This window comes from Chelonoidis abingdonii, chromosome 5, assembly GCF_003597395.2.
Source record: "Chelonoidis abingdonii isolate Lonesome George chromosome 5, CheloAbing_2.0, whole genome shotgun sequence".
In the NCBI taxonomy this organism is placed as follows: Eukaryota; Metazoa; Chordata; order Testudines; family Testudinidae; genus Chelonoidis; species Chelonoidis abingdonii.
The window spans coordinates 101,020,130-101,131,469 of NC_133773.1; the positions used below are offsets into that span (position 1 = coordinate 101,020,130).

The window sequence follows — 111,340 nt, forward strand, 5'->3', positions numbered from 1 at the left end:
GAGGGGAGATAATGGTTTACAAAGACAAGGTCGTAATTCACGCCAGCTTTAATTAACTGTTCAATGTAACTCTACAAGGGGGAGAGGGAGGGGAAACGGGGGCTTGCTTGTCAGCGAGAAAAGTTCTCATGGATATAAAGGAACAGACTGCTTGTTTTAGGTGTGCTGGATTTGAGGCATGTCAAGTCTCCCAGCACCACTTTGAGATCTCAAATAAACTCTGCTTGCTTCTCCCCCGGTGTGTTTACTGGCGCTAAGCACGCCGGGCACGGACTACCACTGTTGTTTGCCTCAGCAGTCTATCTGCCCACAACAGGGGGATCAGGACAGGGAGTTGGGGTGCCAGGTGCAGCAGGGAGCTCAGGGCAAGAAGTTGGGGGGCCAAAGAGGTTCAGGCTCCGGCCTGGCGCCGCTTACCTAAAGTGGCTCTGGGTGGCAGCAGCGCGCTCTCTGGCTGCCTGCCCTGGCCCCACGCCATGCCACTCACCACGTCCCTGCGCAGCCCCTGGGGAAGGGGGGGGACACAGGACTCTGTGTGTGCTGCCCTTGCTGTGCCTCCAGGTACCTCCCCTGAAGCTCCCATTGGCCATGGTTCCCCCTTTCTGGCCAATGGGAGCTGCAGGGGGCAGTGCCTGAAGCAATGCATGGAGCCCTCTGCCCCCCTCCCCAGGCCCCAGGGATGTGGAGCTGGGCGCTTCAGAGAGCGGTGCAGGGGCCTGTGGCACCACAGCGGGCAAGACCTGCAGGCCAGATCCAAAACCCTGAGGAGCTGGACTCAGGCCGTAGTTTGCCCATCCCTGCATTAGGGTGTGCCTGGGCACATCTGGCACACCCCGTGCGCACGCCTACGCTCCTGGGGTAGATATCTCAAACAAGCCTCTCTCAACTGGGATTGAGTGCGAGTGTGACCTGTGTTACTAAATGGACTGAGTCCTTCCTTGGGAACTGCATCCTAGAGGTCAACCATGTGTACAAGCTGAAGCCAGGTTTGGGGCTGACGGGATGGGGCACAGTCTTCTAAGCCAGTGGCTCTCAACTTTTTCAGACTACTGTACCCCTTTCAGGCGTCTAATTTATCTTATGTACCCCAAGTTTCACTTCACTTACAAAGTACTTGCTTACAAAATCAGACTTAAAAGCACAAGTGCTACAGCAAACTCCTGCTGAAAAATTGCTTACTTTCTAATTGTTACCATATAATTATAAATCAATTGGAATAACAATACTGTACTTACATTTCAGTGTATAGTATATGGAACAGTATAAACAAGTCACTGTATGAAATTTTAACATGCACTGGTCTTTTTATGTAGCCAGTTGTAAAACTAGGCAAGTATCTAGATGAGTCGATGTACCTCCTGGAAGACCTCAGCCTACCCCAAAGGTACATATACCCCTGATTGACAGCTACTGTTTTAAGCAGCAATTGGAAGGGTTTTTGGCCACCGCGGCTATTCGGACCCAGACAGCCCGGAAATGCCGCCTTCACAGGGGCCGCCGCCTCAAAGCGCCCCGCAGTGGCCTCCCTGGGTCCTGAGAGTGGCTACCTGGGAGCTGCTCAAACCATCAGGACTAATCCGCTCGCAGCCGCCGGCGAGCACAGGCGAGGCAGGGAGCGGGCCCAGCACAGAGGCCTATGTGTCTGAGCAGGGAGCGGCGGCGAGGACGCAGCAGAGGGGCAGGCCCCGCTGCAGCGCGGGAGGCGGAGCTGCTGGCCCACTGCCGCCGGGGGAGCGCGCAGGTCACCTCCTGCCCCAGCTGGGCCCGGGGACCCTGCCGCTCCTCGCCCACCGCCTCAGCCGGTGCTGAGCTGTCCTGCCGGCATTCGCTGGCTGCGGGTGGGCGGGACGCGGGGGAGAGACCCCAGGCTCCCGCCCGCCCCAGCCTGGGTGCGGCTCAGCCCGGCCTCCTCCCCCGGGAAGAGACTCTTTAAATAGCGCCTCGAGCCTGGCTGCTGTCTGGCCAGGCGCCTCTCCCTGTCCCGCCACCAGCCCTCGCTCCGGCTGCACCTTCATCTCCCGCTCGGAGGGACTCGGGGCGTCGGGATCCCCGGCCGCGCTGTATGTATCCGCATCCCCTGCCTTGTAGGGGCGGGATTTTCCTCCCTCTTCCTCCTCCCCAGCCCGCGCGAGATCGTCTTCCTTCGCCCCCTCTAGTGCTGAGCGCGGTGATCCCCTATGGCCTGGGTCATCTCAAACAGCAGGACAAAGGGCTGGGCAGGGACCCGTCCTGCCTTGCCCCGCCCCGCCGCGGGGAGCAGGGATTAGAGGGGCGCTCTCTGATTTCCGTGTAGGTTACTGTGCCGCTGGTGGTGCTTTTCCTGCCCTTTAGCTTCCAGGGATCAGAAGCACACAGTGAACCTCCACCCAGGTCTGTGACACTGCTGGAATCTTGCTTTGTCCAACTTCTTCGAGGACAGTTGCAGTTCTCTAAAAGCTTTCGCAATATCCGTTCTCCACACGGCTGCTCACAAAAATGTGAAGTGTTAGTATCCTGCTGGCTGGTGACTTTGGAGTCTAAATCTGTTTCTCTTTTAAAATCTTTTTCTAGAACCACTTTTTCTCTTCTGTTGTTGAAATTTTCATGCCTAGAGCATAGCCTTGCTCACCTTAAAGACTGAAGTCCTCTTTCTGTTCACAGATGACATACATAGTATACAGCATGAGCAGTAGCACTCTCTGCAAGCTTTCCCCATGCTGTCCTAGAAGAAAGTGTAGTGCTAAGGCCCATTCAGTGATCTCAATACTGAGATGGCTAAGAAGGGTGCCGGTTAGCATTCACCTTGATTGTAACATTTCACGTTTTTGCAGGGGTGGAGTACCCTTGTCTAGAATGCACACTACCAAAAGTGTAATGGTTGTTAAAATAATTAGTGATTGATAGAAGCATCTTTTGTCAGCAGTGAGCCAACTTTAGTTAAAAAGGGAATAGTGTAATAGTATAATCTCATGAATAATTCTTGCCTCTCTAGAATCATTTTATTGTATATACAGTAATACGTCAGTATATTTTGGGGAGCGGGAGGAAGGCAATCTCTACTGCTGTAGTAAAAGTAATGTGATGGCCAGGACAATGACTGATCACTACCTCCGGTAAGATTTATGAATCATAGAGCACAATGGGAAATAAAGCTGAATCATGTCATGATTACAGTGATCCTAAAATACTGAGACAACATGATCAGTATAATTGTGTAGTTTTAAAGGCTCAACGTTGGCTCCTATGAAAATCAGTGGCAAAACACCTACACGTTTAAATGGGGGAAGGATCAGGGCCTATTATTCATTGTGTTCAAAGAAAGGTGTGATAGACTTTAGAAATTTCTAAAATGAATAAATTTAATGAGTTGTGAAAGAAAAGGGGGCTAATTGTGAGAAATTCCTCATCAAAATTAATATAAGCTATATCAATGTTATTGCTAAAATTAATTTTGATAGCGTGCAACTAAGTCTTTAGTTATGTCACTGTTCAGCATGGTTAATTTGATAGCTGTATTTGGTGTAATAAGCTTTCAAAACTTTGTAAGGATTTATCATTTCCATGGTCCGGTCCTTGAAGTGGCTGAGCACTCTCTAGTCCCAAAGACGTCAATGAGGGGTTGCTCAGTTCCAGACAGAATAGGAACTCTGGTGATTAATTTTGAGAATCATTACTATTTGGTTAGCAGTGAGTGGTTTATCATGATTTATCACTGTTGAAACTAACTAAAATTAAAATTACACTGCGAAGTAAATCTATTATTAGAGGATAGACTCAATTTACACTTTAGATCATACAATACTAGTTTTTCTATTTAAACAGGAATGATCTTTATGTTAGTCATATTTTTAGTTTCTGTTTTAAGATCGCCCTGGAAAATATGTTAGCATTTTTCTAATGATCTATATATGTCTCATTTAAAAGATGCTAGCAGAATTTCCCTAGCTAGTATAGCTAGGATTTAAGTCTTTCTGGACACAAGAGACTAACTAGCTAATTTCAATGGATGCTCAGTTGAGATACTTTTTTTATGATTATACTGATTATGTAAGGAAATGTTTCTGATAGTCTCCTGTTATGCTACCATAGTCAATCAGCGGCTTTTACTGTTTGAATTATTGTACAATGACCTTGCCTCTCTTTTTCTCTCTCTCTCTTCTCCCTCTGTCCTCTTCTCCACTAGAGCAACCATGTTTGAAATTAAGAAAATCTGCTGTATTGGTGCAGGCTATGTTGGTGGGCCAACATGTAGTGTCATTGCACATATGTGCCCTGAAATTAAGGTTACAGTTGTTGACGTTAATGAAGCTAGAATCAATGCCTGGAACTCTGATACACTTCCAATTTATGAGGTAAACTTGTGTTTATTACAGCATTTCTGTCTTTTTAATATAAAGTATTTGCCTCTGCTCAAACAGTCCCGTCCCCCCCCGCCTCTCTTTGATCCTAATGGCTGTTCTAGGAACATCAAAACTACATGCCTCATTCAAAAAGAATTCTCCTTCAACAACTACACCTTAAGCATGTGCGGTAAACAAGGGTTTGAAATGACCGCTGGCCTCCATGAACTTAGTACTGTCAGATGTTGGAGCGTATTTCACAGATGACTGACTTGGGCCTTGTGCATCCTGGTCAGGAAAAAATGTTTACTGTATCCAGTAAATCATACAAAATCATGGTTCTTTTTGGGCCTGTGTACACTACACACTTTAGCTGAATCAGCAGACCCAGTTATGACAAAGTTTTTTCGTTTGTTACAGCACAGTTTCAGTATGTAATGTGGATGGCAATCTGTGTCCCAGGGGGATGGTTTGAACCACTGCGGTAGGTCCTATCCACATTACAAATTGTAACCAAGTTGTAAGTCGGGGACAGCAAGCCATATTGCAGTTATGTCTCCTGACTCTGTAACTGTAATGCAGCTGAGCTGAGCTCCTAGAAGGGAGAGAATGATTTTCCTGGCGGGTGGAGACAGGGCCTAACTGTGCTATTCACACCTGTGCAAACGGGCCATCAACATTTAAGGAGGCAATAAAGAATTCACCACTTTTTCCCTTAACCACTGCAAATGGCTGTGAAATGGTGAATCAAAATTTCACCTAGCATACAAGTGATTTGGCAACATACAGGAAAATGAGAAACCATTGTGCGGCTCATTCTGCCACTCCTTGAAGTGAGTAGTACCTCACTACACAAGCAGTCTCGCTGATTTTTGACTGGCATTAGGGTAGCAAAATCTGGTCCTATGCTAGTTGTTCACTGGAATGTGGTGTTTCTTTAAGTTAGGATTTTTGCTATAGCTTTAGTCCTTCCTATAAGGAGTCAGCTTTTTTTAAACCTGAATGATACCCTGATGATCACCAGGGGTGCCAAGAGCCTTTCAGTCCCTAACCAGTAACACTTCACATCTTTTTTGTTGTTTCTTAGTTCTAAAATCATTTTTCAGTAAGCACATACATTAATTTCAGTGTCAGAGATCTGTTGATTATCATTGCTTTTTACATGCCAAAAGGATTTCCATTGTCTTGTATACAAATTACTATTTTTAGCACTTGATACTTTACAGTTTTTGCTCATTAAAGAGAAGCTCTCGCCACCCCCCACTTCCCTGTGTTGTTGAGAATGTACTGACCCAGGGCTCACGATATACTTGCCCATACTTTGTAATGGAAAAAGCTAATGTTTTTGCTCAGCCCTCAAAAGCAAGAAAAGTAGAATTTTGCAAGGCTGCCTTACATTGTTCTTTTGGCCATAATAAGAGAAGCATGTCTTCTGATATTACCTCTGATTTTTACCCTTGCTGTGATATAAAATATAGGACAAAGTTGCTTTGTTGACCTTTGTTTAAAAAAATCAAAACCATAGCCTTTGCCTCTTGTTTCCAGAGCTTGGTTAAAATTTAACTAATGATAAAATGTGTAGCATTCGGATTAGTGAATAAGAATTGTGGGAAGAATTGAGTACAGATCTTAACATGGATGAGCAAATGTTTTGGCTTTTTTTTTTAAATTAAAACACAGCATCTCTTCATACCAGAAGCACATCTGTTTCCCAGCAGGATATCTATTGCTTACAAAGAATACTCCAAAACTTCTAAGAATGAGTTCAGACATTTGCAATTTTTGACCCCCTGGCACTTTGTGCTCCACCTCCTTCAACTGCCATATAGGAAGATACAAGCTAATCCTTTGGTTTCCACATGAGCAGTTTTTGTACCTGAATCCCAGCAAAGATCACAGCTGGAATGTTAATCTTATTCATAACTGGGTTCTGGTGTTTGTTTGAAATGGCTCAGGTTCTGTGGTAATGATTTTCTACTTGAGTTAATTTTTTATATCTGTTAGGTCAAATGTCTAGTAAACAGTGAGACAGCAAAAAATGTCTTTGTCTAGGTAAGGTGCAGTTTCCCTCCCTTCCACCAAACTGAACCTTTACCTTGATACAGTTACTGAAAAAGGATCTTGTGTCATTCTTTTGATAGTACTTTTATAAGTAGGATTTGGGTTAAATTCACAATTCTTTACTGTTTTATTTAGAGTAGTGGCTTTAGTTTGTCGAATAAGTCAAACATTTTTGTATGAAGTCCTAATACATGGAGTCTGTCCAGGTATATGAATAACCAGAGGCCCCTTGCAAGTGCGGGGAGGCGCTGGGGAAACATCCCAATGCTATGTTTCTGTGAAAGAGAGGGCTATAATTAGTTTGTACTCAGTACGATCCTCTGTGAATGCACACAAGTTTTATTTTCTGACAGATTTGAAATGACTTTTAATAAAGATAAAATTAAAAAAATTGAAAACAGAACCTTTGCTGTACTTAATGTTGTGTGCTGCCTGTTTTAACCAAATTTTGACTATTAAATACTTGCCTATCTCTCTCTCTAGCCAGGGCTAAAAGAAGTGGTAGAGTCCTGCCGAGGAAAGAATCTCTTCTTTTCCACCAGTATTGACGATGCCATTAAAGAGGCTGATTTGGTATTTATTTCTGTAAGTAGTTTCTTTTGCATTTTGATATTTACTATCATTACATTTCTGTAGTCAAATGTGCGGGGGGTGGGGAGGAGGAGGAGGAGAGGGTTCAATTTTTTTTTGCAAGTCCTTTATTTTGTTTGAAGAGGTGATGTAGTTTCAGGAAGCATAACAGACTTGTGCTGCACTGGGCGGGTTTTACCATGCAGGTATGCTTAGATTGCAGAGAGGATGATAAAACTCTTAAGTAATAGCAAAGGAAAAACAAACTTTTGGACTCTCTATATACAAATAATAAGCTTGTTACTTTACATAGCTGAGTATTTTCTGAAGAGAATACAAAATAAGCCCACAGTTTTGTAACTAGTGTGGACTTCTATTTGTAGCATTCCACTGAAATTGATGGGACTCATGCAGAAATAAGAGTCCAGTAGCAGGTTTCGTTGCAGGATTGGTGATGAAAATTGTATAATACTTATCTGGATATAAAGAGGGGGTTTTTTTGTTTTTTGTTTTTATTTTTTTCAGTACTTTTTAAAATTCAGTTAATTAGTGGAGAGGAAAAGACTGCAACTTTTTGTTTTTAGATAGTCTCCTATAGTTTTTAATATTTCCACTTTCTTGAAACATTGGGAAACAGGTCCTATTAAACACACATTTGTGGCATTTTGCAGTGTCAAAAGTCATGTACCTAGTTTCATATCTAACAGAACTACAGCTCTGGGGCTGCGGACCAGTTGTTGTTCTATTCTTCAGATACTTTACTAAAAGCTGTGATATTGAGAAGAGCTCTTGTTAATGAGCTCTCCTCTGTCCCCTGGGAGAATCTTCTGCATGAATCCGTAAAGTCTAATATTAATGCTATGAAATCACTGAACCAGTTATTGGATGACAGCCATTAATTCACCGTGTAGATTGCCAGCTGAGTTCCTGTCCCTGGCTGGTAAAACATGCTGTGTTGTGTTTTAATTTAAATATTCTTGCCTTCAGTTTGTAACGAGAAGGACCCTCTTTGTTCAGTTAAGTGAAATATTCCCCTATATTGACACTTCCCTCCACCCTACTCAAGTATAGCAATTTTCAGGAGCTCTGTGGCTGGTCTGCACTTAGCTTTTCCAGTCAGATAGTTTTTGGGAGGTAGCCTCCCTTCTATTAGCATCAGAGGAATCCCTCAGAGTAGAGGGAAATAAGGGGGAATTGAATCTGTGTACGTATAGTAGCTTGAGTTGGGGAGAAGACTAGAAATAGCTCTTTGTGGGTATGGGGAAGCAATTTTGAATAAAGATTAGACTCTGCTGAAGCCTGCAGAGATGCTATGAATAATGCCCCTTGTGTAAATCCTATTTGACGATGAACATAGCTTAGTGATATTTTTTTACAGCTTAGAATGAGTAATTGATACCTCTGCTAGCTGTTCATTGATCTGGCAGCCAGTTACTGGCTGAATCAGTAGAACAGAAGCTTTCCTGTCCTTGCAGTGTAATCTCATGTATGCAGGAGTTCCTGTATCTTCAGACTTGTGAAAATTTTGTAAAGATTGTAATAACTTTTTCCTTCCCATGAACTTGTAACTAGGTTAACACACCAACAAAGACCTATGGGATGGGAAAAGGGCGGGCAGCTGATCTGAAGTACATTGAAGCATGTGCTAGGCGGATTGTACAGAATTCAAATGGTTATAAGATTGTCACCGAGAAAAGCACAGTCCCAGTACGGGCAGCAGAGAGTATTCGTCGGATATTTGATGCCAATACAAAACCTAATTTAAATTTGCAGGTAAATATCTAGAAGTTACGGATAAAGTCATCCCCCAGCCCACCCCCCATTCCTTGTTTTACTTCAAACTTTATTTTCCTGTCTGTTTGCAGGTATTGTCTAACCCAGAATTCCTAGCAGAAGGAACAGCTATCAAAGACCTAAAGAACCCAGACAGAGTGCTGATTGGTGGAGATGAGACTCCAGAGGGACAGAAGGCAGTCCATGCTCTATGTGCTGTGTATGAGCACTGGGTTCCCAAAGAAAAAATCCTCACAACCAATACTTGGTCATCTGAGCTCTCCAAACTGGTTTGTATCAGTTATGGTGCTATGTCAGTCAACAAATTAAATACAAAATATCAGCACTAATATTACTAAGAATAATCCTCCAAAAGCCATAGCAACTAGTTATCTGAATGCTTGTAAGAGATTCCAGTATTGCATATCAAAATTGTTTGTTCACAACTTACTAATAGGCTTTTCTGTATCAGAAAAGACCTTATCCAAAATAAATTATATTTTGGGAATGAAATCAGACCTATTGGAAACAGCAGAAAATGGTACCATCAACAAAAAAACAAAAACAAATCTGTGTACACACTGAAGTAATCCCCCTCTTTTTATCTGTACCAAACCAAAAAAAAAACCCAAACCACGTCTCCATTGGCTTACAGACATCTTATTTACAGAAGGGAAAACCACCTCTGTGGTGTTTGTGTTTTATTTACAGGCAGCTAATGCTTTCCTTGCCCAGAGAATCAGCAGCATTAACTCAATCAGTGCTCTGTGTGAAGCTACAGGAGCTGATGTTGAAGAGGTAGCAAGAGCCATTGGAATGGACCAAAGAATAGGAAATAAGTTTCTGAAGGCCAGTGTTGGTAAACAAAGAATCTTTTTCTCTTTTTAGACTTGGTAGGAGAATTGTCTCTATCCAGCACAATAGCTCAACTGGAAACATTAAAAATAAACACTAGTATTCTGAAGTGACTGTTCAATGCACAACAGCTTACAAAAGACCTACTGTCATGCTATGGTTGATGTAGTGGGTTTGTTTGGTTTGGTTTGGTTTTTTAAATTCTTTAATGAAAGAGTCTCACACTTCCGGTTGGCCTGCACTAGCTAGGACACTGAGCATCCATCAGGGAAGAGAGGTTTCAATTTCATCCTTCTAGAGCATTCCCTGCTGGCTGGTTGATGGGTAGCTTTCTAGTCACTACATAGTCTGCCCACACTGTAGTCAGAAGAGTGAATTCCGTTATCCAGACTTTGGTATTGCAGACTGAGATCTGATATGGAAAGTTATCAGTATGCAAATTCTACAGTTGCAGTCTGACTGGCCAAATATCCTTAGGCTCTGCCTTAGGGACAAAAACTTCGTGGAGCATGTCCATTAGCTGGGGCAGTGGGAAAAGATTCAACCCTATTCACATGGCTACAATCTCCATACTAAAAGTATTTAATTTTTAAAATTACTTTACCAAATGTCTTAACTACAGATGTTTATAATAGAGGAATGGCAAGCAGCAAAATCTGTTATCCAAATTTGTCCGTTTTTTCAGATACCTACCTCTTTGGCTTGGTAGAGGGGAATCTGAGAGTTCTGGATCCTGCCACTCATTATCTTAACCCCTCATTAGCTTTTTGTTCTTCTTTGGCTCCTGACTATGATAGTGAGTGAGAATCCAGAACCCTTTTTAAAACTAGTTTAAATCTAATCTCTGGGTAGTGGTCCTTAGGGGAAGCAGCAGGTTTCTTGAGGTCAGTGGCAAAACTAACAGGATTTTAGGTCCTGTTAGCTGCTAAAATAAGTAGGATTGAGGAACAGGATTTGGAAGAATCCTAGGAGTTTAGTTAAAAAGACTGGCAGCCCATCCCTGGAAAACTATTATTGATATTTTGGTCAATAACTGCCAAACTTGAGGAGTGCCATTTTAAAGTGTCTGTGTTGTGGAGGGGCATAGATTTACTCTTCTCTCCCACCTGACTTCCACCCTTGGCCTTTGAGCCCCTATACCCATCTCCTCCTAGGAGCAGCCCTGGAGGGAGCCCCTTTACCATTCTCTAGTGAACCTCACTAGGTGATGGGACTCAGGGGCAGCTCCAGGCACCAGCATTCCAAGCTGGAGCTTGGGGCCGCCATCTGTAAGGGGTGGCAGTCCCTGTTATTTTGCCCCCAAGCAGCGTGCCGAATTGCCACCGCGGACAGCGGGTAGAGTCCATGTGTCCTTAGGGTGCCATGTGTGTTTCCGCAGTGGCAGCAATTCAGCGGCAGCTCCTATATTTAGCTGTCCGTGGCGGCTTCAGCTAAACATAGAAGCTGCTGCCGAATTGCCGCCGCTGCGGAAATGCGTCTGCCGCCGTTGTGGAAATGCGCCTGCCGCCCTAAAGGCACACGGACTGCCCCTGCCGTCTGCGGCAGCAATTCAGTGCACTGCTTGGGGCGGCGAAAACTGTAGAGCCGGCCCTGATGGGACTGTCCCACTTCCCAGATGGTCCCTGGTGTTGGGAGGAGCCTCTGTGGTTTTGGCAGCTGGTAGATGGGGTGCATGCTATGCATGCAGAGCAGGATCCAGGTGCAGGCCACAATGTGCTCCTAGTTGTGATGTGTGGCTTCTAGTTTCAAGATCAGCGCACACACAGCCACATGTGCACACAGCAAAAAAATGTGGCAAATTACATCTCTTGACCAGCAAGAGTAGAGAAACTGGCCAGGCCTATCAAAAAGTGGCCTGCATCAGTTCCCTGGCGTATGCCAGACATAAAGTGATTAAAAATATTGCTAACTACTCTAATCTTTTACTGATGAAGACCATCTGAGTAACCATTTCCTTTCTTTCAGGATTTGGTGGTAGCTGTTTTCAGAAGGATGTTCTGAATTTAGTGTACCTTTGTGAGGCTCTGAACTTGCCTGAAGTAGCTCGCTATTGGCAACAGGTATGAGTCCATTCACTAGCGTAATACTTATTCAAGTAGGGCACGTCACTGTTGCCTCTGTAATGAGCCAGTAATTCTTTGGCTTCTGTGGCAAATAATCATTTATCCTTCAGTGTGATTGGAACTGAAATTAAAATATACCCTTAACTATAGAGATAATAAATATTTGTAATAAATATTTTTGCATAGCACCTTCCACCCGAGGTTATTAGGATGCTTTACAAATGTAATAAACAAGGATTCAACACCCCTTCAGAGTGGGCATTACTAACCCTATATTACATGGAGGATGTAAATTCAAAGTGTGATTTCAGGCAGACCCATCCAGGCTAGCTTTAAGTGTGCGACCATGGCTAAGTGTTGATGTGGTGGCTTAGACTAACCCAGGGTTCTGAGTAGGCTTATACAGAAACACTGCTGTTTTTAGCCATGGTGGCACAAGTAAAGCCAGTGTGGGTATGTCTAGTGGAACTGCAGTCACACCTCTGATTGCAGTGTAGTTGTAACCCCTCTGTGCCTTAGGGTAAATGACTTGTCCAGCACAACACAGGAAGTTATAGAGCTGGGAACAGAACCCTGGTCTCCTGACTCCATGCCTGTTGTTTAACCACAATCTGTCCTTGTCTCAGTCCAGCATTAATGAAAGCAACTTGTTTTAGTACACTTTCAAATAACTGTAAAGTTTTTATAGAAAACCCACAAGAACCCATGGGCTGATTCCAACACTTTGCAGCTGATAACATTGTAAAGACCCTCACTAGCCAATTACTTGATTAAGCAAAAGACTAATAACGCTGTCAGGTATCCATGTGGATAGTGCATTGTGTTATCATGTGAGAACAGTTTCTAGCTCAGCTACTAATGCTGTGATCTTTGTGTTGTAGCCTGGTTGGTTTGTGTGTTGTAGCCTGGTTGGTAAAGAAGGCATTGTCTCGTCATTATCCTGAGTATACATTAGCTGGATGATTTTAAGAAGAGGAGTAGCAATGAAATGGTTGGTTTCAGAGTAGCAGCCGTGTTGTCTGTGTCAGCAAAAAGAACAAGAGTGCTTGTGGCACCTTAGAGACTAACAAATTGATTTGAGCATAAGCTTTCGTGGGCTAAAACCCACTTCATCGGATGCATGCAGTGGAATATACTGTAGGAAGATATATAATATACACACACAGAGAACATGAAACAATGGGTGTTACCATACACACTATAATGAGAGTGATCAGTTAAGGTGAGCTATTACCAGCAGGAAAGGAAAAACTGTTTGTAGTGGTAATCAAAATGGCCATTTCCAGTAGTTGACAAGAAGGTGTGAGGAGCGGGGGGGGGGGTGCATAAAGATGGGGAAATCGTTTTACTTTGTCATGAAATGGTTAATGCTCACCCGGTGCTTCAATTAACATTAAGTTGAGAAGAAAGAGACAAATTTACACTTATTGTTTCGGCCTGTTTGGCTCTAAGATCAAGACAAAACAATCAGGTTCCATTGTGGTGAGTCTGACAAAGAAGACTCGCCACAATGAAATCTGATCTTAGAGCCAGACAAGCTGAAACAATAAGTGTAAATTTGTCCTTTTCTTCTCAACTTAATGTTAATTGAAGCCCCAGGTGAATGTTAGAGTTGCATTGGTGCAGACTAAAGATGTTACTTGAAACTGGTATGAACCTTCATGTGGACACTTATTTTGGTTTAAGGGCTGATCTACAAACTTTATAAAATATATCTGTTTTAGAAACAGATGTAGGCCTGGTCTACACTAAAAAGGTAGGTCAACCCAGCTATGTTGCTCGGGGGGGTATGAAAAATCCACAGCCTGGAGGAGCGTAGTTAAGCTGACCTAATCCTTGGGGTAGACAGCACTGGGTCAACAGAAAAAGTCTTCCATTGACCTAACTACCGCCTCTTGGGAAGGTCAATTACGTATTCCAGTGGGAGCTTTCATGTATAGACAAGCCCATAATGAGTGGAAGCCCGCTAGTGTGGTTGCATGCAGCTATACGAATAAAAGGTGTGATTTATCTTGGTTTAACTTAAATTGATTAGGGACAGGTTTAAGCTACACCAAAATAAACTGCTCTTAATTTAATTTGTGTCCACGTAGTTGTTTGCATTGGTTTAAATAAGCCATACAAGTTTGCTTGTAGACAGGGCTTTAGATTCTGGAGGATACCATGAAGTCTGTAGCGATAAGTCCCAGATCAGATCTTTGAAGGTATTTAGGCACTGAACTTCCATTGGGCCTAAAACATTAAACCTTCCTCTTAAGTGCTTTTCTGCCACCTTTTTTTCTTCCCCTGGGGCAAAGAGTGATTTATACACCATGTATAGAAAACCAAACCAGTGCAAGTGTCCTTATTTTACCATTAACATACATTTTTTAAGCAACTTATACCTGATGTGGGCTATGTGCCACTGTTCACATCACTGTTAAGTGTAGTTTTGTTTGTTGCAATGAGAATATGCTCATGTTCAAAGTCACAGGGAAGGCTACTGCCTACATTATCTGAGGTATGCATGCCTTTGTCCAAACAATCTCTGGAAAACCTGGCTTTCTTGGTCATTGGAGGCAAAGGTCCAAAAAAGACTAGGGGTCAAGAGCTAAAATGTTGAGGGGAAGGGGGAAAAAAACAGCAGCTCTAATACGGAGGTAGAGAGTAACCTACATATTGCCTCAAAGCCTTTCTCAAAGAGAAGTGTTTTTATCATTAAAGTGCATCACTACCACTTACATCTGTGCCAGTCTTTGTGCATTGACATGTTACAGTATGCACTAAAGTGGTACTAAAACTGCCTGACTGTTGTGTAAAATAGATGTACTACATAATATATATACATAAACCTAGAGAAAAGTGCAGTTTTCGCTGTAGTCTGCTGGCATAATGGCCTTATTTTCTAAGCTTATTTTCTCCCTGAAATTTACCACAATGCTCACTCCTATTGTTGTTGCTTTCCATGTCTTGGCCTAAGATAGTGAGCTGTGTGTTTTGCGGGAGAGGGGGAGAGGGTGTTGGTTACACTACATTGCACAGAAGGAAAAAGTAAAATGGATTTTAAAAATGAAATCAACCATTAAGATCTGGGGGAAGCTTCCACACAATGGAGCAACACCTAAAGTTAGGACAAAATTTTCCAAGATCCTTTCTTAAGCAAATGTTCATTGGGAATTTTACTAATGAGGACAGCAGAATTTGGTTCTGGTAGTTTCTGAATGTTAAATCAATTGAAAACATCCACTGACTTCAATGAGATCAGGATCAAGACTGCTTTTTCTTTTACTGTGATTAAAAAAAGTTGGATTAGTCCTTCAGTTACTCATATTTTACCTATTAAAAATAAAAATTGCAACCATGTTAATATTTAAAACATGTACATCTGCCTCGTTCAGTTTTAACTGAGTGCTTTTATCAGGAGCAGAGGCTTAGCAGTGGCACTCTTTTCCCCAGTAATATTAAGACTGCATTTCTTTGGTCAAGTGTAACCCCATTCATACCACCATATTCTGCATAATTTCAGGTGATAGACATGAATGATTACCAGAGAAGGAGATTTGCTTCCCGTATTATTGACAGCTTGTTTAACACGGTCACTGACAAGAAGATTGCTATTCTAGGATTTGCATTCAAAAAGGATACAGGAGATACAAGGTGACAAAATGCATGAAATTAATTCATGCTGTCATAAGGCATGCCAGAATGACTTCTCTAATCTTGCGCTGAATATACACAGTTAAGAGAACTGTTTACCACCATTTCAACTGTGTAGATAGGGAAGAGGATCAAATAGATGCCCCACATTTGTTTTGGCTGAAATGTGGTGGGGAGGGAGCGGGCCAGTGGCGACTGCTGCCCAGGGCTGCGGCCCACGGCTGCTCTGGCTAATGACCACTCCAGTTGCTGGCCGCAGAGCCAGCTACTTGGGCGGCTCTTGGGTCAACCACGCTGGCCCCTGCAGAAGTCACGGAGGTTGCAGAAAGTCACAGAATCCATGAAAGACATGGAGTCCTACTTGTAATTACTCAAAACCATAATGCTGGAGTTTTCTGCTGACTCACCCTAAACTCAGATGCTAGAGTTCTGTATTCACAGGCAGGGAATCTACCACCCTATTACATCCCATTGAGTGTGGTTTTTGGCCCCATTCAGACTACTTGGCCAAATTATACGTTAAATTGTGACTGAACCAGATTATAGTAATAGATTTAAAAATATTTTTTTAAACATTGTAAATGAGCTTTCTTTATGTCTGGGACTAAAATTTTGTTTTAAATCCTTTAAGCTATTCTCTTCTATTTTCATATTTTTACTGATTTACTTTCCTGGGGCCATGTGTTATCATTGGAATTACATTCAATAATTTCAGTTTGAAAGCTTTGGCACTGCTCATTTCTGAGTATTTGTTCGTGTTGTTCTAAATAAATCTAAATATTTGTCTGAAGACTTCCATTAACAGGCTGACTTCTTTTCTTAGAGAGTCTTCCAGTATTTACATCAGCAAATATTTAATGGATGAAGGAGCAAAACTCCATATATATGACCCTAAAGTACCAAGGGAACAGATCATCCTGGATCTTTCACACCCAGGTGTCTCAGAAGATGACCAAGGTGAGGGAATTTTGCTTCTCATAAATTCTATCCTTCTGCTGTGTGTCACCAGGCAGAATCCATCCAGTGCTCTTGAAATTGCTTTCAGCGTGGCAAAGATGGTTGCTCAGTTAAATTATTAAATCAGGGTTTTGCCTCAGTTAAAAAGGTTCATTGTCAAGTTGTTTTTTTTAACTTAATTCTTCATAGCTTCTAAAATGTTTGCATTTGTGAAAGTTACTTCTGTGCAAGTCTGTCCCCTTTGACGCATTAATTTTAAAGCTGTGTAAAGAGTGTCTCTTTCAACTGAACAATAAGGTGGGAGAAAGGAGACTAGTGCCATTTGACCAGCTCCTTCTCCCCTTCCAGGTTCCTACATGGTACCTGTTCAGTCTTGTGCCTGGCTAGTCCAGAAAAGAACTCCTTATAATTTTCTGGAAGCTAATTCCGTGGGCTCTTGGGGGTTGTAGTAAATCGTATCCACACTAGGAGCACTTTGCTATTATATTATGCTGGTATAGCTATACCAACAAAATGCTCCTAGTGTAGACTTGGTCTAAGTCTGTAATGCCATAATTCTAGAATGCCCTAACAGAAAATAAAGAGAGGAGTGGAGGCACACAGAGACCCAAGTATTGGGGACAAGAGGAAATGAGGGGCACCTAGAGAGCCTGACATGAAGCAAGAGGGGGATGATACACAGGGAGCTTATGAAGGAATGCATGGAGCCCCTGGTATGTGCAGTGAGCTCAGCTAACAGAAGCCATGTAGTGTGTATGCAGTATTAAATAGTAAATGTGCATGGGGAGTGTTTGAAAACCACTGTGCTGCTATCATCACTACTCAGTATTGATTGTTTTACAATGAGCTCTATCCATGTCTGGATCTAAGTATTGGACAATTACGACTAATTCCTTAGTGAATCTGCAATAAAACTTTCAAACTTAAGTGCCCTGACCTTATAGAGATATTGAATACCCACTGCTACTGTAGCCTTCAGTGGCCCTAGGACCTTTAGATAAGGGAAAAATCTTCAGGTGTTGTTGACATTGAAAGTTTGTGTTTGAGTAGGGCTAGCAGGGAAATTGTCCTATCAGGGAGTACACATCAGAATGCTGCCAGGAAATGGGGAAGTACAATGCTTCATTTTTCCCATTTATTTGTTGTTGCAGTGTCTCGTCTGGTCACTATTAGTAAAGACCCATATGAAGCCTGTGATGGTGCTCATGCCCTGGTTATCTGCACAGAGTGGGATATGTTTAAGGTAAAAATATTTGTTTTTCCTGTTTTTTTTTAAAGGTAAGAGGAATTCTGACACTTATGCAAATTCTGTGGGTCATTTACAGGAACTGGATTATGAGCGCATTCACAAAAAAATGCTGAAACCAGCTTTCATCTTTGATGGTAGGAGAGTTCTTGATGATCTTCATAATGAGCTACAAGTCATAGGCTTCCAGGTAACTAGCTGTTTTTCCGTTTGGAGAAGTATGGTTGAATCACAAGAAGAATCTAGTATGTGAGTTTAATACCTTGCTTTAGAGTTAACCTGTAAAGGTCTTTTTATTAAGGCCATCACTGATAGCACTTTTCCTACAATACAGCTCTGGTTGTAAACTGATATTGCTTTAAAACCCAAGCCACATCAGGCTGTTTCATCAACATTCAGTAACGTAGACAAATGAGTTTTACTACACAAACATAGGCTTTGTCTACACTAGAACTTTTGTTAGCAAAACTTTTGTCAGTCCGGTGTGGAAAAAACACCCTCCAGGCAACCACCCCCACCCCATCCCCGACCAACTCAAGTTTCACTGACAAATGTGCCAATGCAGACAGTGGGAGATGCTTTCCTGGCATTATGGTTCCCACCGCTCATAGGGCATGGTTTAATTACCACACAGGAGACCTTACAGTGACACAGCTGTACAGCTATAGCGCTGCAAGGCACCTAGTGCAGACATGACCATAGCTGGTATTCTGGCAACATTAGAACGATGAATATCAAAATTGACAGGTTTCAGAGTGGTAGCTATGTTAGCCTGTATCAGCAAAAAGAACAAGGAGTACTTGTGGCACCTTAGAGACTAACAAATTTATTTGAGTATAAGCTTTCATGCGCTAAAACCCACTTCATCGGATGCGTGCAGTGTAATATACAGTAGGAAGATAAGCTTATGCTCAAATAAATTTGTTAGTCTCTAAGGTGCCACAAGTACTCCTGTTCTTTTTATTAAAATCTGAGTGAATGATCTCCTGACACAAGTGTTTCATCACTTCAAGGCTCAGTTAAATTCTGAATAAAACATAGAAACCAAATTAGACAAGTGTTTATAGTGGAATGTTTCCTTTAGTAAATGCTGAAGTGTAAAATTATCCATCACTGAGGTCTTTATCTAGCACATTGCTATTTGGTCCACTTTATCATGTAGCTTGGAGAATCAGCTATTGTTTCTGTGTGCCCAGCTGTAGTAGTTAGCTTTTCTAAGATAAGCAAGGGATGAGCTCTTGTTCAAGAGGGGAAGATACACCTCTAAGTATTCAATGGTTGGGTCTCTAATCTAGTCTACTCTTGAACAGAATTATTTGGGCCTAATTCTCCTCTTACACCAGTGTAGGTTGGGAACATTTATGTTGAAGTCTATGGAATTCAGTGGGTGTAAGTGGTTACCTGATTTGCCTCTCATATGGAAATGACGTTGCCTGGCTTTTGTATACACAAGTTTCTTGATTAGTTTATTTGGCTAGTTAAGACAAGTTGGAAACTCTTAGCCTTGCAGAGTTGCATTGTTTGATGTGGGGTTTTTTGTTTGGTGTTTTTTTAAAGCCAAGCGCTATTATTCATGTGTTTACAATAGGTCTATCAAGCGATTTTTAAAAAAAAAGTGTGATTAACAGCATTGTTAAACAATAAGGGAATATTTTTGGATGTTTTTCTACATTTTCAAATATATTGATTTCAATTAGAATACAGAATGTACAGTGCTCACTTTTATTTTTATTACAAATATTTGCATTGTAAAAACAAGAGTATTTTTCAATTCACTTCATACAAGCACTGTAGTGCAATCTCTTTATCATGAAAGTTGAACTTACAAATGTAGAATTGTGTACAAAAAATAACTGTTTTGTTTTTCAATGCAATGTAAAACGTTAGCACCTACAAGTCCACTCAGTCCTACTTCAGCCAATCACTCAGACAAACATCCTTGGTTACAATTTGCAGGAGATAATGCTGCCCGCTTCTTGTTTACGTCACCTGAAAGTGAGAACAGGCATTTGCATGGTGCTGTTGTAAATATCTTGCGACACTGGCTACAAGCCAGATGTGCTAAAGATTCATATGTCCCTTATCTTCAATCACCATTCCAAAGGACATGTGTCCATGCTGATGATGGGTTCTGCTCGATAATGAGCCAAAGCAGAGCAGACCGACTCATATTCATTTTCATCATCAGAGTCAGATGCCACCAGCAGAAAGTTTTTTTCTTTTTTGGTGGTTCAGGTTCTGTAGTTTCCGTATCTGAGTGTTGCTCTTTTACGACTTCTGAATGCATGCTCCACACCTCATCCCTCTCAGATTTCGGAAGGCACGTCTGATTCTTAAACCTTGGGCTGAATGCTGTGTCTATTTTTAGAAATCTCAAATTGGTACCTTTGCATTTTTTGTCAAATCTGAGATGAAAGTGTTCTTAAAATAAGTATGTGCTGGGTCATCATCCGAGACTACTATAACATGAAATATATGGCAGAATGCGGGTAAAACAAAGCAGAAGACATACAGTTCTCATCCAAGGAGTTCAGTCACAAATTTAATTAACACATTTTTTAATGAGCATCATCAGCATGGAAGCATATCCTCTGAAATGGTGGCCAAAGCATGAAGGGGCATACAAATGTTTAGCATATCTGGCACATAAAACCTTGCAATGCTGGCTACAAAAGTGCCATGCCAACCCCTGTTCTCACTTTCAGGTGACATTCTAAATAAGAGGCAGGCAGCAGCAGCACAGCAGCATCTCCTGTAAATGTATACAAACTTGTTGGCTGAACAAGAAGTAGGACTGAGTAGCCTTGTAGGCTCTAAAATTTTACATTTGTTTTGTTTTTGAGAGCAGTTATGTAACAAAAAAAAAAATCTATTTGTAAGTTGCACTTTCATGAACAAGAGATGGCACTACAGTACTTGTATGAGGTAATTGAAAGATACTAATTTCTTTTCATTTTTACAGTGCAAATATTTGTAATAATAATATATAGTGAGCACTGTACACTTTTTGTATTCTGTTGTAATAAAAATCAATATATTTGAAAATGTAGAAAAACATCCAAACATATTTAATAAGTTTCAATTGGTATTCTATTGTTTAACAGTGTGATCAATTGCGACTAATTTTTTTGAGTTAATCAAGTGAGTTAACTGTGATTTAATTGACAGCCCTAGTTTGAAATACATTTTAGAAACTCTTAAGCAACTACTTCCTGTTCCTCCTGTAGGCAGTCCCATTGAAGTCAATGAACATTCACTTGCCTAGCATTAAGCACATATTTCCAGGATTGAGGGGTCTCTTTACTGCAACAATTCTTAAAGGGCTTGTTTTGCATGTGGAAAGTGAGAGATCACTTTTAGTAGACAAACTTCTTTTTTGAATTAGAAATACAACCACTTAATATGGCTTTTATCCACTGAATGTATATAACAACTTTAGGCAAAGCCCGCAAGTTTACTTGTTCATAGATTCCTCACAGGCTGACAAGGTTCTTTTTGCACAAGCTTTACCATAGTATATAAATTTTCTTTCCTCTTCCAGATTGAAACAATTGGGAAGAAAGTGTCAGCAAAAAGAATTCCTTTTGCTCCTTCATGTGAAATTCCAAAGTTCAGCCTGCAGGACCCACCTGTCAAAAAACCCAGAGTATAAGTTTTGCTAGGTACTGAAGTATCACAATGGGCCAGTGTGAATTTTTTTTAAAGAAGATATTGTTCTTAAATTGTAAATCGATTTTACATTAGAAATGTTACCAGTGTACCTGGTACATGTGAACCCAAATTTTCTAATCTCTCTATTTTTGAAATATTGTGTGTTTTTTTTTGTTGTTGAAGATTGTACAGGCCTGTCTGGTTTTAGTAATCAATTTTTTTATGAACATTTACTTCAGACTGTAAACTTTTGCTTTTAGAAATATTCACAAGCTGCACTTTAAATTTTATAAACAACAAAAAGGCCAAAAGTAATTAACAGAATTGTTCTTGTTTTGATCGAGGAATATGTGGTGCTCAGTAATGTCATTGGCGTTGCTGAAGATTTTAATTTGACTCTGGGGTAATTTTGTTGTCTTAGATGCCTGATCTAACTCATGTGAAAATCAGTGGAAAGATTCTAATTGACTTTAGACAGAGTTGGATTGAGCTGTTAAATAGAATATTGATCCGGTTTTAACAGTAAGGTCCCAATCCTGTTGGGACCTCTGGGCACTGATGCAATATAAATGTTTAGTAATGTGTCAGGGAGCTAGATCCATGTCTGCCATTAATTCGGTGATAGTTCTGCAGTGGGTTTGCAACAACAGCCTGACCTACCAGCTATGTCCTTAATGATTCCTTGGTCTTGGCTCTGTTATACATACCATATAGCATCTGTTGTCAGTTGTAAATGATGGATTTAATTAGACTTTTGGGGCCAAATTTCTCCTCTGTTTCAGTGTTGCCACCCTAGTGTCTTAAACAGAGAGAGAAGCATTTGGCTCTCCTGCTTTTTCCTTTTGCTCAGCACTGAGTAAAATAAATGTTTCCATCCAAGATGATGAATACTTAGTAGCCCTTTTCTCCCCTTCCTGCTACCATATATGAGCAGGAACAGATGTTCTTCCCACTGAATCTGCAAGAATTTAACCATGACTCTTCATAAAGTAGTCAGCTTGCTACCTCACTCTGATTACCAGGAATAAGTCTTGTTTGTTTTGATATTTTTTTTCTGCTTTAATTTCTACTTTTCATTATTCTAATAGGTCTGTGCTATTAAATACGTTTCAGTAATAAAGTCTGCATTCCATCTGTTTTGTGGGTTCTCGGCTTGGGGGCTGTGACCGACGGGTACTGTGAGCTGTTGTCAGGAGGCCCATGAACCCTTCATTTTCTTTATGGCTAGAAGGACATGGAGGCCCCAAAACCCTAGGTAACATGGGCTCATGGGGTTGAAAAGTTCTTGGCACTTACGAATGTAATACTTGGCTGTGTATATTCTGAAGATGCAGTACGGAACAATGTGTTTATTGCTGTAAGCAATTGGCGCATATAGCAATAAGATTATGATAATCATTTAACACATGAAACTTTACACAAACATACTTAATTATCTGCAGTAAGAGCTGAACCAGAAAGACTTTGGCACCTAAATCCCTAAAATGTAGATCCTCAAAACCCCTGTTTAGGCACCCCTACAGGATAAGGAGGCAGCTAAAGTCCATGGGCCATGTATGCAGCTGCATAAGTCCTGATACCCAGATGCCAGGCTCATGCCTAAGCCCCAGCAGGCTCCTCAAAATAGGTATTGCCCCACCTGTTGATCCCTCTCCCCCATTTTATAGCCTCTAGCCCAGTGGTTAAAGCACTCAACCAGGATGTGGGAAATCCAGGGTCTCCAACCTCTTGGGTGAATGCCCTAACCATTAGACTTTGGGGTACTGGGGGTGCAACAGGGGCTCTCTTAATCCTCCGTTTAAGATCTTTGACTTGATGTGAAATAGTTAATAGACATTAAGCCAGGAGAAGAATGAATAAGCCTATAGGCCACTAGTAAGGGCATACACCTGCGAGGTGGAGACTCAAGTCCCTGTTCCAATGACATCCCCTGTGCGTGTGCCCTGTACCCCCTTACCCTCCCAAAAAAAAGGCACTTCTGAGCTCCTGAGCTGAAGGAGGTTGCCCGCCTCCAGCCTGGATTGAGGTGCCTTAGTCCCTTTGATTGAGGGGGTGGGGGGAGCGTTTAAGGCCTACCTGTTTCCTTGGCATTTCTTATTGGCTCGGTTTAAGTGGCTCCTCACTGCCTTTTATGGATCCCACCATTGGGTACGTGACTCTCCCCATGCATTTTACAAAATGCACAGGGAGTGTGGGTGCCTGTTCTGGAACTCTGGACTCCAGTAGGTGGCAGGGCACAAGTCACAGCGTTGCCATGCTTAATGTTTTAAGACTCCTTTGTGGATCTAGCCCTAAGACAAAAACGTTCTGTGGGACAAGCTATGGTTATCATTTCAAGTCTTCCTATGAGGTCAGTCAAAATGAGTGCAGTGCCAGCTGTTCTACATCCAGGAATGTTGCAAGTGAACAACAAGCCCATTTTGGGGGGAGATACTAATTCTGCAACCGGGCTGCTGAACAAGGTGTACAGCAAGTGCAGCTGTGAAAGAGTACAGGATTAAGGGCACTAATGACTGACTTCATCCTATTATAGAATATCTAGAACACATCACTCTTTCTATTTTGTTGAGTACTCCAACTGATTTCTAAGTCACTGATCCTCCTGCTGGAGTTGAAGTAGTTACATTTTATATTGTTTCTGCCAGCTATAGGTTTATTTTTAATTTATACTTTATAGGCTAATCTACACTCTGTAATGACGCTCTGGTAGAAAGAATCACAGCATCTATTAAAGAGTCAGTGTCAACTTGAAATCTAGACCCAAAAAAAATTTTTAAAAGTAGTTTGATACATTCCTGCTTGAATCTTCTGCTCACACTTCCTTTTTAAAAATTATTTCTCTCCCCACTTTTCTATACAAATGACCCACACAGATAGGAGAAACTGTAGAATTAAGGCCAGGATTCTCAAGTGATTGCAGTGGGAGTTTGGTACCTAATTTCTTCTGAGGATCAGGGCTCAAGTGACTCAATGAATAAATAAAATGTTGCTGAGAGTGAAATTTAATTGGGAAAAATTCCATGAATTTTCCCCCATTCTGAACACCTCTACTGACAGTGCTTTCGGATGCACAAAGTAAACTTTTTAAAATGTTACTTTCCGTAATCTTTGTTATAGTAATCTTGGATGTTACTGTAGAAATAGATTTTTTTTTAAATTTTTTTTTGACAAGTAGAATTTTGTTTTAAATATTAGAGCTGGGGAGAGACCCTTTTTGTGTGTGTATGAGCTATAAAGCCTTCAGGTCAGCAAGGTGCTACTGTAGTCTCTATTTCAGAATGTTAGGAATTGCTCTTCATCATCCTTATACTTTGAATTAATGATAATCCTATCAGGGCCCCGTTAGAGGAAAGACTGGAATTATAGACTCATAGGTCAGAAGGGACCAATATGATCATCTAGTCTGACCTCCTGCACAAAGCAGACCACAGAACCCTACCCATCTACTTCTGTACAACCCCTAACCTATGTCCGAGATATTGAAGTCTTCAAATTGTGGTTTGAAGACCTCAAGCTGCAGAGAGTCCACCAGCAAGTGACCCATGCTGCAGGGAAGGCGACACTCGCCGGGCCTCTGCCAATCTGCCCTGAGGAACATCTCCTTTCCACTGATCCAACATATGCCATCGCTACCCCCCGCGCAACTGAGGTCAGTGGGCCGTCAAGCTCGCAGCCGCAGGAAGGCTTTCTGCAGTCACTCAGATCCCCCTCACCGACCTGAGCGACTTATTTGCGATATCCAAGATCATTCAATTAAATTCTTTACCATCCTGCCTAAATTTCAAGCTTAGTCTTAAAACCAGATATGTCTTTTGCCCCCACTACTCCCCTCGGAAGGCTGTTCCAGAACTTCACTCCTCTAATGGTTAGAAACCTTTGTCTAATTTCAAGTCTAAACTTCCTAATGTCCAGTTTGTACCCATTCGTCCTTGTGTCTACATTAGTACTAATTGGCTTCAGGAGACCAGGGGTCAGTTCCTAGTTCTGTCATGGACTTCTTGGACCCTCGGCAAATTATTGCCTGTTCTGCAAATATATTTACATGTGCTTAACTTTAGGATTGGGGCCTTAATGCCGCAATTCTCTACCTATGAGGTACCCTCATTTTACAGCAGTTTTGTGAGTTGAAAAAAATTAATCTGTGAGGTGCTCCAGTAGTGTGGTGATAAAGGGCCTGTCATATGAATTTAGATGGAAAATAGTACCAAAGGTGTTAACATAAATTGGTCACTGTACAACATGAAACTGTGTTACAAAAGGTTCAGAGTTTGGTATACAGAGATCTCAGCCTGTTTGCTACCAGGGGAAATACTGTTAAAAATCCATTAATTTTTTTATTAAAGATACAGAAAAGAAGGAAAAACCCTTTCACATGCTATAACTGTTAAGGCTTTCATTTTAACAATATTCCTTGTTCCCTGTAGCTGGAGAGTTTTTAGAAGGGGGGAAAAAAAAACCTTACTGGACAGTCTGTTAAATGGTAATTACTGTTCTTTTGGGGAAAAGAGAAGAAGTTAATTGAGAGGGGCTGGAGTTGCTGCTGTTGTCCAATCCCCTTTTATCTCAGGTAGTGGTTGGGACTCAGCTGGAGCTTGTATGAGTAGCAATGTCATCTGGATCTCCTCTGTTTCTGGCCCAGTCTGTACAGCAGTGGCATAGCCAGGATGGGACACTTGAATGGGCCCTGACTTAGGGTGGGGGGGAATGACAGGAGGATAAGGATAGGAATGATTGGGGCCACCTCGTCTCCCCCCCCTCCAGCCCCTGGGGGGGTGGAAGGGGGGAATAGATGTTTTGGCCAGGGGCCCTGGAAAAATGTGCGTGCGCACACAACCCCCCACCCCCCAGTGCTCAGGGTTTGCCCTGCTCAGCCTGGCACTCCCGTTGGGGAGTGGGGTCGGGGTCTTGCCCCGTTCCACCTGCGAAGCACTTCTGTTGGGGAGTGGGGGCTTGCAAGCCTCTGTGCCCCAACCCTGCTCCCTGGCTGGAAGGCCAGGCAGGTGGAGTGAGGCAAGTGCTGCAGCGAGAGCAGAGCTGGGACTGGGATGGTGGGCCTGGATGATAAATCAACTCAGGCCGACCTTGGCTACGCCCCTGCTGTACAGGACATCTTTTGGGATCAGGCTGACAAACCCTGGGGTCCCAGGATGTGGTGGGGATGGCAGCCTTGATGGTAAAGCTTGCTCCAGTAGTCTGTTTCCTACTTTTTCCCACAAAAATCTTGAAGAACCCAAAAAAGGAGTGATGGATGGAATAGCCCATTCCCTCATTATTTTTGTCCACAATTAGGCCTAATATCCAAAATATCAATTTTAAGTCATTAACTTTGGGCTCCACGTCTCCTGCTTTTTAATAAGCGTAATTTCAGCACAGTTTGAGAATCATATCAACCTGGCCTTTTTGTTTAGATTAATTTAGTTATTCTTTCTCCCTTTTGTACTTTTTCCCTTCAACATTTGCTATTATAGGTTATTGTAACATCTTATGAACTTTTACATGCATTTTATCTAGGTACAAACAAGGGACAGTCTCTGCCCAAAGAGCTTATAAGATCACAGTGCTTTTAAGATATTTTAGAAACAAAGTTTTAAAAATTGAAAGGGTCATTCTTTTCTGAATTCTTGTTTTCATCCTTTTCATAACTCTTATTTTTTCTGTTTGGGCTGAAACTCCTCAGACTTGGTCAAACGATGGCTTTTTAAAAAATATTCAGCAAAATTTCTGGCTTCTGCCAGTCATGACAAAAATTCATTAATTCCTCCCCTCCGCCCTGGTTCCCATGGATGAGTTCTTAAATGACTGAATACAAGTGCCTTTTACAATTTTGAAAATATCTTGATTCACAAACTCACTGAAAACAACAAAATTGAAGCATAGTGCACAGCCAGTTGTGACTGGGGTCCTAGTGGGGACCAGGTGTCATCACTCAAAGAGTTGGTGGATATTTTCAGTACTTAAAATTTACCAAGCCAGGATAAAACAACTTCTTTATTATCTCACTGGTTGCCCAGAAACCAATAACACAGTTCCCTTAAAGTAACCCAGCCTCAGGCCTCCTGAGTCAAATATGATGATTTCTGAAAATCTTATTTCGTCATATAAAAGGTTCTACCAGTCCTAAAGGATTGGACACATTACCTCCCAGGTTAATGAATACACCAGATCTTACCCAAATACACGCTACAGACAATTCCTATTAACCAAACTAAAATTTATTTTAAAAGAAAAGGGAGAGAGTATGGTTAAAAGATCCATATACATACAGACATGAGTTCAATTCCTGAGGTTCAGATACATAGCAGAGATAGTGCACATTGTAGTTGCAAAGAGTTCCTTTAGAATTCAGTTAATAGGTTATAATCCAATGTCCAATATCGTATCCAGGATGTACCAGCTTAACTGGGATCTCATTGTGAGACTCAAACATCCCCTGATGAAGCTTAAGCAGATCTGAGCTAAAAGAGCAGGTTGTCTGACAAGCTGGAGTTCACTGGGGAAGAATGGGTAATCAGGGCATCTCTGAAGTGGGTCTAGCACCAGTACTTAGCTATACAAATTAACATAAAACAATCGCCTGTTCCTGTACCATTCACCAATGATTTGCTATACTTCTCAAAGAGATGAATACAGAGATACCCTGTGTTTACATATCTTTTAAATGCTACGATGTTCTTTTGATCTTTGAATTATCAGAATACAGCACAGACAGGGACTGTTGATTACATTGTTGACCGCTATCTATACATATGTAAATACACAAAAACCCAAATGTTATCTCCCCATAGGTCTTTAAGGGTTGAATTTGAGTCATTTATTTTGCAGGATGTTTAACCTTTTCTGGCCATGCATCAGACCAGTAGTCACTGCAATAAGTGTAAAGGGATTATTGACCTGCACTCAAAAAGCAATGGATCCAATTCTCATCTTGCTTATGTTGTCTACACCCAGTGTAGCTGCCCTGCCTTTAGTGGGGCTGCTTGGGATTTACCTTAATGTAAGTGAGAGGAAATTCTATGAATCTAACAAGCCTGTTAACCTTCAGGTTAGGATTTTAATGGTGCACAGAAAACTGGTACAGCATCAAAATTTAAGAAAGGTTGAAAATATTTAATAAGTGAGACCTCTTGAAATTGAAACTGGCATGTGGTGAAGTGTTTTTTGAGCTCGTTAAATGTGAGAGAGCTTTAAGTGAGGTATAACTTAGAGATTCTGATCGGTTATGCCAGAGTAATTCTGTTGCAGTCAATGAACCACTGTAATTGACTGTATAGAGTTATATTAAACTTGCCTGTACTTTATAGCTAACAAAACAAGATTCGTAGTTTATTGACCTCAAGTGAAATGTGCATTATGCCTTTATAGCCTGGTGTATATCCAGAAAAACCTGAACAAGTATGATGGGAAGGCTTTTCCTAAAGTCACGTAGCTAAAGAAATTCTGATTTGAGGAGGGGAAGTTTGTCATCCATTAGTTTTACTGTGTGTGTCCTCAAAAGTTCTGAAATACATATTTTAAAAATATTAATCTAAAACAACAATTAATATAAAATTGGAGTACAAGGGCTCTCTGTTTAAGAAGCAGGCCTGAGTAAACTTTGCCACAAACAATGTATTAGCAGGTTCATGGTAGAGATTCAAGTTATAAAAGCTGTATATCAGAAATGGTTGAGTGAGAGCATGCAAAACAGATATTTTAAACCTTCAGACCCACCCACCCATGATTTCATAAAATACTTCAAACATGAAATGATATTGGAAACACGTTCCAGCAGCATCATTCCTCAGACTATGTGGGGGTGGAGTGGAAACAGTTTAGTTATTAGTAATGTCCTTTTTTCACAGCTCTGGATGATAGCCTTATAGCTAAGTCCTTTTTATATTTCTGGTGTTTATATCAAAAGCTATCGTTTGAGTGAACACACTGCTTGTAACAATTAGCCAAAAGCTACATTGATGAATTTTCATGCAATTAAAAACCCTCTTTACATAACTAATTCTGAAAAAGATAGGAATCTTTAGTTGTTGCATTTTATTGCCTTCTAATGAAAAGGACTTCATTTCTTGGATGACCAGTTTTTAAATCCTACTAACTTAACACCACACCATCTAATGCAATAAATCAGGGCCAGATCACCCAGGGAAGGCCATGGAACAGGAAAGCTATGAGGTTCGCAAGCAACCTTTTATGCTAATTAGCTGAGAAGTGCGGACTTAACCATTCCTAATTTTACTTTTAGGGGAATTCTGCACCACTGTGTGTGCACAGAATTCATGTGTCTCGCAGATTTCTTTGCAGAAAAATGACTTTCTGATAGGGAAGCTGCAAAAACAGTCATGCACCACTCCCCAGCAGCTGAGGTGTGTTGTTTTGGGCATCTGGAGCAGCCAGTAGAGAGGTAAATCAGTGGGAGGGGGGAGGAACTGGGGATGCCCCAGCCAGTGGCTCCTCCCTGTGCCAGGTTTAGCTGCTGTTCCCAGCAGGTCTGGGGAGGATGGGACTTCCTCTTCCCCCACAAGGAGCATCCAGGGCAGGGTCAGACCCCCCCCTGCCCTCTGGCTGCAGGAAGCTTCACATCCCCCCTCCTTTCTGCCCCTATTGTTCCTCAGTCATGGGGGGGAGGGGTCACTGTACAGGAAGCTGCCTGCTCCCGTCTGTCGAACCCCTGTGCATCCAGACCCACCTCATACCTAGCTTTCCCTGCCAAGCCTCGCCCCTACACCCCAAACCCCCACACACTGAGCCCACTAAACCCAAACCCATACCCCAGCAAGCGTCCCTCTGCATTTGGGTGCAGGGGGTGCTCTAGACACCCCAGCTGAGCCCCACTTCCCTGCATCTGTACCCCACCCCTGCACCCAGACTGACCCCCACACTTGAACCCTGCCAATCAGCCCTACCCCACCTGCACCTGGACCACTCTGACTAGCTCCCCACACCTAGACCCCCCCCACCTCACTGAGCCCCACCAAGCCAGCACCCAGACCCCCCCCCTCCCACTGCTGAGCCCTAACCACCTTCACCTGGACCCCTCCTGCAGAGTCCCATTGCTTCTGCACCAGAAACCCCATCCAATGAGTTTTGTTCATCCAGATCTCCCTATATGCCCCCCCCCATCAAGCTGTGTGCACCCAGATTGCCCCACACAGAACCCTATCACCCCACACCTGGATCTCCCCACACTAAGCCACTCCACACTTGGATCCTGCTGGGCTAAGCCTGCCTGTCTACATCTAGTGTGCTTGGCATGGAGAGGCAGGACCCAGGGTGTTTCTGGGGCATGTCTGGGCCTTGCACTGTGTCAGGGTAGGGTGCAGCCTCATGGCTGAGTCCATGTCCTAGGGCAGGAGCTGGAGCTGATCTCCCACCATTGCGCAGTCAGTGGCCTGTGCTCCCTACTTCAATGCTGGAACCTCCACATTTATTTATTGATGAATAAAATTTGCAGAATTTCACAGAATTTTAAAATACTGCATGCAGAATGTTTAATTTTTTTGGCACAGAATTCCCTCAGGAGTATCCTTTTAGACAGGTCCACTCTTCTCTCATGGACTTGGTGGAAAGTGAAAATGTGGGGCCCAGGAGAAAAGGACAAGATGTGGAGTGCTAATATAAAAATATCAACAAACATCTTAGAAAGATTCCACACATTTCAAACTAACAAGTATTAGTCCCCAATACATAAATAAATAAATGTAAAGATGGCACTCCTAGAAGAAGAAAAAAGTCACAACTCCACTGCAGCAGGTGGCAAGATTTTTTTCTTTATTTCAGCATTTAATACGCTATATCAGATTCCACAATCCATCCATTTTTGTTTACATATGTCTCATTTTTCTTTATTTTTCCTCCTAATTCCTCTGCTCACCAAATCAGAGTCTCTGTTTTGATACATTCTAAAGCTAAGGCTTTTGATAATTCACTGAACACTAAAGTACCATGTAGCTGTAATTTTATGGAAACTAAAAAGAACTAGATGAATTAGTGTCAATTGTTTTGTCAAGGGAGCAGTGTTCTAGAAATATTAATTTAATTCATCATTCCGTGATGTGGGATGCTGTATTTTTGGAATTAACTGAACTTATGAAAAAGTGACTCTTTAAAGCTGTAGGTGACTTAAAATGGGTCCACTTCCACCTTCAGATGACCTTTGTCTTCCTTTTCTCTACTAAATTCTTCAAGAAAAATTCACCTAATTAAAATGAAAATTAATACCTATAAATCAGTTTTAGTTGTTTTAGGGGTTAAACAGAACAAATAAAACAGTATACATGTCGTCGACTGTGCCCAATGTTCTAGAAAATCCAAACCTACCCAACAGGGATTCTAACAATCTCAGCATGAGGCTGGAAGTCAGGACTCCTGGGTTGTCTTCCCCAACTCTGCTAGTGCTTGGTTGCGTGAAAGTTATTTAACTTCCTGTGTCTCAGCATATCCAATAATAAAATGGAATTCTCCCTATTTTACACAGTGCTGTGAGGTGTAAGTACTTGAAAGGTGCTCTATATTATTCTGGAGCTAGCATAGAACCACAACTGATTCTTTTCTGCTGCCCACGCACAGCAAGAGAATATGGTCCCACATGTTAGTTCAGGTAGGGCCAGCTGTAATTTAGTACACTGAACTTTCTAAAAGAAAAATCAGTTACTAAAATGGCTTATTTCTGAAGCCCTATCAAAAGACACAACAGATGAGGAGGAGCAGTTTTAAAGCCCACTTTGCTCAGAAGCTAATGGCAAAAGTTGTAAATTATACACAACATTTTAAATAAATCCATACCTGGAACAGTAAGTGTAGTGCTACATATTAGTTTTATAAAATGTGAGTATAAGCAGTGTCATAACTGTTCAATAGCAACGCATTTAGAGGAACTATAAAAGACAATACATTTTCTGTATAAAAAAACAAAGAACCATTATTGTGAGCTTTTGATATCAATTACTTTACATCTGTACCTTTACATAATAATTTAACATTGTGCAGTACTTTACCTGCTTTATAGGAGGAGCGCACTAGAGGACCACTAGCTGTGTAATGAAATCCAAGCTGATTTCCCACTTTTTCCCAGTGTTTAAACTTGTCAGGGGTAACATATTCCTCAACCTGGATGGAAAAAAATAATTCTACTCAGACTGTAATAACTTTGAAATGTATAATTAATGTTAATGAACTGGAATGCCAACTCTATGTTCAGCCAGGATGTGGCAAGATGAAACTCTTAATTACTTTAGGATTTATACATTTCACAATATTCATCAGGCAGGAATTTCTAACATGGAGCCCATAACAGCCCCACACTGGTGAGCAGATTAACTATTGAGAAAAGGCAGGTGAGGAGGAGCAAGCATGGCTACCCAATCTGAGGGGAGTCCTCTTCAAAAATCCATAGCTGGCATATAGTGAGAAGGTGTGTAGATGGGCACGAGATATTCTGACAAGGGAAGGGGTACAATGGTATCAGGTACAGGTCATAGTCTGCATCCAGTAAATTCAACACATTTGTACCTTTAAATGACGTTTTGTTGGTTGCATGTATTGTCCTAAGGTCAAACAGTCAACATCTGCTTCACGTAATACTATAAAAAAGAAAAGTGCCTTCTTAGCAGGTGACAGAATCATAATCTTTCATCACTGATTAAAAATCATCTTACCTAAAATACAGTTCTGGGTGCAAGTCACTCCTTAACTCATGAAATAAGGGATTAAATTCTACCCTCCAATACATAGCATCAGAGGGCATGACTGAAGCACTAAAGAGAAATTGCAGAATTTAGGTATAAATACTTTATAACAACAAGATACTTAGTAAATAAAAATAAATATATTAAAAACTGATTTCAAGCAGTTTTAGTAAATCCTTTCACTGTTTTACTATCTCCTTAAGAGTGAATGTGGCTGGTGTATCTGTCTCTCAGCGGGATCTGACATTTTTCCCGATACTTCATTAGACTAGGCTAATTTTGGCATTTTGTTGAAGTACAATTTACAACAAATCTGATAATCTCTTGCCATCTGCCCACACTGAACTGTGAAGAAGCAGCTTTTTATTTGATTTTTAAAATTTTTTGTATAGTATTTAAGTTTGTTTTTTTTTAAAGCGATTGATTTTACTCCTCCCTAGCTTGGTCCATCGTGCCTCCAGTATCTCATGCCTAGATGCCTTCCTAAAAACTCACTTCATGCATGAGGTCTAGAAACCTGATTCTTCTCCTCAGAAGTATTAAAATAGTGAATTTTTTTTTAAAGTGATTGACCTGTGCTAAGTATCACCAGCAAACATTTGCTTCTGGTTGTATCCAATACCCTATCACTTGTCTACATAATACCTGTTTAGACTGTCAGCTTTTGAAGCCTGAATTGTATCTTTTTATTTATTTGTAAAGTATCTATCACACACTTTTCATCATTAATAATACCCCGTAATTAAATGCAGGGATGAGAATTCCTTTTCTAGCATTCTGCAGTTTATCTTTAATGTCCATATTTCTCAATTTTTGAGCTTTCATGTTCTAGCGGCATTCATTATTTACTTCCTTTTGGGTAAAAATGATGATGATGATGATGATTAGTATATCTAGGTCAGACTCTTAATTTGACACAGTCTGCAACACCAACTACACATAAAAAGAAAATACTTCATCTTACTCCACAGTTACAAGAGGATTGATGCTGAAATTATGCATACAATTCTAATGAAGAAAGAATAAATCGAAGGGGAATTGCCAATATCTTCCACCAGCTCTACATCCTTGGTGGGATATGTTAGTTTTGATGCCTCAGGAAGCACATACGCCCTCTCTGCTAAGATATCAATACAGGGTGGAACTAATTTATACCAAACTTGGATTCAGTGAAACTCTTGTCATTAAGGATAAATCCAGCCTCCTCCTATCCAGCTGCTGAAAGATGCTGTTCAGTGCAACCAGTGTAGTCTTCTCATCCATGGGAGGGCTGAGGAATCAGGTTATGTATAGCTCTTCCTCCCCTCCCCTTCTCAATGTCTGTCCTAGCTATTAGAGCTGGGTGCTGGATTTGCCCCATAGTGAAGTAGAATGAAAAGCATGAATTGTTTCAGTTGTTTTAACGTTGTAATTACAGTTGGCATGAACATCTGCTTAGAATAAAATGGTTCTGTGAAGAAACTATTTCACTACTGGTACATTCTAGGGCTATCGAGAGATTAAAATAATTAACTGCAATTAATTTTTTAATTGAGTGGTTAATCACAGTTAATCGTGTGATTAAAAAATTAATCATGCAATTACTCGCACTGTTAAACAAGAATAGAATACCATTTTAAAAAATATTTTGGGATGTTTTCTACATTTTCAAATATATTGATTTCATTTACAACACAATACAAATTGTACAGTGCTCACTTTACATTTATTTTTGGTTACAAGTATTTGCACTATAAAAAAATAGTATTTTTCAATTCACCTAACACAAGTATTGTAGTGCAATCTCTTTATCATGAAAATTGAACTTAAAAATGTAGAATTATGTACAAAAAAATCCTGCATTCAAAAATAAAACAATGTAAAATTTTAGAGCCTGAAAGTCCACTTGATCCTACTTCTTGGTCAGCCAATTGCTCAAACAAAAAAGATTGTTTACATTTGCAGGAGATAATACTGCCCGTTTCTTGTTTACAATGTCACTTGAAAGTGAGAACAGGTGTTCTCATGGCACTGTTTTAGCCGGTGTTGCAAGATATTGACATGCCAGATGTGCTAAAGATTCATAAGTCCCTTCATGCTTCGACCACCATTCCATAGGACATGCGTCCATGCTGATGATGGGTTCTGCTCGATAATAATCCAAAGCAGTGCAGACTGAGGCATGTTCATTTTCATCATCTGAGTCAGATGCCACCAGCAGAAGGTTTATTTTCTTTTTTGGTGGTTCGGGTTCTGTAGTTTCTGCATCTGAGTGTTGCTCTTTTAAGACTTCTGAAAACATGCTTCACACCTTGTTCCTCTCAAATTTTGGAAGGCACTTCAGATTTTAAACCTTGGTTCAAGTGCTGTAGCTATCTTTAGAAATCTCACATTGATACCTTCTTTGCGTTTTGTCAAATCTACAGTGAAAGTGTTCTTAAAATGAATATGTGCTGGGTCATCATCCAAGACTGCTATAACATGAAATATATGGCAGAATGTGGGTAAAATAGAGTAGGGGACATCAATTCTCCCTCAAGGAGTTCAGTCACAAATTTAATTAACATATTATTTTTTTAACGAGCATCATCAGCATGGAAGCATGTCCTCTTGAATGGTGGCCAAAGCATGAAGGGGCATATGAATGTTTAGCATATCTGGCATGTAAATACCTTGCAATGCTGGCTACAAAAGTGCCATGCAAATACCTGTTCTCACTTTCTGGTGACATTGTAAATAAAGGGGGCAGTATTATCTCCTGTAAATGTAAACAAACTTGTTTGTTTTTGTAACTGGCTGAACAAGAAGTAGGACTAAGTGGACTTATAGACTCTAAAGTTTTACATTGTTTTGTTTTGTTTTTGAGTTCAGTCATGTAACAAAAAAAAAAATCGACATTTGTAAGTTGCACTTTCACGACAGAGATTGCACTACAGTACTTGTATGAGGTGAACTGAAAAATACAATTTCTTCTGTTTATCATTTTTACAGTGCAAATATTTGCAATCAAAAATAACATACACTTTGTAATCTGTGTTGTAATTCAAATCAATATTTTTGAAAATATAGAAAAACATCCAAAATATTTAATACATTTCAATTGGTATTCCATTGTTTAACAGTGTGATTAAAATTGCAATTAATCATGATTAATTTTATTGATTTTATTAATCATGATTAATTTTTTTGAGTTAACTGTGTGAGTTAACTATGATTAAATCGATAGCCGTCTTAAATTCACGTCATATAACTCCTGCCACTGAGAGGGAAGAAGTGCAAGATGAGAGCAACCGGATGGGCATATGGGGGTGGTTTGCACACAAGGGAGGTGGGCTAGACCCTGGCTCCAAATATGCTGACACAAACGTGTCTTAGAGGCAGGAGACATTGAATCTTAACTTTGATGCTGCCTGGAAATGCCACAGTGCAGTAGTAGATGGACAGGCCTGCTGTCTCCCCCTGGGGTGGAGACGGGGGGAATTATATGAATTCATGAATTTCATCCTATACAGGGTTCTACTTACATTATATTAACCTTTATTTTTCTCAAAATTTAGAGGTAAGTGCAAAAGTTCATATAAGAAGGTACTGCAGCTCAGGGAAGAGGAACAATTAAAATAATCTGTGCATCAAAATCAAAAAAGAATTATTCTGAAAACAAGAAAAAATCGTTTATGTTAGTTATGAAATAAAAAAGGTACAATGAAATAAATAAAACATTCCATGTACACATCTGAGATCCTGAAATGATTATGAACATTAAATGATATGAAGACTGATCCAGCTCCCACTGAAGTCTATGGAAAGATGCCTATTGTTTTCAATGGCAGCTAGATCAGGCCCTTGCAGCACTCTGATAGTGAAATTATTCCTCTTGATTTGAAAGCAGTATAAACAACAGTTGTGGCAGAGTTTTCAATTTTTAAACTGAACAAAACCTTATTGCATGAAAAAGTTAGAAAACAATTTTTCCAACAGACCAACTTATATGCATGTGCGTCCATTTTAGTTATATTGCAATGGTCAAGCTTCAACTATGTTCCAACATGGTAAAGCTTATACATATACTTAAGTTATGCAACTTACATTTCATTGTTGAATATACTTGTTCATCTGTCTCACCTAATCCCAGCATAATGGAGGTTTTAGAAATTACATCAGGTTGGACCTTCTTAGCATGCTTCAAAACTTGTAAGGATTGCTTAAAATTGGCCCGAGGATCACGTATTTTCCTTTAAAAATATTCATATTGTTTTGACCATAGGAAAAAAAAAAACACAGAGATGCATGAGATAAGGGACATTGGAAAAATCACAGGTGCAAAACACTGAGGGGGACTGAGATTTTAGCAACTTTCTGAAATATTTGTCAATTCCTGCAGAAACAAAGCTTTCACTTAAAAAACATGTTTCCATTACTTTCTCTTGTGATTGATGCAACCAAAGTGCTGCTGCTCTGTGAGCCCAGCTTTGCAGAAAATTGTTTCCAGCTAACCACTAGGGATCAGATTGTCAGCACCCGTGGGCACCTCCCCCGCCCCGCGTTCCAACCCCCAGCAGTGCAACCGGAATGTAATTGGTTCACAGCTGACCAGCTGAGAATATGCCTAATGGAATGGCGTAAAGTTGACAGAGCTATCATTAATGCCATTCCCCACCTTACCCTGCCCCCATTTTCACTGTAGGGAAAGTATCAGGAAAGGGAAGAGGTATAATAGGGCACAGAGGGCTAAGGAGTGGGCAGAGGAGAGCTCCACTGCCCTATGAAAATTCTGAGGGGGCATATGGTCCCTAGGTCTGGGACAGCCTGAGAATCAGGGAGCTGGTATGGGTCTCTGACAGTGGCCCTCCCTGCACTCACTCTTTCCTGTGCTGAGGGAATCTGGCCCAAGGAGTAACAAAGGCACTAAAGATACTACAGTGGTAGGACATATATTAGTATCTACTTAGGCCCCAATCCTGCAAGCTGTTCTGTGCAGAACCCCACTGTCTATTTAGATTGTAAGGTCTTTAGGGCGAGGACGGTCTTTTATCAAGTGTTTGTACAGGTTCTAGTATTGAGGTCCTGATTTTGTAGGGCCAACAAGCTCTACCATAATGCAAAGAAATCAACAATAGTAAAGATTTAACTCTTTTGCTTATGTTGGGGAACAGCCCTGACAGAGCTGTATTTGAAGTCTATATGAAAATTTAGTTGGAGCCACTTAAGAACAGTCTATACTGGGAAGTTTTAGTGTACATTAAAACTGTGAAGTTTAAACATACATTAAAACTGGTTTGGGCTAATTCAGTTTACACAGTTTGACCAGCAGCGTGGATATGGCCTACCCATATTTAAGCTGAATTTAGACAGTTTAGCTGGAGACCTCAGAGTGTTATATCATCACTCTGAATTTCCAAGTTATTAGGAAAAAAAGGCCAATGGCTGGAGGTATGGAGTCGTACTTGGAGACCCTCCTGTGTGGTAGAAAAACATTGGTCACTCAAACAAAAGGAGTTGGCTGACTCCACTTTTTAAGGTCTATAAAACTTTTAATCTGCTACTTTACAAGATAGGTAGCCCTCTGCTGGTCAAAATCATGTACAACACACATGGCTATTGAGGGAAAAGAGCAGAGGATTCTGGAAGTTTCACTGAGAGGTGTAATATAACTTTTCTATGAAGACAACAGGACCTGGCTCCCACTGCTGGTACTGAGACATAATAATGATGGAGAAATGCTGTGGGCTATTTGCCAAAGTGTGATAAATACATCCTCATTTTGAAAACATAATTCCATAGTAATAGGCGCTGACTCCGTGGGTGCTCCAGGTGCTGCTATTATGCAGCCAGGTAGGTTTGAATATATGCTAAAAAAACATACAGGGACTGGCTTTCCAAGTAAATTTGCTTTCCCTCCAAAAAGAGGTCCAATGAGCATATGAAAATGAAAAAAACCTAATTTTGTTTAATGTAATCACATGCATCTTTTTTGTATACTATCTTTCTTATGAAACAGATCTAGCTTGAGGTCTGTTAAAATCAGTATTTTTCCTTTCCTGTTTCTTTTGTAAGACAAGCTTCTCATTGAAAAATTTACTTCAAAATTTATGGCAGATAGAACTGTATTATCTACTTTTTAATTTTTAACTTTAGATGCTATTTGATTATAAAGTATGGAGGATTTTTACTATTTATAAGTGTAAGTGATGCATGTAGTAACGATGAGTTGAGTTAAAGGAACCTATAGCTAAGGTTTAATGTTGGTTGAGCTAAATATTGCTTTCATAAGAACATTACAGAATACCCTTTAACTATATACATGCTACTATTTGTTTATATACATAGATCACCTTTAATCACCTCTGTAACTCTGGAACGGTTTCCACATTATGGGCATATACGTCTAGTCCTGACAAGGCAACTTTCTCCACTGCTTTAAGGTCCCCTCGAAAATCAGGGGTTAAACATTCTACTAGAATTTTTGAATTCCTGAAAAACAAAGATTGAAAAATAAACATGCTCGTGATATTTCTATTATTGATGCTCAAATAAACTATTTCAATAACATGATACTAAAATATCAGAATATTTTAAAAGAAATCAAAATTCAATATTTTTTAAAACAACTCTAAATCTACGATGTTGATATTTAAATCTACTAAGTAAAGTTAAGTTAGGTAAACATCTAAAACAGTGGTGCACTGAAAATACTTGAGAGTTAGTTTTTACTCAAAACATAGTACAGTAACTCCTCACTTAACATCCTCCCGCTTAACATTGTTTCAAAGTTACATCGCTGCTCAATTAGGGAACATGCTCCCTTATAACGTTGTTTGGCTGCCCGCTCTGTCCATTGCTTGTAAGATTCTGGGGAAGAACAGAGACTTTACAAGGGAGCATTGCACAAGTTCCTCTTCTCCACCTGCTCCCCCTCTGTCCCAGTGCTTCCCCCCTATTTGGCAGCCGCTCCTCCCCCTCCTTCCCAGAAAGTCCTAAGCACAAAGTGCTGGGAGGCAAGGGGAGAAGCAGGGAAGCGCTACATCTCCACTCCTCCCCCTCCCTCCCAGAAAGTTCTAAGTGCCGCTAAACAGCTGTTTGGCAGCGCCTAGGACTTTCTGGGGTTGGGGGGGAAGGAACAGGGATGTGGCGTGCTACAGAGAGGAGGTGGAGCGGGGACGGAAGGAGACGGGCCTGGAGTGGATCCCCCAGCAAAGTCAGTGCCTGTTCTTCTCTGGGAAAGCTGCTGCTGCTGCTGCTATGAAGGTGCTTCCTAGCATCCTTGCCTGCAGCGGGCTGTGCCTGTGTGAGGTAAGTCGGGGAACTTCTCAACCACAGTACTGTACAGTATATAATGCCTTTTGTCTGCCCCCAAAATTTCCTTGGAACCTAACCCCTCGCATTTACATTAAATCTTATTGGAAATTGGTTTTGTTTAACATTGTTTCACTTAAAGTTGCATTTTTCAGGAACATAACTGCAATGCTAAGTAAGGAGTTACTGTATAGGTGCAACTCTTGCTTTGACTAGTGCACAAAATAATATGAATGTTGCATAAGTCGAACATAACATCAGAGCCATTTCTATGGTCTACTGATTCACCAGTCTTGCTCAAATTAAGTGCAGGTTACATGTGAATTTCATTTTCTTCATCTTTGCTCCATACTACACTTAGCAAGATTTTTAATAGGATTTGAACATCTGAACTTCTGAATGAAAGAGGGGACATCTGGTCTAATGGACTGTAAATACTTTGCATTGGTATTTGGGAATCTAATCCAGTCCCCCAACAGCTGGAATTTGGCTACCCCAAGCTGGATGGAGAAGTACTTTGCATCACTATTCAGCAGTGGTTCTCAACCTGCAGCCCAGTCAGCACACAGCTGAGGCCCATGTGACATCCTCAGGGCCATTCAGATAATATATATATTGTGTGGATTCAGCCCACAAAACAGAGAGCTGCATACATGGCCCATAGTGGTAAATAGGTTGAGAACCACTGCTATCCAGAAACACTTCCCGGTAATCGAGGAAGTAGTGGTGATAGACTTTGAAGTGAGTCCCTCTAGTCTTCATTACAGGGTAAGTATTAAGCAAATGCCCAAGTCAGGCTGCAGGAATTAAATCTACAATCTTCTAACAAAGATGCAAACATGCTACCAAAATGACATGCTGGCACAACGCATAAAGTGGAAAGTAGAAGGTGTAAATGGGAAAATATAAAGGTGGAATCAGGGTCACAAAGAGCACCTCTTTGGAAAAATGGCAAAGTTTAGAGGTCAGAGCTGAAAAATAAATCAGATTATCTTTGGAACCCAGTTACAAAGGTTTTTATCTTTTCCCAAACCCATTATTACTGTGCTAGAACCCTATCATTAAAATATAAACATCCACAAAAAAATGGATAGATGTTTCCCACTGCTCTAAATGTGTGGTCCAAAGAAACAGTTTAGTGCTTAATTTTTAAAAGGAATCTGGGATAACTGAAATTCAGCAGGAGAACATTCCTGCCTATTTAATCTAACAGTGTTACACAAGCGAGGATGAAAAATCCAGGACTGGACATGTGAGCTCTCTGGGTAGGGAATGCCATTTATTACATGTTTGTACGGCAAATAGCACCATAGAGCACAGTCTGCTTTTGGCTTCTAGGCACTACCACAACATAAATGCTGAATAATAATGAATAGTAATAAATTAATAATATACCTTTCCTTCAAGTGTGATACAGTTTTTGCAAAGTGTTCTGCTCCGCCATCTAGAATATCTAGAAACAATGCAATAATTTGGTGTTTTTACATTAAAAACAATACTTTTGTGTAATTCTGTGTGGCTTTGATATTAAGAGTCTAATCTACCCCAAAAAAGGTAAAACGATTCTAAATTAAAGCTGAAATTCCACCCTTAACTTACTACTTATGCCTAAGTTGTACAATAGGTATGCTACCATACCCTTACAATACCCAGGCTAAGTATGGTTAGTTAGAACAGAGTCAGAACCTTCATTCTAAATTTCCTTGATTATATATGAGTTTACCTTAGCCCTTTAACCTTAGTACAGATCTGTATGGTTTAATTTCCTTTTTTCTCCCACAGGGGTAGTTTAAGAAAAGAAAAATGTATGCAAAAAGAAATTGTTCCTGCTCTTTTATTGAAAGCCACTGTTAGAAACTATTGGTCTTTCAATGGAATACAAAACACTCTTTCTCTGATACAGTCTTTCCACCAAGATAGCAACAGCACAAAAGAATCATTACAACCTTAATGGAAAGGTAGCAATATTTTTTTAAAATTAGGTTCTACTCAAATAGACTGAATCAGTTCCATAAGGAACCAACGTTTAACCAATTACATAATGGCATATCTTCTATATGTATTTTGCCTGCATCAGAAGTAGGGGAGTAAGGATTAGTCAGGAAGAGCATTTTGCAGTCTCTGAAAAGTTTCTATGTCATTCATTCCTTTCATCAATCACATAAAAGTTTAAATCATATACCTCTATTAACCCAAACTGACTGAGGACTCTAAAACTTCTGCATAGTGTGCATGGGATCTTATACTGGAAGACACTACTGACAACATACTAACCATCTCTGTCTACAGATGTCAGTACAACATAATCCAATCCCCATTCAGCTATAGCTTTTGCAGTATTGTAGGGTTCATTAAGATCCAATGGAGGTGGATTTTTTGCTGTCTTTACTGAACAAAATCTGCAACCTCTTGTACATGTGTCACCCATCAACTGAAATAAGAAAAGATTATGTTAACTTTATATTTTAAACTTTGTATTGTCTAGCTCAGAAACCACTGAATATGCTACTTCAAAGAATCAATTATTAATAACCGTAGGAGAGAGATTTGTTGTGCACATTAGCATAATATACGTGTCACTATGCTGGAGATTTTTGTATATCCAAATTTGCTACCACAGAATATATTTCCTATTGTAAGAAGTGGTAATTGACTTACCATGATAGTTGCTGTAGCAGTAGCATACTCACCCCCACCCCAGCACTCTCCAATGTTGGGACATCGTGCTTCTTCACACACCTATAATGAAAATTATATTAATAATAATAAATTGCATTTCTATAGCACTTTTCACCAAAGGAATTTGTCTTCTGAGACAGGTAGTGAAATTCTGAGGAGGAAATTAAATCACAGATAGGTTAAGTGAGTTGCCCCAGTCAGTGGAAGAGCTGGGAAGAGAACATATGTCACGAGACACCCAATCTCGTGTCTTAACCCCAACACCATTCATCCTCTGAACTACACATCTTCCTGAAAACTGCTCATCAAAATAACCGTCAGGGACAGTACTTGGTCCTGCTAGTGGAGGCAGGGGACTGGACTCAATGACCTTTCAAGGTCTCTTCCAGTTCTATGAGATAGGTATATCTCCATATATTTATTTTATAACTGTCAGAATTGCACATTCTAAACTGCATTAATTATGCACATTTTAGATGTAATAAAAAAGTTCATAAAAAATTCACATGATCTGCGATACATTACAGAACAATCTTTTCCTGAAGAAAAGAATGTTACACTTGTCTTACATCTTCTGTCTCTTTCCATCAGTGGGGAGGCATATTTAATAGAGAACACAAACATTTCTTGAATTTCTTTTCATGTGAATTATTAACATACAGTCCCAAAAATTATACAAGTGTTTCCACTTAAATTAGACACACTGATAATCTTTTGACTTCTTAGAGGACTTGAGAAACAACACCATATTTAAGATCATTGCAGGGAAAATGAAAAATTTTCTACTGTTTGTTTCTTTCCTTGTTCTCCATGGTGAAATTCACCCCTGTGCAAAAGCAGAGGACAAGACCTATGCATCATATGTTCCCACTTAAGCCGCAAAGGCATAAGTGATGCATAAGCTCTCTGCTGCTCTTGAGCAAAGAGGTGAATTTCACATCATGAAAACATTGCTTTCTTCCTAGAAGAAAACATGTCAGGCATTAGACTTACAGTATGAAGATTTAAACTTCGCAGTGTGCTCTTCAGTTTATTATAGTTCTTTCCTACGGGAATCTCAGTTTTTAGCCATGGAGGAAGTCGCAGCCTGAATAATATCAAGCAAATATAAGGATTAATAAATTACTTACATACAATCACTTAATTTCGTAGATCTACTTTACTTTGTTACAGTCTCTGGGTACGAAAGATTGCTTGAAGCTGGTCACGATTCATAAATGAGCATTAATATATTTCAAAAAAGTACCATACTTCTCATTTCCATCCTCATTTATTAGCCTGCCACCAAACTAAGATGGAAGTATCCATAATTATAGGGTTTAAGATTACTAACCTTACTGCCATGCTATATATGGTAATTCAGACATTGGCAATATAATTACACAGCTACTACAAACTCCTAACAAATTCTGAAGGGGTGGCTCATTTTGTTTTTCATAGCTTTTGAATTTAGTCTTCATGAATCTATCTACATACAAAAACAAAAAAAACCCCAACAATCTATCAAAAACACAAATTGGGCATATTGTCCCAATGATATATATTTATAATTTGTTACTATTCATGGCACAAGCACTCCAATGCCTTCAAGATATATTATTGGCTATTTCACCAGAGGTATCATAGCTACTACTGTTCATCTAGAATACTGTTTAAAATGCATTTTTCAAAGTACACAACCAGTACAGTATGGACAGCTAAAAACTTTTGGTCAGTGCCATAGAATGGGACATATTCTGCCCTTTGTTACACTGGTGGAACTTCCCTGGCCTTCATGGAGTTTCATGGGCGTAAATGAAAGCAAACTTTGCGACATAATTTTCTTTACAGGATTAGGGGCCAAGGTTTGATTGCAGACTCTTTATTGTTGGGGATGCATCAGCCAGAAAGAATCCAGCTTGTTTTTAAGATTTCAAACTCACATTGTGTAGCTGGAAGTTAGAAAAAAAATCATCATCTTAAATTGTAAACTGGGCAGAATTGGTCTTGAAATCATTGAGACACTAAACATAAAGTCCAAAATGTCATTTTTACAATCACTTTTTCAGATTAGAACCAAATTTTATAGATTAACACCGATTGTCATAATAATAAAAGGGTTTATATAAAAGATAGATGCCTGGTATTGTCATTTATTATTTAGTGTACTAAAGCAATTAGCAACTAACACTGGACAAGTTCCAACACATGTTCTACAGTTACTATGTTAAAGTAGGGCAAAACATATACAAGGGCATATTACATTACTTTTGGATGAGACTTTCAGATATTACCACTGCCTTTACACAGAGTGGTGCTGGGCACTACCAATTTACAGGCTCATTACTTGTTAATAAACCACAAACAATTGTGGTGCAACCTGTCTGTAGCATGAATACATTCAGGGCTAGGTTAAAAAAAAACAATCAAACTCACCAAAATCATAAGTGATTTATTTAGTTCTGTGAATCTCCAGCAACATTTTATGAATCAAATAAGTGACTCTTTTCCCAGCTATAATTAAAATAGAGCTATGCAAGTAGAACCACTCACTATTTTTTGGGCCCAAAACACTGAAAATAAAAATAAATTGCCAATGGTGTTTTAGGTACTCAAATTTTTTACTTGTATTCATAACAGTTAATCTTCTCAACTGTGTTGAAATTACTATTAGTTATCGTATTTTCGCATGTTGTGCTTAAAGAGTTCATATGGGAAACTAATGCTTTCCCCTTTTCAAAGGACCGTTCCTTCCAAAATGGAGTGTGAAGTAGCCATTCCAGTACCACACAACTTGACAAAAATAATGATATACGCAGGTATTTCTGTACAGTAGAATACAAGAGATATCAAATACTAAACAAAGCATGATACTACATCAGAGTAGAGTGCAATTACTTAAAGCTACAGTTACCTTTCTCCCTTCTGGCGTTTTAAATTGCCTTTATACTCAGTCCACATGCTCTTGTCAGAAAAATCCCCAGATACAAAATCCTCCAATTCAGGTCCATTTTGCAGAAACTCCTTCTTTTCATCTGGCAAAGAACTTGATGCTCTGTACTGGCTAGACACATGGCTTTCACACACCTAAACAGAGCAGAACTGTATTACCCTTTTAATCATAAATGTGCTAATATGTATTGGATAACTGATGGTATGCATCTCTGAGAGCTGATAGGGCTTGTATTAGCTTCATACAGAAGCCAAAAAATTAACAATTTACAGGCCTTATAAAAGTTGTATAGAACGACTGTGAAAGGTTTATTTTTTACCTGTTAATTTAAGGCCAAGTTCCATCCTTGGAAGTTTGTGCTCAGCTCTCATTGATTTCAATGGGAGCTATGAACACACATCCAATGGCAGAATTTTGGCTCTTGTTTTCAAGTAGAATAATATGCAAATCTAGACATAGGCAATCAGCAGATGGAGATTGGAAAATAACATTTTCTGATCTCAGTAGCGAGAAAGGGGACAGATGCAGCAAAGCCTGTAAGTTTCAAAAAGTGAAAATCAAAACAAGGGAAGAACTGAACACTTAAAATGTGAACAAACCAATAAGCTTAAATTATTGTATTGCTTGGTTAAGCACATACTAGAGCAAAAAGTGTACAGCACATGCAAGTATAATCTTCAAACACTTGCAAATAGGAGGGAGCTCCAACACCACTACAGCAACAGGGCAGGATGGCGCTGGTACATTCTTAGAAATGGAGGAACTAAAATTTAGCAGCATTCAAATACACCAGCAGCAACCAGTATAGAAAAAGCAGAGTGATTTAAAACAAGAGCATAATAAATTACCATATAAAACATACATCTTCCAAAGAAATCACCCATAGTAACCTGCACATCAAAGTCAGTAGTGACATGAGAAAGCATGTAGTGTTTTTAAGTTGGTGGCCTTAGAGTTCAAAGAGAAAAAATTTCCTTTTTAGGCCTAAAAATTCGATTTTGCCATTGTTCAGTGAGCTCTGACAGCTAAGGGGGAATGGGAGATTCTTAACATGTAGCCAAGCAAGCCTCTAGGTGATGTAGTTGGAATGTCTGAGACACTTCACCATAAAAGTCTTAAAAACTCTCAAATTCTATTGGTGACCCACTGTATAGGGCAGATTGTTTGATCTTCTGTGCCACAGTGGCCTTGTTGGAATAATAATCCTTTCGGCTTCAATGCATGCAAGACAGACCGGAAGGAATGCAAAGTACCACAAGACCTTACCTCAACATTAATTAATATGGGTTTGGGTATAAATATTGTCATATTGATTAAAAACTAACTGAAGGACCGCAAACAAAAAGGTGAAAATGAGCATGATCAAGTAGTGGGGGAAATGTCTAGTCTAGTGAGAAACTACAGGGTGTGTTGTTAGGATCCAGTGTTATTTAATAGCATCTGGAAGAGGAGATAAATGGCATCAATGAACAGGGCTCAAACTGGGCTAAGTCACAAACCCAGTGGTTTGGGATTTTCTTTTTCTTTTTTTTCTTTTTTTGAGTTTGCCCTTTTGTCATCCAGAATCTTAATTTCCATTAAAAAAATTGGTAGCTTTTATGGTTCTGGAGAAAACCCTGAAAACATAAAATGAGTGATGTAAACCAATGGAACAATGTCTGCCTGAGTCTGCCGGAAACATAAAACAATAGTTCAGAGTGGTCTGAACTGCCCCATTAATCCCAATCCCCGATGATGAGCAGCCCATTTGTTCAATGACGATAATGTAAATATCAACAGTGTGAACCTTCACTGTTATCAAAACATATAAGAAAAGCAAAGGTGAATGACAGACCAATATAATCTATTCTGAGTGGTACCTCGTTTTGGAGACATAAATGAACATCATTTTCCCCTCCCAATCTGTCTTGTAGAGCCAAAAGGCTCAATAGAAAGAACAGATCTCAGGGATCTAAGTTGTCTATACTACAGAGACTATACTAGTATAGCAATGACGGCATAGATATGAGGACATATCCCTGTAATGCAGATGCAGCCTACACTGGTGGAAGGGTTTCTTCCATTGGTGTAGGAACACCACCTACCTGAATGAAGTTGGTTAAAAATAGAAGCACTTTTCCATTTACATAGCTGCATCTTCAATGGGGTTAGTTAGAGCTGTGATTTTCTAACTCTCCTGACTGACACAGCTATGCTGACCTAACATTTAAGTGCATGCTAAGCCCCAGCCTCACCAAGAGGGCCAATCCTATAGAACTAGTCCCTCAATTCTTCCTGTCCCAAAGCAGCTGGGGCCATCTCTGCTGTGTTGATGGTCATAGGGCTTCCTTCATGGCTCTAGTAGCTGCTGCTTCTTTCTCTGCTGGAGGGCTGACTGAAGACACAAGCAAACATAACTCCATCAGTTACACTCAGATCATATTTTTGAGCTTTCCTTTGCAACCATGTAAGCTAGAAATGTAATTCTAATGAATGCTTAGATTCAGATATCATTATATAACTCTGCGATCCTGGGCCACAGGCACAAGCTTATTATGCATACAGTGTGTTAGAACTCCTGCAGAAGAGCCGGGCTCAAGGGGCTCAAAAGAGCCTGCAACAACCATATTTTGAACACCTGTTGTGAGAAGCATCTCATTCTGTCATCTCAAGTGACCAGAGTTCAGCTGTGGGTACAGCTTGGGAGAGTCCTGCCACTACCAGCAGCCCTTCCTCCCCACAATTTGAGCCCTGTATAGAGGGCACTAAACTGGGAGATCTCACAAACATCAGGGAGGACACAGAAGAAACACAAAGGGATCAATGCAGTAGTGTAGTAGCCAGTGGGTCCCAGGGTACTAGAGAGACAAGGTGAGTAAGGTAATATCTTTTATTGGACCGATCTATTCGGACTAAAATCACAGCTAAAACAGAAATGAGATTTAGCCTGGAAAAACGCAAAACACACACTCAGGGAAACAGACACTCAACGGGAGAGCGAAGCCTGCAAGCAGGGAGTGGCCCTGGACAACAACTGAGACGCGGGTTGCAGGCCAAGATGCCCTGGGGCTGCGTGTGCTGCACCCCGAGGCAGGAGGCGGCCGGGGACTGCCCGGCTCCGTCTGTCCGCGGCCGCAGCCCCGGACCCGGTGACACACAGAACCGGGCCGCGGCGGGGACAGCTCACCCGGAGGGGCCCAGCGGCGCCGCNGACGGCGGGGCCCTGCGCACGGGAAAGACCCCGGCCCGGCCGTGGGCAGGAGCCGCCTGGCGAGCGGGACCGGGGCAGGCCGCCTCTCTCGGTCACTCACCCGCCCCTGGGGCCCCAGCACCAGCCGCCTCAGGCTCGTCGTGGCGGCGGCTCCACAGCAGCGGCCGCGCTGGAGCAGCGCCATAGCCACCGCCAGCTGCTCTGTCCCTCACCGAGCCCGGAGGACGAATCCCGATCGGTCAGATCGGTACTCGTCTGAGCTCCCTGGTCCCATTCCCCTCTTGCTCGGGCCTTAGTGCGCTCGGCGGTCGATTGCTTCCGCCTCAGAGCCGGGTGGCCGAGCGTGATGACGTCATGCCTAGACGGAGGGGATACAAGAACGCGATGACGAAAGACGCTCTCCCTTTCCCCTCGGTCTGCGGCGAGGTAAGGAGTGTCCTTGCTCCGCGATCTGCTGCCATCCAGCGCCCCGGGCCCCTCCCGCGCGCCGAGGATGCCGCGCCGGGCACACGGAGGCTCTAGGGACTGTACTGGGCGCCCCGGGGAAGTACCTGCCCCCGGGCCGGCGGGCAGAGCCCCAGACACAGACACCTCCCCCACCCCGGTCTCGGGGACGCTAGGCCGGGGCCCGGCGCTGGTTCTCCCCCCGCTCCTCCTTGGCGGGCTGGAGCTGCGGCGGCCTGTCGCCGCGCAAGAGTCTGAGCCTGCCCCGGCCGCAGTGACCCGGAGCACCTGCTGTGGCGCGTTAATGGCGGGTGTCCAGGCGCGGGGCTTGTTGCGGCCCCCGTGCGTGGCGTGGAGCGGCGCAGCGGCCGCTCCCTTGGTCTGTGGGCCCCGGTTGGAAGGGGGTTGGCTGGGCTTAGTGCGGGCTGGGAAAGGTGCAGTGCGGTGTCTCGGTGTCTCTGCCCTCACCCCTGTGGTTGTCGTTGTAGAATGAAGACCATTCTCAGCAACCAGACTGTTGACATCCCGGAGAAAGGTACAGTCCTTTGCTAGTTCCACGTAAGCTTCGTATTCTCGTCCTGCCACAGGGTAACACTAGCTTTCCTTGTCTTCCAGTCGACATTTCTCTGAAGGGCCGGGCGGTTATTGTGAAAGGTCCCAGAGGGACTTTGCGCCGGGATTTTAACCACATCAATGTAGAGCTCTCCCTCTTGGGAAAGAAGCACAAAAAGGTGAGCGTTGCAGGGATATTTTGGGATTATTTTCATATTCAGAGAGGACGATCCAGTGTCTAGGATACTAATGAGGAGACTTAAATTTGTCTCAGAGAGGGACTCCTATGTGATCTTTGGAAAGTAACTTAGCCTTGCTTATCTGAGTTCTTATTTTTAAAAAAGAGACAGTAGTATTTTCTTACCTCACAAGTTGTTTTGAGACTAAATACTAGGATTATGAGGTGGTCAGATACACAGATAGGTGTCATATACATTTCTAAGATGGTGAGGCACATCTTGGGTGTTTGAGCCAGGGTTGATATGTAGTCAGGTATTATGGGTGTCTGTCAGTGGGCATGGTCCTTTTAAATATTCCGTTTTGGAGCTACAGTTTTGGGGTAGTTTTAATGTTAAAAATTGTGGAGTAGGTATGTAATTAGAAACATTGAATTAACTTTTAATTCATTTACTGAATGATGCTTTTAGATTTTCAAATTAATTTTGTTCAGTATAGTATTTTATTATTTAAACTGTAACTATATGTAGTAAGCAAGATTAACCTAGACTTCTGCTGTATTGATAGCTCAGTGCACCTGAGTTAAATTGTCTTGGGCATGTCTTTTAATAGCACAAAACTTGCCATGACTATAGTTGATAGTATGGAGAGGTCAAAGATTTGAATGCATATAGAAAAGGAGCTAGCTTCTCACCTGGACAATCCATTCAGGAAAATGTTGATGGAACAATGCCAGGAAGTTTGCTTTGTTATTGCCCTGTGTTTTCTTTGCCTGTTCGATGTTTTGCATTCACACAAATATTTGTTGTCTGAGGGTTTTAAAGCACTTCGTATCAGTATTCCTCAAACTCCTTTATATGTGTTAAAAGCTCCATTTCACAAATGTGGAAATTAGGACTTGTGGAGATTAAGTGATTTGCTGAAGGTTATAGAGAAAACAGTTTAATTTCTTATGGGAAACATGTTTGTTAATTTTGAATTGAAACTGAACACTTTGCTGAACTTTTATTATAGCTACGGGTTGACAAATGGTGGGGAAACAGAAAGGAGCTGGCAACAGTTCGTACAATTTGCAGTCATGTTCAAAACATGATCAAGGGTGTCACATTGGTAAGTTTTATTTTGAAATAGAATATTTGTCATTTGATTATTTTGAATTAGAATATTTTTCATGTGATTCTTAACAATATCAGTCAACTTCATTCTTACGAGAATTTTTTTAGCCATTTTAAATGAAAGGTATTGTGTACAGTGTGGGTTAGCTATGATCTTTTTTTGCCGGTGAGACCACTTTAGAGTTGGGAGAGAACATTAAGCATAAATGTTAAAGACCCAAAGGTAATTAACATTAATAGAGTTAATGAAGTAATCAGCACTTGCTCGTATTCAGAATGGTCTAAAGTTTGTGAATTCACAGCCAGATATGAATACGGGCTTGATGCTTCAAAAGCAACTCTTCTCTATTAAAAGTTAAAATACTCTTCAGAAACTATCTAACATTTCATCACATTTGTCAAGTAACTCTTAAATGTATCTCCTAGTTTTGGAGTCTTCTAGTTCTGTAACAAAGCGGTTCTCAGATGTCAGTAACCCGAGGACCCCCATTTTATTTTAAAAATTTGCTGCATCCTCCCAAGTCCCCCCCACTGAGGCTCCATCCCCACTCCACCCTTCCCTTAAGGTGTCACCTCTTCCTGCCACCACTCCAATCCAGCCCCTAGTTTGAGAAATGTTACTGTAACATTTTTTATTTGGTTACTTCCAGGGCTTTCGTTACAAAATGAGGTCTGTGTATGCTCACTTCCCCATCAACGTAGTTATACAGGACAATGGCTCACTTGTGGAAATCCGTAACTTCCTGGGAGAGAAATACATCCGCAGGGTGCGCATGAGACCAGGTAAGTATAGTTAGAGGCCTTGTACTTCGCTAATTGAAGTGGATATCATGCTGTGAATGTGTTTTTGTAACAAACTTGTTTCTAGTAAGATTCAGTGCTGTGAACTTTGTAATGAGCATCAGAAGACACATTGTTTATGGCCTGACTTTCAAAAGTGCTATGTGCTAACAACAGATCGATTTCGATAGAGGCTGTGAATATGATTTTCAGATGTTGATCAATCTCTTAATAAACCTGGATAGATCCAGATTTTTTCTGAAGGTCCCATATTTTGCATCGGCACCCCCGCATACGTAATCTTGATTTTATTGGTTTCCAAGAGACATCCAGGACACACTTCTGCTTTTGGCTTTGTTCTAAACATTTTTCATTATCATTTGAAATTTTTAATTTAGGGAGACTTAAAAGAACTAGGAATCTTGTTGGAGCTTGTAAAGTTGTAGCTTTATGTACAGCGGTCAGTGTTCAGTCTCTTTAATGCAGTGACTACAGAAAGATTAACTGCTGTAAGAACTTTACATTTATTTTAAGGATGCATATGAAAAGCTTAGTTTGCGGCCTATCTGCAGAAATCTTTCAAAAATACAATTTCAAACAATTTTATTCATTTGACACATACTCTTACCTGTACCTCATCAGTACGTGATGTGTTTGTGGCAGTAGGCATTTTGGTTAAGTTTATTGGACAAATGGACGTGTAACCCTAACTGCATTTTATACCTGTAGAGATTAAATATCTGCCACTGGAGGCATTTCAGAATGTTTCTGCGCATGCTCTAAGAGTACAAATTGTTATCTTCCTATAAACTAATCGTACCCATTGTACTACAGCTTAATTCACAAAAAAATATTTAAGCCTTTGGGATCTTTTTGAAAACACCAGTAGTATTGGTATTAGCAAACAGTGTTCCATTTTGACATGTAGATTAGAGTTAATGAAGTAATCCGCACTTGCTCATATTCAGAATGGTCTAAAGTTTGTGAATTCACAGCCAGATATGAATACGGGCTATAATGGACACTTATTACCTTACAGTGGGAAGGATTTTTGAGTAAATTAGGTTGATCTGTTTGATCACCACTTTGGATGAAAGCATCGAGGTAGATAACTGGTTGCATTTCAGACAACATTAGCAGATACAATAAGGGCTGTTTGTGTATATATATTTACTATTTGGCTAACTTATCTTTGTGGTTTATAATGGAGTGATAGTGGTGGGTCTCTGAGGACTGTGTGAAGATACAGGAATGTCTTTGCCCTGCATGGAAGGTAAGAGGTAAAATTTTGATCAAATGGCTGGCCTCACTAATCTCACTTGTGCAGTTCTTGATTTAAAAAGTAAAGTAGCAGACATGTCCAAAACTAGCCATCAAAACTTCTGAAGTGCCCAAGTGGTAACTGAATAACGTTCAGCCAAATTTGGAGCTTAACAGACTAGCTGTAAAACTATCCAAAATGAATTCTTAAATTTTCAAACTCTTGTATCTGTGAATGTTACACTTCAGGCAGTGGTTTTGATTTGAGTTGCAGGATGTGAAGGTCTTAATCGGGTTTATAATAGAAAGCAGCTGAAACTTTGTATGTATAGTGCCTAGCACAAAGCAGGAGCAGTCCTAATATTGGCCTCTGGATGCTACCATAATAAATAATGGAAAGCTAATTCTTGTAATATCCATATTGTCTCTTACAGGTCTATAAATGAAGTCAAACGATTTCTGAAACAGCGACTGTTTTTCCTTGAATGTTTATAAGTTACAGAAAGTGCATCTGCCATACCTCCACAGATAAATATTCAGCTTACTGTGTACTTTCCTTTTTCTTAGGTGTTGCCTGTGCAGTATCTCAAGCCCAGAAGGATGAGTTGATTCTTGAAGGGAATGACATTGAATTGGTATCCAACTCAGGTTTGTATACTAAGTATTTAGGGAGGGAGGGAGGGAGATGTCACTATGCTATAATAGTAGCCATTTTATTTGCAGGTGTCAGCTTCATTCAGGAACTTTTTTTATATTTTAACACAAACTGTTCCTGAAAAACTTCCTATGGAATTGAAGTGATAGCTAAATCAAATTCTGTCCAAAAATTAAGTACAACTTATTGCTAAAAATGTAAAACATAAAGATTATTTGTCAGTGCATTTACTTGGTCAGTTATATTGCTTTCCCTGTATAGCTTTATTTTGTTTGGGTCTTTTATGCAGCAGCAGAAAAACATTTAAAAACATGATTGTAAAACTCATATTGGCAAGAGGAGCTGGCACCTGAAAGTTCTAGGCTGCTTAAAGGAGTTTAGTTGTTTCAAGTTGGCAGTGTCCCTTCTAAGCTGTTTCATTTCCTGTTAGTTTTCTGTCATCAGCTGAAATGTTGGAGTGTGCATAAGAATGAGCTGTGTTAGGGCAGTGTCCTTGCCGTGTCTTAAATTTCTTGTTTTTTTCTGTAGCTGCCTTGATCCAGCAGGCCACCACAGTCAAGAATAAGGATATCAGAAAATTCTTGGATGGTATCTATGTTTCCGAGAAGGGAACAGTACAACAGGCTGATGAATAAAACTATAATAGGTTGGTATTTTAAGCAGTAACATTTTGTCTTATAACTTCAAAGTGTATGTGTAACTTGATAAATCAGGTCCCTGTCTTAAAGACTTTAGCAGATTTTGGGAACAGGGAATAATGATAGATGTGGGAGGGTGGGGCAGTGGTCTTGAAGAGCTAACATATGAAAAGTTGCTTGCTAGTAGGAACTTGTCTGTAGTTAATAACATACTTAAAGCAGTAAAACTTAATGTAGTTAGAGGCACCCCCCCCAGTATGGTTATATATAATCATACTGATATAAAAGTTCTTAAACCAGTGTAGGTTATTCTGATTCAGGAAGCAAAATGAGCAATGCTAATAATAAAGCATCTCTATAGTAGTACAGATGCATCAACACAAGAATATTTACTGGTATAATTGTCAGTAAAAATTTTTACCCCTGACTGATAGTTAAATTGGTAAAGCTTAAGTGTAGAGCAGGTCTGGGCTTTGTTCTCCTGGGCATGGTGCATAATGCCATAGCTGAGGTCTTCAAGCAATATTTTGTCACTCTTGAGCCGCTCTTCAGATTTCTTTCTAGTTTAAGGCATTGGAGTGCAGATTCATTTGAATTTGGTGGTAAGACTTTTGCTCCTTAATTAGGTGATGGCACAGAGCAGTGTATTGATAGGAAGATTTAGCAGCATATTCGTTGCTTAGTATTTTTGCCATTCTGTCGCTATAAATCCACCAATATGACATCCCTTCACTTGAAGAGCAGATAGTGTTTTAAACTTTGAAGAATTGATCCAGTACCCTTTGACTACTGAGTTTCTTGATATATTTGTCCTCTTTAAGTTACCAAACAATGAAACTGCAATACTTAATATTATGGAATTAACTTTCAGTTAAGATGGTGCTTCAAGCTTTTCCTTTGGGATCTTTTCACGGGTCTGCAGAAGACGTTTATTCCACCAGCTTTTTCATCCAAATATGGTTATATTTTGTTTGTAAAATATACCGGAGTGTCAGGTGGCTGCAAAAGTCTCAAGTTGCATTTAAAATTAGCGAAATGAGTACCTTCTGCAGCATAAAAGCAAGGGATATGCAAATTGGCTATATCTGTTTTAACTTTAGTAAAGTTTTAGTCCAGTACAGTAATCTTAACGTTAGTACACCTCTATCCCGATATAACACAGGTTCACATAAACACGGTAAAGTCTGAGATGCTGCTCTGAGCAGCGTGTTAAGGGTGCTGGACCAGGCCAGGGCCAAGGGGTTTGATAAAGGGTAGGGGTCTCGGGGGCAGTCAAGGGCTCCCCCCCACCACCCCCCCCGGGTCTGGGGAGCAGGAGCTGTGAGAGGGCACTTTTGTCCCAGAGTGGCCCAGGGGATTAGGAAGGGGCGGGGAGCAGCCTGCTCTGCTTCCCTCGCCCCAGCTGTGTTGCTTGGGGGAAGGGATCCCCCCACGCTCACCAGCACTGGTGCAAGTGGAGCAGCCGAGCCCCAGCCCGCTCCACTCTGCCAGCTCCCAACCACAGCGCTTCACTTCCCGCTGGGCAGGTGAGTGCAGGACCTTTCCCCAGCTGCCCACCAGCGACACGGCTGGGGTTGGAGCAAGGAAAGCAGAGCGGGCTGGGGCCACGTCGCTCCGCTTCCTACCGCAGGTGAGTGTGGGGGGGTGGATCCTTTCCCCCAGCCTCCCTGCACTCACCGACAGTAGGAAGCGGAGCACTGTGGCTGGGAGCTGGCAGAGTGGAACGGACTGGGGCCGTGCTGCTCTGCTTCCTACCGCTGCCAGTGAGTGCCTGTCAGGTGGGGGTGGATAGGGGTTGGATTAGTCAGGGGACAGGGGGGTTGGGTAGAGGGTGAAGTCCTGGGGGTGATTGAGGGGGGGTCTCTGGAGGGAGCAGTCAGGGAGTGGGAGGGGTGGCAAAGCAAGTTTGATATAACGCAGTCTCACCTATAACACGGTGAGATTTTTTGTCTCCCCCGGACCGTGTTATATCAGGGTAGAGCTGTATTAGTGGATTCCACTTGAAACAAACAAAGCCAATTTAAAACATCTACCCTATTATCACCTGCCTTATAGAAGTAACTTCAGCCATGTGCAAGACTATTTGTTTTTTTGTGCTGTTCTTTTGAGGGAGGGAGTGGATTAATCACTCTTGAGCTATTGAATTTGACCATTTGCTTTAAATGCATCTGAACTGTGTTCCTGCTTAAATGATCAAAATGTGACATGATTCCATGTCTGAGTTCTTGAGTGATGCTTAACAAGTGGAACAGTTTTCTATCCTATATATCAGATATGCTTTTAAAATACATTGAAATTTCCACAAACTTTTAGTAATAAATCTAAGGGAATTCAGAGGGGATTGTACTGACTTAATAAAGCTTAAAACTGTATATATAATAATTTATCACTCTTCTTACTTACAGTTGTCTAGATTCTGAAACAAACAACGAGCGGGACATCTGTAACTTACTACTTGCTGTATCAAGTACCAAATGGGAAATCTAGTGTAAAAACTGAACACGACAATATGTTTTAAAAAATAAAACAAATATTCCAGATTTTGGCTTCTGTCTTTAAGAGCTGAATAACAATGGCTATCATTCTGTGTATTTTTATATTAAATTAAAAATGATCTAAAAATATAATTCTTTGGAGAAGCAGTTCCCCAAGTTAGTTTTGCAGGGTGCCATAATATACCGTTATGTACATTTTTGCTATCCATTAACAGTGTACTTAACTCATAGCCTCTCAGAACCCTGGTGTAAAAGAGAGCATTTCGGAGAAATCATTTGAGGATGTATGGACTGTCTGGTTCATGTAATTGAAGAGCTAACTCTGAAACAAAGATTTTTAAATGGTGAAAACTGTTGATCATTTCAGCAGAAGCAGCAAACTGTAATATGTTTATTCTGCAATCCCATTTCATTCTTTCTCTGATTTCAAAGGTTCAGATTAGCCTTGACAGTTCCTAAAACCTGCTTCACCACCAGCTTCTTTAGTCAAGTTATCATTGTAAACTGAAGACTAAAGATGAGGACGATAGAATAGAATCCAACTTACATATCAGTGGGGGCTGCACACTTTATGCTCATGTAGGCCAAATTCATTGCATGCATCCCTCTATTCCACTCCATAAACTTCATATATGCTACTGTACATCCCTCTCTGTATCAGGGACTCCCTGCAGTGCCCTCACCAGAGTTTCTCGGAGACTCCTATGGAAGGAGCTCTTTGTGTGCCCCATTTTTCCCTTCACCCATTCCAAAGTCCCCCACTTTTGCCCCCTGTAGTGGGGGCTTCAAACCCTCATTCCTTCAGGGAAGGGACTCTGTGCCTCCCATTCTCTCCCCCGTGTCACCCTCTTCCCCTAGCATTTTTCTGCCTGAGGAATAAATAATCAAAGAGTGTGAACATGTTAAACTAGTGGGAGGACAGGCTGAGATGAGATAGAAGAATTGTCTTGCCAGAGGATTTTAATGGATGCCATCAACCAAGTTGTTTCAGTTTTAGACAGTTTATGAGGTGCTTGGAACTGGCTAGGGGGCTTCATGTGTTCTCCATTTTCTCCCTTTTGATGTCTTCAGTGTTTCCTGAAATTTAGAGCTAGAACGTTCAAAAGTTACTGGGCTACAGACAAACACGTGCCATTTAATTGAGTACGGCCTTCATGAACTTAGTCAAAAACAAGACTACTGTTGTGATATTTTCAGTTATGTAACTGCCAACATACTTAGATTAAATGGAATTGCTGCAGAAATCATGGGTCTTTGCTGCAAAGTCTAAATAGATGCTTTGAATAGTGTGGGTACCGTCTGTCACAGAGGTAGGCAACCTATGGCACGTGCACCAAAGGCTGATTTTCAGTGGCACACTGCCTCGGCCCTGGCCACCGGTCTGGGGGGCTCTGCATTTTAATTTAATTTTAAATGAAGTTTCTTAAACATTTTAAAACCTTATTTACTTTACATACAACAATAGTTTAGTTATATATTATAGACTTAGAAAGAGACCTTCTAAAAACATTCCTGGTGCACAAAACCTTACATTAGAGTGAATAAATGAAGACTTCGCACACCGCTTCTGAAAGGTTGCTGACCCTGGTCTATCATCTTGGAGTGAACTGCTCTATGGTTATGAGCTTTTCTTAGTGTATGGCTGCAGGGCTATCGAGTTTGGGGTGACTGTAGCCCTGTCACATTAACACTTTGCAGTACCATTGTGAAAGCTCAAAAAAAAGCTAATGCATCAATAAACACTTTTCAAAAATTACAACAAAAAATGTATAAAGTGACAGAAGTGGCTATGCAAAATAAACGTGTGCTAAATGCCATAAATGCTAAATTAGGGGAAGCTTGTGCTCGCATTAAAAAAAAATGCTGTTTTTATATTAATCACTCTAGCTTAATTAAAAAAATTTACAAGCTATTAAAAATGCTGCTATTGTTTTCCATGCTGTGTCTCTTAATCACACATTTAATTTTAAAAACCCCCTCCCAAACCGTAAGTCATGGTTTACTGGCCTTTTCCAAACAATTATTAAATTATTTTCCTCCTTTTCTTCCTATGTATTGTTTGGGTACTAATGCAATGTGCAAAGTGTGTGTGTAATGCTATGACCAGAGACTCTGCTGTCCATAAAAAAAAAAAAAAAATCCAGTACCTGTCTCTTCAGCTTAATCATAAATTACATAATGGGCCTGACAATCTGGTCTTGTCAGGCCCCCCAAAAAAACCTGAAAAAGTTAGGGTAGCCCCCCTTAATAGCTTACAAGCAGCCAGTAAAAAAAAGCAAAAGCTTCGCATACAGTACCCTAAGCTTTTAAACTGTTCTTTTCTCTTCTGCCTCAAAGCAAAAAAAAACTTGCTTCAAACCAGTTTTTACTAAACAAATAACAAAAGCCCAAAGTTTAACACCTACCGGTCAAGTATTAATATGCAAAAGTCTTTGTCTAAAAATATATAAAAAGCTTATAAAATTTATATAAAACAAAGTTTTTTGTACCAAGGTACAAGGCTCTCCTTTCTTTTGCAAAATAAAGCATCTTTTCCTTATCCCTGTCAGGCTGTTGTTAACTCTCAGCTAGGCAAACCCGATATTCAGTAACACCATTATTAACTTATTCATGTAAGCTTTGAAGAAATACTCTTTGTAAAGAAATGTGGGAATAAATGCAAAGCTCTGCAGTTCTTTGTATGCCACATAGTTAAAACTTTAAACGATGCAATCTCTCAAAGTAGGTGATAAACCTCAAAACCAGTACTCACTGTTTCTGCTTAACTAGAATATCTTTTACAAATATACACAAGTTTCAGTTAAGGCTGCCTATCTCCTGCTCAAGGACAGAGGGAGAGATCTGTCCTTCCTCTGATTTCTTCCTACATTGAAAAGTAGCATTGCACGCTGTCTGCCATGTCACCAGGATGGACAAAAACACCCCAGCATGTTGTGCGCTCAATCCTTCTACTAATGCATGAAGGTGTACGTGCCTTGGCTCTACCTGCCATTGTTGCCCTAGAGACTTGTGGAGTTGCAAGGTTCATCTGGGAGCTTCACTTTACAATGCCTGGTATGCCATCTACCATGGTCACTCTGGCTGATGCAGTGTTCCTCAACAGAGTGTGGGTATGATGATCAGTGTATGCATAAGCCCATGCCTACTAGAAAATGAACTAGTGGTTGGTCCTGATTCCATCACCTCTAAGTCCTTCCCTTTCTCAGCAGGGGAGAGCCCTTCTGGCTATGATACATGATGGAAGGGGCTTCTCCACCTCCCATGGGCTGAATGGGGCAATAGTGGAGGTGGCATAGGGGAGGGGAGAGCCTGTTCCTAGTGCTACATGTTGGAATGTGCCTGGCAGGGAGGAGGGGCTTCTCCCTCCCATGGGCCAGACAGGCACATGGCATGCAATTGGCTCTTGGCACACACCCCTCCCAATTTAAAACCTTCCCCGGGGTCCATGTGCCCTTTCGTGTGGATAGCTGGCTGCTGAAATGATTCCTGGAAGGAGCCCTGCTGGAAAACTCAGCCACGCTACTGGAGCAGCTGCTAGGGCCAAGTGTGTCACCCCCCCTCCCCAGTTGCTTCCAGGAGTGGTAGAGGTAGGGCCACAGCTATGAGAGCAGTACCTATTCCTGGGGTGAGCAACTAGAGCTGAGTGGTGGCCGCTGAAGGTGGCAGGCACGTGGCAGCTGGGCTCACTACTAGGATTGTACATGCAGCAGTAAGGGAGCAGGGTTGTGGCTCAATCAGTGGGGTAGAGATGTTAGAGGAGCCTTGATAAAGGGAGACCTGAGATAGAGTCCCTGGAGTGGTTCTGGGAGCAGGGATGTGGGCTTAAAGGCCCAGATGAGGGAATGTGACTGGACCACCCAAGGGTGGTCAAATAAGAGCCTCTCTGCAGGACTGCTCAGGCATCCCACCAGCCCCCCCTGGGCTGTCACGGTGAGGGTTGCCAGCATCTCCCTGCAAGGGAGGAGGCCAGCAGCAGGCTTCATGCACCACGTTCAGAGCTGCAGCTCTGCCCCCACCCAGGGTAGCAGAAAACTGCCCCTGTGACGTGTGGGAGGGCTACCTCTTCCTCAGATGGGGGGAGGGGTAAGTGTGGGAGAAGCATGTCCCTGAGCTGAGGATGCCGGTGACTGAAAGTGGCATGCGCAGGGGCAATGCACCCAAGACAGATGTTTTAACTGAAATAGAGGGGGCTGATTATTCTTTCCCCACACCACCAAGTGGTAGCAGGCTACCCATCCTTACACACAAAGGAACACTTAGCGACCACAAGTTCTTTTGAGAATGGGGGATAGGGGGAGGTGTCATTAATCAAACACACTTAGGGAAAACAATTTGAAAGGGGAGTATGTGGATATGTTCACTCTCCTGTATCAGGTGGAGGATATGGATGAAGAAAATAAGGCTAAGGTGGCTAGCACAGTAGAGAATTGGACCCTAGCCTTTTATGTATAGACAAGTTTAATATGTGAAGAGAATCTTTTTTCAGATATTTAGCATAGGCACATGCCCTGTATAGGAGATGAGGCACAGCTGAGATATGATGAGGTATTTAGATGCTTGGCAGCAAAGAACCCAAACTTGCCCTGGGAGCAGAAGGAGCCAGAATTACGGTTGGTATATATAACACCACGCTGTCCTAGTCAGTAGATTTATCCAGACAACAGGCTAGTTCTACCCAAACTGCAGGCTTCCAAAAGGAATAACAAGTTTATTCTATTTCTATTGCAAATTCAAGCATTGTGAATAAATACACCCCTGACTGACAGCTATGTTAAAAAAAAAAACAACCCAATACTGTATATGCAACTCTGCCTGCAAAGGACTGCTTTTGGCAATATAGTGGATATTGTTTGGGAGCTGTGGTGTTCCTACACAAGAAAAGCTCTCTGTGTATGCTGCATCTATCCTAGGGAAGCTATGCTGTCAAAGAGTTTGTAGTGTAGAAATAGCTTGTGGGTGCTGAAATAATATCTGGGAGCTTTGTCCACTGATCAAATGAGCCAAGAGAAAAAGTAAACCAAAGTGAATGGGAGCATCTCAATCTCTTACAAACAGCATTTTATGTGATGCTTAGAGACATTGTGAGATAAATGTAATTTATATAAACACAAATAAAAGGTTTAATGAAAATAAGGTAGTTTTGAAAGACACCTATCATAGCCTGTGAAAATGGCATTTTTAATAGAACACACAGAATTCTTGAAAGAAGACATTTTTAAACAAACTGCTCTCATATTTCTTTATGACAGGCTTTGCAACACTGAGGGCTGCACTGGCAGTTTACTGAGAGTACAGAAGGCTCAGCTAGTTAGCACGTTGTCCAGAAATAAATACATATGACTCGTAGTTGTGTACATATCTATTTTCTGTGATAGATTAATAGATACAGCTTGTTTTAATGGTTTCTAGTAATAAAAATCTGTACACAACTGACTGATTTTTGTCCCTACCATGGGGGGGGGGAAAACAAGCAGTAGTTGTATATCATAATGTCTTGTTCCCAGCTGGTCCTAGGAGCTACTACCTTAGTTTTGGGACAAAGTATCAAAATCTAATCTCAACTGCCCCAGTATCAGAGCTGGGCATTTATGTCAATGATGAAGTTAGTCAGATTTATGCCTTTGCAACTAAAACCAGAATCTGGTAGAAACTATTTAATCCTTGGTGTTGAATTTAACTGGAACTTTTTAAAGCTGTCACATTTGCAAACAGCTGCAGATACAAACTTATCAATGACCAAACATATCTGAGGGTCTATCACAAAAATTTCTAGTTTGAATACATTCACATATAAAAGTGCACATCAGTTCTCACAGCTTAATATCTTTTCAGGTCAAACTAGTTAACAGATCATTCCAAGGCACAAGGAGAAACCATTTAACTTGCTTCATAAGCTAGATAAAAATCACTGGTACCCTCCAACATCAGTTTTTCTCCCTTGTGTAATTATTTTCCATTCCTCCTCTGAATGTTATTTGGTGTGTGTAACTGGAGTGACTCACATAGTGCTTCTCAGAAATTGTCCCATCCTCTTTATCCTATGCAGAAAGCAGATGCAGACAGTGATGAATCTAGTTGAGAGTAGCTTTGTGTCCCTTTTTAAATGGGGGACAGATGTGTTGGAAGTTTTTTGCCCTATACAGTTTTCTTCTTTTTCTTTTGTGAAAAATTATAATTGTTAGAAGCAGGACAAATGTGGAGAAAAGACAGCAGCCAAAGAATATCAGAGGCTTCTTCTGTGAGAGAAATAAACAGAAGGTACACTGTGTTTTTTCCTCTGATTGATCACATAGATCACGAGAATACTCTGCAGGAAAGCCATTGCTGCTAATCAGGTTGTTGTAAATTTGTACTGAAGACTTGGCTCTTGAATCAGAAGTGAAGAATCCAAATCTGGGTTTTGATTTTTCTTCAGTCAGTTTAAATGCATAATAACCTCTAATCTTTACTTTATCAATATGATATGCTGAAAAAAAGGAATGAATGTTGATAAATTCTCCTTATGTATGAAATGAAAAACTATTTAAGATCTCAAATAAACACAACATTTATAAAGTTAAAAATTATAACTGCATTATAAAACAAAATGGTAAAAATAATTATTCATTACTTCAGTGTGCTAGATAAATAATCCTAATACTTAATTTGCATGGTTATTCTAATCATCATCAAGGAGATATAGCGAGTAGACTTAGAATCCAGGAGTTTACACTTTACAGTCCTGAGTTTAGTCTACTAGCACCAGATTTTAAAATGTGTTTAGGCACCTAAACATGCAGATAGGTACTAGTAAGATTCTCAAAACTGCTAGATGCATAACTCCCCTTCAGATCAACAGGAGTTAGACACCTAGCAGGATTTTCAAAAGTACCTATCTGTATCTTTAGGTGCCTAAATACCTTCAAGAATCGGGCCCCATAGTGCCTAATCCTAGTTTGGATGAGTGGATTTTTGAAAAAGGGGTAAAAAAACATTCTGAGAGGGAATCAGCAGCTCTGAAAGATTAGGAATTCCTATACTAAGCTAAACTAGTAAAATAGTTTTTACTTACCTGCTAAGCAAAAGACAGTTACGTACCTGAGCTGTAACTGTTTTAATTGAGATGTGGGTTCCAATGTGTATTCCATGCAGGTGTGCGTGCACTGAGTGCACCAAAGCCGGAGAACTTTGCCTAACAGTACCTGTATGGGGCACTGCTAGTGCCTTCTGGCCCTTAACCCCTCTCCAAGCTATTTAAGGATGGTGCTGCCCCAACACCTGTCGGTCACTTTGCATTGAATGTCAAGAATTGAGACTCTGATGCAGAGGGGATGAAGGGCAGGTTGTGGCATACACATCTGTACACGCATCATGAACAAGGGTAACACTACAGGTAAGTAACCATCTTTTCTTTGTGTGGTTGCAGATGTGTATTCCACTCAGGTGACTCATAAGTAGTATCAGGAGGAGGCAGGGCTCGGAATCTACTTAAAGAGCAATTGCAAGAGTGCCTTCCCAAAATTTGCATCTGATCTGGATCCATAGGTGGCGGGTATAAGAGGCTGGGGAGGCTAGGCCTCCCCAAGAAGGATGTGGTGCACCTCCCTCTGGAGGCACGACACCCTGAGGTCCTGCTCCTGCTCATCTTCTTACTCCATGGCCCCACTTGTGCTACTCTCCTTCCCCCGAGGGCTCTTCCCCTCCTGCTGCTTGCACCTCTCCCCTCCAGCGGGCAGAGGGCTTGAGGGAGGGAGCGAAAAGGTGCAAGCAGTGGATGAGGGGGCCTAGGAGGGAGGCGGAGTGGGGCATGGGGTAGAGCATGGGCAGGTCCTTGGGAGGAGGAGGCTGAGTAGGGGTGGGCCTCAGAGCAGAGCAAGGGGCATGGCCCCCCACTTTGAGGGAGCTTCTGGTGCTCGTGCCAAGCCTCCCCAACTGCAGATATCATGCCCCGACCATGTTTGGATGCAGACATCATAGCATAATATTTGGTTAAAGTATGTATGGAAGACCACATTGCAGTGCTACAAATGTGCAGAATCAAAAAGTCACTGAGAAAATAAACCAGTCACTTGAAACTTTGTTGAATGGTCTCTTAACCTCTGTGGAGGAGGCATCGAAGCTATTCCATAAGTCATTGTGATATACTTTCTCCCTGAAGGACCAGAGAAAGGAACATTCTTGTTAGGGGAAGCACCAGACCTCAAGCCAGGAGCAAGATTCCATGTCAGCTCCAAAGAAGAGTGTGGGGCCGGATGATCTGTGGAGGTCCTCAGTGCCAAAGCGGTGGCATGCTCTGAAAGGTGCTGCTTTAGACTCATCCCTTGCCACCTGTGTGCTCTTTTAAAATTACTTGCAGATGGAGCACCTCTCTTTAATATGCCTTTCTCCCAGACACAACAAACAGTGTGAGGGGGTCACTATTGGGGATAGCCAACATACACAATGAACAATGTTTAAACCCTGGTGAGGGCATCACCCAGGGTAATTATCTTTCCATTCTAAGTACTACAACTACATCTAAAGGTAATACTAACCTATGCTAACAATGAATGATCTACAACAAAGTTCTAGAAAAAAAATGAAATAAACAGTGAGGTAAAAAAAACTATTACATCAAATGCTCCGACTCTAGCCATGGGTGGTGAGAAGGAACTCAGGGGTGTTGGATCAGTGCTCCCCTTAAATAGCCTGGGGGGAGGGGCTAAGGGCCAGAAGACACAAGAACCACCCCTACGGTACTGCAAGGCAAAGTTCTCCAGCTTTGATCCGCTCATCATGCATGTACTTGAGTGGAACATACATCTGCAACATCTCAAAATAGCAGCTAAATTCAAAGTTGCACATTTCCCCTGATTACCTGCTCATTATAAGTGTTTACACAGCCTAGCCAAAAGGGGCCCCAATCAGGGACTGCGATCTTCAGGCACTACTCCAATAAAAATAATACACATTCCTAACACCTAAAATTACCCTTAGTAGGTAAAATTATAACTACATTAAAAAACAAAAGAGTAAAAATAATTACTCACCTCTTCACCTTTGCATTCATATGTAAGCAGAGAGAAAATCCATATTATTATTTAAATAAGGTAATTTTGTAGGAGTGTTATAACTAATTGAACTTTTGGGCTCTCTTTGAAGAGATACACTTCTACAGTTTGAAAAATAAAAATTTCATGACCACTAGCCTGAGAATTCCCTAAAGGAAAATAGTTGTATTTCTTTGTAGGGACTTGGGGATGCACAGGAAAAAAATGACATCTAGTAATTGTTCCCACTTTAGTCTAATCTTTATAACTGATTTCCTTCACCATGCCCTGGGTTTTAATAGAGACAAGGCAGGTGAGGTAATGTCTTTTACTGAACCAACTTATTGTATACAGTCATTTGCAGGGTTCCATTATTGTAGCTGATCTCCCTGTCCTAGAAGTTGAAAATGATTATATATAAGAAACCCATGGATCACCACACTTATCTCCACTGGTCCAGTAACCACCACAGATGCACCAAAAAGTCTGTTATCTACAGTCATACATTTAAGGTATGTCTACACTATGAAATTAGGTTGATTGTATAAAAGTCGATTTTTAGACTTTCAGATTTTTAGAATGCTACAAAATAGCAAAAAAATCCTCCTCCTGTGGGTGTCATAGCTCACTCCATGTGAGCACAAGTTGCCTCCATGGCATCCCTATTTGACATCCCTCTGCAGTGCGGCCACCTGGAGTTGTATCCACATGTACGTGACACACTGTGCTCTAGTTTGTGCCTTGGCTGAGGATGCAGTAGTGGGATCAGCATCTTTGCTACCAGCTTCCTCGCACCTGCCTCCGGTCTGAACACTGCAATCACCCACATGTGGAATACGTATAGGGACCAGCACTCAAAGAAGTAGTGGAGATTACGTATTGTAACTGGAGGTTCTTCAAGAAGTGTGGTCCCTATCAGTATTTTACTACCCATCCCCCTTCAGATTCTGTTGGATGGGCGGTAAGAAGAGAAACTGGAAAGGCGTCGACCTTCACTGCCTCTTATACCCTCAGTCAGGAGTAAAAAGAGAACTACTTCATTTTTAGATATCGATTGTATACCATCAATTGTCTGTTGGCAGCGGACAGTGCAGTTGGAGGCTCAGGGGATCCGTTCATGAAGCCTGGACAGTAGAAAGGAGCAGTTTAACTATAGGCTGAGCAAGTACACAATGGTGGTAGAATGTGCCTTTGGACGTTGAAAAGCTTGCTGGCGCTGTTGCTCAGACCTCAGCGCAACCAACATTCCCATTGTTATTGCTGCTTGCTGTGTGCTCTATAATATCTGTGAGAGTAAGAGGGAGACGTTTATGGTGGGGTGGGAGGTTGAGGCAAATCGCCTGGTGTCCAATTTTGAGCAGCCAAACACCAGGGCCATTAGAAGAGCACAGCAAGGCGCACTGCACATCAGAGAGGCTTTGAAAACCAGTTTCCTGACTGGCTAGACTTTGGTATGACAGTTCTCATTGATGCAAACCCGACCCCTTTGTTGATTTTAATTCCCTGTAAGCCAACCATCCTCCCAGCTTCAAAATAAAGTAACTATTATTTTGAAACCATGCTTTTTTTTTTAAATTAATAAAGAGAGATAACAGACAGGGTAGCCCGGGTGGGGTTGGGGAGGAGGGAAGGAAAAAACCACATTGCTTATTGTAGCCACACTAAAAATTAAGCTGTTTGAATGACAGCCTTCTGTTGCTTGGGCCATCCTCTGGAGTGGAGTGGATGGGTGCCCACAGCCTTCCCCCACTCTGCGTTCTTGGGTGCTTGGGTGAGGAGGCTATGGAACATGGGGAGGAAGGTAGGCGGTTATACAGTGGATACAGCAGGGGTCTGTGCTCTTGTTGGCTTTCCTGCAGCTCCAACAGACTCCAACAGTCCATCATGTCTGTTTGCTCCCCCATTAGCTTCAGCATCGCATCCTGCCTCCGCTCTTTGCGCTCACTTAATTCTTTCCTGGCCTCTGCCACTAAATGCCTCCATGCATTAAGCTGTGCCCTATCTGTGAGGGAGGACTTCATGAGTTCGGAAATCATGTGATCGTGAGTTTTTTTCGCCTTCTAATCTGCGATAACCTCATGGATGGAGATAAGGGGAGCGTAGAAACAGTCTATGCTCTACAATTCTAGGGGGACTGCATGGTCACTCGTGCTGCTGAGTTCGCCACGCTGACCAAACAGGAAATGAAATTCAAAAGTTCCCAGGGCTTTTCCTGTGTACTTGGCTAGTGCATCGGATTTCAAAGTGCTGTCCAGAGCGGTCACAATGGAGCACTCTGGGATAGCTACCGGCAGACAATATCATCGATTTGCCTATGCACTACCCCAAATTCTACCCAGCAAATTCAATTTTAGCACTACTCCCCTCACCAGGGAGGAGTACAGAAGTCTATTTTAAGAGACCTTTCGGTTGACGGAACAGTGTTGGTTGTGTGGATGCATTTATTTTTAAATCGACCTAACGTGGCTAAATTTGACCTAACCCCATAGTGTAGACCAGGACTTAGATACCACAGAATTTGCTCCAAAGAGTACATCTGGGATACACATTTAAAACCACCATCCCTAAACAACAACATTCCACCTATGAAGTAGATTGCCTCATGGAACAAGCCACCCAAATAAACCTGGGAAAGCCTACTTCAAAACCGGGGAGAAAAACACTGACTGCATACCCCTAGTTGTCACCTACCACCCCACACTGGAACCAATATGGGGAGTCATCAAACAATTGCAACTCATGTTTTGTGGGGACCACATCCTGAAAGTGTAGGTTACTTACTGTAACTGGAGGTTCTTCGAGATGTGTGGTCCCTATCTGTATTTCACACCTATGGTATGCATGTGCACCATGTGGCTGAGTCTGGTAATTCTTCAAAACAGCGTCTGTTGGTCCATACATATGCAGTAGTTCTCTTTGTACTCCTGAGCGAGGGTATAAGAGGCAGTGAATGTCGACGCCTTTCCAATTCCTCTTCTTACCTCCCATCCAACAGAATCTGAAGGGGGATGGGTAGTAAAATACTGATAGGGACCACACTTCTTGAAGAACCTCCAGTTACAATAAGTAATCTCCACTACTTCTTTGAGTGCTGGTCCCTATACGTATTCCACATGTGGGTGATTGCAGTGTTCAGACCGGAGGCAGGTGCGAGGAAGCTGGTAGCAAAGATGCTGATCCCACTACTGCATCCTCAGCCAAGGCACAAACTAGAGCACAGTGTGTCACGTACATGTGGATACAACTCCAGGTGGCCGCCCTGCAGAGGGATGTCAAATAGGGATGCCATGGAGGCAACTTGTGCTCACATGGAGTGAGCTATGACACCCACAGGAGGAGGATTTTTTTGCTATTTTGTAGCATTCTAAGATGCATTCTAAAACCCACTTACAAATCCTCTGGGAGAATATGACTTGCCCATGCAATCTCTCTGCTATGATGATAGCAAGTCTTGGTGATTTCCTAATGGGTTTGATTCTTTGCAGGTAGAATGCCAGGGCACACCGGACATCGAGGGTGTGAAGACTCATTTTCAGAGAAAGCATGGGGCTTCCAGGAAAAATACAAGTAAATGTGTCATTTGCTTGATGGAGAACTCGGAAACAATCTTGGGGAGAAATTTGGTGTGTAGTCAAAGAGAAATCTTTTCTTTGTGAAACACTGTATAAGGAGAGTCTACCATGATTGCTCTGAGCTTGCTGACCTTCCTGGCAAATCCTTCCTGGGTTCAAAAGGCAGACTTGTGAGTACTGACAGGATGATGTCACTGTCCCGTTGAAGTGTAGGTTTAAGCACTGGTGGGAGGATACTGATCAGACCTTTCATAAATCATACTGTAGTTGGGTGAGTCAAGATGGAATGTGCTTCCAGCGGAGAGAGGAAGGCACTAATTGCTGTTAGTAGTCACAGGAAACTAATAGCGAGACCTGAAGACTTCAGGGACAGGAGATAGTCTAGGACAACCGGGATGCTTAAGGTAACTGGAGAACGTTGATGGAGTTGTGCCCAGGCCAAATAGCATCTCCATTTGTCTAGATAGCAGATTCTAGCAGAATCTTTTCAGCTTTGATTAAGGATCACCTGAACGAGGACTGAGCATGAGTGTTCTATTTCCGACACCCATCCAAACACCAGTACATGAGGTGGAGTGAGACCAGATTGGGATGCTTGATTTCCCCTCCTTCCTGGGTTAGGAGATCTGGGAATGGGAAGATCATGATTGGTGGGTGGGCAGAAATTGTTAGAAGTGCTGTGAACCAGAACTGTCTGGTCCAATAGGGTGCTAGGAGAATGATATATCTTCCTTACCACCAATAGAAGTAGGGGAATGGGAAGGAAGGCATATCTGAGGCTGTTTGTCCAAGACAACAGAAGATCGTAGTTCTGGGAGTTGCAACCCATGGCTCCTCTAGAACAATATAAGGGGAGCTTTCTGTTCATTTGGACACAAAGAGGTCTCATAGTGGACTACCCCACTGTGTAAATATCTCACTTAGGACTGTGTTGCGAACTTCCCACTCATGGTCTGGCAAGAAGCTTCTGCTTCATTTATCAGCAAGAGGGTTGTGAACACTGGGAAGGTAGCTGCTTGTATTGTGATGTGGTTTCTGATGAACCAGTTCCAAAGTCTGATGGCTTCCAGGCATAGAGGACGAGATCTCGCTCCTCCTTGTTTGTTTATATAGATCACCATGGTGATATTGGCGGTTATTTATACTTGGAGTGTGCAGATGAGCAAGAAAGGCCTTGCACGCAAAGCAGGCTTCCCTCAGTTCCATATGTTTATATGTAGCCTAGCTTCTCGTGGGGTCCAGGAATCCTGAGCAGTGTGGTTGTCTCGTGGGCATCCCACCTCAGAAAGGAGGGGTCTGTTACAATGGTGGCCCTGGACATGGAAAGATTGAAGGGAACACTGACCATGGGTTTTCAGGGTTCAGTCGCTAAGTGAGGGAGGTGATAAGTCTGGTGGGAACCTTGGAGTTGATATGGTCTTTCTTCACGTCAGTAGATTGAATGGAGCCAAGCTTGCAGATACTACAGCTGGAGTCTGGTAAACGGCATCACGTGGCCTAACAGTGAAAGACACCTGTGCACTGCAGTCTGTAGGTAATACATGAAATCAGGTTGCTCATTGTATGAAACCTGTCTGTAGGAAGGATTGCTCTCACAGAAACCGAGTCCAACATCACCCCAATAAAGTTTACTGACCTTGTTGGTAACTGGGCAATAAAATGGACTTTTCTTTGTTTATGCAAATGCCCAGGGTGGCCAAAAGTTGTAGAGAAACCCTGTCACTGACCTGACCACCTGATGTGGTTGGCCTACCAGGAGTCAATCGTCCAGGTATAGAAATAACATATAGTCATAGCATCTCATTTGGGTGGCTATCACAGAGGAAACCTTTGTGAATACTCTGGGTCCTGGAATGAGCCTAAAGGAGAGGACTTGAAACTGGAAGTCTTCCTGGCCAACTGTAAAATGCAGAAACTTCCTGTGTGATGGGTGAATGTCCACATACAAATATGTGTCCTTCATATGAAGAGTCATGAACTGCATCCCTTTCAGAAGGCAGAGGATTATCAATGCCAACATAATCATCCGGAATATCAGATTTTGCATAAAGATGTTGAGTTGCCAAAGGTCCAGGATGGGTCTCCACCCTTCATCATTTTTGGGAATTAGGAAATGTGGAGAGTGGAACCCCCTCCTGTGGCAACAAGACGGGATGCGCTCTATTGGTCCTCGGTGTAAAAGAGATTCTGCGTCCTGTTGAAGAATTACCTTGTGAGGGTGGTCCCTGAAGGGGGCTTGTGAGGCAGGAAGCAGAGGAACTCTATGGAGTTTCCCTAATGGATAATCTCCAGACCCCAACTGTTCCTAGTGATTTTGTTCCAGTTGTGGGCGAAGAGTGCTAGACAGCCCCCAAAGATGACAGGGAGAAAAGGTATTGGTCTCAACCAATATGTCAAAAATGGCTCTTGGCCAGCAGTTGGGAATGAGTAGAGGCTGTGGCAGTAGAGGGGGCCAAGAAGTGAGGCCTCAGAATCCTATGGCATTTGTGTGGAGGCTCAGCTGGACATCTGGCAATAAAGGTACATGAGGAGGGGGTGGCCTTGGTCTGTAGGACTCCCTCTGGTGTTTCCTCATAGGGGCTAAAGTATAAATCCCCAGGAAATGCAGAGTCAATCTGGAGTCCTTTAGTGAGTAGGGTCTTGTCTGTTTTCTCTTTAAAGAGATTAGACTCATCACAGGGGAGGTCCTGGATGGTGTTTTGGACCTACCTGGGAAACCCTGATGATTGCAGCCAAGAGTCTTTCCTCATGACTGAGCCCTGTACAAATTTCAGGAAGCTATGCCTGCTGCATCCACTGCAGCCTAGAAGGCTACTCTTGCCACTATTTTCCTCTCATCTAAAAAAGACTGAAATTGGGCTGTGTCCTCCATGGGAAGCTTATGTCTGAAGTCTGCATGCCTGAAATAATTATTAAAATTGTATTTCACTAACAAAGCTTGGTAGTTAGCAACACAAAATTACAGGTCTATGGAGGAGAAGGCCTTTCTCCCCAAGAGGTCCTGTCTCTTAGAGGGCAACAAAACTCTTTCTGTAGCCCCCTGTACCACCACCAAGTTGGAGGCAGTATGGGAGAATAAAAATTCAGCTCCTTTAGCAGGAACAAATATTGCCTCTTGGCTGTTTTCAGTGTAGGAGCCCAGGATGCTAGAGTGTGCCATGCCATTCTGGCCAGCTCTAATATGGCCTCATTGACCAGCAGGGCTACCTTACTTGTTCCCTGCAGTTGCAACATGTCCAGGAGCGGGTTCTGAGGGTCCTGGAACTCATCTAATGGGATCTGTAGGTCACTGACAATTCTGTGTAACAGCTCCTAGTACTGCCAGTGGTCATCTGGCAGAGAAGGAGGAGTGACTGCTTTGTCCAGGGATGATGAAGAGACACCCTTCAGAACCATTGGCACCTGCAGATCCAGTTGCAGCTCTTCCTCTTTGTACACCAACAGAACTAGTTGGCGAGAGGGAGAGGAGCAGTACAACTCTTGAGAAGTGCCCAGATGCCTGCCGTAAGGATCCCATAGATCCCAATCAGGCAAGAAAGAGGGATCGATTGGCTGTGAGACCCATGGACCCCAGGGGAATCAATACAAGCAGTCCTGGGGGGAGGGAGGGTGCTGTACCCAAAGGAACCGTGAGCATAACCCCTCGACTATCCATTGGGGCTCGACTGTCTCCACGGATATACTGGTGTGGCTAGCTCCTCTGACTCATCTGAGACCAAGAACTGTTCCATCGATAGCAGCGGTACCATCTGTACCACAGCACTTCTGCAAGACATTTGGAGATGGGACAACTCCTGGGACACTGATGTAGACTCCTCTTCTGGAATAATAATAATATCGCTCACAAGGGCAAGGCTGGAAAGAAATGGAGACTGTGGATAAGGGAGGACAATATCCTCCGGTGTTACGTAAGTCTCCTATACTCTGGTGGGTGAGGGGTTCCAGCAGTCAAGTCTGAAGTACCTTGTGCATCTGCAACAGCCAGATGGTCTTTAGATGAATGAGGCAGTACTGATGATGGGTCTGCCTCATTCATCTAAAGACCATCCTTACACCTGTCCTTACACTTGCTCAGGTGACCGATGAAACTGGAGGATCTTTCTTTTTATGAATGTTGCCCTCCAATCTGGGGATCTTCACCAGAGCCAGTTTCTTAGGTTCCATATGCGACGTCTCTCCTGACTTGGATAGGCTCGGAGAGGAAGTGTGTTTCTTATAGCCAGTCCTCAAAGGAGAGTTATCCTTGAGTGTGCCCTCTACCCTCATGACAAGCCCTAGAAGAAGAGTCTTTGGGCTTAGATGTTGAAGGCTCCAGTCCAAGGCACAGGTTTGGAGTGACACTGCTGGTCAGCTGAGGCCAATGCACAGCGGGGTGTCCCTGGCTAAGACTGAAGAGTGGACTCATAGCCTTCTCCACCAGGGGCTTTCACAGGCAAAGCTCCTGGGCTTCTCAAGTTCTGGGTGGGAAGGAGTGAAAGATACTGCGCTTTGCAGAACTCCACCTCACCCAGAGAATACAGGCATTGTTGATGTTCATCACTGATAGAGAGTGAGTGAGGGCAGGAGATGCAATTCTTGAATCATGAGACTCTGGGCATGATTCTGGAGCTGGAAAGAGGTTCCCTAACCAGAAAGAAAGAAATAAAATTTACAGTATAGTATAGAGTAAGTATTAAGCTAAGAAATATAACTATTTAGAAGCATTTTATTTCTTTACAGGTTATACAACCAAGTGAAGAAAGACACAATTCTGACTCATGCAATGTGGCAGTAAGAAGGAACTGGAGAGGTGTTGACCATCACTGCCTCTTATATCCTCAGTTGAGAGCACGAGGAGAGCTACTGCATGTGTGTGGGCCAGCAGACACCGCTTTGAAGAATTTCCAGACTTGGGTGCATGACGCTTATGTGTTCCCCACCTGTGGAATACACATAGGGAGCAGCACTCAAAGAAGAAATCTTTCCCAACCAACCTCTTCTGGTCTTCAAGCTCATTCCCCCTCTCCCCACCCCCATCTCACCAAGCTCATCATCAGAAACAAGCTCCCCACAAACCAGGACACACAAACTCAAAGCAGCACAAGGCCCTGCCAGAACAACAGATGCAAAATGTGCAGACATATCTACACCACTACAGTTATCAATACTCCCCACAACACACCTTTCAAGATCCTTGGGTCCTACGCAGGCCTATCACAACATGTGGTATACCTCATTCAGTGTATCAAATGCCCCAACAATAACTATGTGGATGAAACTAGACTATCGCTATGTTCTCAAAAGAACTCACACAGAAAAATGATAAAAGACAAAACCACCCTATCACCCATAGGCACTTTTCACAAAGTGATCATGGCATATCTGACCTCTCAGTCCTAGCCCTCAAAGGAAACATTCACAACACCTTCTAAAGATGAACCTGGGAACTTAAATTCATAACTCTCCTAGATCTTAAAAATCATGGTCTCAACATGGTTTTATGGTTCATTACAACAATCTGTAAGGCCCTGCCTGCTAATAATCCTTAACTGCCCACTTAATTTTAAGTGGTCTCCTACAGCATGTGTGAATCTGCTATGCTTAACAGTGTCTCAACTTGTCTTTTGCTTAGACGACCTGAAGAAAAGTTCTGTGAATCTCAAAAGCTTGTCCCTTCCACCAAGAGAAGTTGGACTATTAGAAGATTTACTTCACCTACCTTACACGGCTACACCACCACTGCAAACAACTGGATTATAATATGCAGTTATATTTGAGCAACATTAAGTACAATCTTCTAAAGAGATTTAATCTTTTACGTGAATTAAATAGTTAGATAGCAAATTTAATACATGGGATTGGAGATGGCAAGTTTTTGGTTCTTCCTTAAAGCAGGGGAGCTTTCTGTGCAGTATGAGCTCTGTAGGCAGTATATATAAATGTCTACAATATAGCCTTGCTTGTAAAAATAAATCTTTCCAGTGGGCTACTGGCACAAGAAACATTTCCCCCTTTATTTAGAGATTATAACTCAGTGTCTGGAATTCGTATAGGACATTAATGAACAAACCAAAAAAATACTCATTATTCCTAAATTCCTTAAACTGATATAGCACTGGAAATGTTAAATTCATTGTTTTTAAACGTGGATGCCTAACAGTAACCTAAATCTATATTTAGCCACCTAAATAAGTGGCCTGATTTTCAGGGGTACTGGGAACTTATGGCTTTTATTGACATTGAAGAGCAAAAATAGACAGCAATTAACTTTTTTCAAAAAGTTTAAAATGCTTCTCAAGACAGCCAAAATAAATTAACTATTTTACTAATATTACTTTTCATTGTAAGCCATTGCTTAAGTGGGCACTGGGACATTTTGTGATCATGAATGAAGAGGTGGATTGTGAATTGAAGGGGCAAGTGGACAAAGACAATGTCTGTGTGAAAAATACAGTCCATATCATGAAAATGGCTAAGAACTCCCATTCTAAAATATCTGCATTTATCATCTCACCTTTTAAAACCTCTTGGGTGTATTTTCCTAAGTAATAGTTTCGAAGTTCATCATTAGCCAAAGACTGGTCGTCAATCCCATTTGCTGTGATGTAAACATCTATATCACCATAAATTTTTTTAATCCATTTTAGAACTTTGCGCATCCCCCAGGGCACCACTGCCAAACGAGATGGGGAACTCAGGCATGTGATATCCTGCAGGAATTGAACATCCCGATCAAATTCATACCAGCTCCCATTTTGAAGTTCATGAATCACAAATCTTGTGGTAAAATGATTCAGTGCATAAAAATCAGCTGCACCTTTAACAAGTTTCTTTTCTTCATCTGTGAAATATGGCAAGAAGGAACTTGAGAGGCCTTTTTTGTTTTTAGATACAATGTATTCCCTCATGGCTGCTGGATAATCCCCTGTCTTAAAAATTGGATCTGCAAACCAGGCTACTTCAAATTGAAGGAATCTTTCAGCAGCTTTTAAGTGAGAATCAAAATACGGATTGGCAGGCTCAGCCCAATCTGAATGCAGAGACAGAGACACTAGTCCATGCTGAAATGATCTATACTGCCTGTCATATATTTGCCAGGCCCTGGCATGTGCTATCAGTAAATTGTGTGCTGCCTGATACGTATCATTGCTGCTGCTATTATAGACATCGCTTAATCTGTTTGGCTCATTTATGGTGATCCAAAGTTTAACCAAGTCACCAAGTTCCTGAAAACACAAAGCGGCGTAGTTCTGAAAAGCCTGGACAGTAGATTGATTTAGCCATCCTCCTCTCTGCAACAAAGGACCAGGCAAGCCTAAGTAGGCATGAGTTGGATAGTATAAGGTGACCATAGATTTAATATCGAGTTTCAGTAGCTCACTAATCACACATCTATAATATCTGAGAACTTGTCTGTTGATGGCTGACAAATCCCCATTAGGTAAAATTAATGACCAGTCAAGTGCAAATCTGTAATGTGTTACTTTCATTTTTTCCAAGAGATCAAGTTGTTTTTTAATACTGACAAAGTCTGTACACTGAGCTGGTCGGGTTTTCAGCTTCACTCCTTTAACTCGGTGCAAAAGCCCATCTCCAGTGATGTTCCAGAGATACAGGTTAGGGTCACAGAATTGTGGAGAGGAAGCTACAGATTCTGCCTGTAAAAATGGATGGGAACAAACATATGCAAATTTATTTTAATTAAACAGGTATCTGTTTGTTACTTGCATCTCTACATGTAAGACCGAATTAGTTTTATTTGCAAAGCAGTGAAGCGAGAATCCTCATTGCTATTTAGTCCTGGTTTTTATACATTATAAGTTTACAAGCATATCACTACAGTGCAGGATGGTTTGTTTTTTTTTGTTAATTCAACTTCACAGCATTCCTGTACAGTAGTTACATCCATTTTTACAAATGGGTAAATGGAGGTATAAAGACAATATTTAATTTGCCCAAGGTCACACAGGGCATCAGTGCTACGTAAAAGCTAAGCATTATCAGTGGAAGATCTAGGACTAGAATCAGAGTCCTGGCTCTCACTTCCCCGCTGTTCTAATTCCAATTATAAATAACCATGTAGTTTAATGAATAGTTGATACTATCAGTTGTACACCCGTCATTCTCTGACCAGTGTGTTTAATGTATAGGATTTGCAGTACCATGTGGTGAATTAACAAGGTTTAATCTAAAACCACTAAAAGTTTTGAAAAGTAAAACCCATCCATGAAATATGAATTTACTTATAAGTCTTTATTTTCCTGTGCCTGGTAGTGACTGGGTTAAATTACATTTATTTTGTCTGTATGTATTTTTCTGGGCTAATGTTGTCCAACATGTCATCTTTCACTATATAATTACAAAACCATGTTACAGCACACCTGCCACATGTCAAATATAGCTATCTATCACATTTAATGTGGAAATAAATATTGTAAGAAAACAGTCATCTTATCAGGACGGTGTACACAATATAATGTATTTCTGAACAGAGTTCCTACTGAAAGTGCCATATATGCAGAAGACGCTGATTAATGTTTTTATTTGTGTTGTTGCAATATTTTAAACTTATGGTTTATTCATTTTCTACCCTTGCCATGAAGCCTGAGAATCCTTAGACTTCTGGGTTGTATTCCTAGCTATATCACTGACTTGTTCTGTGGTTTTTGGGCAAGTCACTTAAGTGGTCCTTAGTTTATACATCTATAAAACAGATATTGTTATACTTACCTCACAAGTTTGTTATGAAGCTTAATTTATATTTTTGAAGTGCTTTGAGATGCCTGGATGAAAGGTGCTATATATATACTGTGACACATACTAGGCAGGGTTGCCAACTTTCTAATAGCACAAAACTGAACACCCTAGTCCTGCCCCTTCCTGGAGCCGCCCCACCACCGCTGACTACATTCCTTCTCACTTGGTGGCTCGCTCTCCCACATCCTCACTCACTTTCACTGGGCTAGGGCAGTGGCTTGGGTTGCAGGCTCTGGGGTGGGGCTGGGGATGAAGGGTTTGGGGTGCAGGAGGGGGCTCCAGGCTGAGGGGTTGAGCCAAGGGATTCAGAATGTGAGACGGCACTGTGAGTTGAGGCAAGGGGTTGGGGTCTGGGAGAGGGTGAGGGCTCTGGGGTGCAGGATGGGGATCCAGCCTCGGGGGTTGGGCCAAGGATTCAGAGTGCAGGAGGGGGCTGTGGGTTGAGGCAGGGGATTAGGGTGCAGGAGTGGGTGAGGGCTCTGGGGTGGGGCTGTGGATGAGGGGCTCTGAGTGCAGGAGGGGGCTTTGGGCTGGGGTAGGGGTGCAGGGGGTGTGTGGGCTCTTGAGTGGGGCTGGGAATGAGGGCTTTAGGGTGCAGGAGGAGGCACCAGGTTTGGAGGGGGGCTGGGACGGGGTTGGGGCATGGGCTTACATCACGTGACTCCTAGTCAACGAGGGGAAGAGGGGTGTCTAAGGCAAATGGGGTCCAGCATTGCCAGATCCATACTGGTGGATCTAAAGATGACAACACAGGTAGAGTGGGAATGGCCTGATTTTGGAATTAAGAGATCTATGAGACTATCTAGTTGTGTTTCCATTATGACAGCTTAGTTAGTGGGCATACTGTTGGCACAGACCTGGATAAGGGATGTATGCCCTACTACAGCTGCTATCCTATCTGACTCTTTGTTGCGTATAATGGTGATCAGAAAGAGACTCAGAAAGCAGAAATGACTTAATCAATGAAGTATTGTTCTTAACTATGGAGATGGTACTATTAGGTATATGCAATAGTAGTGTGGATCCCAGCACATGTAAGGATACCTGCCAATTAAATGGCTGATAAAGCATTGAAAAATGCCTTACAAAATGAGGAGGTTGATATAAAGAACCCTCTAAGGACACAAGATTTAAAGTTTGGCTAAGAAAAAAATTAAGGAGATATGGCAAAAAATAGAAAGAGAAAAATGGACAAAGGTTGTTTGAAATATCTCCTGAACTTGAGGATCATGTTATACTTTACAACTATGATAGAAGAAACAAAGTAACTATATTTAGAGTTCTAACCAGTCACTATGACCTGAATGGCTATTTATATCTATTAAACATGCACAAACATGGATTCTGCGAAGCATGCAAAGATTTAAAAAAAAATTGCTATGGCAATGTAGGGCAAGTTATACAGAAAGATTGATTTCTCTATGAAGAACTGAGATGCCTCACGATGAAAGAACAGTCTAAAAGAATTGGTGAGAATACTGGGGAAGTGGGGTAGCATTAAATAAGCATTACTGTGCTTTTTTAAGGATACTAGGCAGGGAGAGAGGATGTACATTTGATTATGTGAAAATACTGGTAGGTGATTGTCATAGCCTCACATTCTGAGGCTATTACACCATAAAATGACACGAAAAGAAAGATAAATGGTGGCAGACAAAATAGGAGAACAGACTGAACCTAAAAACTCCTGAACAAGAATGATGCAGAATTCCTTGCTGCAAGGAAGGGCTAGCACCTGAACCCCACTGGGCTGAAGGTTGATTTATTTATTTATGCTATCTTATATGAGACTTTGCGGGGAGGCAAATAGTAGGAAGTGATCCAGGGAAGTGGCCTCAAGGCACTCCAGGGCAGGGCAGTCCTTCCCCTACGCAAACTATGCAGCTGCGTAGGGCACCAGGAAATTTGGGGCACCAAATTGCCCGGTGCCCTACACAGCTGCATGCTGCTCCAGTGGCCAGCCCAATCCCCTGGCCAGCTGAAAGCTGCCCCTGCCCTGCCCCTGCCCCACCTCTTCCCCAAAGCCTCCGCTCTGCCCCACCTCTTCCCACCCCTGCTCAGCCCCAGCTCCACTCCACCCCTTTCCCTGAGCTATGTCCTGCGGGACTGTAGCAGGGGTCGAGCGCACCCTCTACTCACCGGGCGACAAGAAGTGGAACGACCTGGCCCCAGCCTGCTCCATGCTGCCAATGAGTGCTGGGGGTGGTTCCCTCCTACATCCCAAGTCCCAAGCCTGAGAGCCAGGACAGCAGAGCAGAGCAGGCTGGCGCTGGGTCACTCCACTTCCCGTCGCCCCGTGAGTATGGGGTCAGGCCTCCCCTGCAATCACTGGACGGTAGGAAGTGGAGCAACCCAGCTCCAGCCTGCTCCACACCGCCAGTGAGTGCTGAGCGATGGTTCTCCCCCTTCCCCCAAGCCTGCTTCTGCCCCACGGAAGACTGGGGCTGCGTAGGGCACCACAATGTCTAGGGACGGCCCTGCTCCAGGGTGCTGGATATTGTTGCCTCTCATAGGACTGTGGACCGAAGCCCAATGGAATGGAATGGCTCAGGATCCCCTACCAACCACTCTTATTGTGGAGGCGGTATAAGCCTCCCTTCCAGCCCTCCTCTCCAAAGTAGGAGGGATAGAAACAGCGAAAGCCTCAGGGTGAGGACGAGTCACTTGCAGGGGTCCAGAGATGGGCTGAAAACCCTTCCTGTTCTGAGGAAATGGAACTCTAGATTTTTGTCTGGACAGAAGGGGACAAACTAAATCAGTGACTTGGCCAGAGCGCTGTCACCACCCATCAAAATGTGGGTTCACACAGTATTGGAGTAGTTGCCGGCTAAGTTCCCTCTAAGCTGCACGGCTGCGCAGCTGCCTATTAAGCTCCGCGCAGGGGCTCAGGGCTGTGACAGGGAGAGATGCCTCTTCTCACTGGCCCCAGCACAGACCTGCAGCGGTGGGGAGAGGCGCGTCTCCTCACCTGCCCCAGCGCGGATCTGCCCTGGACTTGCTGCGGCCAGGGGAGAGAATCCCCTCCTTTGGCCCAGCCCAGATCCACCAAAGCTTCCACGGCCAGGGAGAGCCACCTCTCCCCAGCCCTGGTTGCTGCAGTGAAAGAGGGCTGGGGGAGTCCTCTCGCCTCACAGCAGCCCTGGGGCAGCCTGCACCCCAAACTCCTCATATCCCCACCCCCCTGGGCCACTCCCCCTAATCCTCTGCCCCAGCCCTGAGCTGCCTCATGCACACCAAACCTCTCATCCCCGGCCCCACTCCAGACCCCACACCTCCAGCCAGAGCCCTCATTCCCCCACACCCCAACTCTTTGCTCCAGCCCTGAGCCCCCTCTTACATGCTAAACCCCTCAGCCCTACCCCTACCTATGTGTAGACATAAAAAATTAGAGGGAACACTGGTTCATGGTGAAGGGCACTGGAAATGTGGAAGTGGAGTGACCTAGCCACTAGGCAATGCCACTGGTAAGTCCAGCACCACATCACACATACATAAGTACAAAGTACTATTGTTATTAATTGTTGTATGTAGCAAAAGTAACTGTTGTTTACAGTACATTAAGCTTACCTTAAGAACGGACTCTGTGATACCCCAGGAAAAGTCACAGGGAAATTGACCTTGCAAAGATGCAGTAGACTCTTTCAGAAAGAAGCCATTTTCTTGAATTATTTCTTTGTAATACAGTGCAGATGATTTTGGAATCCTTTCTTTCTGTTTACTGTTGAAATCTACATAAAATAATCCACGTCTAGTGCTGTAGCCATGTTGCCATTCAAAGCCATCAAGAAGAGACCAGGCTGTGTAACCAAACACATCTATTCTGTCGTATTTAATAGCTGCATAGGAGAAATCAATAAAAATGTGTTGTATATCAAAATATTATTAATAAATGCAGTATGATTTACAGTATGACCATGCATTATAACAAAGTAAAGAGAGTGTCGTCTATTATGAAACTGCCCATTTCTCATCACTCAGAGCCACTAACTTCCTGAGTTCCCTGGGGATGCTTGACCCCCACTCCACCCCATCACCCAAACTTCCACCCCAGCCCCACCTCTTCCTGCCCTGCTCCACTTCCACCCAACTTCTCCCCACCCCATTCAGCCTCTCCCTCTACCTCTTCCTACCCCTGCTCTTCCTCTTCCCTCACCAGTGTCTCCTGCATGCCACTGAACAGCTGATCACCAGAAGGCAGGAGGCGCTGGGGATAGGGGAAAGAGCTGATTGGTGGGGCCTGCCAGCAGGTGGGAGAGTTGTGGGGGGAGAAGCTGATATGAAGTTCACCCACTATTTTTTTCCGTAGGTGATCCAGCCCCAGAGCACCCACCAATTCGGCGCCTACGTAACGACTCATGAGGGTATGTGTCCATTCTAACAAGTAGCAAAACCATGGCAACATATACATACATGCTGTTAAATATCTTAGCTTTTTTCCACTATCAAAGCAATTAGAAAAATATTTTTAACAAACTGAGGGTGTGTCTGCACTAGAAAAGCTACAGTGGCACAGCTGCAGTGCTGCAGCTGTGCTGCTATAGTACAGACACGTACTACAGCAACAGAGGGGTTTCTTCTATCACTGTAGTAAAATCCACCTCTCTGAGAGGTGATATTTAGGTCAATGGAAGAATTCAGTTAACCTAGCAGTGTCTACAACAGGGCTTAGGCCAGCTTAATTACATTACATAGGGCATGATATTTTTTATAGCCCTGAGCAATGTAGTATAGACCAGCCCTAAATAACTTACTTTTCATATTTTAGGGTGCAGCATTTGTGCACTTTACAAACATGAAATGATTTAAACTAAATAATCTGATTTTAAGATGCACTTCAGGCCTTGCAAGTTCAGTTCTGCACCTGAAAAATTAGGCGGCACAACTAGAAGTCAGGCCTGCAATAGTTAATTCGTAAGCATAGTGTCTCATTTAATTAGTGTCACTGGTGTTTCTATCACATTTTTTACTTCCATAGCTGTATTTAAAACGTCTTTGCTATTTACTCTTAAATCCCTGTTCACGTGATAGTCTGCAACATTAAGGCTATGTCTACACTAGCGACCTTACAGCAGCACAGCTATACCGCTACAGCTGCACAACTGTAAGGTCTCCCATGTAACCACTTTATGCTGACAGGAGAGAGCTCTCGTGTCGACATAATTAAACCACCCCCAATGAGCGGTGGTACCTATGTTGGCGGGAGAGCGTCGCCAGCCATCGTAGCGCTGTCCACACCAGTGCTTCTGTTGGTGTTACTTGTCAGTCAGGAGAGTCCACACCCCTGAATGACAAAAGTTTTACTGTCAAAAGTGCTAGTGTAGACCTAGCCTAAATGTGTGTGAATTTAATGATTGTGAAGGAAGCTAGATAGATAATTCACAGAATAACAGGACATGCAGTAGCAGTACAGGTTTCTTCACACCATTTTATTGTGCCTCTGAGTGGAGGCACTACAGATATTAGTGAGAGAGCATTTCAGTGTACAGTCTCATTGAGTCCTGGGCCTTCCTGCTACATCTGACAAAAAGCTTGCCAGTTAGTGCCAAATGTGTACTCCTGAGGGAATTCTGCACCTAAAACCATAAAAATTCGGCACACAATATTTTAAGATTTTTCAAATTTATGCACATTTTATTTGTCAGTAAATAAATGTGGAGGCACCAGCATGGCAGTGGGGAGCATAGGCCACTTGCTGACTGGAGGTGAAAGATCATCCTGCAGGCCCTCCTCTCGCCTCCGGGACAAGGACTTGGCAGTAAGGCTGCACCCAATTCTGACACAAAGCAAGGGCTGGACCTGCCCCAGAAACACTCCAGAGCCCCATGAGGAAACAAAGAAATCTGCAGGGGACATGAATTCTGCACACACACAGAGGCACAGAATTCCCCCAGGAGTAAATGTGGGGTGATTTCTCTGATTTGGTCACTGACTTACTGGGAATGGCATGGATACCTCCAGACTAATTTTTCATAGGACACCATACAGCCATCAGATGGTAACAACTTCTGTCACTACCAACCTGGGCTAGATTACAACTGGCAACCTGAAAGAAAAGCTCTGTACTCCATTACTAGTCATTTTAGCCTCCCAGTCCACATGTTCTCATTAGTAAATAACACACAAGAACATCATGTATTAATGTAAGGATTGGCTGCAAAATAAGGGGTGAAATGATGACCATTGAAATCAATGGGAGTTTTGACAATGACTCCAGGGGAGCCAGGATTTCATCCAAGGTCTGTAAAAGGGAAGCAAAGCCATGAAAGTCAGGAATTTCAAAATAAAGGCAGGTATTCTATCCTTATCCAACACTACATTTTGCTCATTTTCTTAGAACAGCATTGAGTTACACACAGTCTCAACTTTACTTTGATATTGGTGTCCTTTTGTGACATTGTTTCACAAATTTAAGATTAAGACTTTTTTCCTGCATGTTGTTATTGATTTGTATTACTCTGGCTCCTAGGAGCCCCAATCATGGACCAGTACTGCACTGTGCTATGCACTGTACAAACACAGAACAAAAATACAGATTGGATTAGGCATAAAACAAGACACAGTTGATCACAGACAGTGGAGTACAAGGAAATAATGAGACAAAACTGGTCAACATAATAGGCAGCTTCAGCATAGACATCATGGTGAAAGAAAATAATGAGATAGCTTTGTAGAGATTTACAGGGAGCTTCTCCCAAACGCGAGAGACATCATGGGAGAAAGCACAAAGGTGGTTGTTTGAAAATGTAACAAGTGAGTGAGGGAAGCTGGCATCATTGGCCAAGCCGAGATGGGAGTCAACATCTCGATAGTGAATGAGAGATGATAGATAATAGATAAGGGGAGATGTGAAGAGCGTTGAAAGTAAAGACAAATAGCTTATGCTTGAATGCCAGAAAGAAGGGGGAGCCGGTGAAAGCATCTAAACAGAGGGGTGGGAGAGGCAAAGTGATGGACTAGGAAAATTATTTTTGCAGCTGCATTCTGAATGAAGATGAGTTGGGGAAGACAGCATTTGGCAAGGCCAGAAAGAAGGCTGTTGCAATAATCAAGATGATGAGAGCCTGTTATGAAGGAAGAATCAGCAGAATGTAGATACAACCTGGATGTGAGGACCTAGAAAAATCCAAGTTTAGGGGGATGACCAAGTTACAGGCCTCAGTGACAGACAGGATGGTGTTGCCTACAGTGATTGAGAAAAAAGAGAACAGAAGGAAGGATTGGGAAGTGGGGAAGAGGGCAGATTAAAATGTCTGCTTTAGGCATATTGAGCTTTAGCTGACAGCTAGACATCCATGAGGAGATGTCAGAGACAGGCTGAGATTTTAGTTTTGACAGAAAGAGTCAGGATTGAAGTAGAGATAGATCTATGAGTTGTCAGCATAAAGATGGTAGTTGAATTTGTGTTTGGATGAAATTACACAGAAATAAGATGTAGAGAGGAAAGAAAAGGGGACCAAGAACAGAACCCTGTGGAACTCTGAGATGGTGTGTCCATTCCACAAAACTCTGAGTAGCTTAATGTGGGCCAGAAGGGGTCAATTAGTTTTATATTCTGCACCTGGAGGGGAAATAAGGATTGATAAGGCCTAATGGCAGATGAAGCCCTTCGAGGGAAGAATTTGAGTCTGGAAGTGAAAGCAAGAAGAGGAGACAAGTGGAGGCAAGTGAAGCATGGAAAGAATCAACATGAATGGATACATCACACTTAATTAGTTTTCACATCACTCAACCAAAGGGCCATTAAGGAACATCTCATTCCTCTTCTCACACCCTCATCCCACCACCTGGGACTTAATTTAATTATTTAACTTCATTTGCCTCTTATTTCTCTTTATTGTTTCTTTATCTCTAGTAAGTACCTGATAATCAACTTATTTTGGAAACATAGGGTTTGTTAAAGGTAATTTACAAATAGGTATAAGCAGAAAACATATAAAGCATCAATTTTCTAGACATGCTATGCATATAGCACAGCACTGTCTATGCATGTATCTATACTGGGAAAAATCAAAGCTGTAAACTTTAATGGTACAACTCTGACAGTGGTAGAAGATGCAGTGGAAACAAGACTCAGACATTTTTATCATGCAGTTGTGGTGTTAGGCTTCAGCCAAAGGGACAGCATGTGATATGCCTCTCGCTTCATTGACAGGCTTGCCACATACTACCAAATGTTGCATTCCTCACTGTGTCCTGGTACACTACACATTAGCCAGTTCTCTTGCAATGACGTCTTATATACAGCTTATATTTCAGTGATTCAAATCATTTTAGTTATCTTAGGTTGAAAAATGAAGGGGCACTACATTACTGAAAAAATAAGGTCAAATTCTAATTTCACTTACTTCAGAGGGTCCAGTTTCCTTGAACCAGCAGGTATAAAGTATTATCCAGCTTCTTGTATTATGCTGCCATAAGCAGCTATCCTAGTACATACTATTGGCTTATATGGGGTGCTAATTTTGGGTAAAAATTATTCTATGGTAGATCAGACTGGATAAGTCTTTCATATTATCTCTTGAAACCATAATATATCAGTAAAATATGTATGTGTTCCAGGTGTTATTCACAGTTAGGCAAAAGATGAGTGTACATCACAATGAGGCTGTTAAGGAGGCCATTTTATATTCTCAAGTCAAGGTGAGGCACCTTGTATAATCAAACAATTCTACCCTCTCCCCTCACAATTCCTCAGAACTCGCTATTGTCTGAACATTACCAAGTACTTCTGAAAAGCAGCTCTACAAACTATTCCCATTGCCAGCTCTTCACAGCGAAACCTTTGTAAATGAACACAATCTAGTTCTGCTGACTTGTTTGACCGTGTGTAGACATCCTTAAAAATTTCAGCATAATCACTTTTTTTGTGATTATGAGTTTTTTTGAAAACTCAAAAGATTTGCATCTGGACTTAATTTTATTTTTAAATGTCTAAAGACATCAAGTTACTGGACTAACAACTTAAAAATTTATTGTGCACTTATCAGTTACAGAGTGGAAAGGTGTCTGAAACCTGAAATAGTTTTTCCCTAAACCTAATAAACAAATGGATTTAAATTAAATTACAAAATAAAACTTGTTTGCAGACTGAGAACTTGGCTGCTAACAGTGTCTTTCATTGGATAGAGGTCTGCAGTGTTGTTTGGTACCATATCCAAATAAAATAGTCTCCCTCATAAATCAGTGTCTACATCAGTTTGTTTCTAGAAGGATGTCACAAATACAAGAGTATGTATTATGAAATCTGTCGATAGAAGTAATCGTGATGTCAAATTCAGCCATACAAAATTCACTATGAGATCCTGTAGGACAGGAATGTGGCTGAGAGTGAAATATGTTTTGTTCAAACAAGTTTCTTTTGTGATTAGTAATTTACGACAAGCAAATAGTGGATTTTTTTTTAACACAGAGACAAAATCTCAAAGTCCAGATCTGCACCTGAACTTTGCTACAGTATCTACATGGTACCTATAATAGCTTGAACTATAATGCTGGAGTTTAACATTCTCAAATGTTATGAAAGTTGGGATCTGGATGCATATTTGAACTTTATGATTTGGGGCCATCTTTAAGTTTAATATAGCTGAAAGTTTACCCCAGTATCAAAATGTATCTTTAAAACCATTCTTTCTTTCTTTCTTTCTTTCCCCCATGGAATTACACAGTATGTCTTGAACTTTAAAGACTCAGCAATTAGCTGCCATAAGTGACTGCTAGCACTCCTTCTAGGGGAAGGTAAATTCTTGGGTCTGAGTCATTCCATGTTTTTAATGTGGCATGTCACATGCTACATTTAACAACAGCCAACACAGAGGACTCTGTCTGCAAATATCTGTGCTACTGTTGCTTATCAAAACCAATAGGTGTCACTAACAGAATGAGGAAAAATAGAAAACTGCGTGTGGGACAGGGGAAACAAATGTTGAATTTGTAGCAGGATTAAGTATTATTATCAATATTTACATGTAATACAGAATGCAAACTCTTAACCTTCAGAAAGTTTTCCACTACTTAGGCCTTATAAAGGGACACTATCAAGATGAAATTTGTAACACAGAAATTATTATTTTAAATGCACATGTTAGAGCTAAAGAATCATTACCATTTCTGCCATTTATTTACTTTTTGCATTTTTAAAGGTTAGATAATGAACCTAGACTTGTCAATTTAACTTTTGCTAGTAGGCGTTTTACTGTTTGCTTCTCATGTAGTAACATTTCCAATGGTACAGGGTAACATGTAAAATAAAAATAGACACTGCTTGAGTTGAAAGAAATGTAACAAACAAGACTTCCTACTCATATTGTTTTGTAAAGTGTTCTTTAAACCAAGCCTAAATGTTGGGCCTAAGCTCTTTATGGCAGGGATCATCTTCTGTTCTGTGGTTGTACAACACTGAGCACAATCAGCCCCAGGCCCATGACTTGGTGCTACTGCAATACAAATAATTACTAAATTAACATAGTCAACAGTATCTCCTTTAAAGAAACACTGAATGTTTTAAAAGTACTGAATTTGTATACAAACCTTGTAAAACCTTATTAATGAAGTTCTTCATCATGTAGATGGCTGTGGTGTCTTCTGTTTTCACATGACTGTCAGTGAACCAACCATTCTCTGCAATCAGGATTCTGGGATTGGTGTATTCCAGTTTAATCCAATTCAGTACTTCCCTCAAATTGAGTGACAAATTTTGTCCCATTTTAGCTAGTGTGTTTGGGGGTTTAAAATTATTAGGACCAAAGGAAAATGCAAAGAAGTCAGCTGTTCCTTTTATATAGTTTTTCTCAGCCTCAGTAAAGTTGGGCAGAAAAGAATATAATTTATTTTTCAGTTCTTCTGGGTAATCCCCATCCCCATGAATGGGCTTGGCAAACCATCCTAGCACTCTCTCTATGGACTGCTGACACTTATTAATGTCCAAAGTATCATCTGATTTGTTAGGTTCAATCCAGTGGGATCCCAAGGTTATTGACAAAAAACCCTTCTGATGTGGCCGAAAACGTGTGTTGTAGTTATGCCAAACTTTTGCATGAGCCTAATGAGAAAAACAAACAAACAAAACACACCATTAAATTCTGATTCTCTAAAAGTCATAAGGCATTTATATAATAATGTGATTTACAGTGGTCTCTTAGCAACATTAATGAACAGTATAGGTACAGACAGGTACATTCATTATATTGTTGGAATATAATCACTAATCTCAATAATGTTGAGATTTTAAATATATCAGTAATTAATGTGTCTTTCTCCTTAGCAAAGGTTACACAAGTTAGGAGTCTCCAATTAGTTTTCATGAGACAGCATTATCTGACTACTATCCTATTAAGCTGAGGGATACCTGGGTTTGCTGGGCACACAAATTGTTCCTGTTAACCTGTCCCTCTTGAGATACACTTCAACAAGTCTACTTCACTTAATTGGGCAACAACTCTGTGTATAAGTGCTCACTGATAGAGGTAAGTTTTGCTCAGTGTATAAACCTTAATAGTTAAAGAAAGGCCCAAGCTGCAAAGTTTGGACTCAGATTTCAACTTCCCCAAAGTTTGGAGGATTTTTGATCCAGGATTTTGGTTCATGCCCATCCCTGCTTTAAACTTTCTGTAATCACAACTTATCTGACAATGCATGAGGCAAAACACAATGCAACTTTTTCCTCATGCATGTTGGCTCCGCAGTACTGAAGTAATATCATATTGGTTTTACCAGTAAAGTAACAAGATATGGCTCAGAAGATACATAGGTAGCACTCAGAATGGAACAAATATTGAAGTCAGTAGGAATTTTACTAATTACTTCAATGGCAATCAAATGGCACACTGGCACCTTGAGTCAATTTTCTGAACATGATCACATTTGAAAGATGCATATTATGCAGCACATACCAGGATGATCTTAATATGCCATGACAGCTCATTCCATGTTCATCATTTAAATAAGATATGAATATAATCAAACTTTGTCTATGATCTATGTATGAAAAACCATATATGAGACTTTAATATTCTCTGAGTTAGATGGGGACTATGAAAATTATTCAGACAAACACAGTTCTGGATAAAGGAGGGTCTTTCCAATGGATTTGACATACATGAAGGCATTTGACCTCTACTCAGATAAAGGAGTTTGCCAGATAATTGAGTTTACTTTTTTTCTCAAGTGTGGATCTTTACTTTGCTCTGAAAAAAACTGCACTGTTTACACGCAGAGAAAATACTGACAGACATGAAACTCTTATAGTTCTGAGTTACACCGGCATAATTAGCAAACAAAATAATTCTGCTTAGAAACAAAGTAATTTTAGTTAAACAATGTCAGACATTTGACACCTCTTTTGGGACAAAACACACTGCTAGACTCAAAGTGACTGGTATGAGAGTCAAATACATGCTTGGGTAAGTTAAAGAACACTAGAGAAGACAGTTTAATGAAATCTTGTATATCAGTTGTTTTATGGTTGTCCAAGGCCACCATCTCTCTATCATAACATTGATACAAGGTCTATCTTTAGAAACACTGATAAAACTTAACACTAATCTTTGAAATGCAGAATCCGTAGCTAAATGGGGAAGTCAGCAAAACGGTATTCAGGAGGCAAATTTAAAGATACAGTCTAATATAATGTCAGTGTTCTCTTAAGATTCCAGTTAGAGAATACCACATCTACAATACATTATTCATTGAAATCACAAAAACCACTATCACAGCTGATGCTAGCTGGCACTCTTGGCAGAGAGGTCAATGTGTAAGTAGGAATATAGACCAACTTACCTTCTTAGGGCTTGTCTAAACTTAAAATGCTGCAGGAGCACAGCTCCATTGCTGCAGCTACGCCACCATACTACTTCAGTGTAGATGCTACCTAAGCTTACGGGAGGGATTCTCCTGTTGGCGTAGGTAATCCATCTCCCCAAATGGCAGTAGCTACGTCAACGGAAAAATTATTCCATTGACTTAGTGCTGTGTCTACGTGGGGACTTAGGTCAGCTTAACAATGCTGCCTCAAGAGTGTGGATTTTTCACAGCCCTAACCAACGTAGCGTGACAGACCCAGGCCAGTGGAGTGCAGGAGTCTGGTAGAGGGCAAATATACTGGTCATTGGGTGAGTAGTTTTCTGTTCCCTGAGTGACCAGAGCAGGGTCTGCACTAGAGTAGTCAGGAACTTGCTAGAACCAATTAAGGCAGACAGGCTGATTAGAACACCTGCAGCCAATCAAGGCAGGCTAATCAGGGCACCTGGGTTTTAAAAGGAGCTCTCTCCAGTCAGATGGGGAGGAGCCAGAGGAGAAGAAGTGCGTGTGAGGAGCTGGGAGCAAGAGACACAAGGAGCTGAGAGTGAGAGGGTGTGCTGCTGGAGGACTAAGGAGTACAAGCGTTATCAGACACCAGGAGGAAGGTCCTGTGGTGAGGATAAAGAAGGTGTTTGGAGGAGGCCTTGGGGAAGTAGCCCAGGGAGGTGTAGCTGTCACACAGCTGTTACAAGAGGCACTATAGACAGCTGCAAATCCATAGGGCCCTGGGCTGGAACCCGGAGTAGAGGGTGGGCCCGGGTTCCCCCCAAACCTCCCAACTCCTGATTGGACACAGGAGGAGCTGATCCAGACTGTGGGGGAGATCACTGAGGTGAGCAAATCTGCCAATAAGTGCAGGACCCACCAAGGTAGAGGAGGAACTTTGTCACAGTAGTTAAAGTGACCTTATTTTCTAGCATAGTCTAGGACTTACTCTCTTCCAGGTGTCCCTCTAGCTCAGGGTTGGACAGTATGGGAAGGCTTGCTTTGCCACTGACTTATTTAGTACATGTTTTGTGGCAATTTCCACTGCAGTCAGTCTGACACCTTTTTCAAACACTATCTTCACTCACAGTTATTAATAAAAATAGTTGTTTTTACAACATTTTACAAGAAAATGCCTGCAGAAGTTGGCAGTATATACTCACTATTATGCATCATGACACTATCCATGAAATTAAGTGCATCAGAACAATGTAAACACATCTCTAGATGTAGAGATGAAGGGAAAGGGAATGTTAAAAAATAACCCACAGCTAAAATGCAGTGGTTCATGGTAAAATGCAATGATGGAGAATTTATTATATGCATATGATTTTTCAGAAGGCTGGCTAGAAACAAATAAGATGTGCTACTACTATTCAAAAGCCTTGTCTATCCTGGGGATTTCAGCCACTGGTACCAGTCACCAGTGTATTTTACTGGTGTTAAACCCCTTATATAGATAGGCAAAACCATTATAAGCCAGGATTTGCACTGGTACAGCTTTACTCTAATTTCAATCGGGTAAACTGCATTGGTATGAATTGCGGCTTAGCCTGCCGACACTAGAAGTTTTTACTGGTGCAATGGGGACAACAGTATCTGCCTACTCGGGGACTGTTGTGAGGCTTGATTCATTAATGTTTGTAAAGCAATTAAAATCTTCCGATATGTGTTATATAAATAATAAATTGATTCCATCCGTAATGCCATTTTGCAATCTTGCAGTGCTATGGATTAAACATAAAATAAATATCAGTTTTAAAAGTTAGATCACACAAAACATTGGCTATTTTGAGTAAATATTGACTAATCTTTTTTAAGTTAGAGTTTAATACCCAATCTTTCATTTGCCTTTTAGATCAAGGCTAAACATCAAGGCTAAGTACACAATGGAGGTAACATCAATACTGTGCATTTTATTCTAGGCCCATGTGACATTAATTTCAGCACATTTTCCTGATATGAATGTAGCAAACAGACAATGGACTTGAAGTCAAATACAATGCTAAATTAGTTAATATAAACCCATTAAGAATGCTTAGTCTACACTAGCCTATTTAATAAAATAAGGAAAGCAATTTTATATGTATTCATTTCTTAGCTATACAGATCGCTGTCTGATAATTATGTTCTGTAAGTCCTTTACCATGCTGTCTAAGTCCCTGATCCTACACTGAACCTTGTGCAGGTGCAGGGGGCTGCTCCTGCAAACTCACTGTAGGACTGAGGCCTTCATTCATCTATTCCCATATGATTTGTTATTGTCAGATTATTTTCCTTAAACACTTTGGCAATCAGCAGAGAAGAAAGCATCACTGCTGATGCTAATTTACATTAGTGCACAAAAGGCATGAACAGTTTAGAATAAGAATTAGAATGAAAAATATAAGCATGACTTTTTAAAATTGGTTTAACAAAAATTATTCAGTTATTGTGTTTTGCTTTCTTTTTGAAACTGTAAAGAGGCAGAACAAAGAACCTGACTGGATAGGTGATATTTCTGATATCTGTTACCTCTTTTTGACACAACAAGCAACTAGTCTAAGGCTATGTCTACACTACAGACCTTACAGTGGCTGTGCTGCTGTAAGGTCTCCTGTGTAGCTGCCCTATGCTGGCAGGAGAGAGCTCTCCTGTAGGCATAATTAAACCACCCCCAATACACACACCAGCGCTTTTGTCGGTGAAACTTATGTCAGTCGGTGGAGTGGGGGGAAGGAAGGAAATCACACCCATGACTGACAAAAGTTTTGTCGACAACAGTGCTAGTGTAGAAAAAACCTGAGTTTCAGGGGTTGTTGGTTGTTCTAACTGGCAGTAGAAATTGACAATAGAGTCTAGTATTTTCTCTGATACAATCTTGTTTATTTACCAGGAATATACAAAGTCCTACTTCTGTAAATGCAGGAGGAACTAAAAACAAAAGGTTAATTGGTTTATAGACCCAAGCTTCTTTCCGCCAACTTCCCCAACCTAGAACCTCTCTCTCTGTTTCTCCCAGAAATACACTGCTTCCAGATGCTGCTTGGTTTTCCCTTTTTGGTCTCTGTCTCTCTCTAAGCATGGCTACAGTTGCAAGTTAGAGCACATTAACGCAGCCCCAGGCACCCTAACTCCCAACCTGTCCACACTGGCAAGGCACTTAGAGTGCCTGAACTCTGGAGTGTTCCTGATAACCAGGGCTGGCTCCACCTTTTTTGCCACCCCAAGCAGCGAAGAGAAAAGAAAAAAAAAAGCTGTGATCGGCAGTACTTCGGTGGCTGCTCTCCCGCGCCGCTTCATTCTTTAGCGGCAATTCAGCGGCCAATCCTTCCCTCCGAGAGGGACTGAGGGACCTGCTGCCGAATTGCCACTGAAGACCCAGACGGGCTGCCCTCTTCCATGGGCTGTCCCAAGCACCAGCTTGCTATGCTGGTGTCTGGAGCTGGCCCTGCTGGTAATCTACCTCCACGAGAAGCATAACGCTTGTTGCGCCTTGGCTGAAACGCCCCAACGTTAGTGTGAATGAGGTGTTGCATTATTATGCTTTGACCAGCCTCTGGAAATGTCCCATCATCCCCTTAAGCCAAGTGGCCAATCTTGTCATTGTTTTGGAATCGGCTGTAAGAATGCGGATATCCTCTTTCAAAGCTCCGTTTCTGACAACCGGCATGCTTATCTGTTCTGGGACAAAGCAAGCCATTGGTGTGGAATGTTGCTTGCTGTGAGTGTGTGAGAGAGAGGCGGGAGGAAGGGAGGTCTGAACTTACAAGACAGCCTGCTGTGACACTCTCAGCACCCAAAAAACACACTCTCTCTCTCCCCACATATACAAAACACACTCCCTGTCACACTCCACCCCACCCCCCACATTTGAAAAGCATGTTGCAGCCACTTGAACACTGAGATAGCTACCACAATGAACTGCTCTTTGTGGCATTGCAAGAGCTTCTACTGTGGTCACGCCAGTGCACTTCCAGCGGAGAGTGTAAACACTACGCAGCGTTTTCCCTGCTGCGGTCTCCGAAGGCTGGGAACTCCCAGTGCTCTACATCTGCAACTGTAGCTATGCCCTCAGTTTCTTGTCTGCACTCCAGCTTGTCTTTTTCACATACACAATCCACACACACCTACTCAGAACAATAGCCAGTGGAACCCTCTACCCACATGGTGCTAGAGTTTGGGCAGATTTCATTATGCCTTATAGTAGGTTGGGCCTCTTTAACTGTCTCTTTCAGCTGTAGTTAATGAAGGGCGTGTTCACACTCATCCGTTTCAATGTATTATTAGTTATAAGTATTAGGACATGTCTTTATTGGCAAGTTTCTGTGCACTAAAGCAGCTTTCTGCGGTGTAACCCCTGAGGTGTACACACTATCAAGCCACAAACTGTGCAGTTGCAGCGCTGTAAAAAAACCACCCTGACAAGAGACGTACACCTTTCTGAGCCTGTCTTTCTGAGCAATGTCTTGATCCTGCAAAATCTTCCTTGTGTACTTAATTGTATGCATGTGAACTCAATGGGACTGCTGATGTGGATAAAGTTAAGCATGTATTGGAAATATTTGCAGGATTAGAGCTAGAATGGTATTGGATTTAGCAAACTTGATTTAATATTACACACATAACTCATTGCATTAACTTTCTGAGCAGGGGCTACAGTGCTGTGGTACCAGTGTAGACACTCTGGTTGATTACAGCCCTGTGATTGGCCTCCGGGAAGTGTCTCAAAATGCCTGTTCTCACCTCTCTAGTCATCGGTTTGAACTCTACTGCCCTGCCCTGCCCTCAGGTGACCAACTGTGAGCCCCACCCCTTAAATTCCTTGGGAATTTTGAAAGTCCTCTTCCTGTTTATTCAGTGACGCGTGCAGTGGTCTCAGCACATCTTTCCAGGTGACCATGCCTGCTCCACACACCAGGCGATCCCCCACTTGGAGCAATGCCAAGCAGCTGGACCTTATCAGCATTTGGGGAAAGGATGCTGTCCAGTCCCAGCTGTGCTCCAGCCATAGGAATTATGACAGATTTAACGATGCATGACAGAAAGGGGCCATGACCAGGACACCCTGCAGTGCAGGGTCAAAGTGAAGGAGCTGCAGAACACTTACCACAAGCTGCATGAGGCAAACCACCATTCCGGTGCTGTGCCCACAAGCTGCTGGTTCTACAAAGAGCTGGACACAATACTCAGGTGGCGAACCCACCTCCACTGCAAAGACCACTGTGGATACTTTGGTGACTCATGTGCCAATCAAGAGTGGACTGAGCCAGGAGGAGGAAATCTTGGACAAGGATGTGGAGGGCAATGGGCACCCAGAGACAGAGGAGGACTCAGGGGTTAGAGATGCATCCAGCCAGGAGCTGTTCTCTACCCCGGAGGAGGCCAGCCAGTCACAGCTCTCGGAGCTTGGCAAAGTGCAAATAGGAGAGGAGGCCCCTGGTAAGTGGCTTTGATTTTGAGAATTGCTGAAGGGAGTTGTTGGGGGCAGGAGGGTTGCAGAAAGCAGGCTTGTGTCTGTATGATGTGCATACCACCACATGCCTAGTCTGAGAGGCAGAACAGGGTGCTGATTGACTCCCGCATTTCATGGGAATCTGCCTCAATCTCCACAAAACTTTCATGGAGATACTGGGCAATCTGCTGCCGCAGGTTCTTTGGCAGAGCTGCTTTGTTTCTTGCCCCATTAAAGGTCTTTCCTGTGCCACTCTGCCGTCACTAGTGGGAGGGACGGGGACTGTTGCTGCACACAGGCGGGCCGCATAAGGGCCAGGGTGGAAGCCACAGTCTTGGAGAAGACCCTCCCTTGATTCCCTGCTCACCCTCAGCAGCGAGATGTCTTCCATAATGAACACAGCCTGTGGAAAATGTGGGGACAGTAATGATTATAAGGATCCCCCTACAGTACTGGCTCTCCCCAGAAGCCATGTGCCCAATGTACAGTATGGTCCTGGAACACTGATTTCCCCTGCCCCTGGGTCTTGTGGGTCATGTGTGTTTGCCTGGGGTCAGCCAGTTAGTGACAGGTATGTGAACAGTGGCTGTGTTTTAAAACACTGAAATCAGTGTTGTGTTGCAAACAATACTGCTTCTGTAAAATGTTGCATTTTGGCTTCTCAGATATGACCTTGGGAGCTCAGCCTCTCTCTTTGTTATTGCCAGCTGAATGGCTGCGCAGAATTAGAAAGCAGACATGAGGAACTAAAGAGGACTTTTTGCATGATGTCATGATGCACTCCGTGGCCAAAAAACAAGAATTGAAGGAGTGGCGGGACAGCGAGAAGAGGGGATCGAAAGGAAAATGCGGCATACCAGAACGAAACCACAGAGCAGCTCTTAAAGGTTATGGAGCACCAAGAGGACACACTCCAGGCACTACTAGCACTGCAAACCGAGCAGCTCCGTGCCCGCCATCCTGCAGCTGCCGTCGCCAAACTTTTTCCCATGTGCCCCGCAGACACTGCCAAAACACTCTTATCAATTTCCTGGCTCCAGTCTGTACTCGCTGCATTCCACTCCTGCCTCGTCACAGTTCAGCCCTGTGGACTCCCAGTAGCCACTGCACTCAACACCTGTCCCTCTGCAGTTTAGCCCTGACCCGCCGCACTATACTCCAAAGGACAAGGTTGCATAGGATACCTAGACATACACAAATCTTTAACCGTCCTGGGACCCCACCTCCTTCTGGGACCATTCCTTCCCCCATCTGCCACAGTTCCAATGTGTTTTTTTTTTTGTTTGTCTCTCCCCTCCACTTATTGTTTTTTAATAAAAGATTTTTTTTGGTTTGAAAGCAATCTTTATTCCATTAACTGAAAGAAAACAGAGCCTTGCAAAGCAACAGGCAATTTTCTTAAACCTTCACAGTGCATCATCTGAACCAATCACAATCACCTCCTAGCATTACAAGCAGTGCACTCCCAAGCATAGCAACAAATTTCAGCTTCAAATTGCTGCCTCAAGGCATCCCTGATCCTTATGGCCCCGCACTGTGCCCCTCTAATAGCCCTGGTCTCTGGCTGTTCAAATTCAGCCTCCAGGCGTTGAGCCTCAGTGGTCCAGCCCCGAGTGAAGCTTTCAACCTTCCCTTCACAAATATTATGGAGCATATGGAACATGGCTATAAGCATAGGAATATTGTCATCGGCCAGGTCCAGCCTCCCATATAGGCAGCGCCAGTGAGCCTTTCAATGGACAAAAGCATATTCAACTCGTTCTGAACTTGCTCAGCCTGTTGTTCAACCACTCCTTGCTGCTGCCAAGGTGCTCTGTCTATGACTTTATAGTCCATGACATTAAGGGGTAGGCAAGGTTTCCCAGGATCACAATGGGCATTTCAACTTCCCCTATGGTGATCTTCTGGTCCGGGAAGAAAGTTTCTGCTTGCCGCTTCCTGAACAGGCCAGTGTTCCAAAAGATGCTTACATCATGCACCTTTCCGGACCAGTCTGCGTTAATGTCCATGAAACACCCATGGTGATCTACAAACACCTACTGTATCATAGAGAAATACCCCTTCCGATTAATGTACTCGGTGGCTAGGTGGTCTGGTGCCAGAATTGGAATATACACCCCTCCACAGTTAGGGAACCACATTTGTGCAAAGCCTTCCACAATGTCATGGACGTTGCCCAGAGTCACAGTCTTTTAGAGCAGGATGCGATTAATGGCCTTGCACACTTCTGTCAACATGTGTCCAACGATTGACTTTCCCACTCCTAACTGGTTAGCAACCGATCGGTAGCAGTCCGGAGTAGCCAGCTTCCACAGTTCAATCACGATGTGCTTCTCCAACAACAAGGCAACTCTCATTCTCGAGTCCTTGCACTGCAAGGCTGGGGCGAGCTCATCACACAGTCTCATGAAAGTGGCTTTCCTCATCTGAAAGTTCTGCAGCCACTGCTCGTCATCCCAGACGTGCATCACGATGTGATCCCACCACTCAGTGTTTGTTTCCCAAGCCCAAAAGCGATGTTCCATTGCAGTCAGCACCTTCATAAATGCCATAAGCAATCTCGTGTCGTAGCTACTATGCGTGGCAAGATGAATGTCGAACTCCTCTTGCCTTTGTAGTTTAAGGAATAATTCCACTGTCACTCGTGACATGTTAGTGAGAGCGAGCAGCATATTGGTGAACAGTGCAGGATCCATTCCTGCAAACTGAAGAGGCAGAGTGCGCAGTACACACACTGTTGAAAGATGGCGCCAAATGAGGACGGTAGCACAGGAATTGCTGAGATGCGAAGCAATACATCACAAGACAGGACCTGGGATGCCCTGCAACCCCCCTCCACCTTCCCACAACTCTTAGCGGCAAAAGAGGAAGAGATGGTCTGTGGGATAGCTGCCCAGAGTGCACTGCTCCGAATACCACTGCAAGAGCCACAAGTGTGAACACGCTATTGCGCAGACAGCTGTCAGTGTGAACACACAACAGCGGTTTCCCTTCAACGCTGAGTGGTGCTGTAACTGCTGGCGATGTAACTCTGCCAGCGTAGACATACCATTTGACTTCATATTGGAAGAAAGGCAAATGTGTGTCAAAATTGATTAGATTTCAGTTCAAAGAGCTTTTTGTCAGTGATAGATACTACATGTTTAGTAGTGGTAGAACCTTAATCTTGCCAAGCTGCTCCACATGGCTGAATGCTTGTGCCTTTGTAGAAACCCATTTTAATTAATGGGGCTCTACACAGGTGGAGAGTTCGACCAATTCCAGCACAGCGTGGAGGCTCCAGGCTCTTACTATTAAATGTGTAGTATGTTGAATATGTTGCATTCAAATGATTTCCAAGCAATTTAAGGAAAATAAGTTGAATTAAACAAATCATATGGGAACAGACAAACTGAATCTGTGTGTTCAAAAACTTATGAAATAAATAGTCTTATCACCCAGGGCTCTTAATATTTAAGAAATAAAAATAATAATATATTGCTTTTGAAGTTAATGGGCTCTTTGTGAGTATCGGAGTCCACCTGGACAGTGCCAGTTGCAGGATCAAGGCTTAAGATTGCATTTCTCAATGAAGGAGGCAATATGCTTAGTGGTGTGAGTAGCAGACCAAAACCTTCAGGTTCTGTTCTCTGCTCAGATGATTACCACTCAATTAACTTGGATAAATGACTTAACATTTTTGTGCTTCTCTTTCCCCAACTATAAAATGTAGATAATACTTAAATATTATTATAATTTATTATTTTTATTATGGCACAACCCCATTGGACTGTGCACACAACTATGAAAGACAGACCCTGTCCCAAACAGCTGGCATTCTGAGTAAATAACAGAGGTGCTATGAAGCTTAATTTATTGATGTTCGCATTATTTGATTTTGGTTCCTAGATCACACAGTAATAGGTGCATTAGAAATACTTAAGAGAAGTAAGATTTTTGCAAAGCACTGTGAAGTCCTTGAGTGTAAGGTGCTATGTAAGGGCAAATGAGTACTGAATATTGATATTTTAGGTAAATAGGGAGTTTGATCTGATGTAGCTTCCCTCTAGAAAATAGGAAGAACTAAAGAATCAAGTGACAATGTATTATAGTTAGCTAGGTCCAAATCCCAGTACTACTAAAGTAAATGATAATACTTCCACTGACTGAAGTTGGACCAGATTTTGGCCTCTTGCATACCTCCCCGAATAAGGGCTCTAGGAAGGAATCTTTGTCCTTCTGTTACATATCAGAACACTGGTTGGAAAAAAGAAAAAACAATGTTTTAAAAGAGAAGAAAAAAGGGAATGAAACAAATTGGGTTGTTAAAACTTTAAAAAGTCTTATGCAATTGCATAGCATGTATATATACACACACGTATGTATTATTAGTTTTGTAATATTAACTTCTGTAAACTAAGTGCTAGAAACAAGAGTTTTTAACTATTATAAGACAAGCTTATCAAATGTGCCCTAGATGCCCTGATAACTATGGATGGATTTTGTCCTCATAGGAGAGAAGTGATTAAATCCCAAGGGTCAAATCTGCAAACTTGGCTGTGCTAAATTTACACACCTAAACAAGTGGCCTGATTTTCAGAGATTATTAACACTCCACATATTCTTTGATTTCAGCGGAAGCCACTCAGCCCCTCTGAAAGTTCACTGAGATGCCTAAATATGGATATAGATGCCAAACTGTAGGCACTTATATTTAAATATTTGGCTCCTACTTTTTGCAGACCCCTGTCTTGGCCCACAGAACCCATGCCAGATTGTGTCTTAATTTTTAATGATCTGGATGTGGAATTGGTTTCCAGAGTCATCCTTCTGCAACAGAAATGTTTATTTTCCCATTATTTCCCAATTATCTTCTAAATATTTGTTCTTTTTAATATCAGGTTATATGATGATTGTATATATCCTATTGCCTGTGAAAACATCTCTTTGAAAAGAAAATGTCTATTAGATTTTAACGACATTTACATTTGGGTAGAAAAAGAATAGATTACTATTTCACAGAGGCAAACAAAATCATTGGCACTTAATTTAAAACTATTAATCTGTTGTAATGTTTCTCCAACAGAGAAGCTGATGCCAAGCTCTTCCAGCAAACAGCAGGACCAGATTTCCCTGCCTAGATCCATGCTTGGGGGGGGACTCACCACACATAAACTTCCCTCCTTCCCTGTGGCACCATATCTAATTCCTGGATCCTGTGGAAGTCTCTCTGGAGCAGGGGGGCAGGTAAAGAGCATCTAAGTGGATATGGTGGAGATGCAAATTATTCCCCCTGTGAAAATTAATTTGGAAAGATAATAAAGCCTGGGGCTTTTCAGTGGAGACCCTTCCAAAAGTCCCAAAGGCAGCAGTGGCTCTGGGAAACTCCTGGTAGTGTGGGTGCTGCGAAGGAGTGGGAGGCAAGCTGCCAGGGCACTGAGGCTACGTCTACACTACAAGCACTACAGCAGCACAGCTGCAGTGCTGGAGCTATGCTGCTATAGAGATATAGCATAGACACTTCCTACATTGTTGGAAGGGGATTTTCCATTGATGTAGTTAATCTACTTCCCTGAGAGGTGGTAGTTAGGTTGATAGAAGAATTCTTCCTTCAACCTAGCCATGTCTACACTGAAGGTTAGGTCAACCTATCCACAGCACTCAGGGCTCTAAATTTTTCACAGCCCTGATAAAAATTGTATCAATCTCACTAGGTAAGAGCAGACTAGGTCTGAGCTTCTACATGGATGATCTCTCATGAATTCCTAAGGATACACCAGGTTAGGGTGACCAGACAGCGAATGTGAAAAATTGGGACAGGAGTGGGGTAATAAGAGCCTTTATATGAAAAAGACCCCAAAATTGGGACAGTCCTATAAAATCAGGACATTTGGTCACCCTACACCAGGTATGGAGAAGGGCCCTGTTGCCTTTTCCACAGAAAGGGTGATGTGAAGAAGTGTCCATGAGAAGATCTTTGTGGAGATTTCTTTACTATGGGGGACCCCTCTCATGATCTTTTTGCAGGAGGAAAGGGTCTGGGTCTGGGAATAAATTTTTCTTCTATAATGTTCCCCTCCCCATTGTTACTCAGCAAAAACAGAACTAACCAGAGAGCACAGGTTCCAAGCAGGAAGGGCAGGTAGAACCGACCCTGTATTTTCTGTGATCTCCACCAGTCTCAAAGGGAGCAAAAAAGGAGAGCAACAGATGGAATGTTATCAGACCCAGAGAAAACAGTAACACAGGCCAGATGAATTCCTGGTATAGCTCCATTGGAATCACACTGTTCTGTCTTCTTTACATTTTGCCAGATTAATTGGATTAAAAAAAAATCAAAGAACTCCATTCACTTTCTCCACATGGAGGTCGTCTTTCCCTACTCTTGTAGAATGGCTCTCTTAGGAGTTAGTTCATAATCTTTGAGTCTCCTTTGTAGGGTTCTTACATATCTCATGATAAGTTAAGGTGAATCATTAATTGATTTTATACACCTCTACCTTGATATAACGCTGTTCTCAGGATCCAAAAAATCTTACCGCGTTATGTTGAACTTGATTTGATCTGCCAGAGCATGCAGCCCCCTCTCCCCCCCAGAGCACTGCTTTACCATGTTATATCCAAATTCGTGTTATATCAGATGGTGTTATAATGGGGTAGTGGTGTATTACGCTTTTGTGAATTGTGATCTTTTTTATCTGCAGAAGGGAGAAGGACCCCACCCTGACCATCACTGTCCAAGTGGTATAAGATTTTATGTAGCATCTTATTATATTAACAATAACAATTAGGCAGTAGAATAGATCCTGCTATCTAAGTGGATCCTAAAGTACTTTATAAGCTGTAAATAGCAAATTTGCCATTGACTTCAATGGTATCAGACTCAGGCCCTCAAAAACAACCAAAATAAAATATTACCCTCTATGTAAGAGTGGATATAGGGAAGTGGAAACATGAGTTTGAATTTGAAATTTCCATTTAATTCTTTCATTCTGGGCTATTGGGCCCCTCTATAGAAGAAGCTGGGCTTCTGCCCCCTAAACTCATGGATCCACTCAGATCTCTTTTTTTGTGTGTGAGCTGCCCAGCCATCCCTGTACTCTGTGGCTCCTGAATAGCCTGGCTTTTGTAGAAGCTGTGTGGCTGGGTTCCCCTCTGACTTTTGGCTGCCGGTGACGCTCCCTCCAGAAAGGCTGCAAACTGTGCAAGGGGAAGAATATTAGTTACTGCAGATTCCATCTGTATTAACTTACAACAGCTTCTTATTCATGTGCCATGCATGTATGTATCAACTATTCTCCTCCCAACTATGCAGGGGGATCCCCACACAGAAGTGATTTCAGATGATTTGGGTTAGAAGGAAGAATATAATTAGCAGTCCCTCCTTTCCAAATAGGCAAAGTGAGACACACACAACTCTATCTATGGCTCTAGAACACGTTTCATTTCAGTTTGCTTTTTGGCTCTATGCTGCATTCACTATTTCCTCAAACCAACCCAAAAGTCTGAATATTATGTTTTTGTTCTCAAACCTTCCATAGTTTGACAGTTACATTTGTTGCCACAATTCAAATAAGAAAAATTTCTTCAACCTTTTGCAAGAGGGAGAAAATCACAGACAGCAGTTTTCAGATCTCTCAGAGAATAGATAAAATAATCCAAAGTCCAGACAACCTCTGGTTTATGGCTTGTTAAATCATTTTTTTCATTCTGTGAGATTCAACACAGGGTATATAAGTTATACACAACATAAAAGTGCTCTTGTAAAGGGAACTATGATTAATTTATGCAAAGTTGAGTGCTGCACAGGTAATTACAATAAACTAAGACTTTTGTTCAAAGCTAACACATATCTATTTGTTTGGACATTGTTGGGACTACATTCCCATGCCAGCCAAAGCACATTAACAAATCCATCCAGGAAGTATGTCAATCAGAAAGAACAGGTATAGAATTCTCTGGATGAACTGATCTGGCCACCATATTATTACTTTAGGGCAGTGGTTCTCAACCAGGGGTACATGTACCCCTGGGGGTACGCAGAGGTCTTCCAAGTATTACATCAGCTGATCTAGATATTTGAATAGTTTTACAACAGGCTACATAAAAAGCACTAGTGAAGTCAGTACAAACTAAAATTTCATACAGATAATGACTTGTTTATATTGCTTTAAATACTGAAATATAAGTACAGTACTTATATTTCAATTGTTTTATTTTAAAATTATATGGTAAAAATGAAAAAATAAGCAATTTGTCAGTAATAGTGAGCTGTGACACTTTTGTATTTTTATTTCTGATTTTGTAAGCAAGTACCGATAGTTTTTAAGAGAGGTGTAACTTGGGGGTATGCAAGACAAATCAGACTTCTGAAAGGGATACAGTAATCTGGAAGGGTTGAGAGCCACTGCTTTAGGGAAACCACTGAATGGCAGCTGCAGAATCCTTCTGTGGAAATATATGGAGTATCTCTGTATAAAATCTCCCTCTCTCTGTACATTTATTACATATATATATGTTTTATTTATGCAATATAATAAAACAACAGTATATACTGTATTCTATATTCTATACAGAGAGAGATTATATACAAAGATACTCCATATATTTCCAAAGAAGAACTCTGCAGCTGCTAGTCAGTGGTTTCCCTAAAGTAATATAGAGGAAAGAGAGGTTTGGTCTTCTGTACTCTTCATGCTGCTGCCATGACCCTCATCAGGAAAAGCAGCATAAAGGAAAAGGAAGAAGAATGAAATACTATAATGGCCAGATTAGCTTATCCAGACAATTCTAAACCAGTTCTTTCTGATTAACATATCATGGGTGGATTTGTTAATGCGCATCGGGTGGCATGGGAATGTAGTCCTATCAACATTCAGTCTAAACATGAGGTTTTGGTATGGACATCTGCCACCAAAGCCCCGGTCCAAAGCCCACAGAGGTCAATGGAAGTCTTTTCATGTACTTCAATGGGCTTTGGATGAGGTTCCAAATCCAACAGTTCCAATTCCTTTTTTGGGGAGACGGGTGGCAAAATTCAGAGGTGCCCACAACACATAGATACTATATTTCAATATTTTATTCTTTTGATAGCAATGGATTCGGGACTGTTTCTCAAACAATGCTAAATTTAATTAGGGCCACATTCCAATAACCTTCCTCAAGTCCAGTAGTACCTTACCATGTGAGTAGTTTAATTAATTTCCGTTAAGCTTTCTGCCATGTAAGGTATCAGTCAAGGTGAGCATGGGTTGCCAAATATGGCTGGCCGTAATAAATTTATACAACCCACTGGTGCTATTTTCCACTTTGTGCATTTCTTTAATTAGGAGGTCATTGGACATGGATATGATTTATTTTCCTTTATTAGTAATGTATTTTTTCCCAGTTCCACTTTAGTCTTTGTTTTTTAAAAAGTTACGAGTATCTACCTTGTCTAAGTTATATGACCAGGATGGCAACATCATTCACACCACACTCACCTTGTTTTTGTCCTATATTTTCAAAACTTACTAATAATTTTAGGTACTCAACTTGAGATACCTTAACAGACCCTGATTTTCAGAAAATGCTAAGCACTCCCTCTGAGAAAATCAAGCCACTTTAAGATGTCTTGAATTGGAAAACACAAAATTGATGCAACCTAAAACACATAACTTCTGAAAATCCTATATGAATATTATTCATAATATATGTTAGTACTGGGGTGAATTGTAATGGTAATGGTGGAAGACTCTAGAGTAGGATAGGAATTTGCTGTGAGTTATCTGTAAATTGGGGATAATAATATTGACCTCCTTTGTAAACTTTGAGATCTACTGATGAAAAGTGCTAAATATGACCTTGACATTAACTTTTATCATCTCAAATTGTTGTACTTAGATTGCATTTTTAAGTTGTATCAAGGGCACATAAAGCATGTGGACAGGCACCCTTTTTTAGCATTTGTATGCACTGAAATAATCTCAAAGCATTTGCTACTTCCTTTGTGGTACTGATGGATGCTATTCTGGACCTCTCCTGCACTTGTTATTTTAAAAATATGACCCATTTTAACTACTTGTAACCTGGTACATTGTCTTCTTCCTCCTAACTTTTGTCCCTACAATAAACAGTGGCAAAAAATTATATGAAGATGTATATTACAGCACACAAATTTAGGGTCCAATCCTACATCCACTGAAGTCAGTGAGGGTAGGTTTGAGCGCAGAGGGTGTGCGACTCATGAGAAGACTACTGCTAAATAAAATAACATAAAATAAAACAAACGAGCTGAAAGTAATACAGGGCTAATGTAATTTTAAAATTCTTAAATATTGATAGAGGATGTTTCTCTTCAAACAATAAATACAATTGGTAAATCTGCTATATCAGTAGATATCAAATACTTTGCAATATGATTTTACCATGCTGGGATGAATTATTTATATATAAACTCTATTACTGGAAGAATTTGTTAAATATACAAATATGAAAACTTTGGTTTAAATTAAAATAATAATCAGGACATGTGAGCAACAGCTGTTGTTGGACTAAATGGAAAGGCTGTGAAAGAAAGCTTCTGAATAACCATACTTTGCAGGCAATAGTAATTGAACTAAAGTAGTAAACTGTTGCTTTAAATAACTAACTAACTAAATAAATAAATAAATAAATAGTGATTGAATGGCTGATGTGACTAGTAAAATAAATATTAAAAACAAAAGAAGACCGTTTCTTAGTATTTCACCACTCCTAGATCTCTTTTATGCCAGTTTTAGTTTTTTCCCTGCTACTTTCCATATTGGAGCTGGAGCTGTTAAGATTAGACCTGATTGTACCGTACCTTGATCAGATTGTGTCCTACAGTATAGACAGCTGCTATTTTCCCTCTCTCTCCAGGTGCATGCATACCTGTACCATACCCATGCCAGGCAACTAAATAAGGATTGTGGATTGTAATCCAGTATTTAACGCGGTCCCCAAAAATTTGGAAACAAAAAGTTGCATAGTCGTTGAAGATATCAATTACTGATTCATTTTTCCACCCCCCGTATTTTTCTTGCAGTGCCAAAGGCAAGTCCCAGTGGTACAGAGTTACTATGGGCTCAATATTTCTGTGGACTAGAGAGTCAATGAGAGTATTGTAGTAGTGGAGTCCTTTTTCGTTGGCATGTGCTATCACCCCTGCGGGAAAGAGCCTTGGCCATGAAATTGAAAACTGATAAAAAGTAACTCCCAAAAAATCCAGAGCTGACAAGTCTTTGTCCAGAAAATTGTAACTGTTGCTGGAGTCATCTATGCTGGCAGCATCACTGAAATCTGAGTGAACGAAGTGGTCCCATATTGAGGGTCCCTTTCCATCCTTCCTCCAGTTGCCCTCCACCTGAAATGCTCCAGTGCCTACTCCCCAAAGAAATTTTTGGGGGAAAGTGTCATACAGAAACATCTGAGTGCCATTCACAGGACTGAAGTTAAGGTCCTTTTTCCACACAGATCTTCCTTCTCCGGTAAGCCCGGTAACTGTCCTTATGAAAACAAATGCCCAAAAAGCAACAGATCTCTTCAATCTTCGGCCACACATTATGTCCTTCTATAGTGTATGTGTTAAAAGTCAGATTTCTTTCACTGGTGATGGAGAAAATCCATTCATTCCCTAGAGTCCCCTGCTGCACAGCCTGCCTTCATTTGCCACTAACTGCTGCAGTGTCTTATCAAAGCTTCAGTAAAAGCTTGTGATCGTAAAAGCCCTGTCAATGATTAGCTTGAACTATGAGACCTAGGATGGGTTACAGAAAGCAGCGTAATTCCAGGGAGGTGGCCTTCTGGTAGTCATTGGGACACTTATGTCATGTTCTTATTGAAGGAAAATAGGTTACCTATATAATAATATAAATACTTGTGAATGAACTTATAATTATTTTAATGCTATATCACCAAAATGGCAGCATACTAGGAGAGGGGAGACACTGAGAGATTATCAGCTATTTTTGATACAGATAAATTTCAAGGAAATACAGAAAAAATTTTCAGACTACATTATCCCATTAAGGAGCACACTGTCAATGCTAAACAAACAATACAATAATAACAATAATGAACAGAAAAGAGGGCATGTTAATACATATTTGTTGTTACTTTTGCCAGGGTTATACTTTTTAAGTCAATATATTATAACAGGACAAATTTTTAATTACAATTTGTTAAACTTTAAAAAATTTTTTTTTGCCTTTCACTTGGTCAAACTGTCCCCTCCCATACTAAGAGCTTCAGGGGGCTCTTTTTTTTTTTTTTGGAGGGATGAGACTCCCCATGAATTCTTTATGGAGATTTTCCCACACTGTCTACTCAAAGGAAGGCAGTTTACCCTCCCACAGAAAAGAGTGCACAGTCTGTACCCAAACCTGGCAGATCCTAGGTGCTGCCTCTGTAATCTGTCAGCTCCCAACTGGCTCCACTGGAGTCACACTAGCCCCATGCTATGGGAGCTCTTAGGACTCCCAGAAGGGTCTACCTAGAAATGGTGCTGTTTTATGTTTTCTGGGTAAAGTTAGAAGGCCTGGAGGAAGAAAGATGTGCATTCCCCCTTCCCTGCCCAATCATCCATCTAGTCTTGCCCATTCTACCTCCCAAGTTGTGAGCCTGAATGTGCAGAAAAGGGTCCACGGGGTTCAGGTGGGAAATGGTGTTGAGAAGGCTGTTGAGTCCCTCCTTCTGCCTGGAAGGGGGAGATCAACATATGTCCCATTAACAATACACAAATGGCAAAGGAAGTGCGTATTTTATCCAATTCAGTGCAGCTGTTTTTACTACCTAAATAGGGGTCTGGTATGCAGCTCTACATACAGCAAACATGATTTGCTGTTGCCCTCAATTCAGAACAAGTTAACAGTTAAGTTGTTTCAGTCCTTAGGCAATTTCCTTTGATTTTTTTTAAAATAAAGATAATTACCCAGATGCTCTTTCAGCACTGATTAATTAAAGAATCATGGTAGACACAATTGGGCCATCACTGTAATGGGTCTGACAAACCAGTGAGATGGTATTTGGTAATATAATGAAGTCTTCAGAAAGCTTTTGATAGAAAATAAAAGAATGTGTATTCATACATTGAATTTACCACTTACAACAGGACTGATGACATGATTGCTTTTCATAGGGAACTATAGTGCATATATAGATTTAAATAACATTTTCTGAGCAGATCCATCAAAATCAATAGCAACATGGTTTAACAATGTAGCTCCTTAAAACAAGTGGAGATTGAATACAGATTTTTCCTAAATGTGACACAGTAGCTAACATGTACAAATGTACTATTTATTTATATTTAGGACAAATGACAACATATCTATATCTGGAGACATGTATGTATTTCTCTGTAGTATGTTTTATGTGTTTCTAAAAACTGCCTCATGATGGCTAATGAATTACACTATTATAGATATTTGTCCACACTAGGGAGTTCTACTGGAGTAGTTAATTAACAGTAGCCATATGGCTAACATAAACCTGTTCAATAGGCCCAGACACAGCACTCATTCCAAATGCATTTTGGGTAACTATTCCACAATTCCCAGAACAGATCCTGAACAACGGGGCTTATGGAAATAACAGTGGAGAGCAATATTGAAAAAGTACTGTACCCATTTTTTTTTTAAATGTGCACTGTATGGGTTAGCACTTTTCATTGTATAAAATAGCAGGTTTTGTAATATTAAATTGCACTGAAATTGCTTTAATATATTATTTATTTTTGTAATTAAAAAACCTTAAGATTATTTATATTGCACTTGATCAATCAGAAAGCCCATATGCATATATGCCAAAGCAGTAGTAGCTCAAAACTACTTAGTAGTCATGAATACAGGTGACACTGCACTGAGTGACACTGAGGGGGTTGCAGATGCACTAAGGAACTATGCAGGAACAGTGGTAACAGTGCAGTCAAAAAAGCCCAGCACTTGCGCTGCAACAGCATAGTGACACAATGCAGGATATAAGGATGGTAAGCCTTTCTCCTATCAAGTCCAACTACCACAGTGCTGGCAATGCTTGCACATCAGTGCAAGTAATTTAGTGTGTCTGCACAAGGTGTGTGATGGGGTAGTAGATACTTACAACCCTAACATTTTCCAGTTTAGACAAGGCTATGCACTGTTTTTCTTTCATTATTATAGAGGGAATTGGTAGCACTGCCTATTATTAAGACTACCAGGGCTGCCCAGAGGCGGGAGGCAAGTGGGGCAATTTGCACCAGGCCCCGGGCCCTGCAGGGGCCCCCATGAGAATGTCAGAGGCTCCCCCTGGCCCCACCTTCCCCCATCCCCCGGCGCCTCAGCACACTGCGTCCAGGAGTGGCCCTGGACCGAGCTAAAGCAGCATGGCTAGGGTGAGGCCTGAGCTCCTCCCACTCAGAGCTGCGTGTTAAGGGGGCGGGCTGTGAGCTGTGGCCGACCGGCAGGACCTGAGCTCTTGCCAGAGCCACACCACTGCAATGCTGTCCAGGGCCGCTCCTGGATGTGGCATGCTGAGGCTCCGGGAGAGGAGGGAGGTGGAGGTAAGTGGCATGGTAAGGGGGCTGGGACTGGGGGAGTTGGATAAGGGGCAGGGAGTCCTGGGGACAGTCAGGGCACAGGGAGGGCAGAGGTTCGGGGGGGCAGTCAGGTGACAGGGAACGGGGAGTTGGATCCAGGGCCGGCTCTAGCCATTTCACTGCCCCAAGCACAACGGCATGCCGCAGGGGGTGCTCCGCCGCTTGCCGGTCCTGCAGCTCTGGTGGATCTCCCACAGACATCCCTGCGGAGGGTCCGCTGGTCCCGCAGCTCCAGTGGACCTTCCGCAGGCATGCCTG

At 41.8% G+C, this 111,340-nt stretch overlaps 4 protein-coding genes and 1 long non-coding RNA gene across 5 annotated transcripts; 3 read left to right on the top strand and 2 right to left on the bottom strand.

The window, feature by feature from the left end:
* Positions 1-1,689: 1,689 nt before the first annotated feature.
* On the top strand, positions 1,690-22,251 carry UGDH (UDP-glucose 6-dehydrogenase). The gene is made up of 12 exons (XM_032790787.2): positions 1,690-2,060; positions 4,163-4,331; positions 6,864-6,965; positions 8,523-8,723; positions 8,816-9,013; positions 9,435-9,582; positions 11,544-11,638; positions 15,147-15,277; positions 16,101-16,234; positions 17,386-17,477; positions 17,560-17,670; positions 21,022-22,251. The coding sequence occupies exons 2-12, from the start codon at positions 4,170-4,172 to the stop codon at positions 21,130-21,132; spliced, it is 1,485 nt and encodes a 494-aa protein (XP_032646678.1). The 5' UTR covers positions 1,690-2,060; positions 4,163-4,169; the 3' UTR covers positions 21,133-22,251.
* Positions 22,252-30,872: 8,621 nt separating this feature from the next.
* On the bottom strand, positions 30,873-49,147 carry LIAS (lipoic acid synthetase). Its single transcript, XM_032790752.2, has 11 exons — positions 48,983-49,147; positions 45,654-45,826; positions 43,754-43,847; positions 42,740-42,820; positions 42,356-42,512; positions 41,477-41,534; positions 39,131-39,259; positions 36,875-37,020; positions 32,634-32,704; positions 32,120-32,231; positions 30,873-31,320 (listed from the first exon to the last, which is right to left on the bottom strand). Exons 1-11 carry the CDS (start codon positions 49,064-49,066, stop codon positions 31,268-31,270), a joined length of 1,158 nt encoding a protein of 385 aa, XP_032646643.1. The 5' UTR covers positions 49,067-49,147; the 3' UTR covers positions 30,873-31,267.
* A 607-nt stretch (positions 49,148-49,754) lies between these two features.
* On the top strand, positions 49,755-57,043 carry RPL9 (ribosomal protein L9). The gene is made up of 7 exons (XM_032790775.2): positions 49,755-49,861; positions 49,942-50,057; positions 51,070-51,165; positions 51,821-51,953; positions 53,778-53,858; positions 54,394-54,511; positions 56,909-57,043. The coding sequence occupies exons 1-6, from the start codon at positions 49,816-49,818 to the stop codon at positions 54,498-54,500; spliced, it is 579 nt and encodes a 192-aa protein (XP_032646666.1). The 5' UTR covers positions 49,755-49,815; the 3' UTR covers positions 54,501-54,511; positions 56,909-57,043.
* Positions 57,044-62,923: 5,880 nt separating this feature from the next.
* KLB (klotho beta) lies at positions 62,924-108,070 on the bottom strand. The gene is made up of 5 exons (XM_032790734.2): positions 107,333-108,070; positions 88,842-89,352; positions 81,882-82,150; positions 76,072-77,215; positions 62,924-63,464 (listed from the first exon to the last, which is right to left on the bottom strand). Exons 1-5 carry the CDS (start codon positions 108,068-108,070, stop codon positions 63,070-63,072), a joined length of 3,057 nt encoding a protein of 1,018 aa, XP_032646625.1. The 3' UTR covers positions 62,924-63,069.
* LOC116831017 (uncharacterized) lies at positions 66,381-75,192 on the top strand. The gene is made up of 3 exons (XR_004375117.2): positions 66,381-66,518; positions 69,492-69,573; positions 74,298-75,192. It is a non-coding gene; the product is annotated as an uncharacterized LOC116831017 (long non-coding RNA).
* Positions 108,071-111,340: the final 3,270 nt, after the last annotated feature.

Bases quoted from the DNA above. Each gene is read 5' to 3' on its own strand.
- UGDH (XM_032790787.2), top strand. From the start codon at position 4,170: ATGTTTGAAATTAAGAAAATCTGCTGTATTGGTGCAGGCTATGTTGGT. The intron at 11,639-15,146 runs GTATGAGTCCAT...GCATAATTTCAG, and splicing joins TAGCTCGCTATTGGCAACAG to GTGATAGACATGAATGATTA. The intron at 17,478-17,559 runs GTAAAAATATTT...GGTCATTTACAG, and splicing joins CAGAGTGGGATATGTTTAAG to GAACTGGATTATGAGCGCAT.
- LIAS (XM_032790752.2), bottom strand. From the start codon at position 49,066: ATGGCGCTGCTCCAGCGCGGCCGCTGCTGTGGAGCCGCCGCCACGACG. The intron at 45,827-48,982 runs GTGAGTGACCGA...TGCTCTGTTTAG, and splicing joins TGCTGGGGCCCCAGGGGCGG to GTGTGTGAAAGCCATGTGTC. The intron at 41,535-42,355 runs GTTAGTATGTTG...CATTGTTTCTAG, and splicing joins GACATCTGTAGACAGAGATG to ATATTCTAGATGGCGGAGCA.
- KLB (XM_032790734.2), bottom strand. From the start codon at position 108,070: ATGTGTGGCCGAAGATTGAAGAGATCTGTTGCTTTTTGGGCATTTGTT. The intron at 89,353-107,332 runs GTACGGTACAAT...TTTTCTCATTAG, and splicing joins TAGGACACAATCTGATCAAG to GCTCATGCAAAAGTTTGGCA. The intron at 77,216-81,881 runs GTAAGCTTAATG...CCATTTTTACAG, and splicing joins TCACAGAGTCCGTTCTTAAG to GCAGAATCTGTAGCTTCCTC.
- RPL9 (XM_032790775.2), top strand. From the start codon at position 49,816: ATGAAGACCATTCTCAGCAACCAGACTGTTGACATCCCGGAGAAAG. The intron at 49,862-49,941 runs GTACAGTCCTTT...CTTGTCTTCCAG, and splicing joins TGTTGACATCCCGGAGAAAG to TCGACATTTCTCTGAAGGGC. The intron at 51,166-51,820 runs GTAAGTTTTATT...GGTTACTTCCAG, and splicing joins TGATCAAGGGTGTCACATTG to GGCTTTCGTTACAAAATGAG.